This window comes from Colius striatus, chromosome 29 (genome assembly GCF_028858725.1).
Source record: "Colius striatus isolate bColStr4 chromosome 29, bColStr4.1.hap1, whole genome shotgun sequence".
Taxonomy (NCBI): domain Eukaryota; kingdom Metazoa; phylum Chordata; class Aves; order Coliiformes; family Coliidae; genus Colius; species Colius striatus.
In genome coordinates, this window is record NC_084787.1 from 1,588,000 (window position 1) to 1,727,650 (window position 139,651).

Consider the following 139,651-nt stretch of genomic DNA (forward strand, 5'->3'; position numbering starts at 1 on the left):
CTTGGGATTTGTCCCATGTACTTGAAAAAGCATTGGGGTGTGTGTGGGTTGGTTTCTTGAAAATAATAATAATTTAAAAAGGGGCTTTTTATTAAAACAATGCAAAATAATGATCTCACCTGACAAATGGTGGTGGCAATCCTCATCCAGGCATTTCTGAAGTGCAGGTGTTGCTCAACATTTGGATGCCTAAATGCAAAGGCAGAGGCTCAGTTTTGCAACGCTCTGCAATGTGCACAAACGTAATTAATGTTTATGAAGCCCTCTGAAAACTGCATTTGGCATTAATGAAAGTGTCATGCAGGAGCCATCTCAGGTTGGGGGGGTTGATCTGTGGAAAAAGAAGTTGGAGATTTAAATTTACAGACTCCAAGAACTTGAGTAGATTGGAGTAAATGTCCTTGGGGGATGGGGAAGGCTGTTGAAACACAGTCCCCTGGAAATTATAATGCATAAAAGGTCTTTGTTTTAAAGTCTTGTGAGGCAGCCAGCTTTGTTGGCCAATATTTGCTTTGCACTGTGAAGTTGCACATTTCCACATAGCAGATTCCTCTTGCACAAGCTGTCACAACAAAGTGACCCAGAGAGAGGATTATGGTGCTTTGCTGCTGCCTGGACATGCTTGGTCAATGATTTTTTGTCCTCTTTTTAGGGAACAGCCTTGTGAGTAAGCTGGGAAATTCATTCCAGCAGGTCAGTTGAAAAATGTGCAACCACTGTGCAGGTACCTGCACTCCTGACAGCCTGGAAAGGAGTGTAGAGGAGGTTTAGTGGTGCTCCATGCAGCCAGCCAGCTTTCTGTGAACCACTTTGGAGGTGGATTGCAACTTCAGTACGCAGGGTCGAGCACCCTCCAGAGACATCAGTCTCCTTCCATGCCAGAAATGTAGTTTGGATGAATTCTTGGCAAATTCTAAAGGTTATAAATACTGGGTGGTGATTTAGTTGATGTTGGCGTGGGTGTTGAGCCTCAAAAAGATGACAAGGCCATTCATAGTGGGATTCACAAAGGTTCAAAGATAAAGTGTAGAGAGAAAAAAGGAAACCCAAAAAGTGCATGCTGCGTGACAGTATTTAATGTGAATGAGAAGCTGAATACACATGCACAAAATTAGATGGGTAGGATATAATCAGAAGAGTTTCAAAGCTTCATGAGGGTCTACAATGAATCTCCAGTTTCACAATTTGCTTGATTGTTCTTCTTTGGCCAGCAGGATTGTACAAAGAAATCTGTTATTACAGCTGCTCAAAATGTGTGGTGGGGTTTTTTATCACCCTGGTTTGCATCAAATGAGACAGAGGCAGAAAAATAAGCTGCGAAACCATGACATCATGGGTCTGAGCAGAAATAAAGCACAGGAAAGACTTACAAATGCCTAATTGTAAGAAATGCCAAGTAGAGCTGACGTTTTGGGGGTGGAGGGAGATTTGTTTGATGGCAAAAGCCGGTTCGAAATATACAATTGAATGTGAATTTGGATAATTTGGAACCCAAGATTTGTTCAGTTGTATAATTTTGAAACATTTTATGCTTTTTTTGAGAGAGAAATTGGTAATCAGGAGTCAATGTTGGCATAAAAACTGCGATTTATTGAGATACATGTTTTTATCAAACCAAAAGCAGGAATTTTGTCATGGAAAACTCCTTTTATGTTTGTTTGGTTTTTATTTCATCCTGATTTTGAGTGAGATCAATAGTGAAACTTTCACTTGCTGTAGTTTGGAAATTCTAGTCCTCATCCGTGTCTAGTGGCCAGGAAGCCATGCTTTTATGGACCCTGCTGGGAACTGTGGGAGCTCAGCACTTCTACAATCCATTATCCATAAACTTAGTCGTGGTCTGTCTTACTGTTCAGTTCTCCTTTCCACTTATCCACAGATATCCATGTTGGATTTAGGTTGGCCTGCAAGTTCTATAACAAAATGATTGGGACAAGTGAGGAGAAAAAGGATTAAAGTTTCCTGTGTCATAGAATGATAATCCTGAGTTAAATGCCATCCCAGAACCACACATACCCCTAAACCCAAGAGATCCCCTGGGAGCCAGTAAGTTTCTGATATCGAACAGCGCCGTAGATCCCACTATGGTTTGCTGAGGGAAAGTGGTGAGAGTTGGGCCGGGATAGATCACAGAGTATGGTGGCAAGTCGGGATCCACTATGTCCACTATCGTATCAGGGTATTTTATGACACAGGTCTCATTGGAGGTGAGGGCAAACGGCTCAGGGCACATCACCCCCGGCGGCAGGCAGCACTCGTTGAAGGGAGACATGTGACAGATCCAGAGCTGAAACACAGGAGGAGGGGAGGGGAGAAGTGGCAGTTGTTAGTCCAGCAAGAAGTTTACTCTTCTCCTTCCCAAGCAACTCCTTTGAACGTGACTGTTTCAGTATTTGATGGCATGTTCAATATCAGCACTGTGTTTGTCTTAAAATGCTCTCCTCCTATTGCTTTTCTTCTTCCCAGGATTTTCAATGTCTCTGTCTCGCTCCTATTACCAATTCAAACTCTGCTGAAAGCCATAACCCCCAACTCAGCTCCGTGTTTTAAGCTTCAATTTTAATCCTCCCTGCACTAGCAAAACCATAACGTGCACGTGAAGCCAGTTACCCCATCTCACCTGGTTGGAAGTGGAACAGTATGATTTGGGATGGAGATCCACCCATCTTTTATTAGTCTCATTATATACCATCTGGATTACCCTGTCTTCTATTTCAAATCACACAGCTCCTTAAGATTGTACCCGATATCAAGGCCATATTTTCCTGGGCATTGTATAATTATGGATCAACAAGTAGCATTGCCCTGAATTGTGCCCACACTAATTAGACAAGGCAAACAGAGTGAGCAGAAGTGATAATTTTCTTCATGTTATCAGTGTGAGATCAATGTGGAAGAGATTAAGGGCTGGCATAAAGGAGGGACTTGAACTGATTTTTCAAGTGAACCCCCACATATACCTCAGGAGTCCATAGGAGACACAAAATTCAGGGGAGAGTTCTTTTGTGTCTGCCTAAACATCTCTTTCTAGCCACACACCATCTTTGCCTCCTCCAATCCCCAGGGATGTCTCTCCAGTTTTTTTCCAACTGACCCTGTGCCTTTGACTTGACGGTCAGAAAAAGGCAACACCAACAAAATATTTCCCCAGCTGAAGAACTGGATCTGAAACAGAGTTTTGCCTTTGGGGAAAAGAACTGCTACCACTGATCAGTCTAAGAGTAGTGAACCTTGAGTGGTCCAGTGCAAACTGTTTGTCCAAGCTCATCCTCATGAAAGAGATGAAGAAGGAGCACTTGTACATTCTTTATACATTTGGAATTCAACATTATAAAGATATATTTTTAAAACCCCAGCAATGAAGTGGCTTTTCAGTAAGAAAAAATCTGAGTTCCAGACTCCATTTGGTTTTGGAAAGGTTTAGGACAGGTTCTCCAGCTGTTAAAAGGCACCTGAAGCTTCCCTGAAGACAGCTGAGGGTGAGAACATCATAAAAACCTCATTTTCTTCAGTGATAATTTCTTTAAATGAAATCTAGTCGTTATAATATGAAAAGAATGCTTCCCAGCACGAAATTATTGAGGCTCTTTAGAGAGTCTCTGAGGGAGTTTTACCCCTGGTTTAAATGAACTGCTGTCCTGAATGCTCAGGTCGTTTGCAAATGTGAGCTTTCACCTCTGAAGTGTAAAACGTCCATTGACTTCAAACCAAAGGACAATAGAAAGTATATTTCAGGAAGAATATCCCCCCTTGCTGTCTTCTGAGTTTAACCTGTCATTTGATAATCTTTAGATAGCAATAAGTAATTGATTCAAAATCGACTTACCCCAGATCACCAAGGAGAAGAGTTTAAGAAAAGCGATTAGAAGAGTTCTACGTAGCAAATGCTTTTATACACTTAGTCAAATTGCCTGGAGGATGTGACACCCTTTTTGCATGAAGTCTTAATTAGTTGCAAAACAAACTTTGCTGCATGCATAACTTCTGCAAGTAATGAAACTGTTTTGCTCAGCTGCTGGTGTTTGTTAGCTATTGGATCTTCACATAGTGTGCTAAATACATATTACACCCTGCAGGCAGGATTCACTTTAACATTTCATGGGTCAAAAAGAACTTGATATATTACATTAACCACATTTCAGTTATATCATCAGCTGACCAAACATTCTTCTATTTGCCTTTCAGTTTTATTTCCCCTGCAAGTTCAGTCTGTGGAAGGGATTCAATGGGGTGTCAATATCACCATTTGCTGTCAGAGAACTGGATTTGATCTTCATTTCCCAACCCTGACACGTTGTCCAGCGTGAATGGGAAGAGAATTGTTCTCTGAAATGCCTTACAGGGCATTAAACTTATGAGTATGCAGCTATTATCCCTCTCAGTGAATATTCATGCATGAGGACAGCAACTCAGATTTGCAGCAATTTTCCCAATGAGACTGGTGATCTCTGAAGAGGATTGATCCTCAGGTAGAGCTCCATGTTATCTAACATCCACTTTAGTCTTTACAAATAACGCTTGCATAGGGTTTAAGTGGAGAATATGGATTTGTTTCAGGTCTCTGCAGAGTTTGGCTGTGTTGCAATTAAAGGCAGGTGGATGCCACCCACATTTTTTTTTGCTACTGACTCAAAGTGAAGTCACACAGCAGCACAAAGCTGGGATGGCTGTTGGTTTGGTTTTGTTTTGTTTTCCCTAGCTTTTTGACTAAGTTGAAAAGGACAATATTGGAGGAAAGGGAAGGCTGCAGTGAACTGTTTCCATCCAGGCTGTATTTTTCTGTGGCAGTACTAAGGTGAAGACTAGGTCAGGGGGGAAAGTACACAAGAAATAGCTCTGTCCTGATGAGAACTTAATTTTACACAGGTAGGAGATGTAAGTTTAATGTAAGAGTTGGAGGAAATGGGGGCTGTCAGTTTGTCAAGACTTTTATGAACAAGCCAGATATGTTTTTATAAACACTTCAGGAGGAAATCAATGTGGCAGAAACGTTGAGTTAAAGATGGAGAGGGAAAGCAGGATTCACATGGAAACAAAGAGCCACCAGTTAGTGCAGCTGAGAGCTTTTTGGCATAACAGTCCCCTGACATGCCAGCTCATAAAGCAGAAACAGGTTTTTAATACATATAAGATATTCTTAAGGAAACTTTGTGCTCAGACTGCCTCCCTGCTAGATGCATTGTGCATTGGCATGCCTTCAGCCCCCATGGGGACTGCTAAAGCATTCACAGTGATTTGTCTCAAATGTTTCAAAATCAAACCTGGATGCTTGAAGTTATGGGGAAGAAAATTGCCTAATGCTTCCACATAGCATGCATCAGAAAAAGCCTATTTGCTGAAGGCAGCTGCTCTTCAGGCAGGAAAACGAGGGGATTTTGGGTACAAATTAAGAGCTCTGTCTCCCCTCTCTCATATTGATTTGGGGCACATGAAGGTGCTGCAATTTTTGACAGAAGGTGGCCAAAAAAATCCCTCAACTCTGGAGTTTAAAGATGGTTTTACATTTCACTGTTTGGGATTTTCTATTTTGAGTAAAACGTTGCTACATCTAAGCCAGAGTATTTTTTTTTAGGGCTATAGTAAGAAATGGCACATATTAGTACAGTTTTCTAGTTAAAGGAGGCTTTTTGCAGGCTCCAGGCTAAAGGGGGGAAAAGGCAGGTGGTGATGCCCTAAGATTTACCTCTAATTAATCTGCCTAAGCACTACTCTGCCACTGAGGAGCTACATAACACTAGAGCTGTGCAGCAGGATTATTTCATCTAAAGAATGATATATGCATATATAGAGAGATTAATATGTATTTATATATGCTTATCTTCATTCAGAATTCATTTATTAAGGCTCAATTCTTGCAGTTTGACCATGGCTAAAGAAAAAGAGTTGGTTGTATCAGTGTGAAATTCACACACCACGCTGCTCATCAGCCAAGCGAGGGTAAACTTTAAAAACCAGTAGGTAAAACAAAACTAATCCATTTTTAAACTGACTATAAACCACTGCAGGCACTGTCCTTAGGGAGGAAAGCTAGCACATGCAGTAGGTCCCTTAATTACTGGAATTGCCCCAGTAGTTCATCTTTATAGACCGAGTAGCAAGACACCCTGTGATCATCCAGACACAGAGCCCTGCAGCAGGGGAATCCCATGGGGCTGAAGCCTGTGAGCAGTGGTGAATGTAGGCTCTGGACATTGACTGAAGCAGGGCAGTGCCCCACGGAGGCTTTTCCACAAGTCAGATCCAATAATTAATAAACATTACCAGAAGACAGTTGGAATTGTCAGGCAAGAAAAAGCTTGGCTGCCAACTGTGCTCACCTTTGGTAGCTGAGGAATGTTTTGCCATTAAGCCAGGCTTAGCACAACACACGCTCCTCTTATGGGCCTTTTCTGTCCTAAATACCATCCCAAAGATTGCTCAGTGCTTCCTGTTCATTGCCTCTGCTTTCTTATAGCCCCTTGTGCCACAGTGCTGTGAGACCCCTCGAGACTTTTACTCTCCTTACAGTTTTGGGCACTATATAAAATGTTACTTCCCTTGCAGATTAGTTTTTCATTGCCTTTGGCAAACTTTAATTCTAGTTATTATCTGGGTTTAATAGCAAAGCACAGAGGCTAAAGGAATTGTCAGAGGTCACTTGGTGAGCAAACGGAACAGCCTGGAGTAAAACAGGCTTTCCTCAATGGCATTTATCATAGCATTTATAATTTGAATCCCAGCAGCTCTTTGAAGTCATAACTGAGATTGCATTGCATTGAGTGAACAAAGGGCAAGTCCCCACACCGAACTGCGGCCTTCAAACTGATTAGAGCTGAGAAACAAAGGAGAAGGGATTGCTATCTCTTTTACAAATGCAATATTAATGCAGAGGGATTAAGGGAGGGGCTGTCAGTGTGGAAAAGTACAGCAAGCACTTTTTGATATGTCCTGAAGTGACTTTTCCAGTTTTACATAGGAAATCTGTGGCAGTCAGGAAGCAAACACAACCCTGAGTTTTAAGAAGTTCTTTGATTTTAAGAGCACTCATCATCCTCACATTCTCCCAGTGCTGTTTCCACCATAAGCTGAGGATCTGGTGTAACAGCTCGGTCTATGAGATGACTGAAGTGTGTACAACCACACAATTAGGCCAGTGGTCTGGAACATCCCCCTCTCTGGAACAGCCATGTTTACAGGGATGATAAGAGACCTGAAATTGGATTGGAAGGGACAAATGTCCAAAAGGGTTAGAAATCCTTGTGTACTGGAGATCCACTTGCTCTGAGCAAAACAGCAACTCAACAGGGCAGGGAATTCTCAAACTCTGATTTGTGGGTGGGTTTTTTCCCCCCTACTTAGAATAAATAGTGAATATTGATTCTTTTTATATAAATGTTTCTTTCTCTTTCCACAGAAAACAGAGAAAAAAGTGCCAAGTTTTCCAAAGCTGCCTTTAAGTATTTAAGGCACCGTTCCTAATTAAAATCCACCGCTGCAATTATGTCTTTTGAAACCTCAGCTGTCACTTAAGAAATCTGCAATTACCAATGCCTCCAAATTAGTAACTATGGAGTAATGATCTTTGTTAAAAAAATAAAAAAAAATAATAGGCTTTCAAATGAAAATCCTACATCAAAAATCATCCCTTAGGTAGTGGCTGCTTACCGAGAAACCATGGGCCTGAAATGGATTTATCTGCTTTTCTGAAGAGAATAAAGGGGGAAACAATAAAGAAATCAATAAGAAAAGCCACTGGAGGCCTATGTTGTGGGGAGTTTCTTAAAGTAATTGAAAGATTAAAGGAGGCTTTTGAGCTACCCAGATTGATTCGTTTCCCCAAGAATAAATCCCGTGTGTGTCTGCGTGGGTCAGACTGGCCTGGTCTGCGCGGTTTCTGACCTTCACATTCTGCTCACATTCTTTCATTAGAGATGTGTAAGAACCTAATCCTCTCCTCAAATCATTCTCCTGACTGCTCTGAGGAGGCCTCTGAGTCTTTATTAAGTGTCCTAATAAAGAGGCTTTACTTTGTTACTCTTTTATCCCTATGAGTAGTTGAACTCCTCCCGAGATCCTTTCCCTGAATGCAAAGAAGATCAAACAAGACGTGCAGGGTCCTGCACCCTTATACAATTATTCTCTGTTTTCAGATCCAGAGCAAGTGCATGTTCATGCAGTTTCAGAGAAATCAATATTGTCTGAGAGGTTTCAGGTTTTCTCTGCCACAAGGTCCATCCTGTTCTGAGAAATCTGGCAGCACTGCAAAAAACTCCTTTTCGAACGAACACGCAGGATGACGCAAGCACCTGAATACATTGAGTAGAGAACGTGCGTTCGTAACCTTGACACACATTTCAGGGTGACTTTGAAACTCTGTTTTAAAACACTTGTAATCATGCTGGATACTTAAAATATGATAATAAGTGTTTTGCATGTATAAATGATTAATGAGAGTTTGCAAAGTGCTTCAAAACCCTTTAATCTGAAACTTCCGTAGGCTGCTCCCAATGACTGACGTTGCTCTGAGATCTTTACAAAGGCATCTACGTTACAGGAATCATTTAGAAGGTAAGGACAATGTATTGCTGAATTATTAGAAAAAGGAAAATAGGGGCAAAATGAAATGGTTTTCACAGAGAGGTGGTGAAGCCTCAGTGCTTTTCTCAAGAGATCTTCCACAAGATATGACAGAACTCCAGCAGTGGCAACACCTTGCCCAAAGAGATTTACTTGCATAGTTACAGTAGATTGTACATTAAACCTGAAAAGGGAGGTTGGTTGTCTTTTACACCCAGCCACAAATGTAATCTCAGCATTATGGAAGAATCCTCTGCTGCTCATCAACTCTGTCCAAACAGATGACTGCTAAGACCGCTGCAGAATTATACCAGCTGTTTTAGGGTAGGATCCAGCTTTTTTGGAACACAGAAGTACTGAATTTAAGGAGAAAAACAAATTCCTTCTCTGTATATGTCAGGTAACGTGAGCTCACTCGCCTTAAGCATTACAGGTTTTTTGGGTATGGACAAGGACAGAGGTCACCAAATAGCCACAGTCTTTGGTATTGCTTCATACAGAGCTTCGTGATTCCCTGTAATCCCTTCTCTGTGAGGTGTGAGAGAGATCCAGGGAGATAGAATTGAAATGAATCTAAACCATTCCTGTTTAACATCAGATGCTGAAGTTCACTCCCAATGAAAAATGATGAGATTTGGGTTCCCAAAGCCTCAAAAGATACAGACTTTTAGAAATCACGTGTCTTGACATGAGGCATCTCAGAGCTATTCCAATTTAAAGCCAGAAGTAATTGGTACCATAGCTAAATATGATTTGAGGGGAAAGATGATGGAGGAACAAGATCATCAGACTGATGAGAGGCAGCCTACTAAAACCACTAGAAGTTGTATCATTTCTGTGAAATACATTCACAGAACGGGAAAATAGTTTGATGTGACTTGTATCCTTAGAAGAAAGGGATTAAAATTGCAAGGCTTTACCCTCCATGGCAGAAATCATTGCAGTGACATACAAACCCATGGAACGGAGTTTAAGTGCATCTACTGAGATCCAGGGTCCCTGAGACTGTAAAGACAGAGTGGGATTTAAGTGCAGTGCAGGAAAAAGCAAAGCAGCATGATGAGGCCAGGAATCGTGACCTGATTACGAGCTGATCAGTGAAATGACACACGTGACTTTGATCTGTTTATCTTAGAGGGATGTCATTACTCAATCCATGGGTGTCTGAAGCCAATAGGATGCTTCATGTATAATAACACAGCACTCTGTGTATAAATCATTAATGAATACCTGTGATATGACATTCGACCCAAGGAGGATGCAGAGCCTCCTGATAAGAGCCATTGCCTTAGGGATCCCTCCAACACACCTCATAATTTAGGAGAGATCTACAGGGAAAAAATTTTTACTGCTCTAGCAGAGAAGCAAACAAGTAGCAGGTAAACAACTCCAGGCAGGAGATCTGTCTGTAGGGAATGGCAGATCTCAGGATATGTGAGACACTTTCCCTGACTAACTCCTGCTGTGGGCTGACAGCTGCAGCTTTTGGTACAACAGCCCCAAAAATGAGGTACATGGGGACAAAAAAAAGAGAAGTCTTTGTCATCCTTGGTGGCTGCAGGTTTTTTCACCCTGATTCTTAATGGCAGATCCTTTAATCATGGTTGATAGTCAAAGAAGTAACCCAGGGATCAACCACGGCTTGAGTACAGAGCTACCTTTTATCTATCAGAATGGGTTAGGATGGGCAGAAATGCTCTTTTCTAAAGAATAAGAAACAAAATACTGGTTTCTGTCTAGACAGGAACAGCAGGGGCAGACATAGAGCTAACGCTTGAGAAAGTGGGTGGTTTGTGTTGGTCATTTCCAAAAGAAACCCACATTCCAAGCTTATTTTGTTGCCCAGCGCTGCTGAATTATATGGTCATAAGAATTTAGAGCAGTTTGCTAAAGGGTTGTTACTATGACACACACAAAACTGCTTTTTAATGAAAAAATTAATAACCCTGGTTTCTGAAACAACTAAATATGGCCTGCCTAGGGAGTAACCACGGCTCTCAAATTGGAAGTGATGATATTATGCAGGTGACATAGCTATTTGAATGTTGTCATATACTTGCAATATTTACATAGGAAAGACATTTTGCATGTCTCAACCATTAATGAATTTTTGGGACTGACTTTGAAGTGGTTTTTTTTTTCCCCTTTAAAGAAGCCAAAGGAGAAGCTTCAATATTGTTTTACAACCCTAGGGCTCTGCAGAGAAACATACCTCAGTAGTTAAATACATGATGGAGGTAAATGAAAGATCAAGATCCTGATAGAAATCTTGAAGTGAAAGATACCTTTTTGAATGAAAGATTATTTAATAAAAGCATTTCCATTAATCCTGGAACTGGTCCTTTATTTCACCTCAGTGATTACCACAGGGTGCCCTCCCCAGTGGATTTGCTTTTATTCTGAACTGAGTTCTTAAAGTGATAAAAATCACAAATCTGGGTTGGATGTTTTGTAGGAACTCTGCTGTGTGCATCACTTTATCCCTTCACAGCCAGTTTAATCCTGGTTTTGCTGTAGTTGTGATGTATTAGGCTCTATATTCATGAAGGGAGTAAAACATTTCTCTCCAGAAACGTTTCAGGCAGTGGTGTAAAAATTAAAAGCTCAGATTTTCTTCATTTTTTTATTCTTCATTTGGTTAGCCAAAATTACCAGCTGAAATTATTTGAGTGTAGTGTGAGGGATTGATTGCTCTACAACCTGAATGAAGGATTTGGTTTTGTGTGTTAGGTATGGTAATAAATCAACTGAAAGCATGTGTCTAAGAGAGTGCATGGATGGCATCTTCTCAGGTGTTCTCAGTTGCTTTAATTTCTTTCCTACAGCAGAGTTGTCTGAATACTATAAGTGGACATTCTGGATACCAAATTGTTATGCCAGTACATAAAACCTGTTACACCCCTAATTAGACCAGGGAAACAACTTGTTCAATTGCCCATACCCAACACCAGATGATGAACAGTATTTTTCCACTGAGAAATGCTTTGTAGAATCATTTAGGTTTGCTTTAAAAACCCACCAATTTGCTGGGATAAAATCCTAAGTCAGCATCTTCCAACACCTGCAGCACTTCTTCCATTGAGCTGCATCTCAGACACTCAATGGGATGTTTTGTGTCTTGCACCATGAGAGTTTTCTCCTCTGTCAGTACACGGGTGATTCAAAGCCCAGTTGTGAGAAGAGCTATTTCTGTACTTCACAGGTGTCTGGACAGTCTGACGTTGCACAATGGATTTTAATCAAATGGTTAATGTTCATTGACAAACTAAAATGTTGTTACTATGCAGAGGATGGGACCCAATTAAGCTTTTATCTCATAAAAAAGTCTTCCCTCTCAATGAGAGACTCAAGACATGTGATACAAGCCTAAGAAAGACAAAAACACCTGCAAGTATATTTGTGCAAAACATGGACATTTCCCAATTAAGCATAAATCTGAAATGAGTCTCACATCATCCTGGCTTGTAAATGGCTCCATGGAAAGCAAGCAGGGAATAAAAAGATGGAGGAGGAAAAATGCATTGCTCTCCAAGCAGATCAGCATAAACGTTGAAATGGCTTGAAACAACAATGCTGTGCATGAAACTCATTTGATCTCCAGTTGTGTCACATACAGCAAGGCTCGAGGGTGGAATTGGCGTGCCAGTAGGAAGAAATGGGGAGAAAGAATTTCAAGTACCAAATCAAAGACAACTTCAGCTTTCCATACAAGTTGAACTGCTTGGTGACACATTACATGAGCAAAGAGTGCCTCTGGGCCTGGGGCAGTGTGGACCAGTATAAAAGGCAGTCCCACAGCAGGCTCCCTCATCCACTTCTCTTACCTTCTCCTCCCTGGTGAACAAGGTAAGTAGCCAGTGCCTTCGTCTGTTTGTCTTCGTTGTCTTTTTTCTCTTCAGGCCTCGGTGTGTTTTCCTGAGAACATTCCTCCCTTGGTGTGCTCTAAACTCCCAGCTCCTTGACTCTCCATCGTGGGAGATAGAAGAAGGACTAGCTTTTTCTTTGCAGGAACCTCTTGGGAACCAGGGCTCCTTACATTCTCTTCCTCTCTATGCAATCTGTGCCAGGCAGGCTGTGAGGATTCCCCTGACACGCTGCCTGTGCTCTCCCTGCCCTCTCTGCCAGGTGCTCGTCCATCCCTCAGCCATGTCCTGCTACGATCTGTGCCGTCCCTGTGGGCCAACCCCGCTTGCCAACAGCTGCAACGAGCCCTGTGTCAGGCAGTGCCAGGACTCGCGGGTAATTATTGAACCATCTCCCGTGGTGGTGACCCTGCCCGGCCCCATCCTCAGCTCCTTCCCGCAGAACACCGCCGTGGGCTCCTCCACCTCCGCTGCTGTTGGCAGCATCCTGAGTGAGACAGGAGTGCCCATCAACTCTGGAGGCTTCAGCCTTGGTGGCCTTGCTGGCCTCGGTGGCCGCTACTGTGGCAGGAGGAGCCTGCCCTGCTAAAGCCAGGCCTGCCGTGCAGTGAGTGCCTCGACCAGGAAGCCCAAAGCCATGTGCCGGACTGAGGACGCAGCTGCTGGCCAGCCTTTGCAGATGGCTGCAGCCCCCTGGTGCCCTCCTGCCAAGCAGGGAGGGAAGCGAGGGGCCAGCCTGTGCTGGCTGGGATCCCAGCCAGCTGATGTCTTCTGCTTCTCTGCTTTCTTCTGCACGTGACGAGTGCCTGTTGTCTGCTGCTGTCCTGTGCCACGGGCTCATCCTGAAGCAAGTGGAGAGGGGCCCTGCTCGTCCCCCTCTGTGCATCTGTGTGGGAGGCAGACGTGTGTCCCATTGCTGTGAGAGGTGGCTGACTGTCAGCTGGCCTTGTAGCAGCCTGGGCCGAGTCCCTTCCAGCATGCACTGCTTATTTCCTCTCTTTATACTCAATAAAGTTCATGTTGCATTGTACTTGAGTCTCCCCGTGTTCCTTCCCTCATGAGTTGGCCAGACAGAGTTTTCAGAGGGTAATGAGATTTCTTTGCAGTCTGACACCCATCTGCCCAGACTCTGATTGTCTCTGACCTCCTGCAATGTGTCCTTGCCCGTCCCTCCAAGCACTTCTTTCAAAACTTGCAAGTAGATGCATTGCCAAAGGAGTTGAAGGACTATGTGTGAGGACAACTGTGCAAAGGGAGGTGTGAGTCCTCTGATGGATGTTGGCACAGTGGGCATGGCTGTGTAAAATGCACAGAGGAATGAGATTAGCTCACAGGGATCACCCTCACTCGTGTGAAAGTGACAGATAGTCTTGGGGACATATATTGGATGCTCTGCAAAGTTTTGTAAGGGAACAGGAAAAGTCTCTTTAGACCCACCAGAACATTTGCCTGATCAAAAGCTTTAAGTGCTGCAGACTCCTCCTCTGTATGTCACTGCATCCTGATGTGAAGTGAGTCTGGAGCAGATGTACAGCAAATCCTCCAGACACCTCCTTCCCCGGGTGCTGTGCCTGGAGAGGTCCCAAGCAGTGGTTCTTTAATCCCTGCAAGCGGTCTGCAGCTTGGTCACAATGAGGGAGCAGTACTGCACCAGCTCTGTTCTGGCTCCCTTCTTCCCATGTAGACAACTTGGTCCTGCTGCTCTGATCCCACTTGAGGCAGAGCAGGAGTCATCTCTCATGCTGTGCTCTTCCCATGACTGTCCTTGCAAGGACTCATGGACCTGCCTGCTGCTGAGCAGAGTTGGGTGTCCTGTGGAAATCCTGCCAAGTTCTTGGTCATGTCAGGTGTGGCAACAGTCTTGATGCCCAAAGTAGAAGCCCTGGCAAAGACATGGGCAGGAATAAGGATGTGTAACGATTGGCCAGCACATGCCTTGGTCTCAGAGATACCTCCAACTCTATGGGAGGCCTCCTGGATCACAGAATCCCAGAATGGAAGAGGTTGGAAGGGATCTTTAGAGATCATTTAGTCCAACTCCCCTGCTAAAGCAGGTTCACCTAAATCAGGACACACAGGAAGGTGTCCAGGCAGGTTTTGAAGACCTCCCAAGCAGGAGCCTCCACACACCCCCTGGGCAGCCTGGGCCAGGCCTCAGCTGAACTGTGAAATAGTTTTTTCTTATTTTTAAATGGGATGTTTTGTGCTCCAGCTTCTTTCCATCACCCCTTGTCCTGTCGCTGGATACAATGGGAAAAAGAGGTGCCCCAAGCTCCTGACACCCACCATTTAGATATTTGTAAATATTAATGAGATCCCCATGTAGAAAAGAGTATTGGAAAGACAATGGCCTGAATTCTTATGCCCTGGTTGTCTGCAGGTTGGGATGAAGGAGAGAAGAAAGATGACAATAAAGGCAGACAAACTTATGCTGAGATCAAAGATCAGTCTTACAGAGAGTCTAAAACCCAACAACAGAAGTGGCCTGAATAAATGGGGCAATAATTAATGCCTAATACAGTGTGAGCAAAGCATGAGTGTGCAGGACTGATGGTGCCAGCTGTTGCTGTGCATGTCCACCATAAAGCCTCTGGGTTATGAGCAGATCTGCCTCATTTATCAGGAAACACTTTAACATGAGGCCCTGGAGGGCTGGTTAGTGGCATCACCTGCTGAGGTGGAACAATCCTGTCTCTGGCTGCATCATCAGCCTGTGCTGACGTGTCATTTCCACTGGAAATGTTGTGGCCTCTAATTCTGTCAGTTGAAAGGAGCCTGTGAGGCTGAATGGGCATGTCAGAAACAGGGAAATGGAAATGAAACATTGAAGGGCATCAACAAAACCTGCAATTTCTTGTGATGCTTTGCATGCAACAGGAGCTTGTTGACAAACAGATTAAATGCACAAAGAGTGCCTCTGGTCCTGGGGCAGTGTGAACCAGTATAAAAGGCAGTCCTACAGCAGGCTCCCTCATCCACTTCTCTTGCCTTCTCCTCCTTGGTGAACAAGGTGAGCTGCAACCAACTTTACTTCACTATCCTCCTTGTCCTCTTTGTTTTTTGGGCTTAGCTGTGATTTTAATTCACTGTAGGTTTTGCTGAGAGCCTTGATCCTTGATCCTGGTCCCAGCATCTTTACTCTTCTAAATGGGGGGAGGTGACAGAAAGACTTGGGCTCTCTTTACAGGGAAACTCTGTATGTGGGGCTCCTAATCCTCTCTTCATCTCTATAAAATCTGCTCCCAGCCTGTGCCTTTCCCTGTGCCAGGCAGACTGTGAGGAGTCCCCTGACACGCTGCCTGTGCTCTCCCTGCCCTCTCTGCCAGGTGCTCGTCCATCCCTCAGCCATGTCCTGCTACGATCTGTGCCGTCCCTGTGGGCCAACCCCGCTTGCCAACAGCTGCAACGAGCCCTGTGTCAGGCAGTGCCAGGACTCGCGGGTGGTGATCCAGCCCTCTCCCGTGGTGGTGACCCTGCCCGGCCCCATCCTCAGCTCCTTCCCACAGAACACCGCCGTGGGCTCCTCCACCTCCGCTGCTGTTGGCAGCATCCTGAGTGAGGAGGGAGTGCCCATCAACTCTGGAGGCTTCAGCCTTGGTGGCCTTGCTGGCCTCGGTGGCCGCTACTGTGGCAGGAGGAGCCTGCCCTGCTAAAGCCAGGCCTGCCGTGCAGTGAGTGCCTCGACCAGGAAGCCCAAAGCCATGTGCCGGACTGAGGACGCAGCTGCTGGCCAGCCTTTGCAGATGGCTGCAGCCCCCTGGTGCCCTCCTGCCAAGCAGGGAGGGAAGCGAGGGGCCAGCCTGTGCTGGCTGGGATCCCAGCCAGCTGATGTCTTCTGCTTCTCTGCTTTCTTCTGCACGTGACGAGTGCCTGTTGTCTGCTGCTGTCCTGTGCCACGGGCTCATCCTGAAGCAAGTGGGGAGGGGCCCTGCTCGTCCCCCTCTGTGCATCTGTGTGGGAGGCAGACGTGTGTCCCATTGCTGTGAAGAGGTGGCTGACTGTCAGCTGGCCTTGTAGCAGCCTGGGCCGAGTCCCTTCCAGCATGCACTGCTTATTTCCTCTCTTTATACTCAATAAAGTTCATGTTGCATTGTACTTGAGTCTCCTCGTGTTCCTTGCCTCATGGGATCCTCAATCAAATTACTCAAGGGGAAATGACAGAATAAGAGTACGATTAGGCTTGCAAGGGACTTCTGGGGATCATGTGATCCAATTCTCTTCTCAAGGAGGTCAATCTTGAACCAATTGCTGTGGTCCAATTGGCTCCAAGAACGGAGACTATATTCTCCCTGAGTAATGTGTTCTAGTCCTCAGTGAGCCTCCCAATGGAAATTCTTTGTTGACAATCACATGAAGATTTGTTTCCAATTGTGGCCATTGCCTGTGGTCCTTTTATTGCACTGCACTGAAAAGAGCCCAACTCCTTCCTCTTTGCACTCTTCCCTTCAGGTATTTACGTACATTAATGATACCTGTGTCCCTGAGCCTGCACTTCCGAGCTCTCAGGCTTTCCTCATCTATGCAACAACTCAGTCCCTCAGTCATCTCTGTGGCCTTTCATTTGGCTCTTTCCAGTCTGTCCACGTCTCCCTTGCACTTAGGATCATGGAACTGGACTCAGTTCTGCTGCTGTGTTCTCACAAGCACTGAGCGAAAGGGAAGGATCATCCTCCCCAACCTGATGGAAATACTTTATCTAAAGCTGTCCCTGGTGCAAGATGCTGCTGCAGAGGCAAATGGGAATCCATTCAGCATAAAGGGGTGTCTGGAAGGACGTGGTGCTGGTGTGTACTTGGGAGGGATTAAGAGCTACTGTCCTACTGAAATGATGTCCTCAATGGAACTGTCCTTTACATACCATATGGACTTCCCAAAGTCACTCACATCCCTCTGTCCCAAACACCAGACTTCTGTGTCCATCAGCAATCCCTTGTGATGCTTTCCATGGCTCCAAGACATGTGTGGTGTGTCACAGATGTCCAAGAAGTTGTAACCCTTCACTTCTCCACACACACCATGTCTTTGTGACCCCCAGCTCCTTTTATGAACTTCCCAGCCGTGTTGGCACAGCATCGCAGTCACTGCTTGGGAGTTTACGTGACCTGTGGTCCACAAAACCGAAGGGAATGTGTTTAGTGAGCTATGCTCTGCACCTTTGATACCAGAGGTGTGTTTGTTGGTCTTGGGGGTGAAAAAGGATGAGTTGGGAGGCTCTAGCACTGACCTTTGATGTTGAGGTCAATGGAGAGGAATGGAGAGTGTGTGTTGGAGAGCAGTGTCTCTGCTTAAGATCCTTCTCCTCTTGACTGGAGGCTGCTAGATTCTCCTCCCCCAAGAGCTAAGGAAGGGCAAAAGGCGTATGGATTGCCCTTGTTATTAAATTTCAGAGCCTCAAAGCTTACAGGTTGTCTGACTGGGATGTTTATACCTGACTTTGATGGAGTCAGGTATCGGGTTGTGCAATGGAGATGGTGACTCCTGTCCAGAAAATTCTTCTTAGATCTGGACGTGTGTTTGAGGTTGTGAGACAGAATATGCCATTTGTGCTGAGAATCCTCAAAGTGAGGCCCTGGAGGGCAGTGGGTTGACATCATCTGCTGGGGTGGGATGGCCCTGACCTCTGGCTGTATCATCAGCCTGTGCTGACGTGTCATTTCCCCTGGAAATGTTTTGGCCTCTCATACTGTCAGTTGAAAGGAGCCTGTGAGGCTGAGTGGGCATGTCAGGAACAGGGAAATGGAAAACCAGCCTTGAAGGGAACATAAGCACTGTCCCCATTTCTTTAATTGTGAAGCTTTGCATGCAAGATGAGCCTGTTGTCAAATACATTCCATGTTGAATGGGTGCCTCTGGGCCTGGGGCAGTGTGGACCAGTATAAAAGGCAGTCCTACAGCAGGCTCCCTCATCCACTTCTCTTGCCTTCTCCTCCTTGGTGAACAAGGTGAGCTGCAACCAGCTTTGCTTCACTCTCCTCTTTCTCTTCTTCTCTTTGTCTTTTGGGCAGAACTGTGTTTTGAACTCACTGTAGATTTTGTTGAGAAGCTTACTACTTGATCCTGATACCAGCATCTCTGCTCACTATTGCTTGCTGTGAGGAGATGGCAGAAAGACTTGGGCTCTCTTTACAGGGAAACTCTGTATGTGGGGCTCCTAATCCTCTCTTCTTTCTTACAGTCTATCCCTGCTCCCAGCCTGTGCCTTTCCCTGTGCCAGGCAGGCTGTGAGGATTCCCCTGACACGCTGCCTGTGCTCTCCCTGCCCTCTCTGCCAGGTGCTCGTCCATCCCTCAGCCATGTCCTGCTACGATCTGTGCCGTCCCTGTGGGCCAACCCCGCTTGCCAACAGCTGCAACGAGCCCTGTGTCAGGCAGTGCCAGGACTCGCGGGTGGTGATCCAGCCCTCTCCCGTGGTGGTGACCCTGCCCGGCCCCATCCTCAGCTCCTTCCCACAGAACACCGCCGTGGGCTCCTCCACCTCCGCTGCTGTTGGCAGCATCCTGAGTGAGGAGGGAGTGCCCATCAACTCTGGAGGCTTCAGCCTTGGTGGCCTTGCTGGCCTCGGTGGCCGCTACTGTGGCAGGAGGAGCCTGCCCTGCTAAAGCCAGGCCTGCCGTGCAGTGAGTGCCTCGACCAGGAAGCCCAAAGCCATGTGCCGGACTGAGGACGCAGCTGCTGGCCAGCCTTTGCAGATGGCTGCAGCCCCCTGGTGCCCTCCTGCCAAGCAGGGAGGGAAGCGAGGGGCCAGCCTGTGCTGGCTGGGATCCCAGCCAGCTGATGTCTTCTGCTTCTCTGCTTTCTTCTGCACGTGACGAGTGCCTGTTGTCTGCTGCTGTCCTGTGCCACGGGCTCATCCTGAAGCAAGTGGGGAGGGGCCCTGCTCGTCCCCCTCTGTGCATCTGTGTGGGAGGCAGACGTGTGTCCCATTGCTGTGAGAGGTGGCTGACTGTGAGCTGGCCTTGTAGCAGCCTGGGCCGAGTCCCTTCCAGCATGCACTGCTTATTTTCTCTCTTTATACTCAATAAAGTTCATGTTGCATTGTAGTTTCAGTCTCCTGGTGTTTGTTCACTCCTGGGATGCCCAGCAAAGCTGTTCAAAGGGAAATTAGATTTCCTGCAGGTGAAAATGGTGTGTGAGGAAGGGGCAATATTGCACCTGCCTCATGTCTGCAGAAGCTGATCACTCTCAAGGGCTGTGGTCATTGGAAGAGCCATGGGGTTCAAAGGGTGTGTGATATTGTCTGAGTATGCCAAGGATGGCCAGGAGCTCCCCCATAAGACATAAAACACACAAGCAAGTTTGGATATTGGCTTCCAGTTGGTAGGACAAGGCATTTGTATTCTGGAGGGCATTTCTGTGCATTCTGACACCCATCTACCAAGGCTCTGATTGCCTGTGACCACCTGCAATGTGTCCTTGCCCATCCCTCTTCCAAGCACTTCTTTCAAAGTCTGGAACTGAAGTCTGTACCAAAGGAGCTGAAGAGATGTTTTATAGCCAAGGCAAATGTATAAAGGAAATATTAGTTCTGATTTTCAATTTTCTTCTCCTCCCCTCCCTTCTTTTGCTCATTTCTCCATGGTCTGTGCTATGCACTTGACTCTACAGTTTTCATATGACAGGCTCAAAGACTATCCCTGTGCAGTATCCTCAGTTTAAAAATGTATGTTTGTGCCAGATGGCTCCCTTTTAGTCCTCCCTGAAATAAAGCTGTCTTCCCTAATACTCCTCTCTCTTCATCTGCTGGGAAACTCTATAGAAATACATTCCCATCCATGATTGCTCACTGTGCTCAGCCATTAGTAGAAGCAACATCAACATCAAAGCAGGGAAGGAGGGAAAGTTACTCAGTACTTGCTCTGAGGGAGCAGAATCTGCCAGGACTCCTGAGCCTTCATCTAGGCTCTCTATATGAGGGGCTGTGTAGGGAGAATGGCCAGATGACGGGAAACGGCATCTTTCCATTTCATGTTTTGCTCGTTGAAGGGTTTCCAGTGGAAGTGCCATTCACAGAAAGCTGCTGTGCAGCATGGTTTGATGGGAACGAAAAGGCTTTTCTTTCTGAAGGTAATCTATCTGTTATGTGGAGGGCTGCTGTGCTGTACACAGCACACACTGGGAATTTCCTCTGCGTTCATTTTGAAGAAACATGTCCCTACAGAAACATCTGTCAACCTAAAAGCTCCCTTCCTCTTTCTGAATGAGGGATTTGGTTTGGGCCTCTGTAATTAGAGAGTTGCCTGTCTCCAACGGAGTGTCAGCCTACTTGGGCAAGGTGTTTTGTCCACCCTTTGCAATGAGGATCCAGCTGTGGTGTCAGAGGATTGCAGCTGGTGCCCCAAGCATTATTGTCATTCCTCTTGGGAACACTCAGCCCCTGTCTTGACCCAGGTAATGCAGTGCAGAATGTTGAATGCTACCCTTGTCAGGCATCCCAGGGGAGATCCTGACATCTTCTGCTCTCCAGACTGTTCTTGCTGGGTCTTCCAGTCCTCACTTGCTTCTGATGAGGGTTATATGTTGTATGGAAATCTTGCTGAGTGTTTGGAACTGTGTGTGCTGTCTTATCAGTAAGGTCAAACAAGAAGTTGAGGTACGGACATGGGGAATAGGAGAAGGAAGAGTTTTGAAGCCAGAAGACATTCTCATTAGGGACTGATTTCTGCCAGATGATAGTAGTGGCTAAATAATACTTACTTTTTTGTCAGAAACATTCCTGTCCTGGTGATTGGGGAACTTCAGGCAATGCTGAAAGAGGGGAGAAGCAAGACAGACAGGGTAATTTGCTCTATGGGCAATGTGAGGTGTCAAAAGAAAGCTCAGAAAAACCCAAAAGCATCATCTCCCTGATGAAAAAAATGTTCCCTAAAAATGCTTAAAAGGCCTGGGAGGCCAGAGAGCAATGGATGTGGCAGATCCTTGCATAAAGAAAGTCTGCCTTTTAATCCCAGGTTTGTAATGAAAAACCTGCCTCATTACAACAAAGGCAGAGAGGAGGCCTGGGGAGGATAAGATGCTGACACCACTAAAAAAAAACACAGCCCTGCTCCACCCAGTTGCCTGAAACAGCTGCCTGAATTTTTCTGTAAATTACCCTGGAAATGTCGTGGCCTCTAATACAGTCAGTTGAAAGGAGCCTGTGTGACTGAATGGGCATGTCAGGAACAGGGAAATGAAAAGGCAGTGTTGCAGTGAAGATGAACAAACACCCTGTTTAATTAAGTGAGATACTTAGCATAAAATATGAGCTTGTTGGTAAACATATTACATGAGAAAAGAGTGCCTCTGGGCCTGGGGTGGTCTGGTCTCAGTATAAAAGGCGGTCCTACAGCAGGCTCCCTCATCCACTTCTCTTGCCTTCTCCTCCTTGGTGAACAAGGTGAGCTGCAACCAGCTTTGCTTCACTCTCCTCTTTCTCTTGTACTTTTCTTGTTCTCTTACATTAGTGTTAAAGCCTTGCTCCTTGATCCTGAGCCCAGCATCTCTGTTCCCCTTCTTCTTACTGAGAGGAGGTGGCAGAAAGACTCGGGCTCTCTTTACAGGGAAACTCTGTATGTGGGGCTCCTAATCCTCTCTTCGTCTCTATAAAATCTGCTCCCAGCCTGTGCCTTTCCCTGCGCCAGGCAGGCTGTGAGGATTCCCCTGACACGCTGCCTGTGCTCTCCCTGCCCTCTCTGCCAGGTGCTCGTCCATCCCTCAGCCATGTCCTGCTACGATCTGTGCCGTCCCTGTGGGCCAACCCCGCTTGCCAACAGCTGCAACGAGCCCTGTGTCAGGCAGTGCCAGGACTCGCGGGTGGTGATCCAGCCCTCTCCCGTGGTGGTGACCCTGCCCGGCCCCATCCTCAGCTCCTTCCCGCAGAACACCGCCGTGGGCTCCTCCACCTCCGCTGCTGTTGGCAGCATCCTGAGTGAGGAGGGAGTGCCCATCAACTCTGGAGGCTTCAGCCTTGGTGGCCTTGCTGGCCTCGGTGGCCGCTACTGTGGCAGGAGGAGCCTGCCCTGCTAAAGCCAGGCCTGCCGTGCAGTGAGTGCCTCGACCAGGAAGCCCAAAGCCATGTGCCGGACTGAGGACGCAGCTGCTGGCCAGCCTTTGCAGATGGCTGCAGCCCCCTGGTGCCCTCCTGCCAAGCAGGGAGGGAAGCGAGGGGCCAGCCTGTGCTGGCTGGGATCCCAGCCAGCTGATGTCTTCTGCTTCTCTGCTTTCTTCTGCATGTGACGAGTGCCTGTTGTCTGCTGCTGTCCTGTGCCACGGGCTCATCCTGAAGCAAGTGGGGAGGGGCCCTGCTCGTCCCCCTCTGTGCATCTGTGTGGGAGGCAGACGTGTGTCCCATTGCTGTGAAGAGGTGGCTGACTGTCAGCTGGCCTTGTAGCAGCCTGGGCCGAGTCCCTTCCAGCATGCACTGCTTATTTCCTCTCTTTATACTCAATAAAGTTCATGTTGCATTGTAGTTTCAGTCTCCTGGTGTTCCTTCCCTCATGGGAGTCTCAGCCAAGTTTTACTGTGGGAAAGTTAATGTTATACATGGCAAAGGCCTGGCTGAGGGGATGTGATGTATCTTTCATGAGGGATTAAGAGGAGAGGTCTCCCACCGAATTCTTCACCAGCGTGGGACTGTCCTTCACCTTTGACTTTGCATTCCTGAAACTATCCAGATTTCTTTGTCCTAAACACCTGACTTGTGTCTCCCTAAAACTCCCTGTGATGCTTTCCACGGTTCCTAGGTGTGTGACAAATGCCCAAGGAGTTGTAACTATTCCCTTGTGACCTCAGACCATTTCTTTGTGCCCCTCAGCACCTTTTATGAAGTATTCAGCCATGTTTGCACAGCACCACAGACACTGCTTGGGAGTTTACGTGGCCTGCGGCCCACAACACTGACGTGAGGGCATTTAGCAAGCCCTGCTCTGTCCATTGAACACCAGAGGAAGGAAGGAAAGAAACTGTGTCAGGATGCAACTATTCCTGCATTTCTGTCATCAGCTGCCAGGCCATTGACATCTGAGACAGTTGTAACCTTGCTTGTGCATGGAGTTGGCATGGACCTGGTAGTGGACAAGCTGCCCATCCCTTCCTCCCACACACTCTCATCCACACACAGGTGATGCTTTGCCCCATGCCCTCCTGTTTTGCTTTAGGCAGCATAAGTGGCTCCTCCTGTGCTGCCCCATGCCCTGTGGGAACATGTTCAGTGCCTTTCACTGTAGATAAAGCCCTGCATTCCCTGAGAGTGGGCTGCTGACAGCAAGCCCCTGTGCCTCACTGTGCACAGAGGCCCTCAGGAAAGGCCTTCTCCAGCAACACTCGTGGCCTGTGCTGACATGACAACAGAAGTGTACTGGGGTGAAAAGATGGTGCCAAGGAGAGCAGAGGACATCTGTGGCACGTGATGAGAAAGACCCTTGTGCCATGGGGCATTGGAGCCTGTGGGCACACGTCAGTGCTGACTGTGAGTTAGGGAGGTCTGGCAGGGGACTGTACTTGTGGATTTTCTGGGACAGGGGTGTGAGTAAAAGGAGCCCTAGAAGAAAAGATAGATGTTGCACATATAAAACACATGTAAGCTTTTGTTCTTAAGGCACAAGTCCTTCCTCTCATTGCTGAGATGGCTGGAGGGGGTCCTGTGTCCTGGCTGCACAGGAGAGTTTCTCTTCTGGCACATCCGTGGCCTGGGAACAGCAACAACAGCCCCAGTGGGCCCGATGAGCCTCCCCTGGGGTCTCCCTTTCACCCTCTTCCCTTTCACCCAGGGCTCCGTTTAAGGTCTGTGCTGAGCCCTCAGGTCTTTCTTCAGCTTTGTGACAGGACTGTGTTGATGTCTGCCTATGGGCCCCTTTGGTCCAGCCCCTGTTGCCCTCTGCTTTCCTGGCCTGTCCTCAGGGCTGTCTGGCTCTGATGGCCCTGGTCAGCATTTAGTGGGCTCCATATAGTCAGGTTCCCATCCCTGGATGTGCTTCTGCCCTGTGGGCTTGATGTCAGTCCATGATCATGAACCTGACGGTTGAGCTGGTCTCTGGGCTGTGTTTGTCTCCTGTCTCAGCATTTTCCTTGCTGAGGTAGCGTGAAACGGGGTCATTGCTTGTGAGGCTGCAGCTCTCCTCACCTTGTAATCATGCTCAACTTCTGGATCTCATCTTGCAGGCTACTGCTGGTTCTCACTGAGCCCTGACAGTATTTCCATTTGGGTCAACTTTTACTGTCATCAGCAGGTTAATGTAGAGCAGTTTCTGCACTCTTCATCACCCTAAATGAGGGATTTGGCCTTGGCCTCTGTGATTTAAGTTGCCTGTCTCTGGTGGAGTGCCAGCCTAGTAATGGAAGGAGTTCTGTTCAGCCTTTGTGCCAAGGACCCAGCTGGGGTGTCAAAGGTGTGGCTGGTGCCCCAATCAGGGCTTTAATTCTCCCTGAGGACATACAGCTCTTCTTTTGGCCCAGAAAACTCTGTGTGTGTCTTGTCAGTATGCAGAGACAAAGCAGGAATGAAGGAATGGCCCATGGGAAGGAGATGTATTTGATCCAGAGCATGTGCCTGTGTTGGGAGATGGATTTCAACTCATTTAAACTTGAGTGGTGAGTTGGTATCTGCTGTGGCAGAGGGATGCTCTCCACTCTGAAACACATCTGTGCTCACGACTGATGCCTGACACAGCCTGAGCTGGTGGATAGAGAAACCTGAAAATGTGACTGGTTTTTAACACAGGTCCTGTGTTTGAAGTCCAGCCTTTCATGACAGGCTTGGAAGGAAATGATGGCCCAAATGTTAGGACAAAACCCCAAAGGAAGCATTGAGAAGCTGAGGCTGGCCTCACCTGGGGAGATGTGCAATCTTCTTCTCTTGCCTTCATCTCTTTCCTTCCCTTTTGTTTCATTTTCCTTGGAAATGTTTTGGTCTCTAATTCTGTCAGTTGAAAGGAGCCTGTGTGGCTGAATGGGCATGTCAGGAACAGGGAAATGAAAAGGCAGCGTTGCAGGGAACAGAAGCAGCGTTTCAATTTCTTTAATTGTGTTGCTTTGCATGCAAGATGAGCTTGTTGTCAAACACATTCAGTGTGCAATGAGTGCCCCTGGGCACATATAGCCCTGGGCAGTCTGGTCTCAGTATAAAAGGCAGTCCTACAGCAGGCTCCCTCATCCACTTCTCTTGCCTTCTCCTCCTTGGTGAACAAGGTGAGCTGCAACCAGCTTTGCTTCACTCTCCTCTTTCTCTTGTACTTTTCTTGTTCTCTTATATTAGTGTTAAAGCCTTGCTCCTTGATCCTGAGCCCAGCATCTCTGTTCCCCTTCTTCTTACTGAGAGGAGGTGGCAGAAAGACTCGGGCTCTCTTTACAGGGAAACTCTGTATGTGGGGCTCCTAATCCTCTCTTCGTCTCTATAAAATCTGCTCCCAGCCTGTGCCTTTCCCTGTGCCAGGCAGGCTGTGAGGATTCCCCTGACACGCTGCCTGTGCTCTCCCTGCCCTCTCTGCCAGGTGCTCGTCCATCCCTCAGCCATGTCCTGCTACGATCTGTGCCGTCCCTGTGGGCCAACCCCGCTTGCCAACAGCTGCAACGAGCCCTGTGTCAGGCAGTGCCAGGACTCGCGGGTGGTGATCCAGCCCTCTCCCGTGGTGGTGACCCTGCCCGGCCCCATCCTCAGCTCCTTCCCGCAGAACACCGCCGTGGGCTCCTCCACCTCCGCTGCTGTTGGCAGCATCCTGAGTGAGGAGGGAGTGCCCATCAACTCTGGAGGCTTCAGCCTTGGTGGCCTTGCTGGCCTCGGTGGCCGCTACTGTGGCAGGAGGAGCCTGCCCTGCTAAAGCCAGGCCTGCCGTGCAGTGAGTGCCTCGACCAGGAAGCTCAAAGCCATGTGCCGGACTGAGGACGCAGCTGCTGGCCAGCCTTTGCAGATGGCTGCAGCCCCCTGGTGCCCTCCTGCCAAGCAGGGAGGGAAGCGAGGGGCCAGCCTGTGCTGGCTGGGATCCCAGCCAGCTGATGTCTTCTGCTTCTCTGCTTTCTTCTGCATGTGACGAGTGCCTGTTGTCTGCTGCTGTCCTGTGCCACGGGCTCATCCTGAAGCAAGTGGGGAGGGGCCCTGCTCGTCCCCCTCTGTGCATCTGTGTGGGAGGCAGACGTGTGTCCCACTGCTGTGAAGAGGTGGCTGACTGTCAGCTGGCCTTGTAGCAGCCTGGGCCGAGTCCCTTCCAGCATGCACTGCTTATTTCCTCTCTTTATACCAAATAAAGTTCATGTTGCATTGTAGTTTCGGTCTCCTGGTGTTTGTTCACTCCTGGGATGCCCAGCAAAGCTGTTCAAGGGTAAATCAAATTTTCAGGATGTTAAAAGGGTGGTGAGAAAGGGCCAGTATTGCACCTGCCTCATGCCTACAGAAGCTGGTCACCCTCAAGGGCTGTGGTCATTGGAAGAGCCATGGGGTTCGAGGGGTGTATGGTATTGTCTGAGTATGCCAAGGGTGGCCAGGAGCTCCCCACAGGACAATTGCCACACAAACATGGTTGGATATTGGTTTCCAGTTGGTAAGACAAGGCATTTATATGCTTGGGGGCATTTCTTTGCAGTCTGACACCCATCTTCCCAGACTCTGATTGTTTGTGACCTCCTGCAGTGTGTCCTTGCCCGTCCCTCTTCCAAGCACTTCTTTCAAAACCTGCAACTTCTTTCACTCATGTGAAAGCGACAGATAGTCTTGGGGACATATATTGGATGCTCTGCAAAGTTTCGTAAGGGAACAGGAAAAGTCTCTTTAGACCCACCAGAACATTTGCCTGATCCAAAGCTTTAAGTGCTGCAGACTCCTCCTCTGTATGTCACTGCATCCTGATGTGGAGTGAGTCTGGAGCAGATGTGCAGCAAATCCTCCAGACACCTCCTTCCCCGGGTGCTGTGCCTGGAGAGGTCCCAAGCAGTGGTTCTTTAATCCCTGCAAGCGGTCTGCAGCTTGGTCACAATGAGGGAGCAGTACTGCACCAGCTCTGTTCTGGCTCCCTTCTTCCCATGTAGACAACTTGGTCCTGCTGCTCTGATCCCACTTGAGGCAGAGCAGGAGTCATCTCTCATGCTGTGCTCTTCCCATGACTGTCCTTGCAAGGACTCATGGACCTGCCTGCTGCTGAGCAGAGTTGGGTGTCCTGTGGAAATCCTGCCAAGTTCTTGGTCATGTCAGGTGTGGCAACAGTCTTGATGCCCAAAGTAGAAGCCCTGGCAAAGACATGGGCAGGAATAAGGATGTGTAACGATTGGCCAGCACATGCCTTGGTCTCAGAGATACCTCCAACTCTATGGGAGAACTCCTGAAAAGAATATTGGAAAGACAGTGGCCTTAATTCTTAACCTCTGATTGTCTGCTGCTTAAGACAGGTTGGGATGAAGAAGAAAGATGAGAATGGAGGCAGAGAAAATTCTGCTGAGATCAAAGACTGAAATTAGTGAGAATGTCTCAAACCCAAGATGAGAAGTCCCTTGACTAAAAAGGAGTTGCCTAATACAATGTGAGTGAGCACAGCATGAGTGTGCAGGACTGATGATGCCGGCCCATGCCATCAATGTCTAGGCTGAAGCCTCTGGGTTATGAGCAGACATGCCCCATTCAGCAGGAAACAAAGTGAGGCCCTGGAGGGCTGGGGAATGGCATCATCTGCTGAAGTGGGACAGTCCTTATGGCCAGCTGCAGCATCTGACTGTGCTGAGGTGTCATTTCCCTTGGAAATGTTCTGGACTCCAATGCTGTCAGTTGAAAGGAGCCTGTGAGGCTGAGTGGGCATGTCAGGAACAGGGAAATGAAAAGGCAGCGTTGCAGGGAACAGAAGCAGCGTCTCAATTTCTTTAATTGTGTTGCTTTGCATAGATGAGCTTGTTGGTAAACACATTACAGACACAAAGAGTGCCTCTGGGCCTTGGGCAGTCTGGTCTCAGTATAAAAGGCAGTCTTACAGCAGGCTCCCTCATCCACTTCTCTTGCCTTCTCCTCCTTGGTGAACAAGGTGAGCTGCAACCAGCTTTGCTTCACTCTCCTCTTTCTCTTGTACTTTTCTTGTTCTCTTACATTAGTGTTAAAGCCTTGCTCCTTGATCCTGAGCCCAGCATCTCTGTTCCCCTTCTTCTTACTGAGAGGAGGTGGCAGAAAGACTCGGGCTCTCTTTACAGGGAAACTCTGTATGTGGGGCTCCTAATCCTCTCTTCGTCTCTATAAAATCTGCTCCCAGCCTGTGCCTTTCCCTGTGCCAGGCAGGCTGTGAGGATTCCCCTGACACGCTGCCTGTGCTCTCCCTGCCCTCTCTGCCAGGTGCTCGTCCATCCCTCAGCCATGTCCTGCTACGATCTGTGCCGTCCCTGTGGGCCAACCCCGCTTGCCAACAGCTGCAACGAGCCCTGTGTCAGGCAGTGCCAGGACTCGCGGGTGGTGATCCAGCCCTCTCCCGTGGTGGTGACCCTGCCCGGCCCCATCCTCAGCTCCTTCCCGCAGAACACCGCCGTGGGCTCCTCCACCTCCGCTGCTGTTGGCAGCATCCTGAGTGAGGAGGGAGTGCCCATCAACTCTGGAGGCTTCAGCCTTGGTGGCCTTGCTGGCCTCGGTGGCCGCTACTGTGGCAGGAGGAGCCTGCCCTGCTAAAGCCAGGCCTGCCGTGCAGTGAGTGCCTCGACCAGGAAGCCCAAAGCCATGTGCCGGACTGAGGACGCAGCTGCTGGCCAGCCTTTGCAGATGGCTGCAGCCCCCTGGTGCCCTCCTGCCAAGCAGGGAGGGAAGCGAGGGGCCAGCCTGTGCTGGCTGGGATCCCAGCCAGCTGATGTCTTCTGCTTCTCTGCTTTCTTCTGCACGTGACGAGTGCCTGTTGTCTGCTGCTGTCCTGTGCCACGGGCTCATCCTGAAGCAAGTGGGGAGGGGCCCTGCTCGTCCCCCTCTGTGCATCTGTGTGGGAGGCAGACGTGTGTCCCATTGCTGTGAGAGGTGGCTGACTGTCAGCTGGCCTTGTAGCAGCCTGGGCCGAGTCCCTTCCAGCATGCACTGCTTATTTCCTCTCTTTATACCCAATAAAGTTCATGTTGCATTGTAGTTTCAGTCTCCTGGTGTTTGTTCACTCCTGGGATGCCCAGTGAGGTTATTCAGGGGGAATTGAATGCCATACAGGGCAGAAGCCAGTTTTAAGGGATTTGATGGACCAGTATTTCCTTGGGAGATTGAAGAGCATGTTCTACTGAGTAGTTCACCTGCATGAGACCATCATTTGCCTGTGATACTGTCTTTCCCAAATCACCCACATCCCTTTGGCCTGAAGTCCGTAATTGTTTCTCTCTGCAGTCCCCTGTGATACCTCCCACGGCCCCTAGATGTGTCTACTGTGTGACATATATCCAGCGAGTTGTTCCCTTCTGCCCCTGGACCATCTCTTTGTAGCACTCAGCTCCCTTTATGATGTACTCAGCAATGATGGCATGGCATCAACTTTTTCAGAGTTTACATGGTTTGCTGTGCATGACATTACAGACAAAGCATTGAGCAAGCCCTCATCTGTCCTTTGAACACCAGAGGAAGGAAGGAGACTATTTAGGTTGCAGCCAATGTATTTTTCTGCCTTGAGCTGCCAAAACACTGACGTGAGGGAGGGAATTAGATTCTATGAGTCTATGTTTTTGTCATGGAGTTGGTGTAGCTTACTCCACTGGCATACAGTGGTTGCTTCTGCCACAGCGGCTGCCCATCCCTTCCTCCCACACACTCTCATCCACACACAGGTGATGCTTTGCCCCATGCCCTCCTGTTTTGCTTTAGGCAGCATAAGTGGCTCCTCCTGTGCTGCCCCATGCCCTGTGGGAACATGTTCAGTGCCTTTCACTGTAGATAAAGCCCTGCATTCCCTGAGAGTGGGCTGCTGACAGCAAGCCCCTGTGCCTCACTGTGCACAGAGGCCCTCAGGAAAGGCCTTCTCCAGCAACACTCGTGGCCTGTGCTGACATGACAGCAGAAGTGTGCTGGGGTGAAAAGATGGTGCCAAGGAGAGCAGAGGACATCTGTGGCACGTGATGAGAAAGACCCTTGTGCCATGGGGCATTGGAGCCTGTGGGCACACGTCAGTGCTGACTGTGAGTTAGGGAGGTCTGGCAGGGGACTGTACTTGTGGATTTTCTGGGACAGGGGTGTGAGTAAAAGGAGCCCTAGAAGAAAAGATAGATGTTGCACATATAAAACACATGTAAGCTTTTGTTCTTAAGGCACAAGTCCTTCCTCTCATTGCTGAGATGGCTGGAGGGAGTCCTGTGTCCTGGCTGCACAGGAGAGTTTCTCTTCTGGCACATCCGTGGCCTGGGAACAGCAACAACAGCCCCAGTGGGCCCGATGAGCCTCCCCTGGGGTCTCCCTTTCACCCTCTTCCCTTTCACCCAGGGCTCCGTTTAAGGTCTGTGCTGAGCCCTCAGGTCTTTCTTCAGCTTTGTGACAGGACTGTGTTGATGTCTGCCTATGGGCCCCTTTGGTCCAGCCCCTGTTGCCCTCTGCTTTCCTGGCCTGTCCTCAGGGCTGTCTGGCTCTGATGGCCCTGGTCAGCATTTAGTGGGCTCCATATAGTCAGGTTCCCATCCCTGGATGTGCTTCTGCCCTGTGGGCTTGATGTCAGTCCATGATCATGAACCTGACGGTTGAGCTGGTCTCTGGGCTGTGTTTGTCTCCTGTCTCAACAGTTTCCTTGCTCAAGTGCTGTGCACTGGGACCCTTCATCTTTTCCTTCTGTGTCATTTTTCCTCAAAACATTTTGGCCTGTAATACTGTCAGTTGAAAGGAGCCTGTGTGACTGAATGGGCATGTCAGGAACAGGGAAATGAAAAGGCAGCGTTGCAGGGAACAGAAGCAATGTCCTAATTCCTTTAATTGAGATGTTTTGCATAAAAGATGACCTTGTTGGTAAATACAGTACAGACACAAAGAGTGTCTCAGGCCCTGGGGCAGTCTGGTCTCAGTATAAAAGGCAGTCCTACAGCAGGCTCCCTCATCCACTTCTCTTGCCTTCTCCTCCTTGGTGAACAAGGTGAGCTGCAACCAGCTTTGCTTCACTCTCCTCTTTCTCTTGTACTTTTCTTGTTCTCTTACATTAGTGTTAAAGCCTTGCTCCTTGATCCTGAGCCCAGCATCTCTGTTCCCCTTCTTCTTACTGAGAGGAGGTGGCAGAAAGACTCGGGCTCTCTTTACAGGGAAACTCTGTATGTGGGGCTCCTAATCCTCTCTTCGTCTCTATAAAATCTGCTCCCAGCCTGTGCCTTTCCCTGTGCCAGGCAGGCTGTGAGGATTCCCCTGACACGCTGCCTGTGCTCTCCCTGCCCTCTCTGCCAGGTGCTCGTCCATCCCTCAGCCATGTCCTGCTACGATCTGTGCCGTCCCTGTGGGCCAACCCCGCTTGCCAACAGCTGCAACGAGCCCTGTGTCAGGCAGTGCCAGGACTCGCGGGTGGTGATCCAGCCCTCTCCCGTGGTGGTGACCCTGCCCGGCCCCATCCTCAGCTCCTTCCCGCAGAACACCGCCGTGGGCTCCTCAGCATCTGCTGCTGTTGGCAGCATCCTGAGTTCTGAAGGAGTGCCCATCAACTCTGGAGGCTTCAGCCTTGGTGGCCTTGCTGGCCTCGGTGGCCGCTACTGTGGCAGGAGGAGCCTGCCCTGCTAAAGCCAGGCCTGCCGTGCAGCGAGTGCCTCGACCAGGAAGCCCAAAGCCATGTGCCGGACTGAGGATAGAGCTGTTTGCTTATGTTTCCAGATGGCTTTAACCCCCACCTCGTGCCCTCCTGCCAAGCAGGGAGGGTACTAAAGTGCTCTCTGAATCCTTGACCAAGATAAGTCTTATTCTTGAAATTCCTGCTGTTGATGACTGTTATTGCATCTGTGGTTTTGTGTTCTGCACTCAGTCGGTGTATTGCTGTGCTTCTAAAACGATCAGTGGAGGGGTTTTATTCAGGAATGAACAAAAAGTTGGAGTCTTGCTTGCTGTCTTTCAGCTGGAATGGTTTAAATGGCTTCTTTCCCTGTATAAATATGTATTTATGCCTTTTGTTTTGCCATATGCTGCTTGACTTTTTAGCATTAAACTGACGTTGCATCTGAATTTGAGTCTCATTGTGGTTTTCTTCTCTCTTTTTCATCCCCTTGGGGAGGAACGTGTCAGTACATGAAAATACATGCAGCATACCTTCTCTGTGAAAATGTGAATTGAATAGTTAGAGCAATCAGCTTGATAAGCATAATTTCATTCATGTTTACTCTCTTGTGAAGCATTGAGCAGGTTTATACATATATTTCTTGGGGATTTTTTTCCACATCTGTGGAAAATAACATCTGTGATGCTTTTGGTTGGGAGCTTTCTGATCTTCCCACATTTTTGGCATCTCTGAGAATTTGAAAGTGCATAATAAGATTTTCAGAAGAAGTATTTGGGTCTTTTTTTGGTGAGGTTCAATACTATGACATTTAGCCATGACATGCTTGGAGTGATCTTGACTCAAGGCTTCAAAGGAGAAGAGTGTTCAAACCTCACCAGAGTTTTTATTTGATGGCATCATTAGTTAATTATTATGATGGCAAATGGACATGTAGCATAAAGAGTAGAGAACTTAATTTCAAGGGCACAAAAAGTCTGGTTAAGTGACTTGTGTCCAACAACAGCATGTCCTGAAAGGTACATTCATAGTTGGGAAAGAGAAAGCTTGGGGAACTACTCTCTGCCTTAAACTCCCAAGTCTACGCTTGCTGATTTGAAAGAAAGCCTTGTCCTGGAACTAACCATCTTCACACAGCATGACATCGTGGAGGGTTTGTGCAGGACGATGCTGAAGTCTTTATTACATGTATCAATAGAGAGATGAAGAAGAATGTGAGCAGCAGTTGGAAAGCCACGTCCCCTCTGTATGTTGCAACTGGATAAATGGGTACAATAGCAATGAACAGTGTGATGTTTACAAACATATGGCTGTTGAGACATCCATTTTTTGCATGAATTAGTTCCCACATATATTTTTGGGAGTGGAACCTTTTCTTCATAACGACATCGGTTTCCTTCTGGTTTCCAGTCTGGGTTCAGCCTGGCATTGCATGAGAAGCATCCTCTACCCTTTACAAATCCTTTCAACGTCACAATTTATGGGTACCTTTAATTTCTGGTACTTTTATACCAACTCTATTAGTGTCAATATGAAATTATTCCAAGTGCAGCCTAATAAAGGCTTATTTTTTTTCCATCTCCTCAGCAATTTGTTTGCTTGTGGGTGTCTCAGGAGCACAGTCTAAAGCTCATTTACTAAATCTCATTGCGTGCAGTTCCCTGTCTGACCCACTTAGTAGCAATTGCCAGTTAACTTCTTCACCATCTTTAAATCTCCAAGGAGAGTTTAAAGCCTTTGGATGCCAACTGATAAATCAGATTGAATCAGGTCCTTCCCTAAAACAAGAGCCCTACTCTTGCTACATTACTTTATCTTTCTAATCATGTCTATAGTTCTGCATCATTGTATTTGATACCGACTGGTATAAAACTTAGATGTTATATGGGACTGGATTGTCAAGGTATAACGCCACACTGAAAGAGGAGCTCTGTCTGGGAAATATATCAGCATGAGATATATCATTCTTTCCATATTGAAACCTGTTGCTCTGCAGTATCTTAATCCACTCTTTGGTATTAAATTTATGTCTTTATTGTCACTCCAGTCTTCTGTTACTTTTCCCTTCCCCTCCTGCCTTCTTTTGAAACCTTTTCTAGGTGAAATTCATCACTGTGTTGATCATCACTACAAGGCAGAGACATGACATGAATACTACTGGGGCCAGAACATGTGTTTAGAGCTCAAGGTCAAGACTTTGCAGCTGAAATGCATATTGATTCCACACTGACTCATCATAATACCTGTCTTTCTGCATCTCTGCCAAGAAGTTGTTCTCAAGGCTAGAAGTGGTGTATGATCTAACAGTATGGCCAGGTATTTAACTCTGTCATATAATTACATTATTACAAGGAATGAAGCTTGCTAACATAGGATAAGCAGAGGACACTTGTAGGACATTAAAACCTTTAGAAGTCCTTGCAAGTAGATTGTTTTTGCTATAAGTAAGGGCTTGAGATTTAAACCTGTTTTGCAACAGTCACTGAAGCTACAAAAAGAAGAGATTTGGGGGGAAAAATGGAAGAGATTCTCATGTTGCCAAGGCTTGAGGAGTTCAGATAATCCCAGTTATATAAATTCTGTCACAGTTGGACAAATTGTCCCCAATACTAAACTGCTCCAAGTGGTTAAATTGCTCCAAGTGGTTAGATCTCCCCTCAGTCTCCTCTGCTCCAGACTAAACAGCCCCAGGTCCCGCAGCCTTTCCTCTTATGAAAGATGTTCCCGTCCCCTGATCATCTTGGTGACCCTGTGCTAGCCTCTCTCCAGCAGTTCTCTGTCCCTCTTGAGCTGAGGAGCCCAGAACTGGACACAGGACTCCAGATGAGGCCTCACCAGGGCAGAGCAGAGGGGGAGCAGAACCTCCCTTGACCTGCTGCCCACACTCTCTTGATGCATCCCAGGTTGCCATTGGCTTCTTGCCCACGAGGGCACATTGCTGGCTCAGTGTCCATGAAAACAACCCAAACTGTTCCTGATTCTGTTTCTAAAATATTATATAACCTCCAAGAAAAACTGTTTATGTCCCTAGAGGGAAGAATGAGGAAAAGTTAACGTTCCTTGACCATCTCATTTTACAGATGAGGAAAGGGAACTCCAACTCATCCCCTTCCTTTACAGAAAAGGAGAGGAGGGTTTTCTTGTGGAGAATGATTAAAATAGGTAGAGTTATAGTATTTTATGAATATTTTCCAATAAAATCATTAAAGTTGATGAAGGTGTTTGTCTTGCATTAGTTTGTGGAGTCCTTTGAGTGATCTTGACTCACACGCCTCCAAATGAGGTTATTAGCCAGCTGACGCTGAGATCTTGTCATGTACCTTGAACATTAGGCAGCAAGAAACTTTGCATATTCAAGCCATTAGTGAAAAGCTGTCCTGAGCTTTGAAGCCCTTTGTTCTTCTGAAGACCAAGACCAGCCTGTGTATAAAGACACTCTTCATTTAGAGTTAATTCCTATCTCCTGATGACGGACGGTGGTGTTATGGAAAGACCTGATTCTGGCTTTTTGCATACTTTCCATCTGGAGAAGTATTTCCAGAAGGTTGGAGTACAGGCAGGACAGGCCACTGCAGGCTGCAGAGGTGACACAAGTCCTGTGATGATAAATGTGCCGTAGAACTGCTGTAGTTTGGCTCAGGCACAGCACTGCCTCTAAGAACTGGTACTAAAAAGCAACCTTTGACGTGCACGTTCGTACTTAATGTGACGTGAAATTTGCTGCACATGCCACTGACTCACTGGGATTTCAGGCAGAATAATGATGATTCCTCAGGTGAGAGACTGCACAGAAATGATGTTGAGAATTGAAGGCAGTTAATAAATGTCACAGAGTCATCAGTTTAAGCAATCAAACTCACTCATTAAAAGTGTGATCGTTTGGCGTGTCAAATGAAGCTAAAGTTTATGATCAGTTAAAGAAATGCCGTGTTACACGTGTTTATATCAGCTGGGAAAAACTGTGGGTTAGCCCAAAAAGTTTTAGAAAGTGTTTTATTGTTGCTGGTCAGCAATTCTCACTGGTCTTAATTCTCTTTACGCTTTGCAATGCTCATGAAAATGGGACTGAAATAGTGCAGAAGTGCAAAATCAAGGAACACCTATTAAGCATCTTGTCTTGTGGCAAGGATGGGTCCTTGAAATGGAAATGTCTGTGAATCCAGCCCCTCACCCCAAGCTAAGCGATTATTCACCTAAAGGAGTGAAGTCCTGAATAAGGACTATGCATCACATACCCTCCCCCTAAGCTGAGCCTTAATGACTAAAATGAAACATAAAATGTACGTTGGCCTTAGGAGGCAACATAATTACTGCTGCAATTCAAACTAGTCACCACAGACTTCCAAGCAATTAAGTGGGTGCACATTGGTGAAGATGAAAGCTTTGTCTGTGGTGGAATGCAAAGGTAATAAGGGGAGGGGAAACAAACAGTTTCTAAGTGAGATTTTGAAAGGGGAGGGGAGGGGAAGGAGTTGATCAATTTGGTGGCTTTTGCATGCAAAAGTAGGGATCATTAAATAATTTCATGCATAGTGGATGTCTCTGGTCTGCAGGCAGTCTGGAACATGGTATAAAAGCCTATACAACACAAGACTCTTCCATCCACTTCTCTTGCCTTATTCGCCCAGGTGAACAGGTAAGTCTGACTCTAACCCTGTGTCTTTTAAAATGCTAAACTGTCACTTTGATGACTGACTTTTTTCCCTTAATTTTTGGTTCTTTGTAACTATTGCTGGCTCTTTTTTTTTTTCCTTTTGGGAAGGAAAATTAGAAAGGCATGCTTCTATCAAAAAGAAAAGCTTTCTTCTCTTGTGAAGCAGGGTGTGACGAGACAGGGCTTAGAAGATACTGGCAATGTTGTCTCTCCAAACAAGCAGCTTCACGCTCCACTTTACAGAGCAACTAAGGGACTAGCTACACAATGAACCTGCTTGGAGATAACAGACTCTGCTTAAGAAGCTGCAGTAGCTAAAAGACAAAAAATAGTAAAAAATAAGTGCTGGGTTCCAGGATCTATCCCCAAATCCTCTTTTCTGCAGGGGTCTCAGGAGACTGAAATTCATTGATTGTAAATCATGGCAGAGACCTCTGATTGGGAAAACAATTCTTCTTTGTACTCCAGGTTTGCCTGCTCTGCTCATACAGTGTTTGGGAGCAAAGGATGCTTCTCAAACACTCTTCTGTAGTTCTGCAAATGTGGCTGGCTGAGCTATTAATGACTAAATTCTAGAACTAAGACACAACCCCCAGTTATGTGTCAATGCTCAGCTCAGGGCCACTTTCCACGTCTGATGGAAGCTCCAGCTGCTGGTCTCTGTCTCCTGGTACAGTAACATTTTTACTTTCTCCAGAGAGGCAATGCAAAGTGAAACTACCACAGAATGGGAAATGACTTTGCTGTTAAGGGTTAGGACAAACTTTAGCATGCCTGGCATGGCAGTTCAGAGGCCAGATGCAGTGCAGAGACATCCTCCAGCAGCCTTAAAAAATTAAGAGAAATCTCTATGTTATCCTCTCAGCTCTTATAAGCCTCATACAGCTTCTGTAGTGCACTTACTGTCTTTCCTGTGTTTCAGGCTTCCTTCTGTCCTACCAACATGTCTTCCTACAACCTGTGTCCTCCCACCCCGTGTGGGCCAACCCCACTGGCAAACAGCTGCAACGAGCCCTGTGTCAGGCAGAGCCAGGACTCCACAGTGGTGATCCAGCCCTCTCCCGTGGTGGTGACCCTGCCCGGCCCCATCCTCAGCTCCTTCCCGCAGAACACCGCCGTGGGCTCCTCCACCTCCGCTGCTGTTGGCAGCATCCTGAGTGAGGAGGGAGTGCCCATCACCTCTGGAAGCTCCTCTGGACGGGGCAGCTTTGGCTATTCAAGCCTGGGCACTGGGTACAGTCGGCCCTACGGTCGCTACACCTACAGCAGTGGCTTTAGTGAGCCATACTAAAGCACCAGGAGCAAGCAGGAAGAAATGACCCGGTATCATGAAGCGTGACCCGATGCAGGACTGAGCTCATGGCCATGATTTTCAGAAGTGGTGTTACATACCCACAACTCCACCTGAAGTTACTGGAGCTGTGGGAGCTTGGCATCTCCTAAAATCAGGCCTTTCCTTGTCTTACTCTTTGAATACTTCACACTTCTGGTGAAACATATTTCTTTTTCCATTGCTGTAGATGGGATTTTATTGTCCCACTTCACAGCTGCCATTGAGAAAAGAAACTCAGGATGACAAGACATAATTAACTGTTGTCCTATTGAATCTTAGAAGTACATACTTCCACTTTGTACTGTTTTTATTCTGCTTTTTGCTCTCATTAAAAGTGCTGCACTGCAACCCGAGTCTCCTGGTGTTTGTTTGAAGAGCCTGTAGCAGCTCACCTTCTGTAGACTCTCTTCCTATTCCTCTGGCTCATGAAATGAAAGCTGCTCTTTCAATGTCAGCTAGAAATAAGGATTTGGATGGTGAGCTCTTTGCCAAGACATCATTTCACAGCCAGGACACTTTAGGAACATAATGTATACAAGGTAGGTATTTTGTGACAAAGCAGATACTATGTAGAGAGTAGAGAGCTTGTCTACAAGTACTATAGATTTGCTACATTTCCTTCCTCTACCATGGCTTTCACCACCAGGCAGGAGGTAAATGCTCTAAGACCTCCCCCCCCTGCAAATTATCTTGTGTTTTTTGTAATTAATGCCAACCTATCTGAGGCTACTTAAAGGAAGGTTTGTAACCTGTGCTGTGAAACAAGTTCCTGGTGCCTCTGTGTGGATCTTTGTGGGCTGGTGCTGAAATAGCTGGGTTTGGCAGAGGTACTTGTGCACACTCACTGGTTGCAGGGATCTGTGGGGTTAAATGGCAGGTGGGGCTTTCACACCATGCAGAAGTTTGTCGTTTTGAAGCTTATTTTGAGTAAAGAAATTCTTCTCTTCTTACTGGGGTGGAAAGACTTTAAATGAAAGTGTGTTAGTCCTGGGACTCCAGCTCCAAACAAGTGGGTTGTGATCTTTTTCCTTCCTGAACCGTTAATGGAAGTGTAAAATCAGGGATTTCACATGTAGTTGCAGCAAACTGTGACTGATATTTCATGTAACCCTTGGTAGAAAGAAACGATTCTGTAAAGGGTTTGTTCCAGTGACCATAAGCAATCCCTTGCTCTGAGGTGATGCTGGTGGCACCAGGACTTCATTCTACAAGGAAGGTGGATCTGACACATAGGGCCATGGGCAGAGACTAAAACTTCTGATTCACCCACTTGAACTCATGACAAATTCAGGCCACTAAATCATTCTGACTGCACACTAAAGTGGCTGGAGTTAGAACAGCAATTATTGCAATGATTTTCAAGGAAGGCTTGAGACATCTCTGAAAACATTTGTAGATCTCTTTTTTTTAGCCCATGTTCTGACTGTAAAGGTATCTTCTCTTTTCCAAGCAGAGCTTAGATGAAGAATAAAAAACATTTGATGAAATTAATCTATGGCTACTGTGATGTAAATTAGTTCCCCAAATAGCTGACACATCTCAGCTGCTATAGAGGAAATTCTTTTTGGAAAAGCCTGCTAATCCCTTACAATATAGAGAGGTGCTGAGGAATGGATGGGTTTGGTGGGGCAAAAAAAAAGGATGGGGCAATTAATTTGAGAATCTCCTTGAAACATGAGATATCTTAAACCAAATCTTGAGCTGTTCTTCAATTCCTGCAGCCAGGAACAATGCCATGACTGTTCGAACCCAATGACTGACCTGCACTCCCAAGTCTTACTAATATGCTATTACAGAAGTGATATGAGAATCCAAATATGGGTCATATACCTTCAATTTACATAGAATGTGATACTTTGCATGCTTAGCACTTTAATAAAAGCTTCTGATAAGCTTTAAAGTTCTCAGGAACCTATGGCCAAGCCAAACAAGTTTCTGTTCCCAGGGGATCTTTACAAAGACACTGCTAATTTAATGGTGATTTACATGTCTCAGTAGTTAAAGTGCTAGGAGAGCAAAAACCCCAGAACTAATCTCTGTGTCTAGGATTGCTCATGTGTTTTACCCCTTTACTATTTATCCTGGAAGACCCCACTACAGAAGTGGCTCAATTTCATTGCACAGTCCAAAGACTGCTGCAAAGATACAAGAAAACTGGCTCTAAGTGAAGAAATTTTTGACACTTTATATACTTTTGATACATCTCCAGCTAGCTACCATTGACCTACAACACACCTGTACCAGGCAGTGCAGGGATAGATGGAGAAATAGGGAAGGAAACTCTCTTGTATGTGACTTCTGCCTTTGAGAACAAACGTCACCAAGCACTGCAACTTATTTTTGCATGTGGAAGGTAGCCTAAAAACACTTCCTGATGTTTTGAGGTCTGAGATAAGAATAAAAAGGGGGTTGTGGATTCTTTAGATAAAGAACTTCTAAGAGATCAGGCCCAGAAATAGTCAGGAAAGATCCTGTATTAATAATACTGCTTTTCAGTTCCTCCTGGCTCTCAAAGGTTTAAGTGTCCTTCCCTTTTGACAGTATTTGTTTCTCTTATTTTGAGGCTGAAGTTGAGTCAGCATTTGTGTATTCCTGGCCATTCTCCTAACAAAAACCCAGTCTCTTTTCCTTAAAAAGCAACTTGAATCCCCAAACTGCAGTGGTTGACTCCCAAAAATGAAATTCTTCATGCTTTCCAACAGTATTTACCTGCAGAGGAGGGTACAAGGGACTGCATTATGTAAATGATTCTTAATCTCCCTTAATGACACCAAGCAGATCCAAAAAAGGGTTTTGAAGGCAGAATGAATCCTTCTGAATTAATCATTCTAGTGTTCCCAGAAATTAACTTGGCGTGGAATATTTTAAGATGAAAGGAACTTGTGGTCAGATATACATGCCACAAGATGGGGAAGTGAAGCTGTAATGAACACAAATACTGAGGCAAAGAAAACCCAAAACCATGTAATCAGCTGTGGCTCATGAATATCTTCAGGCACAAAGAACATCCCAAGCTGTTGGGCAACTTGGGACTCTGTATAAAAACCTGAGCAACTCAAGGCTCTTCCATTCATTTCTCTTGCTTTCCTTGCCTTGGTGGATAAGGTAAGTCTGAACTGATTTATCCTCTCTCTAGATGTTGAACTGCTGCCTTGATTTTTTAGCATTTCCTCACTAATGCTGTGGTACATTCAGCTTTTTTCTCTGAGGGAGGAAGGCATTTTCGTCTAGAAGTTTTTTCTCTTGGTGGTCAGTTGTAAAGATCGTTGAATGGGACAATTAGCCACAAGTGAGGTTTATTTGTTCAGCTTCAGGATCCAACCAAGTTTTCAGGTCCTGACAGCTGCAAATAAAATGTCTGTAGTGAACTCTTGGGTCTGTTCAGAGTTTTGTGCTGTGTGGAAAATTCAGCTGGGGCCAGAAAACCAGGACATAGGATACTGGCCAGTACTGTCAGTTCTGGGTCACCATCTCTCCACATAGAATGCAGACATCAGTCCATGCCTGCCTTTGAAGCTCAATTCACAACTCTTCCAGGAGCAAGGAGTGACTTTTAACCAGTTGCTTCTACATTCTCTGAACAACTGTGGGCAGGTTTGCACTGTTGCTGCTGAGATCTGGTGATGATTTTAGTATTAACAGCAACGCATCAAAACAGAAGTGTTCCTGAATTCAGCTGCCTGCCTTTCCTTTTCTTGTCATCAACGACTGTCTAGCAAAGAGGCAAGCTTTGGATCAGGAATAACACACTGAGTGCTCGCTCTTCTGACAGAACACCTTTGCCTGAAGGCTAGAGAGCCAACCTCTGCTTCTCTAGGACAAATAGGGCCCAAATAGTTCTGGTGTGTGTAGCCACAGCTGCAAAGTGCTGAAAGTCACGGGGTTATGGCACTCTGTGAACAAAGAGGCTTCAGCAGCAGAATGTGCCCGGATTCCTGGATGAGTTGACCAGTCACAGAGGCTTCAGAGTAAGTTACTGAGATGTTACTGAGATTCCATCCTAGGAATCTCCTTAAACAAAATGCAAGCTCAACCCTGTTTTCAGAGTATATCCTCTGGATCTCGTGAAAAATACCATCTTGCTCCCTCTGGAATCTCTTGTTGGTTTGGAATATACTCCCCTTACCAGGGAATTTCAGCTGCACAAGTGGAGTTTCATTTAAATTCTTGTATTGCCTTTCTTCCTTCTGTGTGTGTGTTTCAGATTTACCTCCACCCCACAGACATGTCCTGCTACGACCTGTGTCCTCCCACCTCATGTGGCCCAACCCCACTGGCAAACAGCTGCAACGAGCCGTGTGTCAGGCAGTGCCAGGACTCCACAGTGGTGATCCAGCCCTCTCCCGTGGTGGTGACCCTGCCCGGCCCCATCCTCAGCTCCTTCCCGCAGAACACCGCCGTGGGCTCCTCAGCGTCTGCAGCCGTCGGGAGCGTGCTCAGTGCTGGTGGGGTCCCCATCTCCTCTGGCAGCTCCTTGGGATTGGGGAGCTTTGGTTATCCAGGCCTGGGCAGTGGCTACAGCCGACCCTACCGTCGCTACAACTCCTATCGCAGTGGCTTCTACGGGCCGTGCTAAAGCGTGAGGAGCAAGCAGGAAGAAATGACACGGAACGCTGAAGCACGACCTGACACGGGACTGAGCTTAGGGCCACGGGTTTCAGATGTGATGTTAGACACCCACAAACCTGAAGTTACCGTGGGAGCTTGGCATCTCCTAAAATCAGGCCTTTGCTTGTCTTATGCTTTACTTCATATTTCTCACCAAACGTCTTGTTCTCTCATGCTTTTTTTTTAACATATATATTTACAATGACTAGGTGAAATGTGTAATTGGTAGGAATTGTCCTGCATGACTGAATTAGTACAGTCCACCTAACAGAGAAGGAAGATCTCATTTTGCTGAGTGTGTCATTGTGAGAGGGATGAGTGGGTGCTGTCCTCAGTGGACCATGGAAATGTATTCCTTACACTTTACAATTGCTTCCTGCCATTCCTCAGTCTCATTAAATTTGTGCTGCATCATACTCTGAGTCTGCCTCTACTTCTTTCTTCTCCCATGCCCCTTTTACAGCTTGTCTGGGCTGAAACAGGTCCCTTTGCAAGCCGTCAGTTCCAGAAAACACTGTGGGAATAACTTCATACCAATTGTCTATACCTGGTAAATCAAGCCTGAGAGGATTTATCAAAGGCTAGAAAGAGATGATGTTCACCTGAAACGAGCGTGTCTCTTGTTGCATAAGCAGGTGATGTTAAAGCAAGGAAGCTCCTTCTTTTTCTGAAGTGCTGCCTTCATTCTCAGCTTGCTGCACAAATGGGATACATGTGATATTACCTGGGCAGCCTGGAAGGAGATTGTGGCTTTCTTTACCCAATCTGTGATACCTAAGAAGAAAGATCCCTTTAAAAGGAAGAAGAGATGATGCTTTTCTCCTGAGCACAGGGCTGAGGTGGTCAGAGAGAGGCTGGTGCATCCCTCTGCTAGCAGGCCAGATCTTTCTAATGGCTGCAGCACCTCTTGGCAGCTGACACCAGTAAATCTTGGAGGGACTATCAGTGGCAATTAAGCCCTCCTTACCAGGTCTATGGTACTTAAGTCAAGTCTTTTGTCCCTGGATGGGCCTAAAGTACTGACCTCTCTTTATCAGGTATTGCTTTGTTCTAGCTTGTCTGTTTTGTAGTACAGGTGGTATTTAGAGACCTGGAGCTTTGGTCCCTAAAGGAAGAAGGTTTGAAAAGCTCTACCTGAGGGCTCTGGATGATTCAATGTCCTGTCAGCCCATACAACTCACAGCCTGGTATGTCTGAAGTTTCTTGTTAGGAGTCTTTGTCTGTGTCTATAGAGACTGATGTTGAACTGCAATTAAAGCCAGGGAAAGATGCTGGCATAGTTATATTCACTACAGACAGTAGTGGAGCTAAATTAAAGGGGGTATATCAGTTCCATGACAAATTTCTTATCACACAATGTGTTTTCTTACTCTTGCAAATCCCCTTCTGTGATTCTCTGTTAAGCTTTCTTCTAATCAACTACACTAAACCTCCCTGAGAGGTAACACAAATGCATCTGCACTCTTTTCCTTCAAGAATGTAGAAATTGTAGCAGAGAGGTCTGGTATGAAGCACATTTCCTCAAACAAAAGGCAAAAACATCCTCAAGCATCATTTCCCCAACTCCATCACTGTCCCAAACTGCCTTTTTGGGGGGGTTAAAAAATATAACAGCAAATATAGTACAGTCACCAAATAAAAGGTTTCTGTTTGGTTTTGTAGTTAATCAGAAAGTGATTTATTCACTGCTACAGGAGATGAGCTAAATTATCATGTGAAGAGAGAACTTTCTAGGCGAGACAAGCTCAGATGCTGCCTCTCAGGTTGTTCTTGTGTTTGCTTAGGAACTATCACAGCATGTTAAGCTGGGTCTGAGTAATTGGGCAGCATGTGTGCAATACCTTGCAGCATTAGACAATAAAGCAGCAGCATAAACCCCAGTGTATAGTAGGGAAACTCTGTTTCTTCTCTGTCTCAATTGATAAACTTGCATCTGTGAATATTTATCACTGAGTAGCTGGGAAAAAACATGTGTGAAATGGACTGTTTTTTTGCAGAACACTATTTGCAACTGGTGTCGGTGAAAATGCTTTTCAAGATGTAGTTTTATGGAGCTGAAACCAGATTGGCAGCGTCTGCTGTGCACAGAGGGATAAGGGAAGAGGCAGGAAGGCTCCGAAGTGCTTTTATAGCTTCCTCAGACTGCCTGGAGGATCTCAGACATTCTTGCATATTAACTAACCAGTTACTGTCCCTTTTCCCCCCTCTTCTTTTGCATATGGCTGGGTTCCCTCTGGTGAAGTTGTTTTGTTTATGTTTATTGCCTAGCCTTACCCTGGGTTGGATGAAACCCCACCATCCATGGTGTGTATCTCATCGTTTTAGTTTGCATCCATTAAGTTTGCATCCTGGCTCCATTATACTGACTCCACCTTCCCAAAATGTGCATGAGTCAAAATTCCATTTGGTTAAGAATTTTGCCTGCTCTTCAGCATTTTGATCACACTGGCTGGTGGGACCTGACCTGCTGTCACAGCAAGAACTTTTAATTTAAGTCCTGAGTGAGCAATTTCATCCCTGATAAGTGACTCTGAGACTGAGGATCACTGTTCTTTGTAATGTTCCAATGAGCAATATCCCAAAGCTCTCACCTGCTGGGATGAGGAGATGGAGCCAGCCAGGCTAACTTGACATATGAGCACCAGCAGAAAGGGATTTGTGATTTTTTCTGTCATCACTGTAGCTTTTGATGGGTTTGTTTTCAAAATCACATGTTTTCTCCCAAGATCAGTGGTCATTCCTATACAGGAATATGGAGGGTTATAAACATTTTGATACTGCAGTAGTGTGTCTGTACTGGGGAAAGGCTGGTAAATCTCAAGGGACAGGGGAGCTTCAGTCACTGATGGGGGTCATCACATACCTTAGGACATCCAGAGACTGGTGATTTGAATGGGATTTTAAACATATACACAAAAAAAGAGAGGAAGGACTCCACTTTGTGACATCATACACTGTGAGCAAGTTTGTGACATCCTTTAGCAATCCTGGTCTCAAATTGGAAGCTGATCCTGTTCAAATAGTGGCACACACCTTCCCATTTTCTGATAATGCCTTATTTGCATGTCTGAGCTGTGGATGAGAATGGGCTCTGGGCTTTGAAGACTTTTGCTCTTCAAAAGTGTGCAATCAGCATTTATTTCCCAGAAGATCTTCATGGAGATACTCACAGTTCAGAGGTAATTTGCATGTCTCTAGCTAAATGATTTAAACATTAGGAGAGGAGAGGTTGGAATACTGATCCCTGCCCTAAAGTCTGCTCATGTGTTGTGTGCAATTACTTTTTAATCTAGAAATTGTCTTTGAAAAGAAATTGAATTGTTGCACATCACAATGTTCTTTATGCAAAATGGAGACAATTTATTTGCTCTCAAAGGAAGAGGGAAAAAAAGGAACAAAAATATGATAACTTTCTGTAAGTAGCCACCATTAATTTGGAGCATAATTTGGTGTAATTTTGTATGATATGGGGAAAATAATGATTTAATGGCAGATGTAAAACTGTTTGGTGTCTTTAATGACCTCACGGGTAGACTTGTGCAAGGCTCTGAGTACCAGTGTGTCTGACTAGCCTAAAATCCATATGCATCCTCAATCTGACCTGAATCGTTTTCCTGGAGCTTGATGTAAGAAGAAAGCTAAAACTGCAGACTCCTGAGATTAAGGGCTTTGGCTTTGACTCAGTTCCCAAATTGAAGAGCTGTGTCTCAAACTCCTTCATGGACATGTAGTGCTTTAATATTAAATGAACAGATCAGACTGCTTGATGCTCCTTTCATCCTGTCTCCTGTGTAAAGTACAACAATATGTTCCCTCAAACGATGTATTTCCCAGTAAGTACCTTGGAGACTGGTTAAAGCTTAATCACCTCTGCTGTCTGCTTTGGGTTTCTGAGTTTGTGCCTGGCTGTTTGAGAGGAATTTGACAAGCCTACAGTCCACTTTAGTCAGGAATAGTACCTTCTGGCCTTTCCAGAATGAAATGTGCCAAAAACTCTATGCTCTCCATGAAGAGGGAAGTGGAATTTCACAGGGGAGTTCACATGAGTCTTTCCTAATATATGCATTTGTCTGTCAAATGATGCACATTGTGTATATTATCCTCAGGATGTAAAATGATTTCTTTAGTAACTCAGATGAATCACTTCATCTGACCAGGAATTAACTTGGCTCAAGATTTGAAGATAAAGGAAAGCTCTAGAGTGGAATGCATACATTATGGTGAAGAAATTAAATCCAGGCAACAAACACAAACAACGAGGAAAAAGGAAATCATCATCACCTGGGAATATTTCACATCCAAGAAGTCTTTAGCAATTGGCTGGTAAATAGCCACATGCTGAAAATATGTCTCAGGTCCTCAGGCACTCTAGGATACAGTATAAAAGCTGCACAGTGGGAGCTGCTGCCATCCACTTCTGCTTTATTCTCCTTGGTGAAAAGGGTGAGTCTGATTCTGCTTTACTGTCTTTAATGTCCTGAATTGCTGCCTGTGCTGTATTTTCTTTTTACACTGCCTTGTCTATAACAGTCAGAGGCTCTTTATTGGTGTGTGTGTGTGGGGAATACCTGCAAGTAGCTCTTTCTCTAAGAGCTCTTTGAAGGGTGAAACTTTGGAGGGTGGACATCAGACTCCTGGATCATTCAGTTCCAAGATGTTTAAATCTCTGCATGTGAATTGCTCGGCAACTAGAAGTGGATGTGGAGAATCTGGGCAGAGATTTGGGCTTTCTCAGAGCCTTTTTTCTGTAGGTAGGTAACTAATTGGGCTCAAATTTTTAGCAGTGTGCTGAACAATGTTGAAAGTATATCCCTTCTAGCACCAGGACACCATGAAAATAGTCCTTCTCCATTCTTAAGTGCTTTGGGACAAGAAATATTTAATCATTACCTTCTAAAATGCTCTGAATACCTTGGCATTTGGTCTCCATTGCAGCAGCTCAGTAACCTGTAACTGAAACATCAGAAGTAAAGCTTCTGCCTGTTCTGTTTGCTTATTTTGAACACTGTCAGCTTTCCATTCCTGCCCTCACCTCCCTGCTTCAGAAACAGGCAGAAAGTTGCTTTTTCTGTAAGCCTCATGACGAGGGTAGAATTAAATGAGATGAGTATTTGTTCTTTTGCTGTTTGAGACAAACCCCTCTGTGGGGAGAATGACAGCTCCCTTTCACAGGTGGGTGTCATTGTTATCAGGTTGTGGTCCTCATTTCTACCTGCTGAGGGGTCTTTTCTTCTTCCCTCGTTGTGGGGTGAAGTTTCTCTGAGTCGTGTTGTGCGGGAGATCATGAGCCTTGTCCCTCGCTTCCCACCTATTGCAGAGCTGCAAACATCTTGGAGGAGTGTTGTGGGAAAAGGCTGCTCAGGAGGAGGTAGAACTACCCTTTGAGCTGTCTTTTGTAGCATGGAGGAGTTTGGGTTTCATCTGAAGTCTCTTTTCAACCTAAGACTAACGCATTATTCTGCTCTCCACGTAGACTCTAGTTAGTTTCTTGTGCTCTCCATCAGCTTAATAACATGACTGTAATTACAATGTCTTTCTTGTGTTTACTTCCCTGTGTTTCAGACTTAGTTCCACCCTACAGACATGTCCTGCTATGACCTGTGTCCTCCCACCTCATGTGGCCCAACCCCACTGGCAAATAGCTGCAACGAGCCCTGTGTCAGGCAGTGCCAGGACTCCACATACGTGATCCAGCCCTCTCCCGTGGTGGTGACCCTGCCTGGCCCCATCCTCAGCTCCTTCCCACAAAATACCACAGTGGGCTCCTCAGCATCTGCAGCTGTAGGGGATGCTCTCAGTGCTGGAGGGGTCCCCATCTCCTCTGGCAGCTCCTTGGGACTTGGAAACCTTGGATATTCAGGTCTAGGTGGCCTTTCTGGGAGGTCCTACCGTCGTTACAACCGCTGTGGGCCATGAGAAAACCACAAAGGAACAACCAGAAGCTTAAAAATGTGGTCTAGATGCAGGACTGAGTTTGTGAGTGTGGCCATATGCTTGCTGACCACCCTCAGCTTTTCCCTAAGCTTGGCATTTTTGGTTTAATGCCTTTCTATGTATCAATGAAATGAAACCCATCACTTTTATTGTTGCATGGGTGTCCAGCCATAAAGCATTGCCTTGAAATGGATGATTGGTATTATCCATCTTCATCCCTGCTGCTTTCTGATGCTGTACATTGGGGGTTTTTTAATTCTCCTTCTCATTAAATTTATGGTGCATCATAGTATGTGTCTTGCAATGTTTTTTCCTCTCTCTCCCACTTTTGGAGCCTTCTCTGGGAAAACTTTGTGTGTGTAAAAAGTTGATAGGATCAGTTGCTGTGTGACCTGCTCTAGGTGGTCCTGCTCTGGCAGGAGGGTTGGACTGGATGAGCTTTCCAGGTCCCTTCCAATCCTTAAGGTTCTGTGTCTATGTGATACTAACCAGGCAGATCTTCATTTAAATCATACCAATTAGTAAGGAGTTAATCATAGGACAATACAAGCAATGAGTAAATACTCCCTTCTTGAGAGGATGCTTTATCCCTTAGTCATACTTCTTTGAGAACAATATGAAATACCAATTTCTGGCTCGGAATCAATAAGGGGAAGGAGGAGAGAAAGCTAACACTGTCTTGCAGGAAATACTTCATCAGTTGGTATTCCAGCTCCTTGGGAGTTCATAAAACCCCAGCAGTCTGCTGTTGTTTCCATACTCACTTATTAGATTATGAAGGAGCTTTTCCCATTAACAAAGAATGCCAGAAAACATCAGGAGGAACGTTTCGATATCAACACATTACAGAACAAAACAGGTATGATTCTTCCTTTGTTGCCTTGCTGGTTTAGGAATGCTGCAATTATGCCATCTTTGGTTTCTAAATTATGTGGTGATTTGGGGGCCTTTGGGGAGTCACCAGAAATCCTCCCAGCAAGAACAATTACCCTGCTTGCTCTGAAACTTAGGGAAGATAATGACTGCCAAATTGCTAAACAAACATTCATTAACACAATGCTGCCGGTGCCTTAAGGATCCCCATTAAACTGTCAGCCCACGTTTTAAAGGGAGGTTGAGCAGGGAAGATTGTTTGATAAGTTAATTCAGCACAGCAGGGAGTTTTGCTCCCAGAGGGGAACTAAAGGGACAAGTGAAAACCAGAGAGTCTCTTGTGCAACACCACAGGGTTTTAATGGGAAAGAGAAGCACAGCAACCAATTACAGAAAATCAAGGTAATACAAGGGGAAACATGTGCTGCAGGGATTGTGCTCTGGTACCAGCACCCAGATGAGGGTGGGGAGGGATGCAGGGGATTCTGAGGTGCAGACATTCACAGCTGCTGCTCCCCAAGGCTCTTGCTCCATGTCCTCGTGCTGTCATCCTTGCTTCAGGGCTGATGCTGCTTCTGAGCACCATCCTGAGGGGTTCAGAAAGCCCCACAGTTCCCACGGAGGGACCTGCCCCATGTCTGGGTGCCAGGGAGGTAAGACCCCGTGCCATAGGAGGAGAAGCCAGAGCTGTAGGACCTTCCACAGTTGCCAAAGCCACTGGACCCATATTGGCCCCCATAGCCCAGGGAGCCCCCGTAACCCCCCAGGCCAAAGGAGCCCCCATAGCCCAGGGAGCCCCCATAACCCAGGGAACGGCCATACCCCAGTGAGCCCCCAGAGCCCCCCAGGCCAAAGGAGCTCCCATAGCCTCTGGAGCCCCCATAACCAGAGAAGCCTCCCAAGCCCAGGGAGCTCCCATAACCTCCAGAGCCCCCCAAGCCAAAGGAGCCCCCATAGCCCTGGGAGCTTCCTGAACTTAAAGGACTCCCCAGCAACGCTGGGCCTGATGATCCCACAAAGCTCTCCTGAGGAAAAGAGCTGAGGATGGGGCCTGGGACTGTCACCACAACCGGTGGTGGGTAGATCACTGCCCTGGAGTCAGGGCACTGCTGCACACACGGCTCGTTGTAGCTCTCGGCAATTGGCTGAGGGCAGGTCAGCCCAGAGGGTCTGCTGGCCTCGCTGAGGTAAGACATCCTTCCTGTGATGGCTGGGAGTCTGCAAGGCACAGCAGCAGGGATGCTCAAGGTAAACCAACAAATATCAGAGCTGGGCTTAGAGGAGAGGAAGCAAGATGGTTAACAAATGACTTTGTGCCTGAAAAATCATATGAAGAGGAAAACAGATAAATTCATACATGGGAATAAATGAAGAGCACGTTTTCAGAAGGAAGCAAACAAGTCTATAAAAACACCAGCAGGGATCATCTCTGTGACAAAAGCATTGTTAAAGTAAATGCTACTAGTAGAAGGAAGGTCTGGAATCACACTTACCTTGTTCACTGCAGAGACGGAGACAAGAGAAGTGGATTGAAGGACTGTGGGTGATACAAGCTTTTATACTCTTGTTTGAGACACCCTTTGTGCCTCTGGTCCTAATTTGTTACAAAACAGAGATGATAGTGGGAGCTTTAATTTTGCTACCTCAGCACTGTCCCTCCCAAATGTCAGTGTGGGTGTGATACAGCTCCTGATGACAATTGGCTGTCCATGATTGTCATTTCAGGGGATTTGGGGAGCCTGAAGACTTGCCATATAGTCATTGACTGAAAGCTAGAGCAAGGTGAAGGTCATCCAATGTGATCTAAAACTTTTGCCTCTGAGAAGACACAAGTTCTCCTCACAGTTGGATGAGGGGGTCTGTAAGTGTCATTATCCAGCAGAGCAAAAAGCTGACATGATATCCTGATAGGATATCACTATTGCTAAAGACAACATGAAAGCAGGAAGCCCTGGCAAAGTTTTTAGCTTGTGCTCTAAGCTTTTCATTTTACCTGTAATTAACCCAAGCAGGGAGATCTGTGTCTGATTTACTGTACCTGTCATATGATACAGAGGAATGATGCTGTCCCATCATCACTTGAAATATTAATTACAGCCCAAGTGGAGCTAGCATCAGTCCACTGAAATCTCTCTCAACATCCTTCTCCCAAGCCTTCTGAGACAATTCAGATGATGCTGGGTAAACAGAGGAATGCCTGGGCTGAAGAGGCAGAAAAGACCTTATTAATACAGCCAGAACTGTTGACTGTGTCTCTGTCTAAAGCTAATACCAAACATTGCTAAATTCCATTTGAAGACTTCTAGGAGTTCAGTTAGAAAGAGATTCGAAACCAACCCTCATTTTCTCTCCCCTCACCCTTGAGTTACTTCCCACTTAAGAAACACCGGGAAATTAACAAAATAACATTAAAAAGGGCATGTTTTAGTGGGATAAGCCTGTGCCATCATACAGTTATTTGCAAATCTGTTGCTTTCTGACTTTACAATATTGCAAAAGAAAGACTCTAAATTACCTCTAACTAGGGAGATAGCTGTGCCTTTGAAGTGTCATCAGGATTTGCTGATAATAATGACTGGCAACTGGAAGATAATGACTTTAAGCTGCCTCACAAATACTCATTAATAATCAGTGCTTGCAATTTCTGTCATTATCATATCAAATGAAGGAAGGCAAGATTTAGAAGCTCCCTTGTTATGAAATGGCATCGTTAAAATATACCAACCAATGTCACTGCTTTGGATTCCTTAACCAGACTCTAATTTAATGCTTGAAATGGTTTGGTTTTCATTCATGGTATCAAGTTCTTTATTTTCCAATGTTTGGGGAGATTATGCCAAGTCCATACTATGAGCTATAGATAGGAGCTTCATCTGCCTTGGTGAAGCAGTAATTTGCTAATATGCCTGAAATGTTTATTACCTGAAATGATGGGAGGAGGTGAGGGGAGCCCCATTTCAAATAAGCTGAATTTTCAAGTTTAACACTCTCTCAGTCCATGTCCTGGAAAACAAGGAGTCTCAAACTGATGTCCTAAGATCCCTGCTCTTAAACTCTCCGGATCACTTGCTGTCACCTGTAAACGACAAACCTCTCTTATGCATGATGCTGTACCTAATGACACAGAGCACTCATTCACACACCTCTAAATCGATGCTCTGGCACAAGATTTCCATGCTGATGTGTGTAACAACGATACAACACATCAAATATGAATTTTTAGTTGGTGTTTGCAAAGTCTTTTATTCTTCCTAGGAGGATCTGGAATATCTCTGAAGTGTCATTGCAACAATGGCATTCCAAAGAATGAAATCCACCTTATAATCCATGAGCAATTAATGGCATTTGACCTGCAAAGACAAGTGTTTCTAAAACAGATGTAGATATATTAATTTCTCCCTTTTACTATTATCCCTCTCCCTCTTTTTATTCAGCTTGCATCTGTTCTCATAGTATTCACTTAAATGGCACTATTCTTAAAAGACAGATAACTTTGATCCTTTCTCATCTGCCCTAACAGCAGCAGATGCCCCAGTGCTGGGTATTAGATGTCTGAAAGAGCTCATCATTCACTACACCAATGCCCAGAAATTGGTACTGATGTTGTACAACACCTGTTTTTGAAGGTGGGGAGTGGCACTGCAAAGCAAGCAAAATTAAATCCTTCAATGTGGGGGTTGTTTTCTTACCCTGTAGGACCTGAGGCACAAAGGGTGTTTCATATCAGTAAGCAGTTTGAGAAATGTATAAAAGCCCTCTCCACTCTGAGCCTCGCTATCCACATCTCCTGGCTTCTTCTCCTTGGTGAACAGGGTAAGTCCAATTTGTCTCAACCTCTCTTCTCAGGACTTTTTCTGTTGATGCTGAATTCTGTTTGATGCTATGGATTGGCAGGTTAGAGAACTTCAGACATCAGAGCTGGTATCATGAGAAGAAAATAGGAAGTGTAACCTTTTTCCCAAGGCATTTTGTTCTATTTCAGAATCTGCATGCAGTATAAAACTTAAAAGCACGAGAGTGATCGTAGTATCTTCTGCCTTGTGCTAGGATTTGCCCCATAAGGCTGAATATTCCTGTTTGGGATTTTCCTGTTTGGAATATATCCCAGTTGAGTGCTACTGGGAAGCAATATGAAGCTATAGATAGCTGGCTCTTTCTGCCACTTCTTTCCTTGACTTGCTGTAAATACATTGCCAAACTTCAGGCTGTTTCATCTGGTCTTAATGAACTAAATTCATCATGGCTAGATGCAAGAGCAGCGATACTGTTGGGTTCTCCATGTATGACACCAGATATCTGCACCTGCACATGCTATCTAGGGGATGCTGACATGAAATAGAGTCTAGAATGTGATCTATGTGACCAGATGTAGGTGCTCACTGCAAGGTAATGAACTCTGAGCTGTCACAGCTCCCATTGATTTTGAGCAAAGCACAGGCAGCTGGGAGTCAGGTGGAAAACTCTGCATCCAAAAAGTGCCTTAAACATCCCTGCTGCTGTGCCTTGCAGACTCCCAGCCATCACAGGAAGGATGTCTTACCTCAGCGAGGCCAGCAGACCCTCTGGGCTGACCTGCCCTCAGCCAATTGCCGAGAGCTACAACGAGCCGTGTGTGCGGCAGTGCCCTGACTCCAGGGCAGTGATCTACCCACCACCGGTTGTGGTGACAGTCCCAGGCCCCATCCTCAGCTCTTTTCCTCAGGAGAGCTTTGTGGGATCATCAGGCCCAGCGTTGCTGGGGAGTCCTTTAAGTTCAAGAAGCTCCCAGGGCTATGGGGGCTCCTTTGGCTTGGGGGGCTCTGGGGGTTATGGGAGCTCCCTGGGCTTGGGAGGCTTGTCTGGTTATGGGGGCTCCAGAGGCTATGGGAGCTCCTTTGGCCTGGGGGGCTCTGGGGGCTCACTGGGGTATGGCCGTTCCCTGGGTTATGGGGGCTCCCTGGGCTATGGGGGCTCCTTTGGCCTGGGGGGTTATGGGGGCTCCCTGGGTTATGGGGGCCAATATGGGTCCAGTGGCTTTGGCAACTGTGGAAGGTCCTACAGCTCTGGCTTCTCCTATGGCACGGGGTCTTACCTCCCTGGCACCCAGACATGGGGCAGGTCCCTCCGTGGGAACTGTGGGGCTTTCTGAACCCCTCAGGATGGTGCCCAGAAGCAGCATCAGCCCTGAAGCAAGGATGACAGCACGAGGACATGGAGCAAGAGCCTTGGGGAGCAGCAGCTGTGAATGTCTGCACCTCAGAATCCCCTGCATCCCTCCCCAGCCTCATCTGGGTGCTGGTACCAGAGCACAATCCCTGCAGCACATGTTTCCCCTTGTATTACCTTGATTTTCTGTAACTGGTTGCTGTGCTTCTCTTTCCCATTAAAACCCTGTGGTATTGCACAAGAGACTCTCTGGTTTTCACTTGTTCCTCAGCCTTATCTTGGAGCCATGTTTCCTCTTGTGCAGGTAAGAAGCGCCTGGGGTCCCTGAGGGTTTTTTCCTTCCTCTAAATGTTCTTGTTTGCTATAAAAACCAGTAGCCAAGGGAACAAGGGGAAAGCCTCGTGAAAGGTAGGAGAGGGATTTCTGCAGAGTTCATGAACCGCTGTTGTGTGATGGGAATGGAAGCCAGAAACCAAGAGCTGAACTTCACAATGTGTGAAACTGTTAAGAAAGAGACAACTCAATGAATAGGGGGGAGCAGAAACCTGCTTGTATTATACAGCAGAGCATAAGAATGACAGATAGAGGAAAATCAAATGAAGCCCTCCATTGACAGGGAATTAAATCCCAACATTGATTAAATTAGACCATGAAAGTATAAAATGAGCAAAAGAGCAGCAGGACCTGGCAGAGCTGTTGTTGGGTAGAGAAGGCTGAGCAAAGGAGCCCTAACCCCAGTCACTCCAACCCTGTGCTTCTCTTTGCCCTTTCCCCAGCTCCTACAAGCCCCACTAAAAGTTTCTCTGTCCCCTGCATGGTGGTCACAACCTCCCTGTCCAACACAGCCTCCTCCCACTGTGCCTGAGCATTTCAACAGCAGCATTTGCCCTCACACTATTGCAAGGACCCACTCCCAGGGGCTTCCCAACTTGAGATAAGGAAGGAGAGAGACAAAACTTGGATGCAGGAAACCTTTATTGTGCCCAGAGGGGCAGGAGGGATGGTGGGCAAGGCCTAGAGAGGCTTCTTGTCACATAGTGGGGGATGAGGAGTGAGGCTGAGGTGAGTCACAGCCTGTGGGGTCCTTGGGCTGGGTCTAGCAGGGTCCCCAGTTGTCCCAGAGCTTCTTGCTGTAGCGGGGCACAGCGTAGGGGCTGCAGGCGGGAGCAGCGTAGGCTCTGCCAAAGGTGCAGAGGCCCCCCGAGCCCTGCGTGGCCCCGGCGCCGTAGAGGCCCCCCAGCCCCAGTGAGCCCCCAAAGGCGGGTGCCCCGGAGGAGCCCACCACGGCTTGCTGTGGGAAGGAGCTGAGGATGGGGCCGGGGAAGGTGACGACGACGGGGGGCGGCTGGATGAAGGCCGTGGAGTCGGGGCACTGCCGGGCGCACAGCTCGTTGCAGCTCTCAGCGATGGGCTGGGGCACGGCCACGCTGGGTTTCGGTGGGCACAGCTCGGAGTAAGACATCTTGCAGGTGAGGAGATGGGGTTTGCAACAGCTGGAAATGGAAAAGATTAAAAGCAAGACAGAGATTTCCTGAGATATACTTCAAAATGCCAATACGAGAGAAGTCCCTGTGCTGTGCATCCTGTGCTGCAGCATGTTACACGTGCAGGCTTTATCAGCTTGATTGACACCAGCTGAGCACCTTTATCCAAAGTTTCTGGCTATATAATACCAACCCAGGAATGACTGGACCCCATGGATGTGTCTCTGGGCTCACACAGTTGTGTGTGATACAGATGCACACTACGAGGAACAACGTAGGAACCTCGGTATCGTCTGCCACAGAGTTCCCCAAAGTGGGAAAAGGGCATCAGGTTAGATGTGGCTTTGCTTGAAATAAGAGTTTCTTTCCACCTCTGAATTCCACTGAGCAAAGTGGAATTTGTCTTAAATTTTATAACAGATGAGAATAGTCATCTGAAATAACAGTGTTTTCCTCTGGGGGTTTTAAGTTGTTAATTCACTTCACTCAAAGCAATTCCTCAGAGCTTCTGCTCCCACAGCCAGTCTCCCAAACCCCAGTTACCAGAGTAGTTACGGACACAAACGATCTAATGCTGCTCAAAATCTGAGCTTACCTACAGGAATCTCCTACATCTGCTCTGATGTGAGTTCTGATGAAGCAAATAGAATTGAAAAGTCATACTCACTGAGTTCAGCAGGGCAAAGAAGCCAGAAGTGTCTGGATGAACTCTGAGACTGGAGCTTTATATAGGGTTTCTCAGCGTTCCCATGGGGTTTGAATCTTGCTTAGTGCTGGGGGTTGCATTTGGCTGCCCAACAGAAGTCATCTAACAGCTGTGAGTGATGCAAGTTTTGTGCTTACCGTGGTTATGATTTTATTCAAGTTCTTCAGTCGTGTGATGGCCGTGTTACACCATCGTGATTTCTTTAATCTTTGCCCTTAATTGGCTAGTGTAATTCTGGTATCATTACAGTGACCTCACTGGAATTATCACATGGGTTAAGCTGACTCCACATGTTACTTCTTCCTTTACAAAATTGTCCTAAGCTTGTCTGCCCAGAGATTTTGTAAGACTCATCTTTGGCTGACATGTACATTTTTCCTTAAGAGCTCTTTAATTTAATTGGTAGACAGAGAGCAGCTTATCTTAGAACTACCCAGGAATTTTTCCTTTACATCCTCAATTTAAATAGCCCTCACTCACCTAAGATGGATTTCTAATGTTCATGAATATCAGATAAGGTCATACAACACACATGACAGCAGCAGCTTTCCACTGAGAGAAGGAATCCTTTGAGTAGCAAACAAATCCTAAGGAGAGATCATTTTGTTTCACTGCAAGAGTTGAAGGAGGAGCTGAAATTCAGCTTTAAAGGGGTCCATGGCTCTGCTGACAGTGATTTGTGTTAGGAAGTCAAAGAAATCCTCATCCTGAAATGTATGAAGTACCACCCCTCCCCTTGATCCACCAAAAACCCTCCAGGTACAATTCAGAGGGGGGGGAAAAAAAATCACAGCAGCAGAAAAAGGGTGGTTTTGTCAGATATTGTGGGTGTTAACTCCTATCAAGTATGTTCTGGGGCTTCCTGAGGTCCTTTGTAATGATTTCACAAACATTCATTAGTTGCTGTTCAGCCCAGCTAATATTTGCTGCTGTGTTAGTGTATGGAAATGTGTGAGTGATTTAGAGTTACACAATCGCATTTGCTTTAATGTACAGGAAGCAAGGTGGTGCGTGACAATTGCTTTCATTAGCTCATGGTTTGTGCCATTGGAAGTCCTGGGTCAATGTCAACAATGTGGCTTTTCTTTCATGGAAAGGACAAAAACCCCTTCAGCATTCTTGGTCAATCCTCTGTTCGTGTCACATTTGGGCATCAGATGAGTAAAAAAGTTATTTCAATGCACTTTCAGGAAAAATATCTACATTTGTGGTTCTTTGCCCCTTTCCTGTGCTTTTCAGTGCATTTTATTCCAACTTTTAGGTTTTTACTACTGTTCAAAGCATTATTTTACAGGTTATTGTCATTCCTAAGACAACCCTCAGAGCTGAAGCATCTACTGTTGATTCCTGCAGTGCCTAAGCTGAATATTCCTTGTTGTGAAACAGCTTTATCCTGATATTTTATCCCGATATCCTTTTCTCCTCAGGTGATAAACTGATTGTCTTTAGACTTCTGGTTGGCTTTGTGGTTGTGGTTTGTGTGTTGGGTTGGGGTTTTCTGACGTGTTGTCACAGTTTGGGAGCAGTTGTTGCTGGGGAGGTAAGTGGAGACAAGAGCTGGCTAAAGTGACTGTTTCCCCCCCAAAATTCTCTGCATTGATTGAAGAAGACAAAACCCACTCTCCAGGCACAGAAAGTGAGTTACTGCAGTCCACATCCTCTGGTTTGGAGGTGGCTCCCTTGCCTGGATTTAGACTTTGCCACGAAGTCTGCAAGTCAAAGCACAGTTGTGCCTCATTACTCGGTATCAGGGCAACAAACCCTCTTCTGTGTCAAAGCCCCACATTTCCTCTCCCCCTGCCCTTGATAACATGATCTGTATTAAGTAACATCGTGATTTAAATGCTCTCCACGTTACAAAATGCCTTTTGGGGGTTCTCATGGGAAAAAAGAAAAAGAAAGAAAAAGTACTTATTGCAGATTGTCTCAAGCAGCTCAGGAACAAAAGCTATCAAAGCACTTCAGAAGCACTGACTCATGATTTATGCATGCTGCTTTGTTGTTATAATGTGACTTGCATGTCCCAGTGGTGATTAATTGCATCAGGCTCAACTGGGAGACACTGTCAGTCATTTTACTTCCCTAACCAGATCTTGGTTCATAGCCTCTGGGGCTGGCCAGCTCCGTCCCTGCCCTACTTTCTCTTTTGTTGTCATCCAGGGTAATCTACTCCTTTCACAGGGTGTCTACTGCTGTCTCCAGCAGGAGCTTGCTGAGTTGAGATTAAAAACTTCCTGTTCTGCCCAGTGTCTTTCTAGGGCTGTAAGCAACCAGAGAAGGGCGAGACTGAAAAGCTGGATGCAGAAGACAGGAGATTAAGAGAATTAAAAGGTGATGTTCTCAAAATCAAATTGTAATCTCTGCATTTTAAATGAGAGATGGGAGTATTTCACAGCTCTGCAGATCTGTTAGTGCCTCAAAGTACCACTTAAAACTTAGGACTTGTGACAAAATGTATGATGGGAGAGAATTTGGAATGTTTAGAATGAAAGAAGATGAAGAAAAACCAACCAACCAAAGTTGATGCACAGAATGTTTATTGGGAGACACAAATGGCATAAATGAGACAGTGAAACAAAATCCACGAGGGCAAGAGAAAAAGGGAACAATGAAGCTGAAACATTCTGCAGTTCTCAAAGTTAAACTCCGTAAAGAGCTACTTAATTACAGTACTTCAGTACGAGGTTCAGGATATAAGCAGTGGAGATAATGAAAGAGTGAAAGAGTCTTAAACTGAAGAGATAAAAGCTTTAGAAAGCAGTCCATGAAGGAACAGATCTGGGGAACTGAAGTGGAAGTGAAGGATTAAGAGCACAAAAACAAAAGGTGCATGCCAAATATTAAGGGTTACAACATTTGAGACGAGGAGCTGCTTCTAAGTTTCTCCACTCCTGACAGATTTGAAGGCTCTGAAGTTGGGTCTAGCAGGGTCCCCAGTTGTCCCAGAGCTTCTTGCTGTAGCGGGGCACAGCGTAGGGGCTGCAGGCAGGAGCAGCGTAGGCTCTGCCAAAGGTGCAGAGGCCCCCCGAGCCCTGCGTGGCCCCGGCGCCGTAGAGGCCCCCCAGCCCCAGGGAGCCCCCAAAGGCGGGTGCCCCGGAGGAGCCCACCACGGCTTGCTGCGGGAAGGAGCTGAGGATGGGGCCAGGGAAGGTGACGACGACGGGGGGCGGCTGGATGAAGGCCGTGGAGTCGGGGCACTGCCGGGCGCACAGCTCGTTGCAGCTCTCAGCGATGGGCTGGGGCACGGCCACGCTGGGTTTCGGTGGGCACAGCTCGGAGTAAGACATCTTGGTGTGAGAGAGCTGAGCCTGAAACACAGCCCCAAGCAGCGGTGTCATGAGAGGGAAGATCCCCCGTCCCAGCACCACTCTGATCCCAGCGCAGCCGCAGCTGCGGGGGCTGAGCCACGGCCTCGCCCACCCTGCCCGCCACTCGCCCGGTGCCCAGCAGCCCCCTCAGCGCCCGCTCTGCGCACACAGAGCGCACACAAGCCCCATCCAGAGCTCCTTGCTCCTGCCAGCACAGCTCACCTGGCCTGGCCATGCAGCCTGGCAGCCATGCCCAGCCAGAGAGCCACAGACCTACCTTCTCCTTGTGCTGAGCAGAGCGAGGCAGGAGCAGTGGATGCCGGTGCTGGCCCAGGGCAGCCCTTTTATGGCGGGTGGGCGAGCGCGGGGAGGAGCTGCCTCGCTGGGGCTGGGGCTGGTGGCGGCCGAGCCCCTTCCTCCTCCCTGCGTGGCACGCGGCTGTTCTGCTGACGCCGCTTCCTCGCCAGCCCCGACCCGCTCCCCCCGGCAATGACCCTGCTGGGGCGCTGCCAGCTGCCACCTCCTGGCCCACATGAGCCCCGCTGCCTGTTCAGCATCTCGCTGCCTCAGAGCACACAGGGCTTGGCCTCGAGGTGGCCACACACAACAACAGCATCCTCAATTCTTGGCCACAAGCTGACCCTGCAGATGTACGCACATGCCATGTCCCATGGGCTGTTATCTACAGAGGGGTGAGGTTACGACAGGGAAGATCAAAGACATTTATCTTGGGCACTGCCTGCTCAGCATGATGCATCACTCTCCAGCCCAACAGAGACAGCTTCCATGGGCCTCCTGGCCCGAGCCATGACCCTCTGCAAGTCTGGGGGACATAGCCTCCTTGTGCCCTTCCCTGCAGTGCGTGGTGATGGGCAGGGGTTGCCTTTGGGGTGCTGGGCGGCTGGGAGTCCCATGTGAAGGCACAAGCACAAGCAGCCCTGGCTGGGTTGGCCCTGTAGGCACTTGGCTGAAGCTCAACTTTGCCTGCAGAGCCTGGCTGTGGGCACAGAGCAGAGCTGTCTTCCCAGGGCATAGTCCAAACACTCAGCCAGGAGGGGTAACAGCATGGCTCTAAGCTCCTGGGCACTGCCCAGAGCCTGGAACTGCTGCTGACAATTAGCTGAGGCAGCAGAAGCAGGAGCACAGGCTGGGCAGGGGGATGTGCTGGTGTGGCCAGGGGATGCTGCCTCAGGGAGGGGCAGGGGTTGCACAGCCCTGTGCTATCCTGGTTGGCAGGAGGGAGGGAGTGCCAGCTCCGCAGATTGGCCCAGGCCAGGCTGAGCAATGCTGGGGCTGCTATAAAAGCTCTGCCCCTGCCAGACTCTGCCAAATCCTGCTCTGGTGCCTTCTCCTCTGGGAACAGGGTAAGGCTGCGAGCGCTTCTCCTCCTGCTGCCCTTTCCCAGTCCGGGCCCCTCTGCCTCCGGTGCTCCCCTCTGCTGCTCTCTCTCAGCCTCTGTCCTCTTACAGAGCCCGTGCCAGCCCGTGCCAAGATGTCTTACTCCGAGCTGTGCCCACCGAAACCCAGCGTGGCCGTGCCCCAGCCCATCGCTGAGAGCTGCAACGAGCTGTGCGCCCGGCAGTGCCCCGACTCCACGGCCTTCATCCAGCCGCCCCCCATCGTCGTCACCTTCCCCGGCCCCATCCTCAGCTCCTTCCCGCAGCAAGCTGTGGTGGGCTCCTCCGGGGCACCCGCCTTTGGGGGCTCCCTGGGGCTGGGGGGCCTCTACGGCGCCGGGGCCACGCAGGGCTCGGGGGGCCTCTGCACCTTTGGCAGAGCCTACGCTGCTCCCGCCTGCAGCCCCTACGCTGTGCCCCGCTACAGCAAGAAGCTCTGGGACAACTGGGGACCCTGCTAGACCCAGCCCAAGGACCCCACAGGCTGTGACTCGCCTCAGCCTCACTCCTCCTCTTCCTCCTCCTCTCCTGCCCCTCTCCCCATGGCATCTCCTCCTGCCTCTGCCCTGCTGCGCCACTCCACCAGCGTCCCACCGGGCACTGGCCTGGCTCTGCAACAGCTGCCACAGGGGAGAAGCCTGCGGGAACCTCTCCTGAAGCCTGTTGGGACAAATGGATTCTCTCTGTCTTATATGTCTCTGTTCAATGAGTGTTTTTCTGTACTGTAATAAAACAAGTTGCATCCAATGTTTGCCTCTCTGCCTTTTCTTTGAGAGCCATTAAATTGTGGGGTTTTTTTTTCTCCTGCCCCTTTGAGCACAAGAAATGTTTCCTGCATCCAGCTGGTGTCTCTCTGTGTCTGCCATTCCATGCCCATCAATTCTGCGAGTGCAAATTCCCCAGAATATTCCCCCAAGTCTCACCATATCTAGGAGAGAATCATCTTTTTCACAGCTTTACTTAAGAGAATCCATCCCGTGATGTTTTTGTACTTGCTGTGGTTTATGTGGTGTTAATTGATTTGAGGTTAGTGCCATTGACATTTCCTGGAGTCACCTGCCTTGGAGAATCAGGGACATGTTGGCAGGAAGAGAGAAGTTGGATGTTCTCTTCCCCTTGTGTTAACAGGTTCTGCTGATATTACCACTCCTCTCAGGTGTTCTGTATTTATAATGCTTTGACTCAAGAGCATGCAGCTTCCCTATCACTTACCATCAATTTTCTGGGGACTACTTGAGGTGTTTTAGCTCTCCCATCACTTCTTTCTGACTACAGCCTGTTACACTAGATGTCTTCTCCATCATCAGCAGGTACATGGCTTTGCACTGGATGACTGAAGATCACACTGTTACTGTTACTCCCATCACCTTCATCTCGTTTTTCCAGTATTGAAGGCTGAATCCCTCCTGTTCAATGCCACTCAGCTTTATGTTATCAGCACAGAAAACAGAGTGCTCCCAAATTATGTGCCAGTGCCATTAATGCAAACAAATAATTGGAGGTTTTCTGAGACTGATTCTTGAGTAATCGAGGTAGTAAATTTCCTCCATTCCTTCCGCTCCCATATAACATTAGACAGAAAGTGTATCTCCATGTTCTATTTTGCAATCAGACATGAGCTCACCCTGATCAGGCATCCAGTCCAAACAGACACTGTGTAATCGTGTCAGCTGGGTGCTAAAAGCTCTCACCAATCTTGTTATCTTGGGTTGGGTACTTGCTGCCTGACACAACACATATTTAATTGGGTGCTGGCTGGTGCCTGCCTGACACTGCCTCATTGAGAAAACCAGGGACAAAGCTCAGGGGTTCAGGTGGGACCCATCAGGATTGATGCTGAAGTACCTCTTATAGGGGCTGTGGGTGGGATTAAAGATCCTGGTGTCGAGCAGAGGAGAAACAGAGAGGAAGCCAGGTGTCTGTGTTCTGTAAAGCTGTTCTAGAGGGCACAAGAGAGGTCCCTGAGCCAGGGAGATTCAGGGCTGATATGGCACAAGCCAGGAGGTTGGCTGCTGAGCTCCTGACAATGCCTGGCAGCACTGTCCTTGCCTTAAGCCCTGTGAGGATGAGCAGTAGCAGGGACTGAGATCTCTTTCCTTGGCCAGTAGCTTGTGCCTGGGCTGTTCACACATCCCAAGCACTCACGGGGCAGTGGCTGGAACCTCAGCTGGGTCCTTCCCAGATTCCCCCAGGGCCATGAGGGCAGCAGTGCTGGGGAAGGGAGAATGAAGCAGACAGAGGGAGCAGGACCTTTGTGTGAAGGTCTCTTGTGGATCACAGTGTTATCAGTAAGTATTTGTTCATCAGTAAAAACAAACCAGGATTTTCTTAAAGCCAGATTTGTGAGACTAATCTTCATTTCAACTTGTTCTACAGCATGACACCTGTTGAAATGAAACTTGCTGGCCCATGCCACTGACAGGGAGCTGAGATCGTGACATTGTACATCCCTGCATGGAGCAAAGTCCCAGGTAAATACTCTGTAATGCATTAGTGCTTTTTCTTTCTACTTCAGCTGGTTGACTTACAGGCTCAGACAAATCCTCCCTCAGGCAACTGTAATCACAGCAGTGATTAACCAAAAAGGAAGAGGTAGAGCTTGATCTTTGCTCAGCAGATACCCATCTTAACAATTGCTTCCCATTGTTTACCTTTCTCCTGTTTTCCCTTTTCAGAAGATGCTTTGACAGAACTTCAGGCCACATTTTTCTCTTTGTCTCAGCCTGGTTTTACTGGGGCCAAGACACTGCCCTGGCTCAATTGGTGGGGTGCACATGGAGGGTGAGGGAGCCTGACAACCCATGAAGGGCTTTGAAAGGAAAGGCAGAGAGGCAGACCTTGGATGCAAGATTGTTTTATTGCAAGTGCAAGGAAACTGCAGAAATACACACAAAACACAGACAGGTTGGTTGCCCCCCTCCCGACTTCGAGAGGTGTTCCTTCAGGCTTCTCCCAGGAGATGACAGTTTCAGGGAGAAGGAAGCATCTTCTGGGATGATGGTGGAGTGTCTCATTTGGCCAGTGTCAGGAGGCAAGGACGAGGAGGTGAAACAAATGAAGAAGGAAATGAGAAGAGTAATTTATGGAGCTGTTCTGACTCCACTGTATTAACTGGAAAACTTTGATGCTCTGATCTTTACTTAGGAGCTCAGTTGAGGATTGTGTCATGCATTTGCCAGTCATTCAAGGGATGTTTGTGTAGGATTTAGAAGGCCCCACAGCTGCCACGACGGTATCTGCTGTACTGGTAGGAGTAAGGGCTGCAGGAGCCAGAGCCATAGGATCTACCATAGCCATACAGGCCCCTGTAACCCAGGGATGAGCTCCCGTAGCCATACAGCCCCCCACAGCCCAGGGATGAGTTTCCATAGCCATACAGCCCCCCATAGCCCAGGGATGAGTTTCCATAGCCATACAGCCCCCCATAGCCCAGGGATGAGTTCCCATAGCCATACAGACCCCCATAGCCCAGGGATGAGTTCCCATAGCCATACAGACCCCCATAGCCCAGGGATGAGTTCCCATAGCCAAGGGAGCCATAGCCCCCATAGCCCAGGGAGCTCACAGAGCCTCCAAGGATGGGTGCTCCAGAGGATCCCACAACTGAACTCTGGGGGAAAGAGCTGAGGATGGGGCCAGGGAAGGTGACAACGACTGCAGGTGGCTGGATCACAGCAGTGGAGTCGGGGCACTGGCGCACACACGGCTCATTGCCGCTGTCAGCGAGGGGCTGGGGGCGGCTGATGCCACTGACAGCAGGGGAGCACAGGTCGTAGCAAGACATCTCACAGGGATGGAGTTCAACCTACAAGAGTGGATTTTGCCAAGTAGAAGATATTATTTACTTGCATATATGTGCTATAGGTTTGCTGTCTGTGCTCAGACGAGAGTGCCTTGAAGTAGACTGATTTATCCATCACTGTTAGAATCAAGAATTGAAGCAGAACAGCAAAATTATTTGCTGAGGTGCTTTGGTGAGTCAGTGGATCAACAAGGACTGAGACTCCAGGAATGAAGTGTGCTATGTATGATTTCCAGACTCTTCATTCCCACTGATCTCCTCTGTGCTGAGTATTGTCAGAACAGGGATTAGAAGTCATTGTCAGATTTGCTCAGTAGCTTGTTTGATGAGACCATTACAAGGGAATTGCAACGATTATTGTCCTAAATTTCCAAGCATTGAATCAGGGCACTGAGATGTTTACAAGTAGCTTAACACCACAGTGTCTTGACTCTGAGCTCTGAACTCTGTTGAAAAGGTCTCACCCCAAGAACCTTCCCCCTTGACACCAAGAACCCAGTGTTTCACCTTTCAGCTCCTTAAATTCCCTCCGTTCCCTTACTTAAACACACTTCTTACAGAGCATTTGCAACAGCTCTCAGTTCCTGTGTCCTACTCTACCCAAGCCACTGCCTCATCTCTGGTAGCTTCATGCCCATTGATCTGGAATTAATGTAAAAGCACTTTGAGTGATCTGTAATAGAATAAATCATTTTTGTAAGCTTTATCTTTTCACCCTAATATCTTACCCACTAAATCTTAATGGAAGAGACCATCCTAGATTAAACTGTACAGCAAAGAGCTCTGTTCCAATAGCTGTAAAGAGCAGATTCAGACTTACCCAAGTCTCTGAGAAGAATGAGTGAAGAGAAGAGGATGGGAGAACCTTGAGTGGAGAGAGCTTTTTATACACTTCAGGCTGCCTGAGGGATGAGAAGGATTTTGTGCACGTGGATCTAATTAGTTGACACAGCACATTTTTTGTATTGATAGCTCTGCAAAGTGATGAAATTGTTTCGCTTTCTGTTTTTGTTTGTGACTTGATTTCAATTATCATGTAACATAACATAACATTACGTGATGCAAGGTGCTTTCATCTGAAAGGGTGATGGGCCAGATTAATGCACCTCTCATCCTAAAACATGATTCACAAAATTAATGTCAGTTTTCTATTCTCTTTGCAGTTGCACCATGTAATAAGCTGCTTATACACAGATGTGCTGCTTTTGCTGTCTTGTATGACAATGGTGCTCAGACATTGATCAGAAATAACCTGCTGTGAGGTGTTTCTTTTGAAGCAGTCCCTTGTGTAAGTTTTCTCTCTTCTTAAGCACAGTATACAGTCTATCCTTAAATCCTCAGGGAGGCAGGCAGTAATGTTTGTGTGCCTCAGTTTATTTCTGAGATGTGATACAAATCATACTGGAGGAGTCTCAGTACTCTCTGAACTAAATTATGATGTGAGCATCCCCAAAAACAGTGGTAGACGTCATGAACAGTATCAGGTTTTATCTGATCCTCAAACTACAGCTTAAAGCTGAATTTAGTTCTTTACACATTGAACCAGCTCCTGTTGGCTGTTCAAAACTGCTGAGGCCTCCTGCTTAACCCACAGATCATTCACAGGGCCTCTGCAGCTCTTCTTTCACTTGCATATCCAATAGATGAAAGCAACCTTTGGCACATCAAAGTGCCACCAAGGTGACCAAAAAGTGGACAAATTCCCAGTGAATATCTGAAATCACAAGAAGTCAGGGACACTTGAAAACTTCATTTCAGTTTGATTCATGAGTTTGAGAGGGAACATCTTCCTGCAACTTCATTTCCAGCTTGCTCCTCAGGAGTCCTTGATCCTGATCTACAACTGATCTTGCAGCTGGCCCTATCACTGATGACATCTTTCAGTGCAATTAAGAGGTGGGAATCCCCTGGGAAAGGCAAACGTTGGCTTTTGCTGAGGTTTCTTTCTTTCTTAATGCCATGACTGTAGTACTGTATCATTATCATGCTTATCGTAATCGTCAATGTGGTTAACTTCAGACCACACATTATTTCCAAGTGATGGGCTTTTCCAAATCTGAAGACACTTAAGGAAGGTTTCCTGAGCTATAAAACTCAGACTTTTACAAGAGCATTCCAAGAGATTTTCAACTACCTGATGAGCACCCATTAACAGCTTCTGCATACTGTGTCATATACAAAAAGTACCTCTGGATGCATCCACCCCACTATTATGAGAGATTATCACATTAAAATAGGTAAATCAAGGTGACTTTGCTCTTTCCTGAAACCAGCTCATGGTTTATAATGCTTCTTGGACCTTCTTTTCCTTGTTTTTTTTAAAAGAAACTCTAACTTTTTATAAAAATTAAAGTGCACACTCATCCAGAAACACAAATCTGCTTATTAGCCAAAATAACACCAAACCCAGGGTACAATGGGATCTGTCTTCATTGTGTCAGGGTTAGAAACCCTTTCAGTAGTCATGTCTTATTGCTTCTCTTCATCCTATGTCCCTCACAATGTCTTTCTAGCATGTAACACTGGGAGAAAATAGGATAAAATATAAAGGAAAGCAAAGCTCAATGAAACAACTCAGGAATAAGTCAGTTTCCCTACACTTGTGACTGCCAAATGAAATATTTCTCCATTTCTGGGACTGAAAAATAACTAGTAGAGAACCTTTCAAAAGCCATTGAAAGATGCTCCTGTTGATTGAGTTTGCCTTCTGTTGGGCAGGTGGAGGTAGAAGTGCTAAGCCAGCAGAAAGAATGCTTTTTGCCTTGTTACTTGTCTTCAGCCTTCATTTGAGATCCTAAAAGAGGCTCCATTTGGTCTCAAGGTGTACTGCTGATTACTCTGAAAGACCTGTAACTGGACAAAGAAATGACTGTTCTGTCATCCTAATTACAGAGGACTCAAATAAATCAACTCAAGTTTCTTCCTCCCTTAATACTATGGAGAAACATGGAAAAACAATAAACAATTCCACACCAAGCCTGGAGGTACTGGAGAGATCTGTGGTGGAGTGTGCATGTCAGGCTATGTGTGGGTTTGAAGTGCTTGCAATGCACAAGCAATAAGCAAAAACAATTTAAGCAGTTTGAGGAACTGCCTGTCCTGCAATTTGGGGTTGGTGCCTAATTATGAACTCACACGTAGGATGCTTAATGTCCTCCAGGCGATCAACGGAGCTGTATAAAAGCTCTTCAGCACCAAGCCTCTCTATCCACTTCTCTCATCTTACTCTCCTTCGTGAACTTGGTAAGTGAGATCTCTCTCAAGCTTCGTTAACTTGCTGTCAAGAACTCTTGGTTTCAGCTTGGGACCAAGTCCTCTTCAGTTTCTGCCGGGTTGCCAGTGATCTGTAGACCCTTTGCTGATGGAAATAACGTTGGGTTTCTCATGCATTAGAAGGTCCTCTAGAGACAGGCTTCAGAAGAGCAAGATATCGAGCAGTTTTGAGTTCCAGACTTGTAACTCTTTAGCATAGAATCATAGAATGGCAGGGATTGGAAGAGACCTTTAGAGCTCATCTAGTCCAACTTCCTTGTAGAAGAAGGTTCCACCTAGATCAGGTCGCAGTTCAAAGAATTCCTTGGCTATTTTAAGAGATACAGAATAGCTCATACACATAGTTGTATGTGGCTGCTTTTAAGGATAGGGTTTGGTTTAGTGATGGACTTGGCAGTTTTAGGTTAGTGGTTGGACTTGATGATCTTAGAGGTAGTTTCTAACTGTAATGATTCCATGAATCTATGATTTAGCAGAGTTCTGTGGATTTATAACAGGAAAGATCAAACTTCTTAAGTAGAAACTATCACCTAATAGCAAAGCAATCTTGTAAAAATTAGCTCATGGGGACATACCAAAGATGCAACAGAAAAGTACGTGACTTTGTCATACTCAAGTCAAAAGTGCCTTCACCTGTACTCTGTTGGAATCCTTCATTGTAATCTAATGCTTGGTATTTCTTTGATGTTAACATAAATGACCATGCTTTACAGACTGACTTCCATCCCTGTGAGATGTCTTGCTACGACCTGTGCTCCCCTGCTGTCAGTGGCATCAGCCGCCCCCAGCCCCTCGCTGACAGCGGCAATGAGCCGTGTGTGCGCCAGTGCCCCGACTCCACTGCTGTGATCCAGCCACCTGCAGTCGTTGTCACCTTCCCTGGCCCCATCCTCAGCTCTTTCCCCCAGAGTTCAGTTGTGGGATCCTCTGGAGCACCCATCCTTGGAGGCTCTGTGAGCTCCCTGGGCTATGGGGGCTATGGCTCCCTTGGCTATGGGAACTCATCCCTGGGCTATGGGGGTCTGTATGGCTATGGGAACTCATCCCTGGGCTATGGGGGTCTGTATGGCTATGGGAACTCATCCCTGGGCTATGGGGGGCTGTATGGCTATGGAAACTCATCCCTGGGCTATGGGGGGCTGTATGGCTATGGAAACTCATCCCTGGGCTGTGGGGGGCTGTATGGCTACGGGAGCTCATCCCTGGGTTACAGGGGCCTGTATGGCTATGGTAGATCCTATGGCTCTGGCTCCTGCAGCCCTTACTCCTACCAGTACAGCAGATACCGCCGTGGCAGCTGTGGGGCCTTCTAAATCCTACACAAACATCCCAGATGAGACACAATCAACCAATGAGATGTGATCATTCCACTGCAGAAGAGATGTGAACCTCCCCTACTCTGTTCCAAGACCACAGAACTGTACCACTTCATCCTCCTTTGACCTTCTTCTCTTGCTTTAGTTTTGGCCTTGATGGTTCCCTCACCACACTTCCAGATGTCTTGGAAGGAGGGGAAAAAAATCAGTTGTGACTGCAGAATAATTTCATACTTCTTGAAGACCCTGAAAATGCATTCTTTCCCTCACTATCATTAAAAGTTTATGGCATCAAAGTTCCCACGTTCTGGTGATCTTTTTTACTCCTGTTTGTTGGTCTTGGGAGAATTCCAACCTGCACAGTTGCCACTAACAGTCTGAACTGTGTAAATCAATGTCCTGCCCCCAAAAATCAGGGATGTCAAGCATACAAAAGCAGCACCAAGCCCTCAGCACAGAAGAACCTACTTTCAGATGAAGATTCTTGGCATTTTTAAAGAATGACGAGTCAAGTACAGGATTTTGAGTAAAAACAAATGTGATTTCCCACTTTGTGTTTCTAACCCATTTTTTTCCCCAAAAGTGGAGTTTTGAAAGTTTTCTAGAAGGTGTCTGCACACCTGGGAAATCTCAGGCCCGGCTCTGGAATGAACATCCTGCAGAGAACTTGGATACATTTCAACATGTCAAACTGCAAACTGAGAAGCAAAAGCAGACAGAGCAAAGTGACTTTGTCCAAGGTTGTTTGATGAGTCAGTAGCAAATCTTGGGTTTAGGTTCAGTGGGTTTGCATGAGATGTAGTTTATATATAACTTAATTACAGTCGCTTCTTCTTCCCACTCATGCCAATTTTGCTGAGAGTTGTAGGAACAGCTGATTATAGGATTGTCACTGCCCTAATTGCTCAGAAAGCCATTTGACAAGGCAATAAAGGAAAGATGGTAGCATTATTATTCCAGTTCCCACTTATGATGCCCCTGGATGGCTCCAACCTTGACAATTTCCCTGTCAACAGTGTTTTAGTCCTTAATGTTTTCAAAAAAACCTCATTTCAATTTGTTATTCCCAGGACAAACCCAGAGTCCTTGGTCAACAGAAGAATACAGCCCCTGTTCTCCCATCTAAACCTAGTTCTTTTCTCCAAGGGTGATTTTACTCTTCTCCTCTTGTTATGTCCTGCAAGTCCTTAGCAGGGTTCTGAGGAAGAATGTGAAAGCAAGAAACGAAAGAACAACTGCACCAGGACAACAGACACAACCCTCAGGTGCATCATTTGTTCATCTCAGGTTGCATGAATGGCTGCAGTGGTGATGTCCTCATTAAACATTAGCCCTCATATGCAAACTTTGGAACAGAGTGCATTGAAGTAAGAATCAAAGAATATCTCAAGTTAGAAGGGACTCACAAGGATCATCGAGTCCAACTGACTTGCTTCTTGCAGGACAACCTAAAACTAAAGCAGAAGACTAAGAGTGTTACCTGGCAGCTCCTGAATCGAGTGTTTCTGACACTGAGAACCCCATAAGGACCCTCCACAAGAAACAGATATCTCTGCCACCTCAGTGGCAGCATTAGAACCTCTGTTCCAATGATTGCCTCTGCATCCAAGGCAACACAAACACTCAACAGTGTAGATGATGAAGATCAACTGAAGTTGAAACCAGCAATAAAAATCTACATTGATAGCAATAAAGTCAGGCTCATCCAAGTCACCAAGAAGTCAAGGGAAGTATTTGGAAGAGCTATGAGAGAGAACAGCTTTTATATCTGAGCAGATGGAGGCACATGGCCAATATTGGTCACCTGTCTCAATTTCAAACGCCTGTAACCCCATCAAGATGATGAAACTGTGGCGTTCATTGTTGGAGTCTAGGAGCCCTTTCAAATGTATTGGTAGTAAGGATCTAAACATTGCTTTGGATTACAGAGAACTGTCTCATCTTGTGAGGACTCGAGGAAAATTAGTACCCGGCATTATTCCAGTCACTTCCTTGAGATTCCAACAGAAGTTATTAATCCATCTCCTCCTGTAATAATGCAGACTCTGTGCTGTAGATGTCTACATCATGAGGTGGGATTCTCAGCCTTTGAGGTGCTTAGGAGTCTTTTTTTTTGGACAATAGTATTTTTGAGCTTCCAGGGAACAAGTCTTTTCAAATGCCTCAAACTACCCACTAATGGTTTGAAAGTGCATTCTTGCCATCAGATTCAAAGCACATACGTGGATTTAGGTGCTTGGCAATTTGTGTCTGTTATATAGGTAGCCTAAAGCTGATCAAACACAGTGCATCATCCATGGCATGTCTTTTTAGGTTATCAGTAAAGCATGTAACAGTCTCCTGATGCAAGTAGATGCTTATCTTGCAAGGCAGTTTCCTTTATGTGGTTCAGCTGCCAAAACATCTCAGGCTATGTGTTTTATGACAGTGAGAAGTGTGGCTAAGCATGGTGTGTTCACAGAACATCCTACCAGAAACGGGAGGCACAACACAAAGAAAGAAAGGCAAGAGTCTCTGCACATGCCCAGCTCCACTCTCTGCAGCTGGGCAGGGCACACAGCACAGCTCCCAGCACTCATTCCCTAAAATGTCAGCTAGAAATCTGCCTGTTATTTGTTTTTACTTAGTCGTCTCTGGTAAATCGAATAGCTCTTCCAGCAAGACCCACAGCTCCTACAGTGGTATCTAGTATCAAAACAACAGCCAGAAGGGATGTTCTGCTGACAGGACCTGAAAATCTGTTAGAAACTCTGTTGTGGTAAAGACTATCATGACAAAAATTCCCTCAACAAAAGGAGCCCTTAAGTATGGGTGCTAGAACAGATCCATGCTGTCCTGAAGGAAGGAATTAAGCGTCTGGGCTGGTAAGGTAATGACAGTGAATTGTGGTTGAAGCCTCTGCCCTCAGGTCAGAGCAGTTGGTGCCAGCACTGGACATGATTTGGCCAACTGGGACATGACTAAGTGTGAGTGTAACACAGCACAAAGTTCCTTGGTCCAGGGGGAGAAGCTTAGACCTCACAGAAATGAGAAAGTCACAGCAGTCTGGATCCTCAGCCACACTGATTTAGTTCCAGATCCATCCCACCTAATTCTAGCTGCCACACCAAGATCTGCTTGCTGCTGTGGATACAGTTCCTCACATTTGTTTAAGCCCTCTAAGAAGAATGATTTTTAAGTAATGGTTAATGATTGCTTAGTGACACACAGGAGTGTAGAAGTTCACATTATTCCTCAGACAGACAGTCGCTTTTATCTTATACCTTGCACCCGGTAGGAGCCAGTTCCCCATGGTTTGAAGTTTAGTGTACAGATCCCAATGCAGTTATTCAGTGAACTGTTCCTGACACTCTGGAGGCTGAGAAATAAGCTTTGGCTTTCTTCCATACAAACTAATTGGAAGAGCAACTGAAAGACCAAGTAACTGAATATTTAGAGGACGTATCCTCTGTTAACCATGTCTGTGACTGAGGCCTTTGTGGTGCAGGACAGAGCAGTTTGTAAGAATACAGTCTAGGGTCTTGGTATCTCTTTAGCAGATTATAACCCTGAGATCTGAGCTCACAGAGTTTCTGTACAATCCATTGGGGAAAAATACCAGCTTAGCCCTTAAAACTTGCATATACCACTGTCTCCTCACACAGGACAAAAGAGGGCCAGCTTAAATCTACAGAAGAGTTTGACACCTAGAAAAAAGCTGGCTCTGAGAAGAAGAAGGCGAGAGGAGTAAATCCCATGCAGTCCTGAGGAGGGACCTTTTATACCTTTCCTCAAGAAGAACCTGGGACTCCCATTAACACCAGCCCACGTTTATCACACATGGTTCACCTCACAGTGATGAAATCCTTTTGCTCAATATTCAAGTTTATTAGTCGCTTCAAATCCTTACGCTGCCTTAAATGCAAATTACAGAACAAATATTTCTTTCATCTTAGGGCTTAATTGGCAAGATTCAGTCGTGGTAATGCTCCATTAAATACATTAGAATGACAGGAGGAATCATGCTGGCTTCATTTCTTTACTTCTTCTTTTATTACTTGACATAATGATGGTGGCTTAAATGCTAATCATTGTTACCATCTGCTTTCATGTGCAGGTTTTCTTTCCATTTTTCCTTACCCATGCTAGATAAAGAACAAGTGATATAAAATGCAGTGTCTTTTCTTGTGAAATCAGCAACCCTTACATGGAGTTGGAATTCAGATTTGGACAGGACCATCCTGCACTTTTCAGATGAAAAATAAGAACAGATCTGTTGCAAAGTACTTTTTAGAATCATCCAAAGACACGTTTTGTCTCCCAGGCTACACAGTTCTTCTATTTCTTCACACTGTAGAGGTAAATTCATTGGTAGCAACAAAGGTAAACAGTCTTAGACAGATTACAGTCAGCTTCTTCAATATATATTTGGTTTTGGAAGCTAAGTATGTGCTTAAATCACAGAAGAAAGGTAGATCCCTCACAGTTACATGAGGAAAGTCCTGGGAAAAGCTTTCAAAACTGGCAGGTGTTGCAGATCTTTGTGCTGCAGAGACTTATATTACAATACATACTTGTATTACAATAATGATTCACCACTTCACACACAAACTACTAAGGGGGGTTTGGGAAGTGCTTAAAACACAAGAAAAAAGTGTTTGAACAACCCTTGGTGAGTGTCATTGCTCTTGTGAGCCCCCGTAGGTTATCCCAAAGTCTGGCTTAAGAACCTCATAATTTAAGTAGAACTGGTAGAAATGCTGCAGTGTTTATCATTTGACAACCAACCAATCCAGAGGTAAAGGAGGATTTCTGAGGCTGGAGGAGGCACAGGCAGGTTCAGAATATGGGAATATAGGTGAGACACATCTCATCAAACAATGTTTTTGTTACAAAAAGGGGTTTTAAACCTCCCCTGTTTAAAAGTTGGGTGTTTCAGTTTAGCTGTTCCTCTGTCTCCACAGTCATCAAAAGGAAAATTGTTGTGTTTGCAGGGTGATACTGATTCTGGTCAGGTAAGCATCTGAGGATGAATTGTCTGGCAGAAATTCTTGTCCCTCCCCACTAAGTATTGAGGAAGGATGAGCAATTTCAAATGACAAGTCTCTTGGAACCTGAGCAATCAAAATTGGGCTCTGCAACAATAAGCACTCTGCAGGTGATATCCTGAGTCAGGAGAAAAAAGGGGGGAAAAGGAATCCATTGTTGCAATAACTGTTCTTTGGATAATTCCATTGCTTTTCCTTCCATTTACCCCATCAGTCTGGGAAATAAATGCTCAAAAATTGTTTGTTTGACATCTAGTGAAACTTTGGTTCTGTTCCTTTGTAAGGTGAAGGAGTAAGGGCAAAACTGCATGATATGAACAAAAGGGAAGGGAAGATATCAACTGAGTGAATGGACAGAAAGGCAACTTCACAGACTAGCTGAGGAATTTGCACCTGCTTCATCATTGCTTTGTGTTTTGTGCACAGTCAAAACAGAGGAGCTAGTAACTATTTATCAGTTTAGATTTTCAGCTGAACCTGTGAGATAATCACCTGCAGGAGGAAAATACTGATATTCCTCAAAAACCTGCTTGAGCCTTTGGTTTTAACATCCTTTCAGGTACTATAATACTCTGTTTTCTACTGGTTTTGTCAAGCAGCAAGGAAAAGTCAGGATTTCTAAATGAAAGACCATCAGAAAATTAGCACAGACACAGGACCTCTCTTGTGTTTCGTGGCTGTGAGTGGGGAAAGGACCAGAAGGTGCCTTTCACTTCACTAAACATTTCATTGCAAAATGTGTGAGTAGATTAGATTGCAGCTTAGATCTAAAGCACTTAAATACAAACATGTATATGACAGCAGGTTATAGCTCTGATTAAAATCATTATGGGAAGCTTAATGAAGGAAGTGTTAAATAAATAGAACCAGTTTAATTCCTCCTGCAACGCCAGCGAGTAGGGTGGAATGATACCAGCAATGAAGCTGGTCAATTAGGCTTCAAGATGAAAGAGCTCTGAGAGCTGGAATGTGCATATCATGCTCTTCAGAGATTTAGGGTGATTTTGCAAACAGTAAGCAAAAAAGAATTTCATCACTTTGGGAAGCTGTATGTGCCTCAGATTTGGGCTGGTTGGTGGATTATGACTTCATGTGTACAGTGTGCCTCAGAGCCCCCCAGGCAATCTGAAGCACTGTATAAAAGGAGCAGATACCCAGACCTATTCCATCTCCTTCTCCTGACTACTCTACATCAGGTAAGTCTGATGCCACTTAAGTTTTTGCTAAATGCCCGAATGTTTTTGTAGTGGAGCATGAAACAGTGTTCACTGCTGTAACATTGGATGTTTTAGGACTATTTGTTGAGCCTCTTTGTTCTTTCTCTCCTTTTTTAAAGTTAAGTCTGTTGCCAAGCCGTGGCACTGCTCAGCTTTAGGAGTCAAGATGAGGGTTTGAGACGTTTATTGCACTATAATTGATATCTAGGGTTTCTTGTGCTGTTAGCAGATTGAAAATGTAGGGTGGCATAAGGTTTAAAATAGACAATTCTCCTGTACCATTTCAGTTAACAAATGGAACAGAGAGGTATGTCCATGTCCTAAGCTGTTTAATGATCCAGCTGAAGAAAGAGCACTGTCTCATGGGAATTTGATTGCAAAATAACCCTAGCTTGTAATTAGTTTTTATGGATAGGTAAAGCTAATCCTACTTACTTTAAGCCCTAGTTATTTTCACCAGAGACAGTAACAAGAGACAAATGGTCTGATCCAGGATGTTTGTCATATGTCCATTTGTAAACCCAGATCCAGATGAGTTATTTAGTTGCAACATTTAGTTGAAATGGTAATGTGCAAACTAGTTTTATCTCATGAAGGAAATTGGGACCTTACTTTTACCAGCCTGCCCCACACTCCATATGAAATTACACTACTATGCTGAGAAATATTTGGGTAGAAATATTTTATAGGGTACATTTACTTATTACATTGAGTATATGAATTCATCCTTAGGCTCAAATGCTTTGGGGGTTTTACCAGAGGGATTACAGACATTGAGAGAATGTAGAACTAAAAGGGAATAACTGAAAGTGTGTTACTCCAAAAGAGCTTGAAAAGAAGCAAGGACCAGGAAATGGGGAGGAAATGTGTGGTTAATGCAGTGCTGGGTTCTTGATTCCATCCCATCTCTCCCAAGACAAAACATGCTTCTGTCCCATTCAGTGTAACAAGGAGATTGGGTCTAGTGTAGCTCCTGCAGCTCCTGGGTTGCAATTCACACTTACCAGGGATGAATGCTGGTGTTGCAGTAAAAAATATGCCACCAGCAATCAGTTCCTCTGTGACAAGTGCAGGGACTGTGGGATGGGGAAGCTCAGAGCAATGCTGGTTGATGGGCAAGTTTGTGAACAGCACATCGGGTGATCATTGTGTCTGTTCCCTAACAGCCCAATGCCAAACCTTGACCTGTTGTTCCAGCAGAGCTTGTGCTTTGTTTTCACTCAGCTCTCTGCTCTTGTCTTTTAAGGCTCACCTTCATCCCTGCAAAGAAATGTCTTGCTACGACCTGTGCCCCACCTCCAGCGGCATCGCCGTCCCTCAGCCCATCGCCAACAGCTGCAACGAGCCGTGTGTGCGCCAGTGCCCCGACTCCACCGCCCTGATCCAGCCCCCTCCTGTTGTTGTCACCTTCCCTGGCCCCATCCTCAGCTCCTTCCCTCAGCAAGCCGTGGTGGGATCCTCCGGAGCACCCACTTTCGGGGGTTCTACAGGGCTGGGGGGTCTCTACAATGCTGGAAGCCTCTATGGTTATGGGGGCTCTCTGGGATATGGGGCCCAGTATGGATACGGGAGCCCAGCCCTCCCTACCCTTGGCAGTGGGTTCTGCGGCCCCTACCCGTCCCGCCGCTCCAGCCGCTTCCTCCGCAGCAGCTGTGGGCCCTGCTAAAGCTGACAGAGCAGTCTCGGAAGAGCCACAGCATGAAGGCATAAACGCAAAGCAATGAGGATGGGGTTCAGCACTCCTTCAGCCCTGCCGTGGAGCTACTGCCACTCAGCATTTCTGATCTTTCTTCTACTTCACGTTTACTCTTCAGTTTCTGGTTCGTTGTTGCTGCCCGTTCTGGCTTTCTCACTGTTTTTAACCATCATGGGGCAACGTTTTCTGTACGGACAGCAGTCACAATGACAAGTATCTTCATCAGTAGTAGCACAGTGGACAGACCAAAGCCAGCTGGGGACAGCAATATCTCTGAGCAGGACATTTGTTGAACGTTCTTTGAAATTGTCCAGGAAAAAAAGAGATTTCTCATCTTCTGCCATTTCTTGCTTTGCAAACACAGGCATTTCTTGCTCATTAAATTTTGTTGCATCACATAGCAGCCTTCTGGTTTCTCTTTCTCCCTTTATCCAAATCCTGTCCTGGGTAATATCGCCCCACCATAGACAGGATCAAGCACAGTATTTTGACTAACTGTGGTTTCAGTGGGACCTTCCCATGACCATCCAAACAGAGAATTGGGGGTTTCCATGCTGAGCTCAGCGTGACTATTAATGCCACTAAGGTGGTGCCCAGCAGAGTACTTTCCAAAAGTAAATTTGCACCTGTAAATTCACAGATGCAATGCTCAATGTCCAGCACTGACATTGCTCATCATTACTTAAACTCCAGACGTCTCCATCAGCTATTGCTTACACCTCCTTGCAGCCACCAGCCTTTCACCTCAGTAAGAAACAGGGAAAATCTCTGTTCCCTCTAAGAAATAACTGTAGTACAGTAAATATCAGGAGCAACAGAGCACTCCATGCTTCTGAGCTTCTAGTGATGTAGCCAATTCAAATTGTAATCAACTTGCATGTTGAATGCTGTACAGAGAAAGAACAAAGCAAATCACTGCCCTCAAGTGCTTCCAGAGTAAATAGACAGGACAAGCAAAGCATGAGCATCATTGCTCTGTTCCAGGAACTGTTTGAGTTAGAAAAGACCTTTAAAGAACAACAATCCTTGCCATGGGCAGGGACAACCTCCACTAGAGCAGGTTGCTCAAAGCAAACCTGGCCATGAACACTTCCAAAAACCACAAAGGATTCAAGACATGGCTTCTGATGTCATTTGGTTTTTCAGTAAAAGGGGAGGTTGAGTTAGAAAGAGAGATTCCTTTCTTCAGGTGTCTCTGTTGGAGCATCTGAAATGTTCAAATCCAGATCCCTCAGCTGCAAAGCTGATGAACAGTTGACTGCAAGTGAACACTTTGCCAGTTCCTCCAGAATCAAACCCTGGAAGGAAGCTGGCATTCAGCAGGGCATATTTCTGGTCCTGTTATGTTGAGCTACTGTGCCTGCAGGCTATTTAACAGTGAGGTGAGACTGAACTGCATAAAAACCATTAAGCTCTAGGAGTGACTAAATATTTAGTAAATCCACCTATTTAAATCAAACATGAAAGGCTTAACTCCCACAGAGACCTGTCCTGAACTGCAATTTAATGTGTGGGGAGGACATATCATTCAAGGCTGTGTTTACATCATCTTTATGAATCAACTTCTGATTGCATCTCATTTACCAATAGCCTTACCTTGTACTAGACTAAAAACACGTGTTCAAAACACACTCAGACAAGAGAGAGAGGAGAATGTAGTGCCCTCTATAGCTCAAAGTGAGACACAGCCACTTCATTTCTTGTTGCTTCCCATTCTTGGTGATTACCTGTTTCAATGGCAGGGGGAACAGGAGTCTGAGTTGCTGGTGTCAACAGTCATCAGTCTGGATTGCCCGTGGTTGACCAAGAACTGCACCAGACCTCATAGTGTAATTCTGTTTTAAGAGGGAAATATTGAGAAGAAGACTTCTGGGGTGATCAACACCACAGTAAAATGTCTTAAAAACACCTGATCTGGTTGCTTTAGTGCACAAAATTAATCCTGGGGTGTTTTTTTAACAACATCCTAGTGACTCCAAGAATAATCACGCAGTGCACTAGAGACAGAAGCAATATGAGAACAAGACAAAGCCTTCAGACACATCCTAACAAGAAAAAAAGGTGTTGTCTGGCTACCTCATAGTAGCCTCATTTCATTTTGGCTAATTTTATATGTGGTGTCACACCTCCAAACCCTTTGAAGTTATTACCACATACTTGATCCTGTCCAAACAAATTTCTCCAGCATGAGCCTGGGTTTTGCCTGGAATTAGCCTGTTCAGGTATTGCAAAGCTTGTCAGTACACTGCTGGCATTCCTAGGAAGAGCAGCTTCACACAGGGAGGAGAGGAGTGTTGAGGAGTGCCTGATGGCATTGCAAGGGTGAGGTGGATGTCTCTGAATACTTATACTAATTATATGCAAATTTCTTCAGCAGAAAAACAGCTCTAGAGGACACACAGGGCAGCCTGGAACCTTGTTGCTGTTGAACAAAGAGAAGTGCTGCAGATGCCCAGAATCCACAGTCATCTGTGAGTACCCTGAAATTCAGTTATGAAGTTCCTGAGATGGAAAATGTATGATATGTGTTTGCAGCAAAGAACGAAGAATTGTCCTTTTATTGCTTTTCACTGGGGTTGCCAAGAATTGAGAGGAATAGGAAAGTTCGAAGAACTCACAGAATTCCAGCAAAGATTTCCCATTTGGTTTGAAATTCCTGTGGGCTGTTTGAAGGAAAGTTCTACCCACAAGATTGTTACCTGCTGTCTTCAAACAATGTAAAGAATGATGAAAACAGTGTATGGGGACATAATTAAATCAGAGCCTCAGGCAAGTAGTGAGACACAAGGAAGTTCTTCAAAGTCACCTGTGTGTTTGACTTTCCTTGCTAGCATGTACGCACTGTAACCACACCTGGCCTGGAGGAAGTTTCCAACTCAGTTGTAAGGGTTACAAAACATGTTTATCCTGCATGAAGTTATTTTTGGGCAGGAGGCAGCCATTCTGCTTAGTGCAGCTCAAAGGGACTGGTCACCTTCCAGCTTTAGGTGTTGAAAGAAAGCAAACTGTGATGTCTCACATGTGAGATTGGTGCTCAACCAGAATGTTACATCAACCAAAGGTGGTGAACAAAAAACAAGACAAGAAAGCTCAGAATTTTGATGCACAGGAATTTAATGAGAAGGTAAGAAGTAAAAGGTCTTTTTGAGAATTAAAAACAGAGAACAATTAGGGTCAGGGTCTCATGAAAGGCTCCAAAGCAAAGAATTGCTCCAGGGCTATGTCTTCCACATGGCATGGGAGGACTTACACAGTCTTGGCCCACTACCAACAAGCTAAAGTTGATTGATATAACTAATTTGAGACCATTATTATCAGGAACCACTGGAAAGAATAGCCAAAAAAAACCACCCCTAAATTAAATAGTTGGCTTGAGAATTACATGCAAGTGTGATTTTCAAGAGATGCACAGTTCACACTCCAGGAAAGCAATGCCAGTGACAGGGTTTGTGGGGGCACATCTTCCTCCACATTGGCTGGTTGCTCCTTGCTCCTTGTTGATCACACATTTAACATCGTCTGCAGCTCCCAAAACCATAACTACTGGATCCATAGGACGAATATGACCTCCCATAATTGTACAAGCTCCTAGAGCCATAGGAACCAGTGGGACCCAGAGAGCTCGTGGATCCAAACCAGCTCCCAACACTGGATGGTGTTGAGCTGCCCACTATGCTCTCCTGAGGGCAGGAGCTGAGGATGGGGCCTGGGAAGGTCATGACCACGGGGGGTGGGTAGACCACAGCCCGGGAGTCCCCGCAGGAGGTGACACAGGGCTGGCTCCAGGCGTTGGCGATGGGCTGGCAGCAGGACACCTCGCAGGGGGGGAAGCAGCGGGAGCTGAGCTGCTGGCTGCAGAACGACATCTTCAGGGAATGGAGATAAATCTGAAACACACAGCACAGAGGCAACACGGGGCTGAAAGCTCAGATACCAATGTAATGGAGAATGTGCTTGGAAGAGAAAGAACAAGAGATTGCAAGAAGACCAGAAGGATGGTGAAGGTTTCAGTTTTGTCTCAGCAGACATGTCCCTTTTCTCACCTTCTCATGCCCTCCTCCTCTCCCCTGGAAAAAAAACCCTCTGTTTCTTTTGACTCCTAATTATGGAGCCAACTTGAGACATAAAAACGTCTTTAACAATGATGGAAATAACGTGTCTGAACTCAAGCTATTTCTTGTCCTTTCCCACTTCTCCTTTCCACTGTTCCCATTTGAATCCGACTTACTGCAGCACTTGGCCATTTCTGTTATAAATAACTGCAGAAAAGAGCAGAAACACCAGCTAGAACTCACACAGTAACATCCTGGGCTGGTTCTGCACCACCTATAATCATTACAACTGTATGAGGCAAGTTGTTATTCCAGCTTCAAGGAAGAGGTAACTGAGGCTGAGAAGTGAATGCATTGCCCAGGGCCATTTGGTGATGTAACAGGAGAGACAGGGTTTAAACTCAGTCAAGCCTGGTTGCTCATGAGTGTTATTCCCCAGTCTTTCAGATGCTACAGCTGGCACCAGGGCTTCCCTGCTTGCTCTTTACACAGACAGAATGAGTCACAGACACATCCCTGAAGAGTTCATACAGTTTGCTTGGCACAATATCCCAGATTTGGGTGGGAATGCAGTATCAGTGAGGCTTCCAGTATAACTAAGGCTCCTGTGAATATGGTCCCACCTGCTAAAGAGGATTGAGGTGATAGATGACTGTGGAAGAACTAGGAGCTCTGCAATTATAAGATCATTTGATCCTTCATAAAATCAATTTGCAGCTCCCCTTGATCTCTGTCCTGCCTCACTAAAACCCATCAAATGAAAGGCTGGGAATAAAGAGAAGGAATAAAGTCCTGACCATAACTAATACATGATGTAAAGCATGACAGGTTTCAAACCAATTCAGGAATGATTGCATAGGACAGAACATTCTTGCTAATGGTGGCTTCCTAGTTCATTCTGAGAGAGTTAACTCTTTGTGGTAGTTAACATTGCAAGTCAATGTGAACAAAGAAAAACAGATTCATAAAGGCAGGATAAAACAGGAATTCACTGAATTTCCCTGTAAACAAGTTTGAATATCCCAAAGCTGCAACTGCTCTGAAAGCTCCTGCCACTGAATAAGTAGGAAATGTCTCTTGTTGAAAGAAAGCCCCAAACAGGTTTGTTTCAGTTAAAATCCTGAACAAGAAGTCTTGTAACAGCAACAATGTCAGGCTCAGACTTACCCCTTCACAGCAAAGAGCGAGTCAGGACGAAGGAGAAATGGTTAGAGCAGCTCACAACTGTGGGTGCTTTTATACCTTTTCTTAGGCAATCAGGAGGGTATGAAACATTCTTCATGTATGATGCTCTAGTACATTATCAAACAAAACTTCACTCCACCTGTAACTGCCCCAGATAGAGTAATTATTTTGCTCAGCCATGGTGATTACTGCTGCACTCTTGTCATTACTCCAGCAGGTGATTTTTGCTCTTTTGTTGCCTTTTCCTATTTCTCTGATTGCCTCATGGGAGCACAGATTGCTCAGAGGTTTATCCATAAACACCATATGCTGACATACCAGAGATATTATCCCACTTTTCCAAGTCATGCTACAGTAAGGGGTCATTGTGCAATTTATCCACTGTACCCACGCACATTAATTCCAATGACTCTGATATGAGGCACATTAGACTCCACAGGCACCTTCCTACTGAGTCTGGAAACGAGAAGAGTTTGTTCTTGTCTTTCTGGCCAAGAAACAACCACAAAGTACATATCCTACTTCAAGCTTTAGAAGTACAGGTGAAGTAACCTATAAGCTGGGAGCTGCTGTTTTCCATCCCGGGCAGAGGGAACAGGAGCCTTGGACAATGAGAAACTCATGTCCAGCTCTCATTGTCAGGGACTTCACAGGATCATTGCTGAAGATTTCAGGGCTTCTGAGGGATAAACAATTCATAGTTTGGGATGAAACAGGTCAGGGAGTGATGTCATGCATCACCCACGGAAAACCTTGGGCTGGAATCCTACAGTGCAGATGATGCAGATGATTGGCTGCTTACTTCAGCAGATTTCTTCCTCAGATCCAGTACCCTGACTTCAGCTGTTGGCTGACAAAGCTATTTTCAATAGAGTCTGTCCATTTCATGTTGACATCATCTACAAATGCTTTTTTTAACCTCAAGAAGATGGTTTCTTCCCCTCTAAAATCTATCCTCTTCCAGGGATTTAAGGTTGAATCCCTGGTTTTGAGTAACTTCTGTTCTAAACTGTTAATTGGATTCCAATTTGTCCCTTTGGGAACTGTTTCCAACACTCCAGTTCCATGTAAGGAAGGTGAGGAAGCCTCTTTTCCAGGGCTGCCTTGGGATTTTCCCTCAGTGTTGTTTCCTAGCAATGCCTATGGAGACACTCCTTAAGCTACTGATATTTTATGGTAGGGGATTTACATAAACACGAAACATGAATAGAAACAGAGGGAAGAAGAGATGTTGTGGGCAAACAACCCACACAGTCTGCTCTTTCTGCCTCAGCCACACCTGATCTCACTCTGTCTGGAAGCAGGTGATGATGGTGATGACAGTGATGACATATACCTCCAGATACCTACGAATGAGCCACATAGTTCTTGGAGATGCATCTCTCTCCCAACCCTTCTGCCTTCCTGAAAGGGCAAAGGGAACTACACAATCCTGCTGACACCCCAAACTGCTTCTTTTGACTCACCATGTTTAGGGTTACAGCCACGTGCTTTGGTCCTGTCGTTTGACAGACCCACAAAGTGGCATCTGGATGCCATTCTAGTGGGGTGGTTTTTTCCCATTTAATAGAAGTTTCGTGTGCTTTACCAACTTAAACCATTCCCAGACTTTTTTTTTTTTTTTGCCAGCACAAGGAGTAAAACACACAGAGACAAACAGCTTTGTGAAAAGCCAAGTTAGTGTGATGTGAACTACCTTTGTATAGATTCCTCATGAACAATCACAGCACTGCTGGGTCCGTGGTGTGCGAACAAACAATCATCAAACCCATTAACTGGATGAACACAAGATATTGTACCTAAATCAAACTCATTTGCTAAATGAAGATTAAATATTTGTTATCTGTATCAAGTACATAATTTTATTGTAACGTCACCAAAAAAAGACATTCAAGTGTACCTGAAAAGCTCCCATTCATTGATTTGTTATTATTGTTTCTTTACAAGCAGGACTAAAAACTCTTCTTGGGTAGTTTGGATGAACACCATGTCGGGAACAGCAGAGGGACACCCTTCATTTCAGCTTGTAAATGAAATCCAGGCTCTGCTCAGGATGCCCATGCATTTCAGTGCAAATTGTTCCATGGTGGATGAGTTTGGAGTCATCCATCCAAGACTGTATCTCATCCAATGTGGGTGGAATCGGTCTCATCTGGAAACACAGCACAGCCAGGTTGTACTGGCGTGTCTACTACACCCTAGGAGGAGTCAAATAACAGCACACGACTGACTGAGCCATCTGAGAGAAGGAGAATGCCATGGAAAAGGAGTAACCGCCAGCAAGGAGGGACTGGGCAGCACTTTCTGTTTGAAGAACAGTGTTTCAAAGATCTTGATGAGACTTATGCCATGGTACGAGTAGACTTCAAGCCAAAACGACATGAGTGCTGTTGATGTGAACATATTAAACTCTTGTTGCTGGAATGCCCACAAAACCTTGCTGGGACCACAAAATAAACATTCACAGGGATGATGTAAGACTCAGCACTGCTCTCTTGTGGTTTGTGTGAGAGTGTGACTCAAGCTGAGTAAACCACAGTTATCTCCATCCCCTCTAGACGAGGTGAGTTCACCTCTCTGAGCTCAAGTGCTGGCATATCCTCAACTTGTTCTGAAAACTGGGGTGCCTTTTCCAGACCAGAATCATTGAAACATATCTGAGACCTCCTGACATAACGTTACTGCCAAGATGGAAGTGTATTTTGGAGGCTGATCTTTTTCTGAGAAGATCCCAAACTGTCCCAAGCTTCCTCAGGGGCAGATTCCCCAGCTGTCAGCAGCTCCTTTTGTGGAGGCTTCAGTTCTATTAACAAATTCTCCTTAGATGTCAGAAACACACATAATTCCCAGAGCAAAGGCATTTGTATGATGATGTTAAAGATGCTGATTCTGGTTCCAGCTTCTGGGAAGGAGGAATTACGTGTTGGGCAGGACATACCCTGGCCCTATGCCTGCAGGTGCATTTGTAATCATCAGCCAATAAAGGGATGTAAGGGAGAGAGGTGTGAAGAAAGACTCAAAAAGAGATTCTCATATTAGGATGCAGTATGATTTTTATTGGGGAAAAAGAAATAGCAGTTACACTGATACCAAACAAAACCTAAGGAAGGGCTCCAGTTTCTCAGATAAGATTACAAGCAGTTTGTCACCGAGGAATTCTTTCTTCTCTACAACAAATTTGCCAACCAAGCTCTTTCCTTGCAGCATGCAGTAAGGCTTTGTTGAGCAGAAAAGCCAAACACATGGGAGAGAAAGCAACTTCCCTGGTGTCAGTTGTGTTAGATCATCTAGGTTGAACATAAAACCAGAACATCAGTACATTCACAGAGAGGTTAGAGCACAAAATGACCCAGCATCTCACCCTTACTGTAAGAATGGAAAGCATACATTTTGGAGAAACCAGTTGCAGGTTTACAACAAAAAATATCACAAGCAAAAAGAGCATAAGAAGGAGAAGCAAAAGTGTGGGACCTATGGGGGAGCAGCACCCATAGCTCCCAAGGAATTATCTGGGAGTCATGGGTGCCCAAGGCTTTGCAGAGTTCCTCTGCAGCACATCCAGGTCCTGCTGTCAGTTCTTCTGCTGTTCTTATGGTCTGCACCTTCTGCCATGCTTAGCAGGGCCCACAGCTCCCGTAGCGCTGGCTCAACAACGAGGAGGAGGAGGACAAGTAGCCCCCATAGACAAGAGAGCCCTGCAAGCCCCTGGGGCGATCCAGCCCCAGCGGGGCTGAGCTGCCCACAAAGCTCTCCTGAGGGCAGGAGCTGAGGATGGGGCCTGGGAAGGTGATGACCACCGGGGGTGGGTAGACCACAGCCCGGGAGTCCCCGCAGGAGGTGACACAGGGCTGGCTCCAGGCGTCGGCGATGGGCTGGCAGCAGGACACCTCGCACGGGGGGAAGCAGCGGGAGCTGAGCTGCTGGCTGCAGAACGACATCCTTCAGGCAGAGATGGACCTGCAAGGCACAGGGCAGCCTGAGTCACCCCACCACCTGCCACCACACACACAACCCTGCTCTGCCTCACCAGCAGCACACTCGGCTCAGCACGTGCCATGTGCACTGGCTCTGATAAGGCTCAGATGCTTCTTCTCTCCCTTCCCTTCCCTCTTTCCTCCCTCCCAGGCTGCTCCTCTCCCATTCTCTCCACACACTGAGCATCATCCAAGGTGTCCACCCCCAGAGCGACCTGTGGCAAACAGACTGGAAATCACCCAGCACCAGGTTTGGCAGCAAAACCCACCACATCTACCCCAGGTTGTGAAAGGAGAGTGTCTGCAAGGAAAAAGAGGCATAAGCAAGGCAAGAAGAATATTTCTGAAAGATTCAGCTCAACCTACTACAGAGTGATGCTTAAGTCAGAAAGATAAAGTGGGTTCAAACTCACTCAAGACAACGAAGAGAAGGCAAGAGCAGCAGTCTGAAGATGTCTGTGCTGGGAGCCCTTTTTATACCATTCCTTGGGCTGCCCACTGGTCCATGACACCTCATGAACAAGATCTTAATAAGCTCCCAAACACAGATTACACATCACTCCTCAGGTTCCTATTCATGCAAATAGTTTCCTCACTGTTGACAAATGTTACTCAGCACAGGCTTTCCTCGGGGCCCCCTGGCTTCTTCCTTCTCAGAAATCACTCTGCTGACTTGCAATATGCCTGTTCATCACTTTTTTCTTACAGATACTGAAACTTCCGCTTCCCAAACTCTTTTCATACTCCATGTTCATGACAATGTTTTCACTCCAGACATCTTGTTACCTTCTTGGGGACCATTAGTGATGTTTTTTCTGGGACTAACGAGGAATTTGCAAGACTTTTAATCCCTTTCCTGTCCTGGTGTGGGTCAGTGTTGAGAAACTGAATCATAGAGGACACTGCAAACACCCAAGACCCCTGAGACCTGCTCTCACAGTAGAGTCTCTCCTTGGGGACAAAAGGAAGCATGTGAGGCTAGAACCCAACCTCAGGTGTCCTGCAGCGTAGGATAAAGCATCACAATCCCTCTGTAGCTTAAGAAAAACTGCTTGATTCTCTTCACAGCCAAGTAAAAGGAAAAAAATCCTCAATATTTTAGCAGTTACTGAAGGATTTTCCTCACATCAGACACAGGGTCATAATATTGCCACAGCCAGAAGGATGTGCTGGCCTGTGTAAATCGGGGCTGTGGTGCAAAGGCTTTGGAGGGAAGTGGGTGAGGGTGTGTGGTCATGGTTTTCTGCTCAGAAAATACAGAAGATATGCAAGAATTCACAAAACAAGTCATCTCCATGCTTTAGAGTGCTGTATCAAACTAGCAGTGTGTGGCTGGGATGAGGAACAAGGCAGATGGAGTAAATCTCCCATCTTTATTCCAACTGTAAGCCCTACAGTGCTTCAGCTCGTTATCAGCAGGGATTTAGAGCAGAAAATGAGCCCACAGTACATCCCACTACTTGTGATACTTGGGGAATGCTTGAAAAACACTATCCACGTGGAATGATTGCAATAAAGTGATTCTCCAACACCTTTATCACATTGGTAAAATCAGCAAAATGCTGCAGGAAGTGAAACCACTTCAAATAGTTTAAGGAAGAAACAAGAGGGTGTTGGAAGAAACTGATAATTGTCTAAAGATGAATAAAACAATTATAGAAGCCTGGGAGTGATGTGGATTGTTGTGTTTCGAAATAAGCCTGAAACACAAAACATGTCTCAATCCCCCCCCAGGCGATGCAGGTGATGCTATATAAAGGCTTCTGGGCTCAGGAGCCCTCAGATTGCAGGTACTTGCTTCTTCTCTTCGTTGACCCAAGTGAGTCTGATCCTTTCATTATCACTATTGTCCTGAGCTCTCCCTGCTGCAGGGGAGGCAAAGGAAGGTGGTGGTGATCAGCAGGGAGCCCAAGAAATGGTATAAAAAGGGGCTCACATACAGACAGCCTCCGGCAGCTGCTCTTTTCTCTCTTCTGTCTTAACTTGGAACCCACTTTATCTTTCTGACTTAAGCATCACTCTGTAGTAAGTTTAACTGAATCTTTTAGAATCTTGCCTTGCTTATGCCTCTTTTTCCTTGCAGACACTCTCCTTTCACAACCTGGGGTAGATGTAGGGATTTTGCTGCCAAACCTAGTGCTGGGTGATCTCCAGTCTGTTTGCCACAGGTCACTCTGGGGGTGGACACCTTGGATGATGCTCAGTGTGTGGAGAGAATGGGAGAGGAGCAGCCTGGGAGGGAGGAAAGAGGGAAGGGAAGGGAGAGAAGAAGCATCTGAGCCTTATCAGAGCCAGTGCACATGGCACGTGCTGAGCCGAGTGTGCTGCTGGTGAGGCAGAGCAGGGTTGTGTGTGTGGTGGCAGGTGGTGGGGTGACTCAGGCTGCCCTGTGCCTTGCAGGTCCATCTCTGCCTGAAGGATGTCGTTCTGCAGCCAGCAGCTCAGCTCCCGCTGCTTCCCCCCGTGCGAGGTGTCCTGCTGCCAGCCCATCGCCGACGCCTGGAGCCAGCCCTGTGTCACCTCCTGCGGGGACTCCCGGGCTGTGGTCTACCCACCCCCGGTGGTCATCACCTTCCCAGGCCCCATCCTCAGCTCCTGCCCTCAGGAGAGCTTTGTGGGCAGCTCAGCCCCGCTGGGGCTGGATCGCCCCAGGGGCTTGCAGGGCTCTCTTGTCTATGGGGGCTACTTGTCCTCCTCCTCCTCGTCGTTGAGCCAGCGCTACGGGAGCTGTGGGCCCTGCTAAGCATGGCAGAAGGTGCAGACCACAAGAAGAACAGCAGAAGAACTGACAGCAGGACCTGGATGTGCTGCTGAGCTGAGGAGCATGGCTCTCTGGAGCAGTGGGACCTATGGGTGCTGCACAGCCCCCATGGGAACTGCTCTGCTGCTTGGCCTCCCAATGCTCCATTTGCTTTTAATGTCAGCTTTCTCAAAAGATATCTTTTCCATTCTTAGAAACTAAGTTTCTGACCTGCAAAATTTCTTTCCCACTGTCAGATCATGAAAGCACCAGAAGCTGGTCCATGTATACTGTTGTTTGAGACCATGCATTCCTTTCTTTGGTAGCTTTTGACTTCTCCAGATGTTCACCTTGCCCTGAACCTGTACAGTCCACTTGTATCCATCTTTGTCTGCTTTGCTTACAATGTACACTTCTTCCCAATAAACACTTTTGATTGCATCCAAATAACATTCATCTTGTTTGGATTCTTCACTGTTTTGGGGTGATGCAGCTTCTGCAAACCACTTGATCTCTTATCTTAGAGATCTGAGTATGACTGTTGTGCTCTCACAGATAGTGTTTATGTCTATAGGCTCATCCATCAGGTAACTCTGTTTACAACATGCAGAGCTTGCCTATGTGCCTGATTTCATCTTTACAAGGAACCAGGTGTGAGAAAACTGCCCAACCCTTTCCAAGACAAGAGTGAAGTGCTAAAGAGCCACTCCAGGAGTGTTTTAATAGCTCATCCCTCCTTCCCCTCCCTTTCTGTGGATTTTTATTGCAATTCCATACACCATCAAAAAGTATAAAGCAAATAGTGCATTATGCTGTAATTCTCCTAACACAGAGACGTGAAGAGGGAATATTACAAGGCACAGCAGTGAAGGGAACATCTCAGAGACAGACAACCAGTAATGGCATCCCAAGCTGACATATAGCAAACTCAAATCTGCTTCCCTGCTCTGAACTTTAAAATCTGTCTTTCTGAGGCCATAAAGCTGCCTCATCTGGGATCATAAATGCCCAAGGACAGATAATTTTTGCTAGCTTAACTTCTTATTACTGTGCAAAGTAAAGGAGCCCTCTGACAGAACCCTAATGGGAGCCTAAAGGAGGTTTGCAGTCGTATTTCAAAGGGACACCTGGATGACCAGAAGAAAACTGTAATAAAAGGAAAGTAGAAATAGGGAGTTCTCAAACAATAGGGAGCAGTGATCCAGCAGTGTTCAGGGATCACCTGGAAGCAATAAAAGGTTGCAAATAGAGCAATGAGCCAAGCAGCCCCTCAGCTGTTGCTCAGTGCTTCTTTAAGGCTATTTAACAGAGTTCTGCTGCAGACCACCTAGACTTTCTTCTCAGAACCTTGGTGGAATCTGGACCCTTGAAAAGTGCTTTAAGAATAAGGAAAGTGGGAGTATCAAGTGTTTGGTGAAGATGTAGACAATTTTGTCTCTATGTGGACAGCAGAATGGTGCCTGTGCTGGATGCTGTGGTAAGTGTGCTCAGCTAACTGCAGCCTTTCAGTAAGTGTCCTGAACCCCCTTCTTATACTTTCTATATGTGTCTGGCCATGAAAATAATTGTAAATTTCCATTCCTTGTATTGCTTTCTGCCTCCAGTCATCTTCTAGAAGTGCAAACTGAGGCAGTACAAGGTGTAAAGCAGACACATAGCATGGGAAAGCTTATTGATGAGCATAGGACTGATGGGGTGGTTCTAACCAGTTAAGAGTCAACTTCCCTCTTACCACAGTTAGAGGATGGGGGAACCAACATTCTGCAGAGGAGTTTCTCTTAATTGTGCTATTTCATAAAGTAGGCTAAAAAAAGGCAAAACCAGGATACTGAAATTATGATGCAGCATGATTTTTTAATGAGTGATAGAGGAAGAAGCATTACAAAAGCAAAACATGATCACACAGAACATGAGCAATTGGAAGTGTTTACAAAGGAGGTTTCTTGTTCCAGGAAGCTTCATTTCAAGCACAGTGTTCTTCTTTTGCAGCTGTAAATGTGATGATGCAGTCCAGTTTTCATCTGTTAACACAACTCTTGAGTGACACTGAGCAGTGTCAAGTTGGAAAGAAAATCCCAGTATCCAGGCTTCTCCCATACTACTTGTATGATGATATTAAGTTGAATGCAGGAGGTGTATCAATGCATTTGAAACTTTGGACCATGGAAAGAATAGAAGAACACACTTATAGCTAAGAAAGGAGAAGGACATAAGCAGGTACAAGCACAAATACAGTGTAAGGTGTCAGCAAGGATCAGCCTTTCTCCTGTCAGCTTTGTAAAAACCCATCTTACTCTTGAGTTTGGATCTTGCACTCAGCATCCTGACTGCTCTTGGTGTAGGTATACTCCTGCTGGGTTTGGCAGGGCTCATACCTTCTAGAGCGATAACCAGTGAACCTCTGAGAACAGTATGGGTAGGAGAACTTGCTTTCCTGTGATGCCCCATAAGCCAAGGAGCCTCTGTAGCCAAGTGAGCTCCCAATGGCAGCTGGTGCTGAGGATCCTACTATGCTTTCCTGAGGGCAGGAGCTGAGAATTGGGCCAGGAAAGGTGATGACAACAGGGGGTGGGTAGACCACTGCCCTGGAGTCACCACAGGATGTGACACAGGGCTCGTTCCAGGCGTTGGCGATGGGCTGTGGGCAGGTCACCTCGCATGGTGTGGAGCACTGGTAGTTGCACAGCTGTCTGTAGAAGGACATTGTTCTGCAGTGGAGGTGGATCTGAAACACAGAAAGACAGAGGACTGTGCGTGAAGCAATTCCCTGGTGGGTCAGAGGTTTATGTTCAGGCACCTCTGGCATGTTTGATGAGGAAGCCACCCACTTGAGCACCTTCCTCAACAGAGATGTTGTGGTTTCATAGTTCCTGGGTCTCTCTTGCACCTTGCAGTCACACTGAGTTACGTTTATCCTCTGTTCTTGACAAACTCTCGACCTTTCCTGACCTTTCTATGGACATCAAACCACCTACATGTTTGGTGTACTACACATACTGTGCCAGAACAGTGCTTGCTTCAGTTGTGTTCCCTTGGGAAGGAACACAAACATTTCTCTGTTTCCTGAGACCAATGACCATCTCACCCAGCTCCCTTTCCTCACTGGTGAACCTGTAGGACAGGATTTATAGGACTGTCTGTTACACAGGGCTTCAAAACTGAGCTTCACCTTCTGCTAAAGCCAAGATAAGGCTGCAGCTCATTTCCATACTAGCTTTAGGAATTAAAAGCCACAAATCCTTGAAGCACTTAGTGAGGACTGCAGTAGTCCCTCAAGACTCTGAATTACACCAGCCCAAAGCTCTCTGCAGCATCAGTGAGCTCTTTTGTAGAGACACTGTCCCTGTTAGTGCCACAACAGACATTTATGTAGGATTCAGAGTTATCGCTAAAAGAGCATAGCAAAAAAGCACAAGGAATCGATAACTTACTCAGGTCCCCGAGGAGAAGTCAGGAGAAGCTGTTGGAGAGATGTGAGCAGCATTTGCTTTTATACTGCTGCTCGGATAGCCTGGAGGATCTGAGCCATCCTTTGGACATGATGTTTGATTAGATGCAAACAGAAGCGGTTACACGTCACATCTCACAGCATGTAATCATTTTGCTCACTGTTTGCAGCTGTTAGGCAACTTTACACCTTACAGCGTCAGCCCTCTCTAAACCTTTTGATCCCTATCAGACTGATCAGTTTCCAGCCTCTCTGAAACAACCCCCAGAACCCTTCTGATTCTGTTAAGTTCAAACCATCTGGTTGGCAATTGTATTTAACATCTTTTATAGTTTAAAATCCACCCAGAGAAGGAGGACAGGCTGTAAATATGAACCTTGGAGCTCCAGGATGTGAGTCTACTTATTTTGCCAGCTCCATGTCACCCCAACAGCCAGAGTAAAGAGCAATTTATAGTCTGAAGAGGCTTCACTCAGGCTCTGCTAAGAGCTGCTGTTTATTTCTTTCCTTCACTTACTTTTCCTCATCTTTGCCTGACAGTTCTGTGTGTACTCTGGCACAAACTTCTTTCCAGACAGCCACCAGATTCTCATCTGCTCCATTAGAATGTGAATTTAGCTGCTCTCAGTTTATATTGTGCTCTCAGTAACGATTTCAGTCATGTTTTCCTAAAACCCTCCAGCTCAATAATTTTGCATCTGGCTGTTTTTCCAGTGCATGTCTTCACACCCAGACTCAGTATTTTCAGAACTGGGAAACTGGGTAGCTGTATTCTTGGCCACAGGTTTTCAGAGGCACAGAGATATTTTTCAGCAGAGGATCAGAATTTGGTCAAGAAGTCTCAAACTGAGTGAGAAAAATTGATGGTCCTTCCAGAAGATGTCTCTGGAAGTGTGATCTCAGTGGTCTTGAGAAACCAATTAATGATTTAGCCCTCAACTTTTCCTCTAACCACAGAATACAGGAGACACACAGAGGGGAAATTTCATCTCTTTATGTATTATCACTGCTTTCTAACAGGTATTTAACAGGGTTTTAAGTAGCAGCAACCTGATGGCCATCAGGATTCAACTCCTTGATGGACACAGCAATCAGTCAGCTTGACAGTGGTCAGTTGTCTGGGGAGGGGGGAGGGGGGGGTGCAAAGAATCCAGCTCACAGACTCTCAGCAAGTAATGAATTACAGCAATAAGTTGCACCAGACATTATTGTGGCATCACAGACAATGAGTCCAGCTGCCTAATACTACTTATGATGGAGAAGGATGTAAATGTCAACCCAACACAAAAGAAGAGCTTGATTCATTCCTATCCAAGAACAACAAAAGGGAGTGGATTTGATACTGGGAAAGACCTACTCATTGAAGTTTTGAAAGGAAGTGAACCATGAGATGTAGCATTGTGTAACAACATGATGAAGCAGGGGAAAAAAGAATCACAGTAATTAGGATAAGTCAGAAAATTTTTTGCATCATCAAGAGGAGCTGAACATGCAGCAAGTGTCAGTTGGTAAAGCAGCAGGTCCTCAGGAGCAAGGTTGGTTCATACACACAAGGAGCTTAAAGTGGAAAATGGGTTTCAATTGTCATTTCATTTTCTGGATACTCTTCTTCTTAAATGATCCCTGCTAATGTGGCTAAGACTAAGTTCTTTCAGTAGTTTCCCAAGTACTGAAATGCAGACAGAAGAGCAGCTGCTTCTTAACTGTATATTCTGCTCTGAAGATGATTCTTATGAGAGTTTCATATGAGTCTATCTCCAGGGAAGACTTTTTTGCCTCTTAAAACAGCCCATGAAAACTTGTTTATAAATTATTAGTCAGGGGCTTCTGTGATGCAGAATGTTGCTCTTATTTTAACTTGGGTTAATCTGAATGAATCATCTTCAAATAGTTTCTTAATCAGAAAGCACTTTGCTGTAGGTGACCTTAGTTCAGTATGTTCAGCTTTGGTGTGAGGTTGTGAATATCCTCAGCAGATTTTACCAGGTGACTGATGACTCTCACCACCCCTGAATTTGCTACCTGCACAGAGAAGGGAGGGTTTATACATGGCCATTTTGAAGTGTAACATCCCCTGGCTTTGTGTTTATTTACATGAAATCCACACTGTGGCCAGAAGAATCAGAAGCAGTTCAGTGGTGTTAGGTGGGCACAGGGGGTTTGGAACCATTTAGGGTCTGTCTGGGGGAAAAAACGCCAAGTGTCAGAGCCATCAGAGATGAGGTGTCTGATCCATGACGTTGACCTATGGCAGCTCCACTTGCAGATCTTCGGCTGATGCTGAGATGAACAAGCAAAACCACATCAAAATGTGCATCTAAGCACTATTTCTCCAGAGGTTTCGTGGAAAGATTTTGTATCATCAAAATGCCAGAGTGGTTCAGCTACACTGAGGATATCCAAGCCAGGAGCTCATGGCTGCATCCAGTCCCTGCCCTCTGCTGAGCCGTGGATTTGAGGAGACTGGCAGGGGAAAAACAGATATCCCTACACAAATACCCTCTATTCTGTTTCTTTCTCTTTCTCTGTTTGAATCAAAATACTTGAAGGAAATGCAGGATGGAAAAAATAAACAGCAAAGAAGAAATCAAACCCCAGAACTAGCTGAAGGCAGGAAGACGATTGAGGAGCATCCTGATAGGATTTTGCATTGTCTGCTTCACTCTTTTCCTACTTCTGGCTTCATCCTGAAACAATTTCTTGTTCTCTTAAGTGATTCCCTGTGGAGTCCCTGGCAACAGATCATCTCCCATGAGTGAGACCCACTGCATGCAGCGCTTGGCTGCATCAGGAGCTTCTCCTTGCCCTTTGTGACCCTTCTGCAAAATTGTATTACCCACTGTTTTTCTTTCTGTGTCTGTTTTGCCTCTTCCTGAGGCAGACAGGTTTTCTGCCTTTCTTCTGGCTGGCAAGATGAAAGCAAAATCCACCCAAATCCTAACTGTATAGGAACAGGATACAGGCACACCTCTATTTTCCTTCGCAGCTCTTCCTCTGAATCAGAAACTGATGTGAAGACAAATGCTTTGCCCTGATGTCTCAATTGTCTTTCCTGTAACAACCACCCAGACCGTAGGGCTGTTGTGAAAATGCTGCCTTCTAAAGCAGGAGCTGCATTCCTAACCACATAGTCTGTGGCCAGGGGAAGCCACACCTGCACCTGCCTGGCAGCCAACTTTGTGCAGGGTGAGGTCTCAACCAGGCTATCCTCAGAGCACTTCCCAGGGGGATTCACTCCTTGGCTGGTGCCCAAAAGACAGATGTGCATCCCACTTGCCTCTGTCTTGCTACCCATCACAATGGCACCTAATGCCCAGGACTTCTAGGAGGTAGACAAACACCACCCATGGGATGATGTATGGGGGAAATGATAGGTCTGGCAAACTTATTTGAGAGGATACTGGAATTCTACCACCACATCCATGATGCCTGCAGTGCATTACATTTGGCATTTCAGGAGAGGAATGTCAGTGATCCTCATCATGTTTGCTGTCCCAGGCTGCATTGATTTCTCTATCCAGGGAAAATGCTTCTGAGCTTGTGGCAAGGAGTGAATAGAGACCTCTTTGCTGTACACTGAAGTATGTCCATGCCTTCCACGCTTCCTTTACCCCTGATTTTTTAGTAGCTATGCCTGACCATATTTCCTTTACCTCCTCACACTCTCCTGAGATGTGCTGGGAGAATCGTTGTGGTGGCTTGGACGTAACTGTTGCCAGGAGAGCTGAGGAAAGGCTCCATAAATGCCTCACTTGCTTGTGAAATATTAAGGCTCACCTTGCTTGAAGGGAGAATTGCATTTACACCACCAGAAGGCAGGAAATAGGGAGCCAGTGTAATGTTCACCTGCATCAGGTTTTCCTTTGGAAGCTGTGGCCATCAAACACAGCAAAAACACAGTGTTTGTATAACATCCACTACTATGAAACATTTAGGATCTCAATCAGGGTCTGGGCTTTCCTTTTAACACCTTAATTAATGTAAGACACCAGTCATCAAGGGTTACCTCAGCACCAGTGGGCTGTAGATTCAGACACAAATAAAAGCAGGGAACGTGAGATTGTGATGCAGGAAGGATTTTAATGCAACTGACAAATGGGATTTATCAGACTGTAGCAATACTCAGGGAACAATGCAGGGGTCAAATTTACACAAAAGCAAACAGAAACAAACAAAAGTTGAGCACAGAAACAGAACTTTGTGAGCAGAAATCTAACACATGGGAAATACAGCGCCTGGGCTTGTTCCTGGGCTTGTTTCTCAGGATGGACGAGCCATCAGGGTCCTGAAGACTCTTGTTGCCCTTCTGAAGGCAAAGTCGTTCCTCTCACTCACAGTTTGCAAATTTCCTTCTGCTGGGTCTTGCCATTCAGGGAAATCTTGCCAAGCTTCCCATAGCTACGGGAGTAGCAGGGGTAGGAGTATCGACCACCCAGGTAGGTGCTGGAACCATAGGAGCTCTGGGCACCCAGGGAGCTCCCATAGCCAAAGGAGCTGCCTAACTCCAGAGGGGCTGAGCTGCCCACAAAGCTCTCCTGAGGGCAGGAGCTGAGGATGGGGCCTGGGAAGGTGATGGCCACGGGGGGTGGGTAGACCACAGCCCGGGAGTCCCCGCAGGAGGTGACACAGGGCTGGCTCCAGGCGTTGGCGATGGGCTGGCAGCAGGACACCTCGCAGGGTGAGTAGCTGCCATAGCTGCAGATCTGCCTGTAGGAAGACATCTTTCTGGCTGGAGGTAAGCCTGAAACACAGAGGACGGGGAGAGCATGGGTCAAAGGCAACAGTGCAGCTGAGTTTGCCAAGGGGAATCCTCATCTATTCAAACCAGTGACAGTGGAGAAATACATTCAGAGGGCAAGAGGTAAATTGGGTTAGAATTAAAGATAAGAAGAACAAAATGCGTTTTACTCTATTCCTATTATTTTGTCTCACATCTTGAAACAGTTCTTACAACACACCTTACCTGAATTTTCAGAAGTAAATTGAAGCCCTCCCCTGCCCTGCAAGAACACAACTTACTTGAACAGCAGAAGAGGAATGAGGCTCCAAAAGAAGTGATTTGGAGACTGGGCTGCAGGTGCTTTTATACAGTCTCTCAGTTTGCCCTGAGGGAAGTGATCCACTCTTCTCCTCATTTGTTCTGATTGTCCATCGAATGCACTTTTTTGCTTATGTCACTCAATCCAGGTAATTGTGCATATTGTTGCTCCTTAGAAACTCCACCTCAGGTGATTTAACATCTAGTCATAGCCAGTGGACTTCTTGCATATCGTGGAGGGGCTCAGCTCCCATCCTTGTTATAACTCTGTTGACTTTGTTGAGGACAGAGGGAGATGAAGATTTACTTTGCTATGAATCTGCAGCTCTTCCAATTATGTTGCTGTCTCTTAAGCAATATCTCTATGTGAATTGGCCATATATTGGTGTTTGCTCATTTTTACAACCAGTGTCATAAACACCAAGAGCTGGAAATTGAGTTGCCAAACCTTTCTACAAAGCCACAGGAGTCTGTTTGATCCTCCTATTACTGTCTCAGTTTAACCCTTTTGGGCTTTTTTCTGGCAGTTCATTTCCAGAGAAAGAGAATTTGAGGTTTGGGAGCACAAATTGTAAATCCTTATTCTAAAACTCAACCCCCATTTTCAGCATTGGAGTCTTGGCTACAGACTGCCATCGTGGCAAAGACTTTTGCAATACCCAGAACCAAGCACTGCAAAGTGGGGAAGTCGATTGTGCCCTGTTTAATGACAGCTCTTAACTTTTACGTGTGAAACATAGAAGTTAATATCCAGCTCTCAGCTTTAACAAGGCAGAAGCACTGTCATGATGACCAGCCTTGACTTAGGGAATACCTGTTACGCACCAGCAGGCGTTGCTTATCGTGTTTGGAAACAGAAAGTCTGTGTCAGTTATCTTTGAGGGCAGTGATTTCACAGCCTGAATTCCCTGTACATGAGTTTTTCTTCTGTGTTGTGTAGACAGGAGTTTTTCTGCCCATTATGTGTATTTATGTTGTCAATGCCTTGGAGCTGGACAGTCTTTGTTTCTTACACTTCTCCAAACAATGGTGCTTGACTGAGTGTCACAGTGGAGGAGATAAAAAGAATGAGGACTTGATGTGCTGACTCTGCTCTCCCACTGAATCAACAAGTGTGGCTGACTGCATTATTTAGCCACAGACTTTTAGTAATCCCATCAAGAACCCAACAATAAAAAATTACCCAATTGGTTTGGGTGTTGTACAAATGAGTGGTTGTGTATAATGCAGAGACAAAAAAAAACCCCAAGGGTTTTGCATCCTCTTGAGATACAAGAAAGAAAAAGACTGAGATTGAGAAATAAGGATGGGAGAATTTAAATGGGCAGCAACTCAAGGTGGTGTGATCACAAAGCAAATGTGATTTCCAAGAAAGGAATTTAAAAGGGCTCCATAGAGTGCATTTCCAGAAGCTGAGGAGGAAGAAGACTGTTGGGTGAAGATGAAGAAAAGATAATGAGATCATGATTCAGAAGTGCTTAGAATAACCAGAATAATAACTAGAATAATGACCATCTGGTTATTGCTTTCCATTTAGAAGGGTAACTGGTCACTTCTAGCTCAAGCGATCTCTGCCTAGTGTAGACCTGCCCTCATAATGGTGCTGAGCCCACAAGGCACATACTAGAAACCAGACAATACAGAGTTATTATTTCCCATACCCCACTGCTCTGACACTTTACCCTATTCGGTCTGGCAGCAGGAACTGAGACTTGGCCCTGCTCCTCAGACCTTCAAGTGCCATGGCAGCATGGGCATGTGTCACAATGTGCATCTCAGAGACTTGCAGATGGTCAGTTTTCACAGCCTTTTCCATTGGATAGTGTCCACCTTGTAAACACAGAAAGTAAAGAGTGTAGATGTCCAGATTATAGATGTCTTTCATCACCCCTTGCTCTTCCACCATGCCTTTGAGAGTTCTCCTAACTCAGGTGTGTTGCATTGGCAGCCTCAACTCTCACCCATCTGGCTTGTTAAAGATTTCAATCCCAAAGGTATTTCACAGGACCAAGGAGAATGTGTTGCAAGATTTTGACAGTCCAGTGTGAGGACTCTCTGCTGCTACCTGAGAGATCCTGGGGGGTTACCCATGAAACTCATTTCATTTAAACTGATCTCACGGATCAGCACATGCTTTGTGTGCACCACACAGTGCCACTTTCATCTGATTTCTTTTGCCTCCAAGTTAATCTTTCCCTTTTTGCCATTTTGTGCTATATTAAAGGTTTTTTCCCAGCAGATAAAACACTGTTCTGTGCCTCTGCAACACCCACGTGAAGTGGGAAATCACTACTGATGATTTCTAGAAGAGATGATTAAGACAGAGGGCAAATAATTTACCAAACATCTCTTGGCAATTAAGTGAGCCTCTGGGAGGAGATCTTGGGCATGTCTTGTACTTGTTAGTGTTATTACTTATAATTATGATTCTATTATCTCTTAGCTTAGGTAAACCAGGTTGGCGCCCAGATACCATGAAAACAGGGAGCTCAGACAGTCACTGCTGTCGGGAACCAATCAACAAAACCAACTAGTTTTAGGGATGGTGAAGGGAAGGATTGCTAGCCCCACTGGAGAGAGGTCCCTGCAGCAAGTGCAGAGGGTGAGTTGTCCTCACCCTAACACATACAGGTCTAAAAATCTCTCCCCAGACCCTTGGCAAAGCTTATGCTGGAAATCTGCTCCTGCACGCTATGTCCTGGTTCAGACACCTTTACCTTACCCTTGAGTCTAGGCTCAATGTTGGTGTTTCTCACATTGTGGTTTCCCTTGTAGGTTCAGGAGCCAGAGCAAGGTAATGTCTCTGTTTATAACCATCAGCAAAAAATTTGGAGCATTTCCATCCTGCCTGATAAATCCCCAGGAACATAAACCAGAGCTCACTATAGGACAGGGACACGGTTCCTTAAAATGAGTTTTGCTCTCAGGAGGGAGTCATCATGTGTAATCCAATTCAGCTCTACAATTACTGTATGTTATAAGATATATTTTTGACATATAAATCCTTTAAGATCATCAAATTTATACCTAAGTGCAGGAGGCTCCCAGTCTGTGGCCACTCACTTTCACCTGGGAGGTGAAATTCAATTCCAGTTGAATGGAACCAGGTCCAAAGTGATGTTTCAGAACAAAAGAGTTGTTAAAAGCAGTACATGTGGACTAACTAGTGCATGAGGCTAATTCCTTCCTAGCATCTCTAAGCAAGGGTTTGCTTGCCCTTTTTTGTATTGTTTTTAGCAATAAATAACAATGTTCACCAGGAATGAAGTGGGATAAAAAGATTTCTGCAGCGTCTAAGTCCCATTTCCCCTCTCCACCACCAAAATAGGCTGTAGAAACTCACTATCAATATCAGAAAGGTCCTTATAGCACAGAGCTGCTTCTCTGTAGCTATGAACAGGTTGAACATAGTAACTGAAGCACCTCAGGGCTGTCATCTAGACATTTGAGGGGTTTTTTCCCATATTGAGGGAAAAGAGTGGGGATAAAGAGGGAGCAGAAAGGTCTCTTGCCATAGTGATCTAAAAGTCTCTTAAGTTTCATCTCCCTTTGAAACTAAGAGACTTGAAAACCCTCCCACCAAGCATCAACATATCATATAAGCAAAAGGTGTATTTTGTCAAATCAGCAATCCTCTGTTCTACTGGTCCATCCAAGCTAATGTGCTTTGAAGTTCAGACAAAGGGAAGAAGGAATTTGCTTCCTGCAATGAGTAGAAATAAACTCAGGGTGAATACTGCCCCTATTTTGAGATTAAATATTCCTGTAGGCTGCAACATGGATGTGATACCCATTCGACTAATAATTGCTCTAACAGCAAACAGTGTGCAAAGATTCCTCCACCCTTTGACATGACAAATGCAGGAAAGTTTGTTTTGTAACTGGGAAGGACTGCATGCCCAAAGCATGGCTCAGCCCCTGGAGCTGCTCTGAGGAACCGTATAAAAGAGCTTGGAGCACAGAGCTCTTCAAACCACTCTTCTTGGCTCCTCCTTGGTAGTGAACTGAGTAAGTCTGCCTTTCAGTTATATCTGTTCTGTGGGTTTCAAAGCCACTTTAATAAGAGTTTTCATGTATTTATGTCTGAGTGCTGAACATGTCTTTGCCTATGATTGGAAGGTTGTTAAAGAAAAGATTCTGTAACTTCTTTCAGCTTGACAGGCTTTGAAGAGGGTGGGATTTGGGTGAAGATCATGGGGCTTCAAGAGGTGCTTGCATGTTTCAGAGAGACAATGCCTAATGACTTTCTCTCTGCCTGGTAGTGCTTTGCAAATGAAGACAATAGTTTTAGGAACAGTTTTAAATAAGCATTGCTATGTTAACCCTCAGCTGTTCCTGATGAAGCTTTGCTGACTTCTAACAGGTTATTTATATTTATTATGATTATTATTGTTGCATATGAACTGCAGTTGTGCTTTATACTCAGCTACAGAGGAGTAACTTCCTGAATGTTGTATGGTTGGAGTAAATGAGGATTCCCCTTTGCAAACTCAGCTGCACTGTTGCCTTTGACCCATGCTCTCCCCGTCCTCTGTGTTTCAGGCTTACCTCCAGCCAGAAAGATGTCTTCCTACAGGCAGATCTGCAGCTATGGCAGCTACTCACCCTGCGAGGTGTCCTGCTGCCAGCCCATCGCCAACGCCTGGAGCCAGCCCTGTGTCACCTCCTGCGGGGACTCCCGGGCTGTGGTCTACCCACCCCCCGTGGCCATCACCTTCCCAGGCCCCATCCTCAGCTCCTGCCCTCAGGAGAGCTTTGTGGGCAGCTCAGCCCCTCTGGAGTTAGGCAGCTCCTTTGGCTATGGGAGCTCCCTGGGTGCCCAGAGCTCCTACGGTTCCAGCACCTACCTGGGTGGTCGATACTCCTACCCCTGCTACTCCCGCAGGTACACCACTTACCGTCGTGGGAGCTGTGGGCCCTGCTAAGTCCTACAGCAGTTCCCTGGGGAGCTGGACCCAGCAGGGACCAGAGCAAGTGAGTGAGCAGAAGGATATGGCTTTCAGAGAGGCAGCATGCTGGGCTGCAGTGGGGGGGTCCTCAGGAGCTGGGCACACTCAGCCACCCTGAGGAAGATGCCCACACACTGCATTTCCCTTCCTGTTGCATTAAGTACCTGCTAAAAAGATCCCAGCTCTGGTTTTGAGGGGCTGTTTACTTGAGAAATATTTAAAAGGCCTTAGCTTAAGATCAAGTGGTTTATAGAAGGCTAAACATCAGTGCAAAATGCATCCTGTATGTTCTGGACTCTCACATTGGACTGACGTGTCATCGCTTTTGAGGTACAGCAGGCAAACTTCTCAAAGCTCCAGTTTGATTCTTGGAGCTACCCTGTTTCACAGAGCCTGGGCTTTAAGAAAATTGATCCAAAGCAAACTACAAGCAGGTGAAAAACCAAACTTTAATGCTGCAAATGCAACAAAGACAGAAGATTGTTTGCAGCCTCCAACGAAGACATCCAGCCCCAGCAACCCCTGCAAATGTCCTCTGTACTCTCTGGATTGTTATGTTCTGCTGCTATGAAATCCTTGTCCTGTTTCCATTAAAGTTCATGTTGCATCACAGTGGTTGCCTTCTAGTTTTCTTATCTCCTCAGCTTAAAAGTATGGGACTCAGGCTTCTCTTGACAGCAAAGGACAACATGTCCTGCTTGCTGTGTGGGTGTTGTCCCACTTATCTACAAGGTGGGCATGGGGAGCTTGGCAGAGTGAGGTTAGTGGTTGGACTCAATGCTCTTACAGGTCTTTTCCAACCAAAATGATTCTATGTAGAGATCCCTAAAATCTTTTGTAAGCATTTCTGTTGACAAGAGAGGGCTTAAAGAATCATACTAAACTCTTGGGGCAGAGGTTATCTTCATCCTCCCACCAGCTTACAAAGAGAAAGGAGTTGCCCTTCACTACATTTTAACAGAGTATTTGCAGCTTAAAGTCTTTTGTTGATTTCAAGTGTTGTATTAGGAATAGATTTCCATTTCCACCCTGGGAAAGCAGCAGCTTCAACCCCTGCATGGAGCTGGACCCAATCAGAGCAGCAGCGTGCTGTGGGTGTGTAGGTACCATGGCTGTTAATTCTCTTCTTGCTAAAACTAAAGAGCCAAAACTCTTATTTCCAAAGTAACCAAGTACTTGTGACCAGAAGAAAACAGCCATTTGTTGACTCCTGGAAACTTCCTGTATCACCTGGAACAGAAATAATGGAGATGAGAAGGAAGAGAAGTCTGTTCATTGAGACAGAGGTAAGTGGAAAACCGAGGTGGAGTGAACATCAGGTGAGTGCTATGGAATATGGCTTTTCATGGGCAGTAGAAGCAGAGGTTACAGTTGCAATAATACATGAAATAAAGACAGGCCCTTCAGGATCCTTTATATCACAAAGTTGGTGATATTGTCATGCTTTTCTCGTTACAGCTGTGTAGCTTGAGTTACATGTCCTGGTTTTATCCCTTCCTTTTAAAGCAGACATAGTAAGGCAAATGAGGTTTACATTGTTCTGGTACTATAGCAACCCTGAGAGTAACAGAGCTCTATACCAAAACTAGAGGTGTAACAGTCAAAAGAATGAGCCCAATGCAGAAAGTAAGTTGGGAGAAGTACACGCACAGCCTTGAGCTGCAAGTGCTTTTGTGCAGCTCCTCTAACTGCCTGGAGGCTAGAGGAACTATTTGCTGGTGATTATCTCATTTACTTGCAAATCAGATGTTGTTGCTTGGATCATTCCTTCCACTGCTGCAATTACCTTTCTTGGGGTTGGTTGTTAGTTCTGAGCCCTACAGAGTTTGATATGCATCTGACAACCGGCTTAGGCTCCTTCATGATCACTAGTTGTAGCTGACAACACAGAGTGTTTCTTTTCAAAGTGAGCCTGTGAAATTCCTCATTAGGGTTTGAAAAGCTTTGCTTAAATTCCTTGCTCAGTGTGTTGATGAAATCCAAATCCTCCTTCTGGAAGCAGAGCTGAAGACTAAATAAATCTGTGGACTTGGTGTTTCTATGGAGAATTAGAACTTTTTTACATAATGAAGTAACAAGCAAAGTTATCACTGGAGAAGGAGGGCTTGTGTCATTACTACTATGTATCTAGTATATCATTACTACTTATATCATTACTACTACTATATTACTACCATTATCTATTTAATTAGCTTAATTTAGAACACCAAAGAGCTGGTTTTACAACTTCTTTTAAACAACATGAGCCCAGATTTTATGTAGGGTAACCCTCTTAGGTAATTTTTATAATTGATAGAGCAAATTTACACCATGTAAAGACCAGAAGCTTCTTCAGGACTGATTTTAGTATAGCAGAGGGAAAAAAAAGTGTTCTGTGGCAAAGAAAATGACCAGAACCTGCAGAGCTCTGAAAGGTCTTCTCAGGAGGATGATAAGATCATCTTTTAAAGTGAAACTATTACTCATTATGAAGACCTAAAACTGCAGCAACATGTCATTAGTTTTATTGCAGTCAGACTCTGTGTTAATCACACAGCGGTGCTTTCAAGTCCTTCATTCTGTGGAAAAAATTTAGAAAGACCCAGATAAATGTTGCCTAGAGCTTTCTCATCACCATCCCACAGGATTTATGTGATCTATGCCATAAAGGGCTCGAACTGTTGAGGGTGTAAACAAGCACAGGAGAGGAATGATTTGCAGCAAGGCATGTTTCTGCTGCCCAGCCTACACACGAGGCACTGTGTTTCATCATGCCAAACCTAAGGGCAAAATGCCAGCTCAGAAAGGTGTGTTATCTCACCCATCAGGGTCAGCAGTGCTTCTCACAAGCCACCATGGCAATGGAATCTCTGTATTCTCATTGTAACCTAGAGATCATTTTGACACACTGTCAGCAAACTGGTCAACAAAGAGGAGAACATGAGCAGGCTAAGTGTGAGGAATGAGGAGTAATTCAAGGGCACATAGCTCCATCCTGAGTTTTCTGGGGAAGTGCAGCCACCATCACCACAAACATTGCCACCATCCTGGCTTCTGCACCTTAACTACAGCATGTCTTTTTCTCTGCCCACAAATTGATCTGCATGTATGGGATGTGTCGTGCACAGATGTGAGTTTGGATGGTGCTCAGCTTCAGACATGCATATTCCAAAGAATACTTTCAAATTAGGGCTTCCTAGCTTTCTTAGTTGGCATACATGTCACTTTAGACCAGGGCAATTGGCTACTGTAGGCTGGCATAGAGTTGTTATGGGGAGGGAATAGAAACTTGCATCATTGGAGGATCAATTTCTTATGCATTACCTTTGCAAAATGATATCTTTTGGTCTATTAGCATGTCTTGCTGACTCAAGTTTTGGAAGCTAAAGAGTATTGCCTTAAAGATTTGCAAGGCTGATTCATGTGCCAAGATTAAATCTTGATGAAGGATATGGCTTTGTGCATGGTGAAATATTCCTAACTGCTTTGAGAATGTTGCTTGCTCAGAATGGGATGATTGTTGATACTTATCAATCTTTTTGGTACATGCAGTATTGGCCTTTGTATTGCATTTTGTTGCAGCTATTCTAAAGAAAAGCCATAGGCACAGATAACTGAGTGTGTTGCTCTGGGCCAGGTAACCCTGAAGAAGAGTGCAGGAAGGTGAAGGCTTCTGCACTCACCCCATGGGGCTTTTGTGAGGCCTCACACAGATCCACAGGGCCCAGACTTTCCAAAGATTTCACCTTTAACAACCTGTGCTGAAAGTTTGCCCCTTAACTCAGTGTTTTTCCTTTCACTTTTATCAGGGCAGCCAAACATTAACACTTATCCGTGGTGTTTAGGAAGTCCTGTCACCTGTTAGACATTCCAAAAGCTAGCAGCAGTTGTAGCTAATCCAAGCTGCTCCATGGAAGCACGTTTAGCTTTAGGGCAGTGATTATCTTTTCTATTTAAAAAGTGACATCATAACTACTTGCTTTCCATAAAATGTTAGTGATGGCAAAAAGTGTTGAGAAGTCAGACAGCTGGGAGAGTGACAGGCAGCAGACTTGGAGCTGTCTAGTGGTGTAAACACAAAAAGACATTAAGGAAAAGGACTGGCACAAGTTTATCACCGGGCTGATCTTCTTGAACAGGCAATGACAGTGATTCTTCAGAGGCCATGGCATATCTACAGCTCTCCTGTGAGTGACTGGAAGGGCTCCAGACACTAACCCAGTCCACTTTCCTGCTTCATGATGATCCTGGCCAGGAGCACATACCTAGACCTACAGGTAGGTCCTGCCTTCTCATCAGGCTTGAGTCAGTCTGAGCTGATTCCACAGGAGGGCAGCAGCCCCAGCACAGAGGTGAGTGACCAAACCAGCTGCATCCCAGCTGCATCCCACAGCCCCACCAACCTCCCCACAGCCCCACAGGAGAGACCAGCTTGCCCCAGAGCACATCCCCTCAGGCTATGAAGGGAGCTAGGAGTAAAAAGGAATCTACAAACCCTCTGATGGAGGCAGTAATTGTGCCAACAGACCTTCCCAGCCATGGGAAGATGGATTCCTGGCTATTGCCAAGCACTTCTACAATGATAGCATTGGTTGTTCATCTGGAGCTGGCTAATTGCTCAGGTTTTCCTGTGTTTACCTCCCTCCTCAAGTGTCTGATTTATTCAACCTATAGGCTTACTTGGGTTTGTGGTGGGGAGTTAGGGGGGACAACGTTGAGAGTTGTGACTGCACAGCATTTTTCTGGCCTGGTAGCTTGGGTTTTGACAGAGCTGTTGAGTGGTTTGCCTAATAAAAGCACTTAGGCTGCTGGGTTTTTAACCCTTAGAACTACAAAACTCTAATCAATAGAAGGATAAAAAACTTCTTTGTCCTTTTAATGTGGAAAAAAACCTCAAATTGTTTTAAAATGTGGTCACCTGGAGAGTGAACATGCATGCCTGGAACTGCTGGGTTGAGGTGTCTCGTGAGCCCCTCTCTTAAACTTGGGCTGATTGGAAACGGCCCCTAAGTCTTGATCGTTGACATGAAAGGTATCATTAGAAAACAAAAGAAAAGCAACTTGATAGTGAAAATCATCAGTTTACTGGGAGAAAAAAAGTCCTTGAGAAGGTCTGGAGGTAAATGGGTGTGAAATCATGACCTTTTGGTTTTTTTCCAGATCAATTATTACAGAGTCTTGGGCAATGGAACCCAAGTCAGTCATATGCTATTAACATTCTATTAACATACCACTTTACATGTGTAATACATCAGTGCATGTTTGTGAAGCACCTTGACTCCCTTTGTTCTGAGGAAGTCTTGGGATATTTCTGGGTGGGTATAATTGCAAGAATGACATGGTATTTCCCAGGCATCAAAAGAGCAGGACTTCAATAAGCAAACAGATGGATGCAGCCATTATGGAAGAATGACATTAACATAATTTTAAGTATATAAAAAAAACCCCATCATCTGAAATTGCTTGGCATGAGCAAGACAACACCTGATGTCCTAAACGGCGTCTGCCTAGAGGAATCCACTGCTGGCACCAGACAGGCGGACGTGAGTACGTGAGGCTTTGACCAGGACATCCAGGAGCAAGTAAGAAACTGGTGCTCCAGTTCCACACGTGACTGTTAACACTGATGTGCAAAAAAAAACCCAAGGAGAATTCTTTGCAAAAGCAGGCTGGGAAAGTTTCAGTGCAGAAACACAAAGAATATCTTGAATCTGTCTCAGTTTGGTAGGTTTATAGAAAACAAGACATGAAAATAGGAGTGTTATGAGTTAGGACACTCTAAGAAGATACATTTTGCTATAGTCTGGAGTTGTAAACCTAAAAACACAGAACCTCATTTCTCTATGAGCAGGACTTCTGCTCACTGACTCACTGGATTATACAACTGCCATTCCATTTTAACTCATCAGAGGCCTGCAGACCAAATCCTTCATTTTACCTGGGCATCAAGTTTGGAGTGGTCTAAGGAGAGGTGTCCAGGCCATATTCTGTTCCTGTTCCTCTAGACAAGGCTGAGTGGCACCAAGAGAGCATTGCAAATAAGTAGCAGAGGAAAAAGGAGATTCAGAAGGCAAACGGTTTGATGCAGCAGCATTTTAATGTGAATGCAAAGTGGAGTAAACATTTGCAGAAAGAATAATGCAGACTAGAAGGAGCTTATTTCTAGAGACAAGAAAAGCTAAATCCAATGACCCATTCCAGAGTGACACATTTCATCTCTATGCTCACTTTCCTCACACTTGCTGAGCCCGACATTCAAATCCCTGCACATGCACTGTTTCCAAACCATGGTCGATGTCAAACTGGGTAGAGAAAGTCAGAAGCACAGACTTAAGATGCAAAGCCACAAGAATAAAGAAAGCATTAATCTAAGTTAAAGCACCATCTAGAGGTTAAACATAGGGTCCTGGTTTTCAAGAGTGCTTCCCTCTCCGGTAGCCAAGCCTGTAAATCACATGCCATAGTCTTTCACTTCTTTGCTTGTTCTCTTCTCGTGATTGTTCTTTGGTTTAAGCTGATTAGATCTCTAGAAGCCTCTCTGGCAAGGATGCTTCCAGCGGGTGGAATAGGTGTAGGAGCACTCTGGCACGCACTGGGGAGCACTTTGGGGAGCACATTGGGGAGTGCACTGGGGAGCACGCTGAGGAGCACACTGGGGGGTACACTGAGGAGCACACTGAGGAGCACATTGGGGAGCACACTGAGGAGCACACTGAGGAGCACATTGGGGAGCACACTGAGGAGCACACTGAGGAGCACACTGGGGGGTACACTGAGGAGCACACTGGGGAGCACACTGAGGAGCACACTGGGGCTCACACTTGGTCACACACTGTGTAATACAGCGAGTGCTGCAGGGCTCCAGGCACTCGGTAGCCTTCTGCCCTGAAGAAATAGCCACACCTGACTCCAACACACCGGCCAGCTCAGCAGAATCTGTGGAGCCCACGATGGTTTCCTGAGGATAAGTGGTGAGGATGGGTCCTGGTAAGGTCACGACCACGGGCGGTGGGAAAATAATCACACGGGAGTCTGGGCAGGCGATGACCGCGGGCTCGTTGCAGGCAGTGGCGCAGGGCTGGGGGCCTTTCGTGTCACATGGGACAGAGCATGGCTCAGTACACAGAGTTTTCTCACAAGACATCTTTCAGGTGTGCTGTAGACCTGCAAGGTACAGGAAGAACAACCAAATATAAACCCAAAGCAGCCAGGACAGGATCAACACTTGAGGTGAACCCTGAAGAGACAGAGGTCAGTAGGTAAGCTGGTAACTATCCTGTTCTCTGCTTTGCTCTTCTCTGTGGCCTTTCAGAACCAAATTCCTTCCTGCAGACACTAAACAACCACTGTAGGTTGAACTCCAGAGGTGGAGGTCAGTAAAATTAGGGTAACACAACATCAAGCATCGCAGAAATGGAAACCATGAGAGGTTTTACTGCACTGACTTTACACATTCTCTGGGTTAAGCACACAAAAGGCAGACAGAGGTATATAATCCCCCACTTGTGCATGAGGGAGTCAGTTCCATGAGGATACCAAGGACTATGTTTTTAATGCAGGTAATTTGTAACAGGTGGCTTTAATACAGCTTATTTAGCATCAAGCTCATCAGGAAAGTTGAACAGACAAGAGCCTTTTGCAAGATCAAAGTGGGGAAAAAGGTGAAGCGCAGCAAAACCAGGAAAGCAGGTCTCCTGAACTCACCTTTCAGAAGGAGTAACACTGGTTGCAGATCTGGACTGAATTCTACACCTTCTCTCTTTCCTTTGAAGCACATTGAAGGGTGGGATGTGCTTAGAAGATGTCATAAACCCACATTTCAAGATGTCATTTGAAACTTATCCAGATTCCAACCAAAGCTCCTAATGAAGGAACCAGTTAACCTGCTGTTTCAGACTAAATGGAATATTTTGAGCTCAGCCAAGGTGATTACTTGTTTTCTGTCTGAATGAGCTGCATATTAGAAAAGCCTGGGTGGGGCTGAGTTTGACTCAAACCTATTTTTCTCTGATTTCTTTTTATTTTGTTGTTTTAGACACAATGCCAAAGCAATACCTATTATTCACCTAAACTTCTCCTAATCCAGACTCTGCCTTCAAGTTCCCACCCTCTCATTCTATGTCTGTTCTTGACTTGATCTGCAATCCCTCAGCAAAAAGAAAGCCAGAGAAAACGGGCAGATGAAAACCAGACCTGAACACAAAACATACAGTACAAAATGTTTATAGTGAATAATATACTCTTATACAGCCTGTTGAATGTTTTACAGGAGGCCACTGCTTTGCATAAACAGAACAAAAACATCCAAACTAACTTCCCTGTGTGTATAAATATATATATATATATATATATGCCTTAAGTAGGCATCATCTGGGTTCCCATTTCTCCTGCATAGCTGTACTGACAGACAATTTAGCAAAGCCCTGGCCATTCAGACTGACAGTGAGTGTCTGAGAGTCTCAGGTGGGGCATTTCCAAAATCAGACCAGGAGTTCTGTGGGGCCACATGCACAAGTGACACTGCATCCTAATGCCTGGCTCCATTTTGACAGGTGACTGCAGCTATTTCATAGCTGCATTTCTAGAGACCATCCCAATATTTACACATCATACCTCTGCCCAAAACCAGATCAAAATTTGAAGCCACAAGGTCAGAACAACACTGCCAGATGTGTACTGCTGGCTAAGATCTTTTAAGGCTACCTAAAAGCTATATGCATTCAATTCCCATGAAGTAAGGGATGCAGATGTCTTTATATAGAGAGATTTCAAATGTCTTTTGAAACCTGAGACCCTCAGAACCTCTGAATGAATCAGCAAATGACCCTTTCACAAAAAAGAAACTCCTGAATATTGTACATAATGGCAGAATATTCATCCAAAATCCATCCCTGAAGTAAATGCAAAGATTCCAAAGCAATGATCCTCTCTTTTTGTTTCTTTCTTTTAGGAAGAATATCAGAATCCAACTTACTCAGTTCACCGAGGAGAAGTCAAGAGAACCAGCTGGAAGGTTTCTGAATCATGAATGCTTTTATATACCTCCTGGACCACCAGGCTGATGCAAGAAAAGAAACGTCATATTTGTGCATTAAGTTCCATTACTCCCCAAACAAAATTTGGCATGTAATTACAGTAATTGTTTTGCTTACTGTTTGTCTTGATTACCCTATTCTCACCACTACGTGACTTGCACACTTCCCATCCCTGGATTCCTTTCATTTCATGGTTTTTCAGCATCAAACCCATTCCTGCAGCATGGATGGTGCGAAGGCAGCCACAGGACTGGACTCAAAACTTGGATGGGAGCCCCACTCAGTGCTGCAGCTGCTCAGACTCATCCTTGCAGTTCCTCAGAAAACAGGAGTTTGTTTTCCTTGCTTAACACCATGACCTCCAAGAATGCATAAGAGTGTAACCTAATATTAGTAGTAAGTGTGTTTGCCAGTTTAAAGCTTGTTAGGACGTGTTTACAGAAACTGGAGTCACTGCATGACTGTAGTAGCAGAATTGCCTTGGAGAGACACTCCTAGCAGGGCACAGCATTGCCTGTGGTGACCTGGCTCCTCATTTGATCTTCAAATGTCTTCCGAGGCAAGAATATTAAACAGAGCAACAATATATAAGGGCTTGACATGGCAGCTGTAGCTTCAGTTTAGCACTAGAAGTCTCTGCAACAGGATTCTTGGCTAAGCAAAGGAAGAAACCTGGATGGAGAAAGCTCATTTTGGTTAAAGTGGGATCTGTGAATTGCTCAGGCTGGTTTGGAATAAATCACTCTATCCCCAGTTCCTTTCACAGTGGTTTTGGCCACAGCTGCATCAGACAAAAATGCTTATGAGTGTGGTGAAGAGTCCTGTGGGAAACTCAAGGTAAGTGAGCAATGCTCTGGCAAAGGAAAGCTGATCGTTCCTCATTCACCATACAGGTGGGCCAGGGGAAAGAGGAGCAACTGATTTATTTATTATGGCTGCTCAGGAGGGTTTTGGTAACTACAGAGGACTAAAAGAGTTGCAGCACCCATTTGCTGTGATGAAGCAGCAATTCCTGTCCTGTTTGGAGCACAGAACCACCCCCCCTCAGTGTAATACTATGTAAATCAGCAAATACACCCTGATTTGGAAAGGTGAATATTTGGCCAACCTGTCTTAAATAGTATGATTAGGAAAGCAAATGCACAGAAGGCTTTTAATCAAGGTAAAAAAAACCCACCAAAGGGATCCAAATTCCCAAGGGGTTGGTCACTGCCTGATTCAGGGGATCACGTGGCCCTCACACGTCTATTTTAAAGGGACGCTATGATTCAGTCCTGTGGAGTTCAATCCTGGCAGCCTGTTATTAACATCACAGCACCACGATCTTTTGCATATATAAAACATTAGTGGGTGCTTGCAAAATGAGCTGAAAGCCTTTCCTCCAAACACTTCCAAGAGGTGCTTTTGCCTAGAGGATCCTCCAAAAAAAAGAAATCACCCCCAGAGATAATTGACAGAGGGGAAGTTGCAGAGGAATTAGAAGCAAAATATGTTGTATGTGGACGGAAGTGCAGGAGAGGAATTAAACCCAGAAACATGCTCTGGGGAGCGGGTGTGCACATTTTTTGGGGCTGGTAAGTCCCAAGGTCATGGTGGCCAACCAAACCTGTCACCCAAACAGAACCACAGACCAAACTTTTAGCCACTAAGCAGAGGAGACGAGACTATCCACAGAGAGAACATTTGAATAGCATCTGTCAGGTGATGTTCTTACAGGCTCAGCCCAACCTCTGGCAAGTTCAAGTGTGGAGCGTCTGGCTTTTGCCTCCAGCTCCTTTCAGCAGCACAAACCCTGCCAGGCAATTTTTGCCATGACTCCCCCACGCACGCTCAGCTCACATGGCAGCATCCTGTGGCTTTTATTTTGTGCTGCATTTGGCTCTTTAAGAGGTTTTTCCAGTTTCAGATATCCATCCTTTGCTATGTTTCTGACTCAGAGGCAATTCCCACCAAGTCCCATGACAGCAGCAGGGCTGCAGAAGGAATCCCTCTCACCCTTCACACATGAGCTCAATTACCCAGAGAGGCTCCAGAGGGAGCTTTTGAGTCAGCCCAAGTTCCACACACATTTGTGCATTTATTCTATTACATAGACATTTACTGACATGTATAAAACCAGGGATAAGGAAGTAATTGTATAATCACTATTGGTAGAGGATTTTATTTCCAATGGGTGAAGCAACAAATTCTGTTGCAAACATACAAAATAAATCAATGTAATTTATGTGAGAGGGTGAATGTTCCTCAAAAATGGGGTTGAGATTGGCCAAGGGCTTAAAAAAAGGTGTTATTGGGGGAAAAACACCCCCTAAAATTATAGGAAATCATTATGGGGAGAAAAAATGGTGATATTGTCCAATTTATACAGGAATTATTCCTGGAGAAGATTTTTCTAAGCTGTTCTTAAAAGTGTTCCAGGAATGAGATTCCTTTTCTCACCTGCAAAACTGTCAGCACCTTGCTGCAGAGTGAGGGGGTTTTCCCCTAAGAACAGTCAGTCTGCTGCAATGTAAGATTTTTACTTTATTTCCCAGTTTTCCACTTAGTAATTGAGATTTGTTGCCTTTCTCCCTGGAGTAATGCTTTACTGTTTTCTTATTCCTTCATATGAACCTCTCTAAAATAAACAACTCGAATGTGCTGGGTAGTGTCTGTGCAATAAAACCAAGAAGAGACTTAAACCAATGCAAGTAACTGCAAGGGGAGGAGATTTCTCTAATTAAGAAAGACTGTAATTAGAGAAGGATAATGTGGCAAGCATTTAGCTATAACTATAATTAACCATTGAAATAATTTGACAGAGTGATTCCTTCTGACCTTCAATCAAAAGTGGACGTTCAGTCAAAACACTTGTGATTGTTTTAAGAGAAGTTATGGAGTAGAGGGAAAGTACTAGCCAATATCTTCTCATCCATACTGTCCAGAGGATCCCTCCTGGCCAAAAAATCTATAGGCTCCAGAATACAAAATATCTCTTGTGATTTAAGGTACAATGTGGCAGCAGCACCAAATCTCTAAACCTATCTAAATCGAATCTCTAATCCTGTCACTTACATGCTCACATTCCAATCAAGAGGAAGAAAACCTCTGTGCACACTGAGAAAACAAGGTATTGCAAGATTTCTGATTAAATTAAATAGATATAATTGAATATACATATATATAATTCTGTAATAAACTGCATTTATGTCCATATTGGCATTAAGATTGTGTCTACGGTTCATATAAAGACAGATCGAGCTTCAGGTTACCTAGGGTAACTGCTTTTGGCATTGAAAGAGTTTCTGCCCACAGTTTTCTCTCCCTGTGATTCACCTGCCTGGCACAGTTGCTTTCAGTAAGCAGGTGAAAACTGTGAGGACTCATTCCTTTCACCTTGCTTTTCTCTCCCTTGCCTCTGCAGAACTTCAGATAAATGGAAGAGATGAAAGAAAAGAATATTTGTTAGCTTTTTAACCTGTTTTCTGTCTTTTAGTCCCATTTAGGTTTGATGCAGGAATATCCATCTGCTTCATGTTAGTCAGCAGAGCAGTTCATCCAGATTCATGTTGTGACAGGAAAATATCTACATCACAATTAAGAGCTCTAAGTCAAGAGAAAGCTGAAGGGCATGTGTGCACACAAGTCTAAATACTCAGTGTTTAATAAAAACCTGAAAACCAGAGCCCTCCACATGAAGGAATCGTTATGTTACAATTAATTAAAACTGGTATTTCATGTTTATGTTTTGAAGAAGATCATGTGTGCCATTAGGTCATATTTCTACAGAGACTTCATCTGATTCACCTGTTACATTCTATGCTGGATGGCACCACTTGCAGACACTGAAGGATGTGCTGCCAAATGTATGGCTCCCCCACCAAACCCAATGTCACAGTGCAATAAGGGATTGATTCTCCTCCAGGCCACACAGGAATATGGCTGAGTTACCTGGAGATGATTTGAAAACATGAAATACAAAGAATAAAAAAAGAAAAAGAGAGTTGAGTTGGAATGCAAAGGAGTTTTAATGAGGGGAGCACAGGATACATTTGGTGAGGACAGGCACAAAGAGCAGAGGGTGGTTCCCAGGGATCTGGGAAGAGATGCAGCTCCACACGTGCCAGCAACGTCAATGGCTTGGACATCACCAGGTTGCAGCTTCCCCTGTGAGGTTGGCACAGTCCAGAGCTGCTGGAGGAGGGGGTGATGCCTCTTCAGAAATAACCATAGCCACAGCTTCCTCCACCAAACCTCCTGTAACCACCGTAGCGCCCCCCACCAAAGGAGCTGCCTCCTCCACAGGAGCCCCCAAAGCCTCCACCAATGGAGCTGGAGCCAAAGGATCTTCCACCTCTGTAGGTGCTTCCAAAGGATCTTCCACCTCCATAGGAGCCCCCAGAGCCAAATGAACTACCACCTCCATAGGAGCCCCCAGAGCCAAATGAACTACCACCTCCATAGGAGCCCCCCAGGGAACTGCTCCCACCGTAGGAGCCCCCTGCCCCGTATGAACCACTTCCCCCATAGGAAACCCCAGATTCAATAGAGCCAATTGGCCCTGAACCTCCCCCAATAGATGATGGGAATGAGGTGCCCACAAAGCTCTCCTGAGGGCAGGTGCTGAGGATGGGGCCCGGGAAGGTGATGACCACAGGGGGTGCATAGACCACAGCCCGGGAGTCCCCGCAGGAGGTGACACAGGGCTGGCTCCAGGCATCAGCACATGGCTCTGGGCAGGTCACCTCACAGGGTGAGGAGCATCCACTGCTCATGAGCTGTCCTCCCAAAGACATCTTCTGTGTTGTAGATAAACCTGCAGCACAGGTTAAGGAGTAGAAGAAAAAACAGATTTGCAGCTGTGTGCCTTCACACGACCCCAGTGATTGAAACAAGCTCTGTGTGTCCCAACAGAGGGAACGATTCTCTCATAAATTCAAGAGTTACTCTTGTAGAGATATTAAACTTTGCTCCACTCTGTTGTTCTTCAGCATGGTTAAAGCTAGATAATACAAGACAACTTCTCTTACAGTCCAGTTTAACTGCCAGCAAGGAGTAAACTTTGCCAAAGCATCTTTAGCCTGTCTTCATTCTGAGAGTGTCTTACTGTCTCCCACCACTACCTTTCACTTCCATTAGTGACAAATCACTAATTTACTCCACTCAGCTTTTAGGTTCTTTTGTAAAAAAATTTGAGAGACCCTGTGGTTGTAAACAGAAATCCACAGTGATTCTTGCCATATACAGGTATATAAAAGCGTGTGTGCATAAAGTTGGTACCTTAAATTAACACCAAGCTGTAAGTTATTCAGTTGTAGCCTCCTTATCAAATTAACAGATTTTATTTGACACTTTCCCTTTGTGGTATGGCAGAACACAGCCTCACATTTTAAAACCTGCATCTACCAATGCTTATTCCTAAATGGCTACAGAAAACTCTCCTGCTAATAAATAAAACACCTCTGGCATTGCTGACCCTTGCAGAGTACTGGCATGGAATTAATTCCCACATTAAACAACAACATCCCAGCTAATATAAAGGAACTCAAAGAAAGAGTACTCACCAGGCTCCCAGAGGAAACAAGAATGAAGGCAAGTTGCTGGTGAAGCTGGAGGAGATGCAGTGCTTTATATACCCCTCCAGACTGCCACATGGGGAGTCAGGCAGCAAAGCATTTTGCTGCATAAGCTGCTTCTAATTACAATAATTGTTTTGAGAACTGATAATGATTAGTAAATCAACTCCACATCACACCAGATGCCCAACACGCCCTTTGTCTCTAATCCTTAAAGAGGTTTTCTATCCATTTTATGAGTAGTGCCATCTCCTGACATCATTTGAATTACAGTGGTAGTGAACTGAGCTCCCTTTGCTTTGTAAGGCAAAGGCATCAGTCTTTCCCTTAAACAAGATGAAAACATCAGTTTGGCTTTGTCAGGAGAAAGATTTTTCTCTTCTGCAGAAGATTCCATCTGAATTTAGAATTGCACAGAGCTGGGAAAACCTCAGATTTAATATTTATGACTCCTCAGATGAGTCATTTTGTCTGTCTCTTTCACATTCACTCAAGTAACTGCTTAGAGAAGTGCTCAATCAAATGCCAGCTCTCAGCAAAATAAGTCAACAGAAGCACCAGTGAGAACAGGGAGTCATTTTATCATCATCTCCTTTTGTCAAGCTTCGGGAGAGCAGTGGTGTTCTGCTATGGTCCAGAGGGCATCACTTGAGAAGAAATAAAGTCTTTTTAGATATGGAACTGATGCACCTGAAGTATATAAAGCTGATTTACTCTAAAACAAGATGAAAGCATCTTTAGAATGGCAAGAAAGTCTTAGCAAGCAGTATTCTCATGAACCTTATCTATAAAGAGATAGAGGTGCCAGGACATAAATAGGAAGAAGGATCTCTGAGCAAAATTTCCTTCCTCAGTAACTAGAAAAACAGTGAAAACATCGTTTGGGAACAAACACCATGTGGATTAGTACCAGTGATATCAGCCCCCCAACCTGAATCTAAGTTTCTAAAGATTTCTGAATCAAAGTCAACTAAAGTCCTTCTAAATGTGGCCTCTCAGTTAGTTATAGCTGTGGGAGGAAAGCAACTGCAGCTGAAGCAAAGTGGATGGGTTTTCAGCCTGTTCCACTGGGTCTATTTGTAATGTTTCTATGACTGTGGTGCTTATGTTTAATGATTCTATCATTTACATCCCCAGATTTCTGGTGGTTTCGAGCCCAGAGAGAAATAGAGCACACGGAGCTTATACGGTTAAGATCTTGCATCAGAAGGCAAACGAGTCATGTCAAGCATCAGTGGGCAGCCTTTGATTTGACAGTTTTGCTAGTCAGCAATTCTTCATCACCTCTACACTTAAAGTGGATCTTCCTGGTTCCCTACAGTTGGGTTGAGAAATACCAATTTACATGAAGAACCCTGAGCACTGCTGCTGTTTCTCACATTTCAGCAACACTGGCGGAGGGTTGCACTTCTATTAGCCACCCAAGTCGTTGCAATCCAGATTTTGAAGCAGAAAAGCAGAACATTATGTACAAAACCTGATTATCAGCTCAATCTAACCCTCACGTGCATCTGTACTCATTCCAGTTTCAACCCCAGTGAGCACCGTGGAGAATATCAGCTGCTTGGTGACTTCGTCAGGGTCAGAGCGTAAAACAAAACATGTGGTGTGTAATGCTTGTAGCGTGACTTGGAATTAAGGGTGAATTGGTGATCACACCAAGAGAACAATTAGAACAATTAAAGAAATCAGGCATACAGCAAAACATAGTTTGGCAATGCCGACGAAGCTCTTGCACAAAGCAAGGCTCACATCCCACCGGTGGTCTGGAACAGTATATAAGAGCAATCTGAACACTTCAGGTTCATCAACGACAGCTCTTCATCTACATTCCTCCACACCTGGTGAGTTGGAGCTCCTTCATTCTCTATATCAACTACTAGAAAGACATCTTCAGTATTTAACTGAGGATTTAGGCTTCTTCTCAAAGCGTGATGCTAGGCAATGACATTTGCCTTTTCTGATACATCAGTCCTTGTGGCTATTTAAATGTGTGCTTTGCAGACACCATCAATGAATTATAAGCCTGGATTTTCATGGACACTTGAATCAGTTCAGTTTTGTCAGTTAGCTCCAGAGCCGTGTATTACAAACCAATAAATCTGGAAGATAAGATGCTTCCAAAGGCAGGTGGAGTTTGACTTTGCTCTCCATGGTTACCAGTATTTTATATATATTACCAGCAGTAGAAAAATGCCTTAGGAAATACCTGATGTTGGTGTGTGCATGTTCAGGAAAACACATCAGAGAGATAAACAGGAACCTTTCTAAACTCTTCTTCCATCTTTACTGAGAGACATCACAAAAACCTTTTCCCCCTCTCTGGCATCTGGGCATTCAACTTATGCTTCATCTCCTGATGCAGGTTTATCTGCAACACAGAAGATGTCTTTGGGAGGACAGCTCACGAGCAGTGGATGCTCCTCACCCTGTGAGGTGACCTGCCCAGAGCCATGTGCTGATGCCTGGAGCCAGCCCTGTGTCACCTCCTGCGGGGACTCCCGGGCTGTGATCTACCCACCTCCCGTGGTCGTCACCTTCCCGGGCCCCATCCTCAGCACCTGCCCTCAGGAGAGCATAGTGGGCACCTCATTCCCATCATCTGTTGGGGGAGGTTCAGGGCCAACGGCCTCTGTTGAATCAGGGGGTTCATCTGGTGCTGGGGGTTCCTATGAGGGAAGTGGTTCATATGGGGCAGGGGGCTCCTACGGTGGGAGCAGTTCCCTGGGGGGCTCCTATGGAGGTGGTAGTTCATTTGGCTCTGGGGGCTCCTATGGAGGTGGTAGTTCATTTGGCTCTGGGGGCTGCTATGGAGGTGGAAGATCCTTTGGAAGCACCTACAGAGGTGGAAGATCCTTTGGCTCCAGCTCCATTGGTGGGGGCTTTGGGGGCTCCTGTGGAGGAGGCAGCTCCTTTGGTGGGGGGCGCTACGGTGGTTACAGGAGGTTTGGTGGAGGAAGCTGTGGCTATGGTTATTTCTGAAGAGGCATCACCCCCTCCTCCAGCAGCTCTGGACTGTGCCAACCTCACAGGGGAAGCTGCAACCTGGTGATGTCCAAGCCATTGACGTTGCTGGCACGTGTGGAGCTGCATCTCTTCCCAGATCCCTGGGAACCACCCTCTGCTCTTTGTGCCTGTCCTCATCAAATGTATCCTGTGCTCCCCTCATTAAAGCTATTCTGCATCAGTGAGTTTGCCTAGTGTTCTCTTTTTCACCTTTTCACCTACAAGCCACTCCAGTTATGAACCACATTCCCATCAAGCCCCATCAAGAAAACTTTCTGTCTTCAGTCTTGAAGTCAAGCCCCTTTAAACTGAGAGCAGGAACTTGGAACAGTGGGAGACATTGCACCCTGTGACATGTTTCAGGATTCATGTTGCTGGACTGGAATCCTGCTTCTGGAGTGTGTGATTATCGTCCCTCCTCGGTGCTGAGCTGCATCATGATTGCAAATAAATCATCTAATCATTTTCAAATTGAGCCTGTTTCATCAGTCCTTTAGCTTGGAGCTGAGGAGTTTCTTGTCTGCAATCATTAAATGAATGCAGATTAAAATTCCTCAGCTCCTTTAAACACAGACAACTTCAGCATCTGCTTAATTGTGTGTCTATCCTCTGCATCCATTTTTTCCCCCTGTCTCCAGAAAAGCTGTCAGCTGAAGCTTTTATTGCCATTCTCACGTTGGTTTTAACAGAGAGGTAAAAGGTTTTTCAAAGTGGGACAAGGAATCTACGACAGGGACGTTCTGTGTCCTGACTGTGCTGACAGTCCCTGGATTTCAGTTCATCCTCGTTGACTTTGACTCTGTAGTTCAACATGAAGTGTGAAAAAGAACCATTAAAATCTTTCTTTGCTTTCTTTTCTTGCTCATGTGTTTTCCAAGTACCATCAAATGGAGTGGAGACAGGTCCTAACACATCTTTAGCATTCAACACACTTGTCTTGGAGACTCAGCCATTGGTCTCTTCTCATTTCTACTTCCAGCAAGAGCTATGGAAAACAGCACAAGGCCTTATTTTTGGTCTTGTGTCACTCATCACTCACTAAAGTCTCCCTTTCACATCCCTGTGATCTGAAAGCACATTGTGCTGTCATATAAATGCAGTGTCCTCAGGTACCTAACACTGCAAGTTCAAGATGACACATCTCAAGAGTAAGGCTTGTGGGGTTGAGTTTCTTTGGTTACTATTCAGTCTCCAGGGAAATGTATTTTTATGCTGGTTTGCATTCCCTAAGAATTCTTCAGCGTGGATTTAAGTTACCTGAACCTCAGACATCTCCAGGAAACCATGAGCATTCCTACAAACTGATTGTGAATGAAATAAGGTAACAGAAGGGATGAACAGACTGCTTCAGAACAGGAGAGCTGTGCCCTGCCACAGAGTGCAAAATAAAAAGGCCTTGTGAATGTCCAGTCCTCACATAACCACGTCTCATCCCTTATGGTTTCTTTCTTTTCCCCCCACATTTTTCCCCCATCAGCCAGGGAGAGGGAATTTTAAGCAGCCTGACCTCTTCTGAAAAGGTCTTGGAGATGTGGCATATGAAATCTCATCCCTCATTTCACATGAAATGAAGCAGCTGCAGCGATGAAAAACAATTTATCTGAGGGTTGTCTGTGCCAAGTGACTTCTGTTTGCTACCAACTTCACATGCCAGCCCAAAGTACTGAGTCATCAGCCTCAGAAACCTCGCTGCCCTATGGAAAAAGCAATGCTGAGCTGCTCCATGTGCTTAAATTTTGAATGCTCCCTTCAACCACCCCTTTCACAACACCTTTTCTACTTAAGCAATTACCATATCACCATAAAAGCAGGTAATTGCTGCTCACGGGCTATGGAACCAGCTCTAGGAAGCCTAAGGAGCTCGTGGAAAGGATAAAACCAAAACAGTCTGGTGAAGAAAGAAAATCTGAACAAAATTTGATGATGCAGAAGGATTTTAATACAATCAGGGAATGGGGTACACTGCAGAAGGTGATGGCACACAACACAAAGCAGCCGCTGCCTCAGCTCCACGGAAGGACACAGCATTCGCTGCCCACCACGGTTCATTTTCCACCCGTTGTTCTTCTCCTGCCAGAGTTTTCTGGACATCTCTGGGAGCCAGCCCCAGCTGTGCAGCTGGATCTTGCTTTTTCACCTCCAAAGCTGTTGTGTGGTTCTGCAGGTCTTTGGGTTGCCTTAGAAGAAGCCACAATTTCCAAGGCGGGGGCCACAGCTGCTGCTGTAAGATCTCCTGCTGTAACAGCCCCCTGAGCCCGAGGAGCCTCCATACCCAAAGGAGCCCCCAGATCCAAAGGAGCCCCCAGATCCAAAGGAGCCCCCAATCCCTGACACGCCCCCAGAGCCAAAGGAGCCCCCAGAGCCATAGGAACCTCCCACTCCCGAGGAGGATCCATACCCAAAGGAGCCTCCTGACCCTGAGAAGCCCCCAGAACCAGAGGAACCCCCTATCCCAGACCCATAGGAGGTCACAGCACCATAGGGCTGAGGAAATGATGCTCCCACAATGCTCTCCTGAGAGCTGCTGTTAAGAGTTGGGCCTGGGAGGGTGAGGACAACCGGTGGGGCATAGACCACAGCTCTGGAATCCCCACAAGTTACCACACAGGGCTCAAGGCTTCTGCTGTAGGCACATGGCTGGGACCAAGTGATCTCAGAGCCAGGCAAGCACCGGGAGCTGATGTTACAGGTCATTCTTCTCAGGGTTTGAGCTGAAAAAAAAGATAACATGAGCTTGGTAAGCTCAACAAGGAGTCAGAAAACTCTCAGAGTCGGGAGCCAACAGGTGCTCATCTCACATATGACAGTGACAGGGTTAGGTTTGCAGATTAAATCCTTGTTCGCGCTCCCTATTCCCCCTTCAAGTCCTCCTGTCCCCTTGACCTGTGGAAGTTGCCTAGGACTCTGTTTATTCGATCTGGTTGAGCTTTATATTTGCACCTCACGTTTTGAAAGACACAAGAAAAAATAAAGTACCTCTTCAAGATCTAAATTGATTCTTACCAGAGCCTACAAGTTCCTGCAGTGAGTCTCCTGTGAAACAGTAAGGTTTCTCATTTTTAAAATCACAAGTGACACAGGCACAGACAAGAAATATCTTTCAAAGCTACCACTAGAGAGATGTGAGAGGTATAAAACTATTAGCTCAAATAAAACTCACCTGGAGAACCAAGACAGGTAAGTCAGGGCTTTTTAGGAGACTCCTGAGATGTTCCTGCTTTTATACCACTTTGCAGGCAACTGTAAGGATGTGAAGCAGCTCGTAAAATCTCTTGCACTTATCAAACCATGGGCTCTCTTCTCTGGGTGACTCCTCTAATAACAGCAATTATTTTTATGGTTTCTAATTAGTAAATCATCCACAGACCTTTCCAATATGACTCTCATATAATAAATTTGGGCTTTCTGTTGTGTTGAAATTGTGCAGCCAAATTCCTGTGCAGTATCATTCTTCTGACTAATGGAAACTGGTTGAGCCCTGCTTATTTTTCTTTGCTGATGATTTATCGTGAAGGGACCCTCAGAAAGATCAAATCTGCTGCTTTCAAGAATGGCCTGACCCTGAGCAACATCTGAGCCACCCTTTTTGCAGGGCCTTGGTGCTGGACAACACTCAAGAACACTTTGTGCCACCTGACTGTGGTGATGCTGCATCATCCCTTCAGTCATTGGGTACAGGTGGGGTTGCCAAGGATGCACCCAAGGTTGGGTTGGACAATTCCATTTGGGAGGTATTATACCTAAATATAAGGCTTAGCAATCAATTGTGGGACTGACACATCAGTAAGCCACCTTCCTTTAAGCCATTAAAGAGAAGTAAACAGATCACTCATGTCTCAGTCGGAACCAGAATGATGCCAAAAGGACCTGCTGTTTCCAATTAAGTCTGAGACAAAAGGAAGCTGCTGGGTGGTAGATGCTGTCACCCCAAGTAGGGTTGTAAATGGATCAGTGACTATGAATTGAAATGAAAACAAACAGAGGGTTTAGAAGCTTACCTTTTTCTTGGGGAATTAGAGAATAATGGATGAGCTCATGTCCTTCCTATTGCCTAAGAAAGGATATGCAAGGGTAGAGAACTTAAACAATCTTCTGTTCTTCTACCTCCACTGACTTATTGCTCCAAGACAGCAGTAAGTGTAACCAGCTGTAGAATACTTAAAGCTCACAGGTTTTTGTATCTTGCAACACCGCAGAAACCCTGGAAAAGCTGAGGTAAAGCGTAAATTTAGTAAGAACTCCTCAAAAAGCTGGAGGAAAGGGAAGAAGAGGGCAAGGAAGATTCTGGTACTTTCCTCTGGAGACTTTCTGAAGGTACAGGCAAATCTTCCTGTAGGTCTAAAGCATGAATGAGACTTTTCTGAACCAGCAATTGTATGAGGATCAGGTAATTCAGTCCCAGAGAGAAGAGGGGTATTATTTGAGAGACTCAGAAGAAGGAGATGGGGAAAGGAATAAGAAGAACTGAGAAGGCTTAAAAGGGGTCAGGCAGGAAGGAAATAGCAGGGAAAATGGAGGCTGTGAGAGAGGGTTGAACTGGGACATGATGAGCAGCTGGAGGAGAAGGTCAAGGTGCACCTGACTATGATGATTTCCTGACTGCATGGGGGCTTGTCAGGGACAGGGGGCTTCTTTGGATCTGGGTATTCCTTTGGGTATGGAGCCTCCTCAGAGATGGGGGGTTGCTTTGGATCTAGGGGTATGTCAGGGATAAGGAGCTCCTTTGGGTATGGAGGTATGTCGAGGGTGAGGGGTTCCTTTGGATCTGGGCTCCTTTGGGTATGGAGGCTCCTTGAAGGCAGAGGACAGCGGGAGGTCCTACAGCAGCAGCCGTGGCTCCCGCCTTGGAAACTGTGGCTCATCCTAAGGGAGCCCAAAGACCTGCACAACAGCTTTGGAGGTGAAAAAGCAAGATCCAGCTGCACAGCTGGGACTGGCTTTTAGAGATGGTGAAAGCCCATTGCATCAACAGGAGCCACCCTTGCTCAGTACCTCTGAAACCTGGGCCCACACCTCTTCCATCTGTGTTGTGCCTCATCTTCTCTCAACAGCAATACAATACAAAAGCTTCTCTCCTTCAATTCTTATTGATCTTGTACTGCGTCCTGTCTGTTGAAGTGGAAATGCTACAGAACTGGCAAGTGAGACTTTGCTGCAAAGATTCAGCTTCACCTTGTAACGTGCAGTGCCCGTTATCACCAACACAGATGGTCTGGCTGCACCACTCTGTTCTGTAGCACTTGTTTCACATCATATTAAAAGCCTTGTTGAATCTTATTGAATCTTCTTATTAAGGTTTTCCTTTTCTCCCCTTCTGCTTTATAAACCAGTTTTAGGGAAATGGAACTCAGCGGGAATTAAAATAGAAGGTCCAGCTGCATGTATGTAAAGGGAAGTAGAATTCAATACCCTCATGTGTGGCTGCATGAAAGCACCAGTCTCACTGTAGTAGGGAAGTATTTCTACCCACTTCTGTATCTGAGCCTGGAAGGAGTCCTTCCTGATCCTCCTTTCCATTTGAGAACATTTTGGATGACATGGTCTGCAGAGAGTGAGTGGTAACTGTACCTCCATCCAGCTTCGTGCAGTTGCACTCACAGTGATCAGTCAGCTATTTTGAGGCTGAGCCAGTCTGTATAAACTACCCACACATGTGACTTCAGTGAAGGTGATGCTGCACGATTTACAAAGGAGAGTTACACCTCCACACAGCCCTTACTTAACAGGCTGAGGAATGAAACGTTGGGTAATGAGGGCATAAATTGCTGGGGCATTGCTGCCACAATATTATCTGCAGTGCATTAGAGCAGTCAGATGTTCCACAGCTGAGGCTAAAACTTGAGTCACAATAGCTAAGAAGCTCCATACTTTGAAGCCTTAGTGTGTACACACACATCTCTGCACTTGTCTTCAAGCAGCTGAGAAGAGCAATTCTGCACTGGGGGAAAGAATTTATACCCCAATAAAAGAAATTCTGCTTTTTAAACAACCAAAATAGACATTATACCTAAGTCTGAGGGTTATGATCTATCACATTTACTTTAGTTGATAGGGCTTCTTGTAAAGCAATGCCATTAGCCCAGGATCCTTAATTCAAGCACCATCCTGTTATGATGCGGCAGAGTCCCTGCATAAACCCACATTGTGAGTAGAGCTATTTGAATATTCCTCCTCAGATTTTCCTGATTGAAATTCCAGTGTCATCCAAAGGTTTGCAGATACATTATCTCAGTGATCTTGTGTACAAAGATATCGATGAAAACAAAACCATTAAATCAGACACAAAGATGTGGTGGAAGAATCTGTTTCTCAAGCACTTTTGGCAAGGATTGCTCATGAGCTTTAATTCTGAGAGAGCACAAGGGCATCTATGTAGCTGTTGCCTGAGGGATCTCAGGGTGATGCTTAACAAGCTTAGACCATTTACTGCATAAATGCTTCAATTAAGTTAACAAACCACAAGGATTAAGACAATCAAAGGAAGGAAATTAATGTTATGCTTGGCACAACAGAACTTGCTCAGCCCACGCCCAAGCCCTCTCTCCTCAGAAACAGCAGCACAGTGGAAACAGCTCCTACAGAAAAATATCAATACAGCTGCTGGGGTGGATTTCTCTGCGTCCCCGAGTGCAGGAGTCGTAATCTGAGTCTCAATTGCATACAGATTACTTCTCCCCGTTCCTTTTGGCCTTGCCTCCCCAGGACACTCCGATCTAGGCTGACCCCATTTCCCTTTGAGGTCTGTAATCAGAGAAACTATCTTACCATCAAGCCTAGATAAATCAGAGCACAACTTGACTTCTGATGAAGGCAGCATCTATGCCTTTGTTTCAACCCTTGCTGAGGCTTAAGACAATTTCCTGAGGAATGATTGGTAATGACTGAGTAATTGCCTCTCTTCAAAGTTAGCTTTGGTTTGAGAGCTGTGCCAGACCATCTCCAGAGGTTATTTCAGCAAATGCTTCTGTTCTATTTATTCATAGACACCCTCATATGTAGCAGAAAGGGGGAAAAATGCTTTACTGAAGAATTTCTGACCAATTATGTTGGCCACACAGAGGAATTAATTGTTCAACGTTGATAATCCTTGATTGATGTGTAAGAATCAATGAGCAAAGCCAGCTTCTTTCTGGCTGGTTTGTAACCATGAAGCTGCAGTGAAATGAAAGCCAGAAGACAAGTGCTATGATGCAAGAGGGCTTTAATACAAACAAAAAGGGGAATGCATTCTTGCAGAGTGAGGCAATGCAGAGACAAAGAACATCATTTCCATTTCATCAAGGACTATGGTCAATCAGTCATTCAGATGAGCACAGGTCTCCCTTTCTTCTTTCAGCTGGATACTTTCACATTCAAGTCCCATTACTTGTTTGACTCTCTTGAGGTTTGCAAAGAACAAAACATAACTTGAGCAAATGACAAAAGTGAGGCAACATTGGGATCATAAGCCTTAGGTAAAGCGCAACGAGGTCCCAAGCAACCCGTGTTCCTGCGGACATTGGCTGAAGCAGAGGCTGCTTGGCATGTCTGATTTCCAGCTCTATGTGTCAACTAGTAGTTTGTATTTGATTGCTCCTTCTGTCAACACTCTGCTAAAGGTTTTAAAATGGCCCACAGCTGCCATAGCGATATCTGTAATACCCTCTGGAAAAGGGGAAATAATTTCTACCAAACCCTGAAAAGTAGGAGTTTCGGTAAAAGTTTCCCAAACGGTACATTCCACCACCACCACATGAGCCTTCACCACATGAGCCTCCTCCTATGCCACCATAAGAACCACCTGAACCATGGGAGCCCATCCCATAGGAGCTGCCTCCACCACAGGAACCTCCAGAGCTTATTCCTCCACCTCCACCTCCAGAGCTTATTCCCCCACCTCCACCTCCAGAGCCAATTCCGCCACCTCCACCTCCAGAGCCAATTCCCCCACCTCCCTCAAGTTCAGGGATGGCAGTTCCCACAAAACTTTCCTGAGGGCATGAGCTGATGATGGGTCCTGGGAAAGTGACAATAACGGGTGGTGCATAAACGATGGCTCTCGAATCTCCGCAGGAGCTGACACACGGCTCGTTGCAGCAGTTGACGTAGGGTTGTGGACACGTCACTTCACATGGTGCAGCACAGCGGGAGCTAAGCAGCTGTCCATAGGAGGACATCTTTCCTGAAGGCAAGTCAACCTGAAAGGCAGAGGGGATGCTAGCCTGGTAAAATTACAGCCAGAGGTGGGAAAGAACAAGTGATGTGAGAGTAATGTGTGTGAGAATCACAGAATCATTACAGGTGGAAAAGATCTTGAAGGTCATCGAGTCCAACCACTAACCTGACATCACCAAGCCCATCACTAAGCTAAAACACATCCCTCAGCATCTCATCTATGTGTCTTTTGATTATCTCTAGGGATGGGGACTCCACCACCTCCCTGGGCAGCCTGTTCCACTGCCTAATAACCCTCTCAGCTATTCTGACCATTCTGGTCTTAAGTAGAGGTCTCACCTATCAAGTGAGATGAAGTCCTGAGTAGAGACTTCTAAGTCTATTCTCACTCCTCTCAAGTGCTCCGTTGTCCTGTAGTCTATTCCCAAAAGGAGTTCTGGGGAAAAAAATGTCCATCTGTCCTGTTCTCACATCGTTGCCTTCACTGTGCTTTTTTATGCTACCCCAGTAATGATTTTGGAGTGTCCTGTGTCCATAGACAGATGCTCAGTTCCTAGGAATTGCTGTCAACCACCTTTTTGAAACTCCCATTCACTTTTTCTCCCCTGCACGTGGCAGTCCCTGCTTCCACCCCACTCACAAGTCACAGTTTGGAAGGAAAATGGGTTTTTTTTAGAGCCTCCCTAAAATAGAGTAGGATATATAACCACATATTACCACAACCCATAAAATCCACATCTATAATTATGAGCTGATTCAGTTAAATCAGACTTACCCAGTCACCAAGAAGAATAAGTCAGCAGAGGCAGCTACAGAGGGCCGAGTTACGAGCACTTTTATAGGCTGTCATAGAGAATAGAGATTGGGAGCTGCCTTTATGCAATCAGCTGCTACATCTTGTGAAACACGATTGTTTTCCCTTGGTGATGCCTTCCTTTGTTGCAACTGTTTCGATAACAGCTTATGATCAATAGATAACCTCCAAGCCCACACAGCGTGATGTGCACGCTTCACCCATTTCTTTTTGGCTGAAAATGTCTTAATAAACTGAGGTTGGTTTTCTCTCTCAGACTCGCTGATACTCATGGATGGAGCTCAGAGATGGATGAACTAGATGCTACTAGTAAGCACAGGGTTCCAGTTTAGGGTAATAATAATCAATGGCCTTCTAGATTTTACCTCTTGGAAGGCAGGAAGCCTTTTTACATTAGATAGCCATTAGTCCATGGCCATTGTGTAGTCGCTCCAAGGGCTTTGGGACTGGAGTTTATGGCTTTGGACAGTCCCTTGGGCAAATGTTCTCCTACAGGACTGTTTCACTTCTCAAGTAAGCAGGAAGAGGTACCAAAGCAGTTCACAGCTTCTCCTGTGAGCACCAGGATCAGGCACAACACTCCAGTTATAATTTCAGCTATAAGAGAGGCAAGTGGCCAAGCTTTTACAACCAATTCTCAGCTCCTCATCTCAAAGAATCCTCCTCTTCTAGGGCACCTGCAGAATAAACAAAACCAAGTTCTACTAACTGTGAAGAAACCCAATTTTTCCTCTCTGATTATGCTTGTTGGAGGCCAGCATGAGGAGAGGAAACAATTCACATTACCTGTGGGACCAAAGGATCCAGAGGAAACATTACCTGAAGTACAGGTCCCTCACTTCAGTTAGAATAACTTCACAAGGCCTGACAAATGCCAATATTGGGGTTCACATAATTACATTTACATTAAAAAACCCCTCTTAGGTATGTCCTTGTGGCAAATTCTTAAAGCTAAAGCTAAAAAGGATGACTTTGTTTACATTTCATGACCATTAAATCAATATACTGGCCAAAGGAATGCATGCAAGCTGCACAGAATAGTGTGACTCACATAATTTGTGGGACTGAGAAGTAATTAATAATTACAGCTATTGACAGCTGAAGCAATTACAGGAGTTACCAAACCAAATATTGTATGAAACTTCATAAAGACCTCATTGTTTTTTGAGGCTTTTCCAATGTATAGAACCCACTTCCAAAACAATAGCTTCTTAACCCACTGCAGAAGTCACACTGGCTCAACTACAGTTTGCTCTCTGTAACTGAGGCTTTGCCCTGGCAGCTCTAAGTAAAGGGAATTCATCTTTTACGTGAGGTAAAAAGTCAGTTTCAAGCTAAAACCGTCGTCAGCCCTCATAGTCTACAGATATCCCTTGTGAAACACAAGATACAAAAGGGCAAAAGGTAATTGGCAACATCTCAATATCCCTTTCCACAACACCTGAACCTCAGCTGTCTCATCAAAGGGTTATTTTAAACAGACAGAAATGGATATCCTCCACCTCCAGGATAAAAGCTAAATACTTCTAAAAACATGAAGGAGAAACATCAGGGAGTTGACATTTTTCTCTAAAGAATCTGTTGCTTTTATACAGAGCAACAAAAGTACCAAAACCAGCAGCCTGGCCTGGTTGAAAGATCCCAGGCTTGGTGCTTACAGCTTTAAACTCACCTCCCATGGGGCAATTGTGGAGTATTATCTGAAAGATTCCTCATCTTGTTTTTTCTAGTATGCTGCTGTTGTTGTTGTTGTTGTGGTCGGCAGCTTTATTGATTTTGGGGTTTTAGAAACCCCAGCACTGTGTGCTCTGGTTCTTACACAGCTGCTTTGCATGCTGAGATTCAATCTCTCACAGGAAGCTGGTTTAATTGCTATTGCTCTCACCTGTGCCATGCTATAATTTACTAAATGGGTCTGAAAGCTTGCCTGAAAGGAAACAGCCCCTCTCATTATTACACATTGTAGCAAAACATTATCCTCAGCCTTCATTTTCCCCCAGATTTTATCAGAGCAGTTCCTGGCAGAGGGTGCTTGCAACAAAATAACACCATGCAGCAAAGAAATAGGTTAAAACACAGGAATCCTTGTGCAAGAGTGCCTACTCAAGGTTGCTCGGGGTCCTGGACATCCACGTTTAGGATGGGTGTCCAGGCTTCCAGTGTGCTCTAAGAGCTGTCACCTGAACATTTTTTTTCTCCACCACTAAGCAGAATGTGCTCAGAGCTCAGGAATAATTACACCACTGCCATCTTCCCAGGCTTCTGTCATCTTAGAAACAAAACAGAACTATTGCTCTTTAATATATGAGTGCTGTTTTCCTCAAGATGTGGAACTGCAGCCCTAACTCCAGCTTGCATGGCTGTGTATCATTTAGGTCTGTATAAAACCCTGGCCAATGGATACTTCTTTGGCTACACACAACACATCCATCACCCAAACATGTTTTCCAGGTCAGAGCTACCTTACTTGACCAGCATCAGGGTTGTAGGACTCTGAAGGCTACTGGGTCACCTGAGTCCTCAGGTATGGGAAGAGCTGATGTAGCAGCATTGATAACACTGCTGGGTTGCTCCCATAAATCAGCCCAGCCCTGCCTTGCCTCACCTCACCCCCACCCCATAAGACCAAGGCTTTGAGGAGGACGCTTGTACCCTCTTCTCTGCGTCTCAGTTGCAACAAGGTGAAGGGCCTCAGTAAAAACAAGACATCTGTGGAAGTGAGGGGGACATAGTGATGTGCACTCACTGGAGTGGCCACTGTGTAAAGACAGCCTGGAATCACATTTTTTGCCCTATGACAAAGTGTAGGGAAGGGGTGTGATGTTAGCCAGGCCTTCTTAAAATGCAAGTGCACCAGATACATATCTAGATCTGTTTCTTAGTAAGGTGGATGCTCCTGAGTCCAAGTTTGGGGTTATTTAGAGTTTTGCCCTTGCAAATAATCCACTTTTAATACTTTCTTAGTATGTGTTGATGCTGCCAGAGTGGATTCATAGTCCTGTATCACATTGTGGCTCACAGAGGTGTGGTGCTACTATGCAATTTAATAATCTATTAGTTCTAAAGCTATTAATTAAATCCTCATTGTGGTTTATTACTTAATTAAGCCTGTTAATCTCAGCAACAAAAACTGACAGCTGGCTTTCAGTTCCTCCAAGGCTATTAGACTAAAAGAGTGCTGATCTGGAGGCACAGAAAGCCTGTTAAATTAATTTATAGTTGAGATTAGAGACAGAGAAGGCTCTCAGAACAGGAAAAGGGAAAGCAGGGTTCTGCCATCCAAGGGAAATATCTGAATTATGGTGCCAGGTCCTCTCCTGAAGCAAAGGTCTCTGCAGCTCTGCTTCTCCCATCTCAGGTCAACCAGGCTAAAACTTGGTTTGAGTAGAAAGCTGCCACAAAGGCCAGTGCATTTCCACCTCACTCCCAGTAACCCACGTCACAACTGGAAAGGGATGGAAACAGTAAAAGCAGCTCTGCACCAACACCTTTTCTGGGCATTGCATGCAGGATTCGTTCTGCCTCATCCCCTGTGTCTGTTCCATGCACTGATCTCCCTGACTCCATCATAAATTCACCTAGTGTGTGGTACTGGAATTCTAATGATAGGTTAGAAGTAATAAGGCTAATAATAATTAGGTGTGTCTAAGTCTTAGATCCACCCTTACGCAGAGAGTGTCCTTAGCTTAGGTAACTTCTGGGCATCAGTTATCCTATAATAAGATGATAATATTCTATGCCATACAGGTATAAAGAGAAAGAAGCAGTGGGAAGATGCTGTGGCATCATTTATATCGACTAAAACAGTAAAGGGAGGTAGAGGAGCAGCTGGGCTCCCACATGCAAGGCAATATGAGTGGCAAACACTGAAACAAGCAGGGCAAAAGAGACAGAAGAATTTGAAGGAGGTGGTTAAATGTCAGGCAAAGGAGGAAAGACCAAGAGTGAAGGCCAAATTGGCTGAAGGATGCAGCATTATCAGAAATGATGAGGGGGTTTTGCTAGGCTGTTAGTCAGAATGTCCCAAGATATGGCTTAGGCAGATGAGCAGAGAATGCTGAAGGTTCTTTGCAAAGGCAATATGTCAACCCACCCTGAATGGATCCAGATGACATGTCCACGTTTCAGACAGCAGAGCACTATGGTGCACACCGTGGATATTGCACACAAACCTCTCCAAAGGGCATCAGACTCTAAATTCCCAAGCTGAAAGGCTAATGGCTCTTCCCTTAAAAGCCTCAGGAAGGCTCTTGGAGGACAGATTGCCCTGTGCAAGCTGCTTCACTCTCAGGAACCAAGAAGTTTGCTGTTTTCAGTCATGTCTTTTGTTTTCAAACAAACAAAAAGCCCCAAAATGGAATAACTTGGATGTGAAAATCACTTCCTGAATCCCCTTGTGCATTGTGGTTAAACATCTCAAACTGTTGGACTGGATGGAGTGTAGACACTGAGTCAAGACTGGATGGTTTTGGACTGGAGGTTCCTGTGAGCTCCACCTTGCCCATGACCTCATTACCACCACGTTTTTCACAACACTTTTTGCGTGAGCCAGGCAATCATCACAGCTTATATCTCTGCCCTGCCTTCCAGCTTATCTAGGGTGTGACACTGAGACACAGTTCACAAACTAATCTTCCAAGATAGAGTAATTACATCTTCATATTGGATCAATAAAGTAGGGCACATGCTAATGGCTGCAGGATAAACAAGAAGATTTAGAGGAGTTCCCACCCTGCAAAGGGAAAAAGAGTCTATCTATATGTATATGCACCAAATATTTGAGGGGCTTGTTTTAGAAAGAGCAGGATTACAGCGGGCAGGGAGCATGTATAGGCTGCTCATCTCATCTCCCAGGCAGGTGTCCAGGTGAGCCAGCTGAGCAGACAGCAGATGCCAGTGAAGGTGAAAGCCTCAGGGCTGCAGCAGACAGATGAGCAAACTGTCTTTTCAGAGGCTGGCAGCTTCCCAGGGAGACTGGCAGGAATCCAGGCTGCTTAGCATGTTTTCACATGATGTTTGAACATTGCTGTGGAGTTCTCTGCAATCCCTTTTCTCTTTGAAGAAGACTCTGGGAAAACAACTGGTTGGGATGTGGCTGCTTGCAGAATAAGGTGCACACCCTGATGTTCATGGCCATCTGCCCCCACAAGTGAGGACAAATAGCTAAATAGCAGCTCTAAAGACACACCAGCCCAATGCTGGGGAATTAGAGCTCAGCCAGCTTCCAGATTTCAGTTTTAGGGACAAGTTTACCTATGAATTTCATGTAACTTCTGTTAAACTGGGCTTTTAGCTTGCAGAAACTGAGAGATGCCCAGTTGTAACTGCAGCAATATCACTCAGCACCAAAAGGACAATGTCTGCACTTAAACTGGGTGGAACTCTTCAGAGGAATGAAAGTTTAGAACTTGAGGGTGGAGGGGAAGAAGGGAGTAGGAAATAGCCAGAGGTTTTTCCTGCACTGGTGTAAATAATAAGATAAAAATCCTCAAGGTGTCATTCCCTTTCATCTGCTCACTGCTTTTGAGTTGACACATGAAGCCATGAACTCTCAAAACCAGGAGCTGCACTTAACAGGATGAGGATCGAGTGAAAGCTGGGAGATGAAAGTGAAAATGAAACTGTCTTGTGCAAAGGCATGTGAACAGAGCTGAGGAGTGCCAGAGGGAGTTGATTGTTTTCTCACTTCACAGGGAAGCAGGACTGACAGATTTGGGGTTGATATTTGCTATCTAAATTCACCCAGGAGGTACCTGAAAAATCCAGAGTAGAAGAGAAAGAAAATGAGATAACAACCAGGATGATGCAGAACAATTTTAATGGGAAGGAAAAGGACGGAACAAGACTGCTGGAATAAATAACAGAGTCAAAGGGGCAGCTCCAGACACAGATTCTGTCACTTGTACACTGCATTCACTCCTGTATGCAAGTGAGACATCATCAAATACTCCCTTCTTAAAATTACTTCAGTAGAAAGAGAGGATCAGATTCTTTTCCCCCCACACTTCCTTCCTGCAGTGAAACTGAAAGGCAGAAACAAACGATGTGTGTGTATAAATATACCTTTATCAAAAGGAAAAGTGAATTTCCTGGTGGCTAATTATCTTTAAATGCCCGGTCCAGACTAATTAAGTCTAGCAGTGAAAGGGTTTGTCGTGTCTCAATTAACCACATTTGCTGCTGCCCTCATTTTGGTGGAAAGCCCTGGAAAAACTCCTCCTGAGAACCAGACCCTGTAGGTTTCAAAGGGCAGGTTCACACTAATTAGTTGAGGGGGCATTTTATTACTCCAATCATCTGCCTGAGAATGTATCTGAGGGGAAGAGCAAAGCCCACTATGAACTTAAGGTAAAGCATAACTTAAAGAAGACTTGGGTTGATCTACTTTAGAGCGTGTTGGACTCTGGACTCAGTCACTGGGGTTGGTATCACCGTGTTGTGCTTCAGAGGTCTCTTTGTTCTAATTTGCTTTATCTGTTTCTTCAGTTTCTGGCTTCTCCTTCTCTGGAGTGTGATCTTCCCTCTCGCTCTCAGATGGTTGGTAACGTCTGTAGCTGGGTCTGGTGCAAGGATGCATCCAGCGGGAAGAAAAGACGTAGGAGCAGCGCGGTGCACGCTGAGGCACGGATTTTGGGACGAATCTCTCTGCAGGTGGCTCTGGGCACAGTACTCCTGCTCTCAAAGATGTCAGTGGGGCTGATGCACCTTCCTCTGGGACTTGAGAACTTCCCACGACCGCCTCCTGCGGGCAAGTGCTGAGGATCGGCCCCGGGAACGTCACGACGACGGGAGGAGGGTATATAATGATTCTGGAGGTGGGGCAGGACACAACACAGGGCTCATTGCAGCTGGTAGCAAGAGGCTGCGGGCACTGCACATCACAGGAGGAGAAACAGCGTCCTGCATCCTCCTCTCCACCGAAGGACATCTGGGAGAAATGGTGGCGAATCTGCAGCACATAACAGGGACCACATGTGTGTTTCTCAAAGGGTTTGCAACCCACCCCCTGCCCTTCACCCCACAGACCCTTGCACCTTCAGGGAGGGGACTGAGGCATCTCTCTCAGAAGGAAAGGATGTGAGACCTGGGGCTGAGACCCTTATACCACAGGCTGCCCAGGGAGGGTGTGGAGGCTCCTTCTCAGGAGGTTTCCAAACCCAGCTGGGACATGTTCCTGTGCCTCCTGATTGAGAGTAACCTGCTTTAGCAGGGGTATAGGCTGGATGAGCTCTGGAGGTCCCATCCATCCCAAACAATCCTGGGATTCTGTGCTTCTGCTATTGAGACACGTGCCACAGCTGGGAACACACTGTGGTGGAGAAGGAGGTGCAAGTGGATAAGAGTGCAGCTCAGGTGATTTAGTTGTAGGAGCTGTGCAGGTAATGTAGGTACTGCAGCAGAGACAACATGACTCTAGGATTTCAGGAAATGAAGCTCTCAGTTCATTTGGGCTTGTCCTCTTGTTCCACTCATCCCATCCCCATTACCCTGAGTCTTTTTCATCCTGCCTCCACTCTCTTAAAAAGGACCCTTAGGCTTTGGAGTTTAAGCAGCCTCCAACCCATTTTATCACTGTTATCATACACAGGCCATTTCCATCTCTGCCTCTATGCAGTGCTTCTGTTCACTCTCCCAGTTACAGATCCTGCTTGGGCAGCTACTAAGGACAACAGCAGAGGTACTGCAGCTGTGGCCAGTGACACCAGCATGGCCACTGCTGGTTCCATAGGACCACTGGTCACACAGGAACAGGTATTTTATATCCCTGTACTGGAGAATGTCCTCAGCTGGGATTGTTTGTTTACCTTTAAGGTAGAGCATGCCCAACCCTTGTTAGAGCACTTATGCATAATAGGATTCCTGTGCCTCTGCTGAGATTGCACTAGGCACTGTATCAGAGTCCTGATAGAGTCATGCAGACTAACAGGTCCATGTCAGCCAGAACTGGCAGGAAAAAACACATTATTCCAGCTCTGCAAGCTGAGGACTGCTGTGCAGGAGGTGGAAGGACCCTACTTTGGTGACATTCTGCATGCTGAGCCCATGAGCTCCTAGGAAAGTCTTGCCTCCAGGTACCTCCAGATGGTTTGCAGAGACCATTCATAGCAGTGCCAAGAACTTCATAGAGACTTTTGGTGCCTGCTTTTTTGCCTAGACCTGAATTCATCTTTTGGGTCATTCAACTGGAGATGACAGAAACATATGGTGGGATTTATCTGTCAGATTTTTAAACTGCATGCTGTAGATGATTATCTATGAAGTTGACATTTTCTTTTTGTCCCTGGAGGAAAAAAAAAGGCGCTTTCAGAGCACAGCCAAGCTCATTCAGAGGTAGGTGTTTGAAATGCCTGTGTCTGACCACTGATTAAGTTTAAGAGGGATCCCATTACTTATCTTGTTTAGCTTTTAATGTCTGTCAATGCTCAGCATCAGAAACACCCTGAAGTCATTAAGAAAAAAACAACCTGTCCTTGCAATCTTGATGATTTAGGAATAAAAGCTTTTGAAAAACAAATTTGAGCACCTCAGATCTTCTCCAGCCTTTTTAATGGTAAAACATTAATGTTACTGAGCACCTTGACCTAGGAGAAGTTGTCCCTGCACATTGCAGGGGAGTTGGACTAAATGACCTTTAAAGGTCCCTTCTAACCTAAACTACTCCTTGATTCTATGATGTTATTTAAACTCTACCTGAACAGAGCTTAAAATGCCTTTCATGTTGGATACCTGATCTAGGTGAACCTGCTTCTGCAGGGGAGTTGGACTAGATGATCCCTAAAGGTCCCTTCCAACCCCTACCATCCTATTATACCATGTAGCTATATACAGTTCATTGATAATAACAACATCCTTCTCCTCTTTTTTTCTCCAATAAGACTGCCAGTCCCCATAGATAATTTGTTTTAAGGCTGCATGTGGTCTGAGAATACAAGCCAAGAATTTCTAGCAGGCTTTTAGAGAAAGAATCTCACTCTTCTCTTTAGAAACCACACAGCAACTTGCTCTTCAACCCCCAGCTCATGCCAAAAGCAACGTTTTACTCAATAGCATTAGATTGAGGTGAATGGGACTTACCAGCTGCCAAGGAAGAAGTGAAGAGAAATGGACAGAGGACCCCTGAATCCTTGGAGGTTTTATATACTTTCTTGAACTTCCAGGAAGCTGAGACAACCTTTGTGCATGAGGTCTTAATTACTTTCCAAACAATGTTTCCCGCATGTGTAACGCTCCTAATGACTGTAATTATTTTAACACTGTTTACCAACACTATTCCATTTTCTGTGGCACACATTGTTCCATGCTGTGGGCTTCCCTTCCTATTACAGTTTGATGGTCTAAATTAATTGCTGATGTGATTCTACCCCTTCTATGTGTATTAAACGTGGGGATGCAGCTCACACCAGCTTGTTCAGCTTTGTCTTAAACACGTTTGCAAACAGAAACTGATGTATTGCAGATATATTGGCTTTATCTACTGTTAGCTGTGGGATTTCACTTCATTCCTCTAAACCCACCGTAGCCTTTGAGTTGTCAAAGCTCAACAACAAACATCCTGTTTATGAGATCCATCAGAAAATGCATCTTCTCAAGTTGCTATTAGCCCTGAGGTGCTGGTCTCAGATAACATACTATTAATATGACAATGATAGAACACTTTGCATGCATAAACCAGGAGTGAATACCTCTTTTAAACACTTTTGACGTTCCCTGTTGTGTAGAAATCTCACCCCCAGTCTCTAACAGCCAGGATGATCTTCCCCATCCTCTTACAAATAACAAGGAAATGTTCACACACAGAGTTATGCCAAAAGCCAGGCCCCAGAATTCGTTGTTCATGATGGAGGCTAAGCCATTGAGCTCTGTTACTAGACATTGCTAGTAATCTATGTTAAAAGTCATGTTTC

The 139,651-nt window shown here is 45.8% G+C and overlaps 17 protein-coding genes and 4 pseudogenes across 17 annotated transcripts; 14 read left to right on the forward strand and 7 right to left on the reverse strand.

Annotated features, from left to right (window-relative positions):
* The first annotated feature begins 12,292 nt into the window (after positions 1-12,292).
* On the forward strand, positions 12,293-13,008 carry LOC104549787 (feather beta keratin). The gene is given in 3 exon segments (XM_010203277.2): positions 12,293-12,361; positions 12,363-12,413; positions 12,682-13,008. Coding segments are annotated over 3 exon segments (447 nt in total).
* Positions 13,009-15,319: 2,311 nt separating this feature from the next.
* LOC133628335 (feather beta keratin-like) lies at positions 15,320-16,072 on the forward strand (annotated as a pseudogene).
* Positions 16,073-18,251: 2,179 nt separating this feature from the next.
* LOC133628333 (feather beta keratin-like) lies at positions 18,252-19,018 on the forward strand (annotated as a pseudogene).
* A 3,100-nt stretch (positions 19,019-22,118) lies between these two features.
* Positions 22,119-22,424, forward strand: LOC133628336 (feather beta keratin). Its single transcript, XM_062016252.1, has one exon. The coding sequence runs from the start codon at positions 22,119-22,121 to the stop codon at positions 22,422-22,424; it is 306 nt and encodes a 101-aa protein (XP_061872236.1).
* Positions 22,425-23,455: 1,031 nt separating this feature from the next.
* On the forward strand, positions 23,456-26,212 carry LOC133628289 (feather beta keratin-like; annotated as a pseudogene).
* Positions 26,213-27,860: 1,648 nt separating this feature from the next.
* Positions 27,861-29,022, forward strand: LOC133628290 (feather beta keratin-like; annotated as a pseudogene).
* Positions 29,023-31,752: 2,730 nt separating this feature from the next.
* Positions 31,753-32,058, forward strand: LOC133628330 (feather beta keratin-like). The gene has a single exon (XM_062016239.1). The coding sequence runs from the start codon at positions 31,753-31,755 to the stop codon at positions 32,056-32,058; it is 306 nt and encodes a 101-aa protein (XP_061872223.1).
* A 5,583-nt stretch (positions 32,059-37,641) lies between these two features.
* On the forward strand, positions 37,642-37,989 carry LOC104561700 (feather keratin 1). The gene has a single exon (XM_010207468.2). It carries the CDS (start codon positions 37,642-37,644, stop codon positions 37,987-37,989), a length of 348 nt encoding a protein of 115 aa, XP_010205770.2.
* A 4,267-nt stretch (positions 37,990-42,256) lies between these two features.
* Positions 42,257-42,607, forward strand: LOC104561699 (feather keratin 4). Its single transcript, XM_010207467.2, has one exon. The coding sequence runs from the start codon at positions 42,257-42,259 to the stop codon at positions 42,605-42,607; it is 351 nt and encodes a 116-aa protein (XP_010205769.1).
* Positions 42,608-49,378: 6,771 nt separating this feature from the next.
* Positions 49,379-61,947, forward strand: LOC133628325 (scale keratin-like). Its single transcript, XM_062016219.1, has 2 exons — positions 49,379-49,432; positions 61,559-61,947. Exon 2 carries the CDS (start codon positions 61,582-61,584, stop codon positions 61,945-61,947), a length of 366 nt encoding a protein of 121 aa, XP_061872203.1. The 5' UTR covers positions 49,379-49,432; positions 61,559-61,581.
* Positions 50,043-50,642, reverse strand: LOC104561701 (scale keratin). The gene has a single exon (XM_010207469.2). It carries the CDS (start codon positions 50,640-50,642, stop codon positions 50,043-50,045), a length of 600 nt encoding a protein of 199 aa, XP_010205771.1.
* LOC133628324 (scale keratin-like) lies at positions 53,978-54,574 on the forward strand. The gene has a single exon (XM_062016218.1). The coding sequence runs from the start codon at positions 53,978-53,980 to the stop codon at positions 54,572-54,574; it is 597 nt and encodes a 198-aa protein (XP_061872202.1).
* On the reverse strand, positions 55,688-56,053 carry LOC133628267 (scale keratin-like). The gene has a single exon (XM_062016006.1). The coding sequence runs from the start codon at positions 56,051-56,053 to the stop codon at positions 55,688-55,690; it is 366 nt and encodes a 121-aa protein (XP_061871990.1).
* LOC133628376 (scale keratin-like) lies at positions 59,703-60,077 on the reverse strand. Its single transcript, XM_062016436.1, has one exon. It carries the CDS (start codon positions 60,066-60,068, stop codon positions 59,703-59,705), a length of 366 nt encoding a protein of 121 aa, XP_061872420.1. The 5' UTR covers positions 60,069-60,077.
* A 2,744-nt stretch (positions 61,948-64,691) lies between the features above and the next one.
* On the reverse strand, positions 64,692-65,270 carry LOC104556618 (scale keratin-like). Its single transcript, XM_062016071.1, has 2 exons — positions 64,864-65,270; positions 64,692-64,791 (listed from the first exon to the last, which is right to left on the reverse strand). Exons 1-2 carry the CDS (start codon positions 65,268-65,270, stop codon positions 64,692-64,694), a joined length of 507 nt encoding a protein of 168 aa, XP_061872055.1.
* A 4,025-nt stretch (positions 65,271-69,295) lies between these two features.
* On the forward strand, positions 69,296-69,874 carry LOC104556620 (scale keratin). The gene is made up of 2 exons (XM_062016073.1): positions 69,296-69,702; positions 69,775-69,874. The coding sequence occupies exons 1-2, from the start codon at positions 69,296-69,298 to the stop codon at positions 69,872-69,874; spliced, it is 507 nt and encodes a 168-aa protein (XP_061872057.1).
* Positions 69,875-77,388: 7,514 nt separating this feature from the next.
* Positions 77,389-77,787, forward strand: LOC104556617 (scale keratin). Its single transcript, XM_010200552.2, has one exon. It carries the CDS (start codon positions 77,392-77,394, stop codon positions 77,785-77,787), a length of 396 nt encoding a protein of 131 aa, XP_010198854.1. The 5' UTR covers positions 77,389-77,391.
* Positions 77,788-81,326: 3,539 nt separating this feature from the next.
* On the reverse strand, positions 81,327-81,683 carry LOC104556621 (feather keratin 4-like). The gene has a single exon (XM_010200555.2). The coding sequence runs from the start codon at positions 81,681-81,683 to the stop codon at positions 81,327-81,329; it is 357 nt and encodes a 118-aa protein (XP_010198857.2).
* A 4,985-nt stretch (positions 81,684-86,668) lies between these two features.
* LOC133628291 (scale keratin-like) lies at positions 86,669-86,992 on the reverse strand. Its single transcript, XM_062016074.1, has one exon. The coding sequence runs from the start codon at positions 86,990-86,992 to the stop codon at positions 86,669-86,671; it is 324 nt and encodes a 107-aa protein (XP_061872058.1).
* A 2,455-nt stretch (positions 86,993-89,447) lies between these two features.
* Positions 89,448-89,771, forward strand: LOC133628292 (scale keratin-like). The gene has a single exon (XM_062016075.1). The coding sequence runs from the start codon at positions 89,448-89,450 to the stop codon at positions 89,769-89,771; it is 324 nt and encodes a 107-aa protein (XP_061872059.1).
* Positions 89,772-128,379: 38,608 nt separating this feature from the next.
* Positions 128,380-128,934, reverse strand: LOC104561787 (beta-keratin-related protein-like). Its single transcript, XM_062016437.1, has 2 exons — positions 128,628-128,934; positions 128,380-128,537 (listed from the first exon to the last, which is right to left on the reverse strand). Exons 1-2 carry the CDS (start codon positions 128,932-128,934, stop codon positions 128,380-128,382), a joined length of 465 nt encoding a protein of 154 aa, XP_061872421.1.
* Between the last annotated feature and the right edge of the window lie 10,717 nt (positions 128,935-139,651).

Coding starts and splice junctions, on each gene's coding strand:
- LOC133628336 (XM_062016252.1), top strand. CDS start 22,119: ATGTCCTGCTACGATCTGTGCCGTCCCTGTGGGCCAACCCCGCTTGCC.
- LOC133628330 (XM_062016239.1), top strand. CDS start 31,753: ATGTCCTGCTACGATCTGTGCCGTCCCTGTGGGCCAACCCCGCTTGCC.
- LOC104561700 (XM_010207468.2), top strand. CDS start 37,642: ATGTCTTCCTACAACCTGTGTCCTCCCACCCCGTGTGGGCCAACCCCA.
- LOC104561699 (XM_010207467.2), top strand. CDS start 42,257: ATGTCCTGCTACGACCTGTGTCCTCCCACCTCATGTGGCCCAACCCCA.
- LOC104561701 (XM_010207469.2), bottom strand. CDS start 50,642: ATGTCTTACCTCAGCGAGGCCAGCAGACCCTCTGGGCTGACCTGCCCT.
- LOC133628324 (XM_062016218.1), top strand. CDS start 53,978: ATGTCTTACCTCAGCGAGGCCAGCAGACCCTCTGGGCTGACCTGCCCT.
- LOC133628267 (XM_062016006.1), bottom strand. CDS start 56,053: ATGTCTTACTCCGAGCTGTGCCCACCGAAACCCAGCGTGGCCGTGCCC.
- LOC133628376 (XM_062016436.1), bottom strand. CDS start 60,068: ATGTCTTACTCCGAGCTGTGCCCACCGAAACCCAGCGTGGCCGTGCCC.
- LOC133628325 (XM_062016219.1), top strand. CDS start 61,582: ATGTCTTACTCCGAGCTGTGCCCACCGAAACCCAGCGTGGCCGTGCCC.
- LOC104556618 (XM_062016071.1), bottom strand. CDS start 65,270: ATGTCTTGCTACGACCTGTGCTCCCCTGCTGTCAGTGGCATCAGCCGC. Junction 64,792..64,863: donor TCCCTGGGCTATGGGGGGCT/GTATGGCTATGG, acceptor CCTGGGTTACAG/GGGCCTGTATGGCTATGGTA.
- LOC104556620 (XM_062016073.1), top strand. CDS start 69,296: ATGTCTTGCTACGACCTGTGCTCCCCTGCTGTCAGTGGCATCAGCCGC. Junction 69,703..69,774: donor TCCCTGGGCTATGGGGGGCT/GTATGGCTATGG, acceptor CCTGGGTTACAG/GGGCCTGTATGGCTATGGTA.
- LOC104556617 (XM_010200552.2), top strand. CDS start 77,392: ATGTCTTGCTACGACCTGTGCCCCACCTCCAGCGGCATCGCCGTCCCT.
- LOC104556621 (XM_010200555.2), bottom strand. CDS start 81,683: ATGTCGTTCTGCAGCCAGCAGCTCAGCTCCCGCTGCTTCCCCCCCTGC.
- LOC133628291 (XM_062016074.1), bottom strand. CDS start 86,992: ATGTCGTTCTGCAGCCAGCAGCTCAGCTCCCGCTGCTTCCCCCCGTGC.
- LOC133628292 (XM_062016075.1), top strand. CDS start 89,448: ATGTCGTTCTGCAGCCAGCAGCTCAGCTCCCGCTGCTTCCCCCCGTGC.
- LOC104561787 (XM_062016437.1), bottom strand. CDS start 128,934: ATGTCCTCCTATGGACAGCTGCTTAGCTCCCGCTGTGCTGCACCATGT. Junction 128,538..128,627: donor AATAAGCTCTGGAGGTGGAG/GTGGAGGAATAA, acceptor ATGGTGGCATAG/GAGGAGGCTCATGTGGTGAA.